Source organism: Cupressus sempervirens, chromosome 5 (genome assembly GCF_028749045.1).
Source record: "Cupressus sempervirens isolate cs-2001-9-10 chromosome 5, ASM2874904v1, whole genome shotgun sequence".
Lineage (NCBI taxonomy): Eukaryota > Viridiplantae > Streptophyta > Pinopsida > Cupressales > Cupressaceae > Cupressus > Cupressus sempervirens.
In genome coordinates this window covers 759407156-759551334 of record NC_143122.1, presented here as the reverse complement: position 1 = coordinate 759551334, position 144179 = coordinate 759407156, and positions in this window count along the sequence as shown.

The window sequence follows — 144179 nt, the reverse complement described above, 5'->3', positions numbered from 1 at the left end:
CTAGTTTGGAGGCTTCTTCAGTCCTTCACTAGTTATTTTTAGCATTTTTTCCATCTCTTTATGGAGTAGGGTTTTCTCCATGCAGTTTTCTCTATTTCTCCTCTTTTCAAAGATGTGGTTGTGCTTTGGTACCTCATTAGGCCTTGTTTGCTGGGACCCATTTCTACTTTCTGTAGTAGTTCCTAGGGTTTTAGCTACTCCCTAAGTTTATCTTAAGGGAGGGTTTTAAAGTAATTGGATATTTCCTAATTAACTCTAGTTCACTTAAGCTAAACTTTAGGCATATAATAATTTATTTATTTTTTATTTTTTATTATGCAACCTAGGTTAGACCTTTTTAGGGTTTTGATCTCCTTTATAAGGGCAATCTCTCATTGTAAACATTAATTGAGAATTGAGATTGATTTTATTATTGATTATAGCAATTTATCTTTTTGCTTATCAAGAATGTCTCATCTATGGATCTGGCAATTCCAGCCTTCATAGTTTTTTGCTTCTCTTTCTATGACAGGTGTTTGCATGCAAGTGATTCTTGGGAGTTGTGGGCTGATCTTTCATCAACTTCAACAATAAGTATATTTAAAATATTAAATTAAACTCTATAAAACACACACACACATAGATATAGATATATATATATATATATATATATATATATATATATATATATATATATATATATATATATATATATATATATATATATATATATATATATATATATATATATATATATATATATATATATATATATATATATATAAAATATTTTTTCTACATTTTAAATTTTAACTTTTATATTAACAATTATAAATACCATTAAATTATAGCTATTAGATTTCCATGATCCATCAAAGATATTAGCTTGTTTTCTCAGTTTAATTATGTAATGGATCACATAGTGCGATCTAAAATGTTGATGATGAAAATGCTTAGACAATAGAAATTAGAAAACAAGCTAACATTAAATTATGACAAATAAAAACAAAATACAATATTTTTGAAAATAAGGAAGCAATAGGGGTTTATATTTAAATATATGATTTAAAAGTTTTAATTTGTATATTTGCTAATTGTTCTTTTTTTATGGTACTTACAACTTTCAATTATTAATATAAAAATTTGTTATACAATTAAACTAATTAATAAATTGATATCTAACAAGATGAACATAAGCATTTTAAACATGACAATGAACTAATACTAGATACTTATAATTGAAACAATTGATCTTATTTTTTATTGCATTTTTTCAATTACAAAACAAAAAAAATCACACAAACAAAATAAAAAACCATGAAATTATACTAAAATAATACAAACATTATACCAAGATAGTGTCTACCATTTTTGTCTAGCACTGTTTGATTTTCCTCAAAATTGAGATAGTTTCAAGTATAGCAAAAAAAAACATAAAAAATTCACCAACCTCCATATCAAAAACTTAAATTATTAGCTTTTAAACATAAAAGTACTAATTTTATGAACTTATAGATAGAGACAAGTTGTGTCAAACTAACGCTAAACCTAGTATAAGTCTGCCATTAAAATTAAAAAGAATAAAGACCTAAATTTTCCGTAGCTTAGAACTTGAGGCATGTAAAATTAACTTAATTTTTCCATTCTAACAACCAACAATAAATATTTCCTCTACATTACAAATTTGTGAGACGATGATATTGTTGGCTTAGAAAGGTTGGGTACAATGATAGCGATATTGCCATTATCCTAAGCATGCTTTGAACATGCATCTAATTAGTAGAGTTGGAGGGGTTTCCTACCAAACAAAATATATTGAAACCACAATAGGAAACCAAGTTATTAATGTATATGTTCTTAAGAAGATTCAATGTGGTTGCAGCCGCATGTGTCACTTTAACTGTGAACTCGGTTAGTAGATGCATTCTCTCCTCCAGCACATGGATTCTCTCCCACACCTCATTTCCAGCATTTTGCATCTCACTCACGTAGCCATCAGTTCTAGTTTTTGAAGCTTCCTACACAACTAGGGGGTTAGTAGCATCTTTATAAAAAGACTTAATAGGGGAGGAGATTTTTATGGGGGAGGGCACCTTATCCATCGTATCGAGGAACTAAACCCTCGTTAGGTCCACTCACCCCAGGTCAACTATTGCCAAAACATGTAACATGTCCTTAGTCTCCTTTTTCCCTTCTCCCAAAACCTAGAAGAGTTTGAAATCTCCTCTTCCTCCTCCTCCATTCCTCCCTCCCCAAAACTTACCACCTTTTCTTTCATCCTCTGTTTGGGGCAACCCAAATCCTTCGAATCTTTCTCCTCCTCCTACAATGCCCCCACTTTCAATTTCCTTTTGGCATTAGATTTGTCTAACCTTCATACTATAGAATCTAGTAAGAAACATGAGTGAAGTGTGTTAGGTAAGGAATTAGGAAAGAAAATTTTCATAAGGGATTCACAAGTAGAACAAAAATGGACTCGTGTATCTTGACCCAAAAAGAGCATGGAAGGACTAAAAAGCCAAGTATATCACACATTAGGCACAACAATGCACACAGAATTTTTAGTAGGCAAACCATCTAGTCCATCATACATTAGGCCTCACAATGTTGAAAGAGAATTTGGAATACAAAAAACACCTAGTCCATTATTCATTAGCCTTGCAAATGAAAATTGAAGTCACATGGTTTACACTTGATATATATAAAACAAAGAAACAAATAATAAAAGTAAACTAGGCATGTCACTGTGATTTAATTATGATGAATTTGACTTGTCAAGATATATATAGAATGTATATATCTCACTAACCACATAGATAAAAAAAATTCATCCGAAAAAAGTTTGGAGAGCCATAAAAATGGTGTTTTTGTTAATAGATGTGCAATCGTATCCAATTTAGATCTAATAATGTGTCTGTTCTATCAAATATTTTCATATCCATAGTATTTTATTGTGGACTATGTTTCATGTGCAATATCTAAAATAATTGTACTAGTTTTAGTGGTGCAAACTCATATTTTGAGGATACCAGGCAAGATTACTTTTGAAGCTTTGAGATATGTAACTAAGTTGATACCCTTTATCATGGAGCATATCATTAGGAATGTCATAGATCTTTTATTTATGATTTTTGGATGTATGTAGGTGATTCAATGTGGTTTCAAAGACTTGTTGGGCTTCTCGATATACATGATTGATGACCTAAACAATCTATCTTGGCATCTTTAAATTTATGACTTCAATAAATTGGTTAGGCAAGAAATTAAGAAGAAAACAAACCAAGATCATTTATAGACGACAGAGAGAACACTTTTAAGTTGTTAAGAATTTATATTATATGTATGGTGTCGCTCTAGCATTTATTTATGTCAAACTTAATCTAAGTCACTACTTAAAAAATTTAAATTGGCTAAATTTCCACAAGGTTGGAGTAATTATTGTTTTTGGATCTCACTCCTTTGCCTAAATATAGTATCCATATTAGGGCCAACAAAATGACATTATTGGAATTCATGAATTTCTCCTCCATTTAGTAATAGCTAGCCTAAATCATCTATAAGGATCAATGACCAAAATATTGCTCAATTATCTTATTTCTTCTATAATCAAATTAGGTGAGATCCCAATATGCTTTATAAACAGTTTCTTTACAATTTTAAGTGTACAAAAATATTCATCTAAAAATTCAAAAGATAAAGAACTACTATAAATATTTAACTAAGAGAGCTCTTTCAAGTTTTGGGACAGTCACTATTTCTAGAGTATGCTGGAGAAACCCTATAGTTTTTCTTATGTAAAGAGAGGAAAAAATTTCTGATACAACATGAAAAAATACATGCCTATTTGGGTAGTTGCCATCATTTTGCAATGAATTCACCATTGTGACTATAACTGTGGAATATATGTCCCAAGTTGGGAGGATAAATGGTTGAAATAAATATTTTCCTCGTAAAATCATTGTTCTAGTGACATTCTTCTTGTGCACTGCATGTGCTAGATGGTTAAGAGCAAAATATTTTGGGTCAAATCACCTCAATCTGCATAGGAAATCAGAAAAAAAAAAATTACTTACTACCAGTTCTAGAAAGTATAGGTTAAAACTTATGAATGCTTTTTCCGAGAATCAATTAATTATGAAAAATTCTAGTGAAAATATTAGACCTTCCTAAGGACTCTGGTTGAAAAGGTGGATAGCGTTGGCAATGGTGAGGTCATCATCCAGCTGCTTGAAGATAAAGATAGATAAAAATAGTCTAAATGATTCCATGTCTGGTCGTTACAAGAGAACTTGGGTGAATACTCAAGAAAGATCGGACAACTAACAAAGATATTGCAGACATGAAGAAGGTTGTTGATAACATGAAACAAATTGAGCTCAAAGTGTTGAGTTGCTTAAACTTTTATACTAGTTTCTTTTTTGGGCCTGTGTTCGTTTTCTTATTACTTTTCTATTCTTGCACATTGCTAGTTTTTTAATTCGAGTATATATAATAGCAAACTTTTCTCTGTCTTACTGCAAGCCTTTTTTGTCTTGTTATGTAATCCGTATTGGATTTTAATGATATGTGTATTATAATTCTGCTGCGAAGAGTTTAAGAACTCCTTCAAAACTTACTTTTTTAATAAAAATTATTAGTCCTGCCTAAAGATAAACAAAGATGGTATAGTTTGTATATCAAATTTCGGTTTCAAAGAAATCTTAGGTTAACTACAAACAAACCAAAATATATGTTTGCCCAAATGCAATCGTTCTTCTCAATGCTTAAAATGTTAATTTGTTCCGATTCTCTAAATGGTTCTCCATAGCACGACACTAAATGTCATACAAACTGGAAGCACCGTTGCTTTGTATGTGTAGAAATAGTTGTACCAAAGGAGATTGACAAATATTTGTGTATAGTGGTATCTAAGTCAGCAATGACGATTAAACAAGGAGTCCCTTTCACCATTAACGTCTCGAATACTTTAATAATCTAACTCCTCCGCGTAGCTAATTATTTTGTTGCCGCGTCCATCTTTTTAACTGTTCGAATTCGGTGGGTCATCTTCACTTCGATTCTAAGAAATTCGCTCACAAGAGGCTTCCACTCTCTCTTGTTATACAAGTGATCAAATCCATAGTTTCCTTTAATATCAGTAAAACTTATCCAGAACAAGGGACGGATATTTCTATTCCCTGTTACCCTCCCACCCCAAATGTCAATGACAAATTTATTGGGTTTCAATGGCTTCATCATTCCTATTCCCTGTTACCCTCCCACCACCGATATCCGTATCAGTCACACCCCAAATGTCAACGACAAATTTATTGGGTTTCCATGGCTTCATCATTCCTCTGTCTGACAATGTGGAGCCCTCTCACGTTCACTATCCTCAAAGAGGAGAACTCAGGAGGTCCCTTCGTCGATGCATTCCAAGAATATTACACCCATTTGGATCGGGATGAATGGAACAATGCACTTCATCAAATCTCTTCTCTTTCGCATTGAATAATAGCAAAAGATTTCGGGTAAGTAAAGTGCATTCTCGCTTTCAATTGCCCTGTGGGAAAATGAACGTTCTCTTGTTCAACATTTACCTCTTTTCTATCATAATTATGGGATACTCCTTGGATTCTATTGCCTGCTTTGTGCTATTTATTGACTTCTTCGATCTAGAATAAGTAAATAAATAATGTTTGTAGTTTCCTTCAATGTAATTTATTAAGATTTAGAATCATTACTTTAATGTCATTCCTTAATCCATCCGAGTCGTGTGAATATTTATAAAAAACCACACTAAAAGAAGAAGATACTTTATTATGAGCGTTGATGAATACGGGCTCAGGATTCTATTCATAATAAAAACTAAATTAGGCTGTGTGTCAAATATAGGATGCCTTAAGGAGAGATTTATTGCTCAGAACAGTGTCTGCAGCTATTTAAAAGATTGCATTGGATGGCTAAAACGTTATGTAGACTGAATTTTTTTTAATGCTCACCTATATATTAATTATACTAATCATTTAAAAATATCTTTACATAATTTAGAAAAGATAGGTCTGGACCTCAAGTCTTGTTAGATATCTATTTACAATCTTTTATTCACTTACAACCAATATATAGTTACATGACTTCTCGTAAGCTGAAAAGTTTTTTGAGAAATACGAACTTTGTCTCACATAATGCCTTTGTAAAGATATCAGCTAGTTGATCTTCTATCTTGGAATATTGAAGATGAATAACCTATTGCTTGATAAGATGTCTAATATAGTAATGATAGACGTCAATGTGTTCTCTTCAAGTGTGAAACATTGGATTCTTGGACAACATCGTGGAAAATTAACTATCACAATGAAATAAAGGTCATGCTTCATGTTTCTTTACGACTGATATAATAACCCATACCCAAGTTATTTCCTTAGCCACTTCACTTGCAGTGGTATACTCAACCTCTGAAGTAAACAAAGAAAAAATAAATTGCTTCATACTACACCATGAAATTGGATGAAAACTGAGACTAAGAAGATAACCTTTAGCTAATTTTCGATCATCTGCACAACTTGCCTAATTTGAATATGAATGCCCAACTAGTTGAAGATCTCCACTATAAGAGTAACTAACACAAGACTGGGAGGCCAAAATAAGACTCCCAAGCTACGCTTGCTAGAGTTCCTCATGGAAGCCAACACAATATTAAAGAAACCACAAGAAATTATATTGATTCCAATGCAAATATGATGAGACAATCTTCTTACAACATACCACACATAAGACCTATCTGGTTGCATCCATAAACATTCAAATTACATTTAGTGACCTTAGAATCTTAGAGTTACAAAACCAAAATCTTAATATTTTCCCTCTATATAACATCATTGTACCTATTATAATCCTATATCTCGAATATATAACTAGCAAGACCACAAGTTAGTCTATCAAACAATTTATTACAAAATATAGGTTTTACCCTAAAGGAGAAATCATCGACCTTACAATTAGGCAAAAAAAAAATTGCGAGGACAATGATAGGTCCATACGTGATCCAAGAAAAATACTCCAAGGCCATGAAAAATCTTGATATCATATGAAACCTCACAAAAGCCAAAATCAAACATTTAAGTTTGAGCTACAAGGAAAGAAGACACTCTAAGAAAAGAGAAAGGATAACTCCTACATATGATAAAATTAAATTTTGTGAGCATTGGATAAAGATGCATGATAGGTTTATATTACAAAGCCAATTGTATGGAAAGGAAGAACATGAATAGAAAAGGTCATTCCATAAACAACACACATGAGCATTGATTCATGTAATGACCACAATTGCATATGTATATCCCTATCAATATCTATGACTATGCAGGATCATCAAAATTGAGCCTGTTTGATGCAGTTTGTATCTCATCGATGGGTGGGACTCCTAACAAAATGATGAGGTAAAGTGACAATGGGAGACACAACTATTGATGATCAATGCTCATGGGAGGCACAACCACCGATGAATCAATGTTGGTATGAGGCACAACCTACATGGTAAGCCATAAAATGTTATAATTATAGAGTGGCATTAAGGATTCCAAATAGAGTAAAAAAATAAAAAATGTACTACAGCCTCAGCTAGATCTCTCATGCTAGTAGGAGGTACAACCACTAATGAATTAGTGCTAGTATAAGGCCCAACCTATATGGTAAGAAATAAAATGTTAGAATTATAGAGTGGAATTAGGGATTCTAGATAGAGTAAAAAAAAATTTTAAATGTACTGCAGCCTGAGCTAGATATCCCATGCTAGTAGGAGGTACAATCACTAATGAATCAGTGCTAGTATGAGGCACAACCTATATGGTAAGTGATAAAATGTTAGCATTATAGAGTGGAATTAGAGATTCCAAATAGAGTAAAAAAAACAAAAATATACTACATCCTGAGCTGGATCTCGTGTGCTAAAAAGAGGCACAACCACTGATGAATTAGTGCTAGTATGAGGCATAGCCTATATGTAAGCGATAAAATGTTAGAATTTTTGAGTAGGCATTAGCGATTTCTATCACACACACAAGAAATCCAAATTGAGATCACAAGAGGGCTTCAACTAAGAATTTGCATACATAACTCTGACCTTTGTTGTGTTTGACCCCATCTCTAACACTTAGGATTTCTAATAAAATGAAATGGGAAAGGATTTGCACAATGTCACAAAGAGTGTTGTCATAGGTAAGAGATAAATAACACATGTTCATAAGCCAAATTGTTGATAATTACTATAAAACTCAAAGAAAAAACATGTACTCATTTGTAAATGAAATTTTTTAATATGTATATAGAAAAAATCCATATTATAACCTAAACTTTATGAGAAGAAAAATATGAAATTTTACCTCTTACATTGCCTCAACATCGACAATCTAGGGTGCATTCATCAACTCTACAAAACTCAATTGTTTCTACATATATTCAACAAAGTCAGCACATATTCATCAATATTGAGTAAATGTATATACATTCATTCATAATAAATTTCAAAATATAAACTTCACTTGTATTTAATAAATTTTTTTTTGGGTGTTCTTGTTGATTTCCTTCCCTTTCCTTGAGACCTTGAGCTATGTGGAGACCCTAAATAAGAAATAAATATAACATAAGATGAATCAATAAGACACATCATGATTTTAACTCAAGTTGTAAACTCGATAGGTGTGCAAGCTATGATACTGCATAGATATCAAGGCCAAAGTTAATGGAAGAAAGCGTGGCATCATCAACTTGAGAAATTTCAGCCCCCAACAAGCCCTATAAAATACTAAAGAGTTTTGTTATAAATATGAGATAATGGTGTAAATGAAAATAACGCACAATAAAAACAAGAAGATCATAGGAAGGCAAGAAGACACAAGAAGGACTTGAAGGATGAGATTGGAAGGATAGTTGAAAGATAGGAAAATTTCTAGCTCAAAAAGGCTACAAGGCCTAAATTGAAAGAAAAAGAGAGATGTGAATCAACTTTTGGCACCTTGTCAAGAAATACAAGTGTAGATTCATGATATCCACACTCCTACAAGATACCCTATGTGATATGGAGGTTCTTCCATGTGGATGGGTATATGGAGGATGAATTCATGAGGTTCATTATATAGATTTTGGGTATGCTAGGAGAAAGAGATGTGAATGGAAATTGGATGGATTTGATGAATTTGGGAGGTTTTCAATGATGGTAGGACATGGAAGAGGATTTATAAGAGGGGTTTAAATCAGGGTAGGAAATGGAGGAGGATCTATAAGTGGGTTGGATGAAAGAGGGATGATAGTTATGGGACATGGAAGAGGAATGATGAGTGTGGGAGATAGAAAGGTTTCAGCATGCTAGGAAATTCACATGATGTAATTAGATGAGATGTCATTGTCAACTTAACTTGGGCATGGATATTCTATTGGCTTTCTTGTAAGACTTCTCAAAGACTAGGTGTTTGTTGTAAAAAAATTAAGACACAACATTTAAGGAACTTTGTGTTGTTAGTGTCATACCAATTAAGAAAGAATATTTCAAAGCCAATGTATTATTATAATTTTAAGAATATTTTAAAAACTTTACCTTGGGTGTTCTTGCTTCTAGCCTCGCACCTCTAGAAGAATGAGTACTATGTGGTGTTCTCCTACCGCTTGATGCACCCTGCATTGCATATTGTTCACATGTGCTCTATAATATAATAAAATATTTACTTTTATGATATTTAGGTGATTAAAAAATATCATGTCAAAACTCATGAGTTTCATTAGATGGGGCTTGGGTAATGTTAGGAGAAGGAGATGTGCATGGGAATTGGATGGATTTGATGAATGGGAGGCTTTCAATGATGGTGGGAGATGGAATAGGATTTATAAGAGGGGTTTAAATAATGGTAGGAAATGGAGGAGGATCTATAAGTGGGTTGGATGAAAGAGAGATGATAGTTATGGGACATGGAAGAGGAATGATGAGTGCAAGAGATGGAAAGGTTTCAGCATGCAAGCAATTTCACATGATGTAATTAGATGAGATGACCTCATCAAATTAACTTGGGCATGGATATACTATTGGCGTCCTTGTAAGATTTCCAAGAGACTGGGTGTTCATTGTAAAACCATTAAGAAACAACATTTAGGGAACTTTGCATTGTTAGTGTCATACCAATTAAGAAACAATATTTCAAAGTCAATGTATTATTTTACTTTTAAGAATATTTTAAAAACTTTACCTTAGGTGTTCTTTCTCCTAGCCTCACATCTCTAGCAAAACAAGTACTCTATGGTATTCTCCTACCACTTGTTGCACCCTGCATTACATATTGTTCACATATCAATCTAGAGTTCTCTATAAAAAAAAAATTTAATTTACCTTTACAATATTTAGGTGATCAAAATAATATTGTGTCAAAAATCAAACAAAAAAACCTATGTCTCCTATCCACCAAAGACCATCATCATCAAATCATTTATGAGTGTGAAATCCTCATACTTGTATGAATAACAAGTATGCCCACAATGTACACATGGATGAGATAACACTCCATTCTATGATGCCTCAATATCCATCCCATCACACATGCACTGAAAACTATAAAAAAAATTATTGGGCACCAAAGACTATACTGATGCACATGATGGTGATGCACGTGGTATAAGCAAGGATGACACTAGTGGTGCAGGTGACACAAGCGGGGATGACACTAGTGGTGCAGGTGATGATGATGGAGTTGGTGTAGGTTGTGATGACCCTAAAGGTGCATCTAATGGTGGTCGAGGTACCATAGGTGATGATGATGGATTTTTCATAGGTTATGATGACCCTAAAGGTGCATATGATGATGATCAAGGTGCCATAGATGAAGAAAAAGCACCTAATTGTGAGCCATGCTCAATGAGAACATCTATCAATGTTGCAGTTGTATGAAGAGTTTGTAAATCAATAGAATCCTTTACAATTTATGGGAGCACAACATGAGGCATGGTTTTTTGTGTTTTATGTCTCCTCTCAAGTTGTGGTACAACCTTATGAGCCCCAGGTCTATCCTGCGCAGAGCCTCTCCCTCTAGCCTGGAATTCATGAATGTTAAAGTAATTTGGCTTCTCCCAAGGATGAACTCACAATATAGTTTTGTCAAAAAATATAGAGGAACCTCATAATTATTACATGGTGGTAGGTCAAATACTATATACCACATATCCCAAAAACATGATCTCATCCTAGTATGACTGTACCAATGAATAGGAAAAATTTTGGTTGTGTGTAATAAGGAGTTGCCAGATATAGGATCAATGAAAAGAGAACATGTAGTACCTTTCTTTATGTCCTTACCTTTCACTTGCTGATATGATAACCCATCGACATAAAATTCATGACACCTATCCCTCCATGAACCCCATTTTGTTAACCTCTCTAGACACCTCATTCGCATTTTGGGTCATTTGTTCAAGTGTATTCACTAGGGTTGAGTGGTGAGAAAGTGTAGATGACCACAACCTATTGACCATTTGGGTAATGTACGAACTATTTTTTGTAAGCTGGTTTATGAGGTCCTCTTGTGTAGTATTTAAATGATGTAATGGTACGTGTGGAGGGTTTATAGGCTACAGTGGTTGTTGAATGAGAACATTGAGTGGGGGATTTTGTGGTTATGTCACTACGGGTGGAGGGTTTTGTGTTTGTGTCACAATGGTGGAGTGTTTTATGGTTGTGTCACTATGGGTGGAGGGTTTGATTGTGCAGGAGGTGGTCTTTTGCCACTCCCTAGTTTTGTTGGATTCATTGAGGCATCTGATATTTAAAAATTTAAATAACAAATACAAATTATGAAAAAATTTACAAATCTTACAAATTACAAACCACATTAAAAACTATGATGGAAAAATACATAAACAATTAGTAGAATGAAGGTATGCCTCATTTGCAAGGTGCCATGCATGAAAATCCAAAAGAAATCCTCTTTTCCTTACAAATCCAATCAGTTTTCTTCGTCTTCCCCTCCAATTCGTGTTGTTGTCTTTTGAAGGTATAAAAATACCCTCAAACATGAGCAACATAAATAATTTATGTTTCTTAAAACCCGATCAGGTTTTATAAATTATAATGGCTACGCTTGGATACCAAGCCTAGCCTGCATTTGACTTTTAAATAAGTCAATTGAGTTATTGAAAACCTAATTAAGTTATTGAGAATTTATTTTTTTGTTAGGTATCCACTTTTTTGTACACCAACTTGGTACACTCACCCTATTATTTAATTGTTGTTATTATTAAAGATATGAAGCTTATAAATCAAAAGATTAAGAGTCCATATAGATCAGCCTCGCAAAGGTGCTTCCAAAGGGAAAATGAATCAATTGCATTTATAATTGAGATGGACAACTCACTCATAGAAATATAGATTTCTATCTAAGATAATAAAAGCATCATACAAAATTTAGTGAGAGTAATATATCTAAAAGAGAAACATTACTTGAAGTTACAATCATTTGAGAATTGATTTGATATAGAAGTATATCATATATAGTGATAGATATATAGTTTTTTTTAATAATTAAAATTCATCTTTCATATATAGAAAGCATTTTTGAGAGAAAAATAAAATAATTTATATTATATCTCTCATGTCAAACATATTACTTAATGCATATTTATTGAGGTTATCATTGAACATGAGTTTATATAAATCATCAAACATGGCAAAAAAATACTAACAAAACAAATTTGCATGTTGGAAGTCAGAGACAATTAAGTAGATATTTGAAACTATTAAGTAGACATAATTTAGACATTATTAAGTAGACATTTTGAACTACTCCTCTTTAATAAACATTATTTAGCAATTTTTAGATGAATAAATAAGAGGAAATAGTTGAGAGTTTAGACTGACACAATTTTTAGATGATCGTATGAAATGAAATGGGTCTGTGAGTAGAAAGAAACTAGAAAGACATTACGTATAGATGAATGTATGAAGTGGATGATTTTGGAGTACTTGGTATAGACACTCAGCATTCAATATGCACATATCATCATTTCAAATTAAATGGGCATGTGGAATTATACATAGAGTGTACAATAAAGGAGGGAATTGAACGTGGTAGGGAGGTTCCAGTACCCATACTTATTGAGGTCTACTTCTACAATGGCCCAGCTTGTCAAACTATTGTATAAAACCTTTCTCATGAGTTAATTTTTTATGAGCTCTTTATCAGTGGGATAGAACTTGAATCTAGGAGGTATTTGTGCATCACCCTTATCATGATTGTTGTGTTGAGTTCTTACATGAGTGTTAGGAGAGATAGGGAAATCTAAGACGAGATGAGATGTGTGGAGAAGCACAGATCAAAGATGAATATAGATGAATCTTGTTATTAATCTAAAATGAATTCACTTAGCCTAGTGTGTACATGTGTAAGAAAAGCATCACCATAGATAAGATTTCTCAGTGTTAGAAGAGTATGTGGGTAAAAGTACAAAGTTGTGTCACCTTTCAGGCTAACATATCAAAATGACTGAATTTGAGTATTTTTATCTAAAAATCAATTTTGTTCAACCACGTGATCTTGATAAATTTATTTTAGCTAAGCTATATATGGTATCACACATTTTCAATTGGAAATGTCTATTAAATGCATGTTTTATACTAGTTAGTATCCAATTACTAAAGAAATAAAATTATTTTAGAAAACTAAAATTTCAATAAATCATACTATTTTTTATTATATTTTTTTAATAATATATAAACACCATTTTATAGAGCTCAAAGTCATGAATTTTCTCATATAGAGTTCATAGTGTTTTAATTAGATATAGTATATTGTAATTAAAATATTCTAGAAGTACATATTTTAACACTCGAGAAGTTGTCAATTTTGAGAAAGAAAAAAATATTAAATCATATTAAAAAAAATTAAAAATTATATGATAGTCTAGATGAGATAGTCATCTTCCAGGATCTATAATTTTCATTTTGGTTGGAATATATTTATTTTGAAAAATGTGGTGGGAGATGAAAACTATCGATTTGAATCGTTATAAAAGAGAAAATATAGATCTAGAGCCAACTTTTATTTTTTATTGTTCTAGCTACATATGTTATCTATAACATAATCTGAGATTAAAGAAAAATAAGTTTATTTCCATGCCATTTTGTGGTGGGAACTAAACCCCTAATTTCTAGCATTTTTCAACAAGTAAAAATTTATCTTTAAAAATAGGAAAATATATAATATATTGTTCCAAATAATTATTAAAAATTATAATCCTAAACTTCATCCATTTCTACACATTTCATTAGTTTACTTCATTTTCGAATTCTAAATAATAATACCAGTTTTATGTCATTGAAGGTGAACAGTTATACTTTTGTTAGCCTTTTCCTTTGTAAAAGGGTGACAGAGGTTTATGCTTTTACCCATGTGTGTATATATTATTGTCATTAAAGGATGGGGATCATGAGGTGCTAATAGATAAAGTAATGTATACTACATCAAACAAGAGTTGAAGTATATTGTATACACACAATACATATGATAATATGAAATGAAATGTTGATCTCAGATTGGTTTTGACTAGTGAGTATCAATACACTTAATATATTTACTTAGTTCATGTCGAGCTAGTAATGCATGTCGAGTACAACATGTAAATATTAGACCATGCTGAGTCACAGTGAGTGTCGAGCCACTCATGTGTCGAGTCACTCAAGTGCCAAGTAGATAGGCCATGTCGAGTGAGTCAGAAGCTGAGTAAATAGTGGATGTCAAGCAATACAGGTGTCGAGTCACAATAGAAAGATTAGTGTATCCTGAGCATTAGAACTTCAAATGTTAAGTGACATAGTTTTGACATATTTATTTGTAATGGTACAAACAACTATGTAAATAATTTTTGAGCCAACTTAAAGGTAAAGTATGATATTTTGGATATAAGGACAAATCTCTAGTTAGATTCCCTATGCAATTACATGCAACTAATCAAAAAATGGGAAGGATTAAGTGGTAAAATGGATGAATCTTAGTTGTAGATTCATATCTAACCCTAAGCCACCAAAGTCTTCTTAAGGAGGACGAAACTCAAAACTCTTCATAGTGAGTGTGTAAGGTATTGAAAGAGTGAAGAGGATAGTTTGCATGTGCAAACAAAGAATTCATGGTGACTTAGTAGATATGAAGTGAAACCACATTATAGAATCAATTAGGGCACAACAAAGGATACAAAAAAGAGACATCTGATCAAGAAGGATCAAGAAGACATTGTTTAAAGGCGATCTATTATCAAGCAAGCAAGTGCCAACCATAGGATCTATGCTGAGACATTTCAAATAGGTGATTTTAGTCAAATCTCTTAACAAATTAGTCCTAACAGGCTGTATGAAATCCTTTAACAGGGTGCTAACTTAGTTGCAAGTTGAAGTCTTGTAACAAGGCACACGTCTAATAGGGTGTTGAAGTCCTCTAACAAGGTGAGACCTAATAGTCTTTGTAAGCCTTTAAAAAGGTAGACCTTTCATAGGGTCTAGATCATGTTTCATAATCAAAACATTGTAACCTTAATTGGATACACTTTATTGCTACAATAGTGAAGATTTGTGGGTATCATCCCCACCCTAGTTTTACCTTCTCACTTGGAGGGTTTCTGGGTAATCATATATGGTGTTATGTGTGTGAAAGCTTACGTTTTTACATGATTTAGATGTATATGCTTTACATATTATTTTAGTTTACTCATTGAATACATGAGATGGATGTGTGGTGAAATTTTTATGGGTCCAAGTTTAAACTACTGACTCCCCCCCCCCCTCCCTCCTTAGAAGTTTATCTTTCCTACTATATTTCCAACAATTGGTATCAGAGCCTTGTTCTTTGAAAGAGAAACTTTGTAGCTTTGAGGAAAGATCTTAAAATGGAAGTTTACATGTTGGGAAAGACCATTGAGAACAAGGAGATTGAGATAGATCTCATTCTACATCAATTGAATCAAGCAAGATAATACCTAAAGAATTCCTTGAAGAGAAGGATAAAAATTGCTATTGCAAAGAATGACACATAATACAAAAGATAGACACTACTAAGCTATTTCCATATGGAGACTCAAATGAATTTGATGTAGTAGTTGCAAATCTAATGGAAAAGAATAGAGCCCAAGATGAGGAAGTCAAAAATCTCAAGTTAGAGCAAGAACCACAAGCCATACTACTATGTGAGGTAACAGAAAAAATGAAGAAAGCTATGGAAGACAAAGCCATGATTGAAGAAGACAAAAGAATTATGGCCAACAAACTGGAAGAGAAGTAAAAAAAAACTAACCAAGATTTCCAACGTACAACTGGACACTATAAGTCAAATGATGAATGTCAACTATGAGTTAAATGTCAAGGACATTGAGATAACTACATTGAAGTTGCAGAATGAAAAATTGTAGAATGGCCTAAAGAGGGAAAAGGAATTTTTTGAAAATTTCAACAAACCAAATGAAGCCATCAAATACTTTGAGAAATTATTGAGATCCCCTGGATCCAATAATGATACATCCAGACTAGAATATACAAGTACTGAAGAAGGAGAGTCATCCAGAAGTGTAGAAGAAAGGAACAAAAAAGTTAAGAACTCCAAACCTACTTGTCATAATTGTGGTAAAAAAAGACATGCTACTAATGTGTGTAGGAGAAAGACTATAAATCAGAATGTCAAGCCCAAGAACATGGTTCACTTCCATAAGTGCAACAAGAAAGGTGATTAGGCACATGAATGCAAAACCAAGACCATGCATACACAAAGATTTGAAGGATATTGTTACGACTATCATAAGTATGGACATAGAGCTTTTGAATGTAGATATAGGTAAGGAATAATGGCAACTCCTATAACTAGGATTATTTAATACAACATATAGCTATCATTATTGTCAAGAATATGGACATGTTCCTGAGAGTTGTATTAGGAAACACTTCAATGATAATTACCAAAGCTGGTTAAGTCAAGCCACATGTTTCAACTGTTTGAAGATTGGTCACATCAATAGGTATTGTCCAACTAGGTCAAAAGCACAAAGTTATGAATTTGACAAAGGAAAAGTGCAAGTCAAGTCATAGTGGCAGAATAGGGCAAGCCTGAAGAGAGTGATCTGACACCTAGGGTGAAGGAACAAGTTGCCATTCAAGCTCTGGTAGCTTTACCAGCATCTGGCACTCCTTCCACACAAACTCTTCAAAAGCTAAGCACAAAAGTTATTCCATTGCAAATCTCAGTGCCAAACCCAAGTTCATCAAAGGTTGAAAAGGTAATTCACTATGGAGATATAAGCCTTGATGAATAATTTTTTATACCCAAATATGATTATGATACTATGACATTAGAACAAATAGGCATATTACAGTAGGCCCTAGAAAGGAAAAAGCATCAAGAAATGGTTAGGAGAGAACATAGGTAGAAGCAAGCACTACAAGACATTAAGGACATCTTTCTAGATGAATTTATTCTACCAACCCTTGAAGAGACCAAGCCACTAATGGAACAACTGACAAATATAGTGGAAAAGGTTAGTAATGAAGACCTTGATACAAATGCCAAATTATTAGAATGGTCAAAAAGGAAGTTCCAAAACAAAGCGAATAAGAAAATATTTGGTGACATGGCACTCATACAAGTTGCATTGGCAACTAATGTTGAGGATGTGAAGAAGGTACTTGAAAATATATTCTCATTGTACAGTAAATTGTGCAACCCATCACTCTTCACCCAAGAGACTAGAAGTCACATTCTGAGTCTAGAGAACCAAATTTTTGCATCAAGTGCAAGACTACCAATGAATCCATCTCAGAGTGAGAAGTATATTAGGACATTGCTTCAAACAAAGAGTTAATTAGTTGTATTGATAGCAAATGAGGCTAGCATAAGAGCTAAACTGACTAGCATACAAGCAACCCTCACCCCCCATATCAAAATTTTGCACAAGGAGATAGCCTATGTTCAAAATCTACTAAAGAAAGACTCCAATCTTTCTACCTTAGATGGTCTAGTCCACCTTGTTGTTGAGCTTGCCATCCAAATCAAGTCATTGGATGTTGCATGTGATAACTGGGATGCAGCCCTCAAGATAATACTGGATGTCAATAAATCCTTTTTGGATAAATACACAATAAGTGTATAGCCCATTAACATAAGTGTTAAAAGGGGGGAGAATAAAATGGGGAGAGAAAAATATAAAGGGTGAGATACATTTTTGGAGGAGAAATTGAGAACAAGAAAAATTAGATGAAAGAGTATCATCAAAATAGAGCATGAAGTCAAAGTGTATTAGTAGAGACACATACTCAACATGAGTACAGAACTTTGGTTACAGAATAGACATATCAACTCAAGGAGAGTTACCAAATTTTGAGGTATCTAAGTTATTGCAAAAAAAAAAATTGAAATTTTGAAGTTTTACATATAAGTCAGGTCATGGATATGTTATACTTGAGAGATCAAGGATATTAATGTATATTCAAGTGTTTTTGACACTCATGTCAAAGGTGGAGATTGTTGATCTTAGATTGGTTTTGATTAGTGAGTGTCAACACACTTAAGATATTTACTTAGTTCATGTTGAGCTAGTAATGCATACCAAGAACAACATGTAAATATTATACCATGTCAAGTCAGAGTGAGTGCCGAGCCACTCATGTGCTGAGTCACTCAAGTGCTAAGTCACTCAAGTGCCGAGTAGATTGACCATGACAAGTGATTCAGAAGCTAAGTAAACAGTGGATATTCAGCAATACAGGTGTCGAGTCATAGTAGAAAGATTGGTGCATGTTGAGCTTCAGAGACTTCAGATGCCAAGTGACATACTTTTGACATATTTCTTTGTAATGGAACAAACAACTATGTAAACCATTTTTTAGCCGACTTAAAAGGTAAATTATGATATTTTGGAGATAAGGACGAATCTCTAGTTGGATTCCCTATGCAATTACATGCAACCAATCAAAAAATAGGAAGGATTAAGTGGTGAAATCGATGAATCTTAGCTATAGATTCATACCTAACCCTAAGCCACCAAAGTCTTCTTAAGGAGGAAAAAACCCAAAACTCTTCATAGTGAGTGTGTAAGGTATTGAAGGAGCAAACAAGATAGTTTGCATGTGCAAATAGAGCATGGTCATTGGTGATTTAGTAGATATAAATTGAAACCACATTGCATAATTAGTTAGAGCATAACAAAGGATAGAGAAAAGGTTACATCAAAGAGACATTTGCTCAAGAAGGATCAAGAAGACATTTTCTAGAGGTGACCTGCTATCAAATAAGCAAGTGCCAACCACAGGATCTATGCTTAGACATTCTAATAGGTGATTTCAGTCAAATCTCTTAATAGAGTAGTCCTAATAGGCTATGCAAAATCCTTTAATAGGGTGCTTAATTAGTTGTAAGTTGAAGTCCTCTAACAAGGCACGCTTCTAACAAGGTGTTGAAACCCTCTAACAAGGTGAGACCAAACAATCTTTGTAAGCCTTTAACAGGGTAGACCTTTTACAAGATAGATCATGTTTCATGATCAAAAAATTGTAACCTTCATTAGATACACTTCATTGCTACAGTAGTAAAGATTTTTGGGTGTCATCCTCACCGTAGTTTTACCTTCTCACTTGGAGGGTTTCTGGGTAATCATATTTGGTGTTATGTGTGTGAATGCCGATATGTTTACATGATTTAGATGTATATGCTTTGACTGTTATTTTAGTTTACTCATTGAATGCATGAGATGGATGTGTGGTGAAATTTTTATGGGTCCAAATTTAAACTAGTGATTCAGACCCCCCCCTCCCACCCCCTCCCCCCTGAAGTTTACCTTTCCTATTGTATTTCCAACATGAAATGGGTGGGTTAAGATTATTCATACAATTTGTGTGTGAAACTAGGGTTATACTATATAGTATATATAACACAAGTATATACAAAATATATATATATATATATATATATATATATATATATATATATATATATATATATATATATATATATATATATATATATATATATATATATATATATATATATATATATATATATATATATATATATATATATATATATATATATATATATATATATATATATATATATATATATATATATATATATATATATATATATATATATATATATGATAATATGAGGGGGGAAATGTGTGTGATATTATGTAGGAATAATTTGTGCATCCAAAAAGGTTTATAGTATATACATGCAATATAGATGATGATATGATAAGAAATGGATGTACAAGATTACATTGACATAATTTTTGTATCAAGAAAGGGTAGGATGTAGTGTATACACAAAATGTAAATGATGTCATTGTGTGAGATTATTCGAGAATAATTTAACCACAAGGATATGTGGGTGTGATCTTGGATAGACATAGTTTAGAGCTTAGATTGACACAATTTTTAGATGATCATAAGAAATGAAATGGGCATGTAAGTAGAAAGAAACTATGAAGGTGTGAAATAGAAGGGGCTTTAGTAATTATTTAAAATACTCGATATTAAACATATTGCATATATCATCATTGAGATCAAATGGGTGTGTGGCATTATATACATAGTGAAAAAAATGAGAGAATTGGACATACCAGGGAAGTTCCAAGGCTCACACTTCTTGCTCGGTCAAATTTAGAAATGACCCTTCCTATGAAACTTCCATCCAAAACCTTTCTCATGAGATAATGTGTAATGAGCTCTTCATGAGTAGGATAGGACCTGAATCTAGGAGTTAGTTGTGCATCACCCTTGTCATGATTGTATCAAAAGTTAAGACCCTCCATTGTTGAATTCTCTTTCCTGTCTTCTTATAAGAACACTAGAAACTAAATAAATGTTTCAACTATCATCCACTATATAGGCGAAGGCAACGCAACCCATTTCAATTTGTGAGATGCCCACTTAGCCTTGAAAAATATAATATGTGGGTTCTTGTGTTGAATTCTTATATGGGTGTGAAGGAGAGGTGGGAAAATGGGATGGGATGGGATGTATGGAGAGGGAGAGATCAAGGATGAATATGGATGAATCTCATTGCTAGTCTAAAATAGATTCACTTCGCCTAGTATGTAGATGTGTAAAGCATCACCATAGACAAGCTTTCTTGGTGTCAAAAGAGTTTTTATATATTCCTACTCATGTTGTTAAAATTGCAACTATTTATCATTAAATCCCACCGAGCTTTATAAATCAAAACCCCACAAAATGGAATTTTAAAAAAATCATAATTAAGGTCAGAAAATATGCTTAATGAATATATGAATGCCATGGGAATAGAAGTATTATATAATTGGGCTAGCACATTGTGTTTTTGTTGCAACTTAGTGCGGATAGCTAGGAAGTCATCCCAAAAAGATTGGTGCCACAAATTGTGTTGCTTAAATGCAACAAGGGTTTCTATGTTCTTACTACATAATGATCATTCTTTGCAAATACTTTTTGTGGTCTCAAGAAATTTACTTTCAAATAAAATCTAGTTTCAAGCTAGGAAATTTTATTTTCAAATGACATAAATCATGTTTCAAACAATTTCATTTTCATATCACATAAATTAGGTTTCAATCAATTTCATTTTCAAATCACATAAACTTGAATTAGTACACATCCTTAACAAGGTAGTGTTGATGATATGTGGGCTTGTAGTATTTGGTGACTCACACCTGAATTTGGTGGATAAACCTCATCATGTTGAAATCATACCTTTTGTGCACACATGGTCAACTATCAAAATGATTTGGTTGGCATTCTGATAGACTCAAAATAAGAAGTCAAAATTCTAACAATATTTGGGGCCAATTAAAAAAAAAACACTAATTTCACAAAATGTGCCCCCAACATCAAAAATTAACATAAAAAATTAGGACCAAATTAAATGTAGCAGTGCCCTAATTAGCCTGATTGGGTCTTTTTTACAAAGAAAGTACCTCTAAATAATAAATTTAATGAAGATAAGGTTTTCAATATTTATTCAACAACTCAAAAAAATTAGATCCACCCTTTCATGGAATCAATCCATTCATTTATGCCTTTTATACATATTTTTTCAATACTCCACATGTCGATCACACAGCGATGCATGGCTAAAGGTTGAAAGTTCTTGTAGTTGCACTCACTTTTATACATGAAATATTTTTCATTTATATTGTACACATCCTCTATTTTATTATCACCAATGACCATGAAAATTGAAATGGTGAGAATTCAGGATAGAGGCATTTTTATAACTAAACCCATGAATGGCAAGGGCTTCAGGCCTTCTCACACCAAAATAAAGATAACTTATTCCAAACTTAGCTAAATTTGTCCAAATCAGATTCATTTTAAATATATGTCAACTCCCTACACATCAATATATATGTTGTGTGTCTATGAAACTATACAACACAACACCAAATGAATGAACAATGGAATTCGTAAGATAATAATGATATTTTATTGAGTCAAACTTCATAAATTCAACATATGTTTTAGATTCAACCCAAAGGGCCTTATTTAGATAGAAAATAGCTCCACCATAAAAACTCAAACTTACATGATCATTGCGAGGAGTTTTTAGGCCTAATCTGAAAAGTTGCACAATTTGTCGAAAAGTTGTCAAGCAACATTGTGACAACATTAACAATTTTTCAACATCTTTTGCATTATCCACCCAAATTATCCAAAACCTTCTACAATTGATAACCTATGATAAATAGAAAACTGTAAGGACCTAAATTCACATTCCTTACTCTCCTATTTAAAATTTTACAAGATTTTACCATTTTAGTTTAAATACATACCTAACATGTCAATAGCCTTAAACTAATGGTTTTATTATATTACAATTTGGTCAGACCTTATGAAAATTATGACTCCTAATCACACCATTTAAACTCATGGCATAACATGAGGCTTCAATCATCCTCTATTATTTATTGGGGTGCTCCTACACTGGTTAGGAGCATAAATAGTGATTGGGTAGGAAATATCTAGATGATAGAAAGATCACAGCTAACTATGTGTTCCATTTGGCTTAAGGAGTTATGTTATGGGATTTCAAAAAATAACCCACCCTAATTACACCTAAGAAAAAGTATATATTTCAAAAAATACAATAACATATCAATTTATTTAGCTAAGGAGGATCTTAACAAACTTGAATGTGACAATGTATTATCAATAGCTTTGATCAAAAATCACATGTTTCATAGAAAAAGAAAACATAAATTAAAAACAACATTTAATAATATATTTTCTTAAAATTTGTGAAATTGTAATAAACTCTTGTATATATGAGTGGAAGCTAGTGAACATTTTTACCAAGGCATTGAAGAGAGTAAATTTTGAGCACCTAAAGAGAAATATCAGAATAATTGACATAAAACAAGAAAGAGTCTATATTGACTTGGGACAAATAGAGAATACTAGATTCTTATATCTTAAATATTTTCCGAGCCTCTTGCCATTGCCACATAATTCTCAAGAGGAACTAGTATTGAACATCCAAAATATTGCATTGGGATTTTATCCCCTGATTTTCTCGTAAAGTGCAAAAAAGAATTGACAGTAAATTAGTTGATGGTAGTGATTTTGAATTTGTGAGTGGAAATTTTCAATAGCGTTAAATAAGAATGTCTTTGGACATTTAGGATCCGTTTTGTTCGTGGAATTGTAGAAATCGAGATTTCTAAAAATCTTAATTTAGCCAAATCAAGGTTTTGCAAATCTTCATTCCTATTTTTTGGATTTTACTTGAACAATTTATTTTAGTCAAAAGATGAGTAGAGAGATACATTTTTATGCATAATCCTGGAGTTGAAGGTAGACTCCAAAAAATAGCCTAATCTAATTTTTTTTACACTCCTCAAAAAGCATAACCAGGTTTTGATTTTCAATTCCTAGTTGCTAGTGGGACGTAAATTAGAAGTATGGTATTCTAAATCTATTTTTTCAAATTGAAACAAACACAAAAAAAAATTAAATCAGGATTATTAAAAAGCCAATTCTCGTCATCTTCCATGAACCAAATGAACCTTTTGAACTAGAAGCAGAGAAAGAATATTGTAGTAGTAGTTCATTATGTTGTAGATAATTTCAAAATCTAATTTATAACTCTAAGTGAGCAGCATGAGTTAGATAAGAAGTTGTAGATTTTGTTGGATGCAACTCCAAATTGCTGCAAATTTTTTTATAATCAATGGCTTATTTCTTAGTTTGTAATCAAAAGATTTTGCAAAATTTTATTTCTAGTTTCACATAGAAAAGAATTTGGCATTTCTCCAATTTGATGTTTGTGTATTGTTAATGTGTTCTTGTTGTGGTATTAGAACTTTATTGTGAAGAGTTTTGCATTTATAACTTGATATATTTTTAGGGCTGCAAACCTTTAAGGTGGCATCTTCCTTGATGTTTAGAAAGAAGTCAACATATGATAGAATACAATAAGAAAATAGTATGGATTTCTACTATTTAACAACTTACTATTAATTTTTTTCAAATATCTCCAATTTGAATATGTTGTATAATGATGAATTTGTTTTTCCCTTTATTACAAGTGTTTTTGTATTTTTGTTTGAATAATAATTTTAGTTTTTGACTAACAAACAATAAATCATAAATTTTTCAAACATGACTTCAAAGATTAATCATTATCTATGTTCCTAGGAGATTATTAACACATTAATATTTTCTATTAATAAAAATTATATGTATAATGGGCAAAATAGATTAATGTAAATTTCATTAAAATAAAATAAAAATTTAATAAAAACCTAGATTGCTTAAAATGTTGAAATGACATGCAGCTTTTGAAACTCAAGACTAAAATAACATAAATGATGCATTACTGATTTGGATATTATGGATGTCATTTAACCATATACATGTAAACAAGGACATAGATCAAAAGACAATATAAATCTTTAGGCTCAGCATCTTGTAAAATTCTGAAAAGGGAGTGTCATTTATATTGAGATGATGTAACTTCAGTTAGTTTTCGATCCAAAAATTGTTTGCATAACAGTCATACCGAAAACAAGTATCGCCACCAGAAGAGAGACAATGTACCATGGCCTTGAGCAATACTCTTCTTTGAACTGTCTGATCCATAAATTCAACACACTGAGATAATGATCTGTTATTTGTTTCACAACCACCTGAAATTGTACAATTGGTTGTATAGAAACTTCCCTGTCTAGATCATGGAACATGACACCTATTTCATTATCTGTCCCCATAAGACACATGATGATTTCTTGATTCCTAAGCAAAGCAACATCTTTCTCAGATTCAATTAAGTCATCTACAAGCCCTATATACTGTGAAATTATTGTAGCTTCTGAAGAGGATCGGCATCTTTGGCACTCATCAAAAGCAATCAAATTCCGCAGGATAGTATCTGTGTCATCCGCCACTATGATTCTAGGGAGGAAAAATAACTGCTACCAAATTTTCTGCTTCCAAATACCAGTTTCCCATCAACACTTGGCTTGAATGAGATACCAACATTTCTTAAGAGTTCTGCTGAAAGTCTAGATAGCTTATCATTATCATGCCGGTTCTTAGAGATGGACAATGCAAAAGAAGGAGATTTGGGAATTGAATGTGTTAAGAAATCTGAAATTAACATTCAACACAAATCCAATAGATGGCATGCACCTTTTCTTATGTGTTCTTCAATGTTCAATGGAATTTGATGTTCCCAAACTTCCAAACTGAAGGGAAACCCTTTGAATTCTTGGAAGTGACTTAGTATTTTTGCTAATTTGGAGACTGCTTTTTCATGGGTTTTTAGCTCTAACTGGAGCAAATGTATGGCAACAAATAGTGGAATTTGGTTTTCCAACTTTATTATGTCTCTCTTTATTGCCCATGATATAGCATTTCCATCCCCACGTTGGAAAAGAAGACTGGAGGATTGTTCTCCATTAGACATGTCCTTGCTGACAGCCCTAAAGAACTCTAGAATGAAGCATTCATCCATTATCAGCATCCAGGCCACTGTTTCTCTATCGTATTCAACTGCTGAATCTTGGTAGCACTCCCTGATTCTTTGCTCTAATTTTTCAATTTCTGCTGTCAACATATATATATCCATATTATTGAGCCTTTTCAATGTTCTCTATACTGCTTCTAGCTTGTGGTCGTCCATTACAGATAGTTGTTCCCCTTTCTTGTGATGATAAAATCCAAAGGACACTACCAGAGGAACATAAGCTTGTCGTTTTGAAGTCATCATGGATTCAGACAGCTTATAAATGGACAAATTCAAAGATGGTTGTAACAATTTTATATTGATGGGATTCAAATCTCTTTTGCACCTGACTAAGCCATGATTCAGCTCCATCTTTGCCTCCTCCTTGGAGTTCTGCAAATCCTTTAGCACTCTGACTATTGAGGGATGTCTGGTTCATTCATCTTTTTTTTCTATCTGTTATCTGCACACATGAGAAATTACAAAATTACAAAGTTTTCCATAGCTTCATGATATTCTGTACTGTATCTTATATAAGGGTTAGCAAAGACTCGATGTAGATTGTTGGCACACCCATGAAGATAAGTATGCATTAGTCAATGTTCTCATCTCAACATGAAGAAACCTAAGAGTATCAACTCAAACTAAGAATGTTTTAGACTACAAGGACGGTTACTGACTAGAGTGAAGCCATGGTCTTTATCAGCTGAACCAAGGACTGGTGCAATAAGATCTCTAGGATAATATAGTAAGTCGAAAGAAATGACCCAAATAGTAAATAGTAATTATAGATGATGACCAATCAAAGAGAGAAGCACTCCCCATAATATGTATAGAAAAATTATTAAATATATCATTTAAAATTGTTACTATACATAAATATGTAAAATTGAGCTATCTTTACATTTTTAAATGATCATAATTTGGCATTTCTCTTGATTACATATATAAAATGTATCTTAGTTTTTTATCGTAGATTTTAATTTTCTATATTTTGAATATATTCTATAATACATTTTGTGCGACATTTTATTATTATCATAATATCATATTCTATTGTATGGTTGATAATCAAATCATCCAAGAGTTTTTGCATATCCTTTTCTAATATGTTTCACATAATATCTTATCTTTTTCTATTGTGTTTCACATAATATCTTATCAATATTGTTACATAAGGGAATATATATGACATGTATTTGAGTGATAGTTTAGCAATAAAAGTAATCAAGTGATGACTATTATTAGGTAACCTTGAAAACATTATGATTACGAAAAGTATTTCACTCCATCTATTGGAAATGTAAGAGTAATTGAGAGGAGGGGTGAATCAGTTACCAGAAAAACAAATCCCAGATCCCTTTAGATATTAATACAAAACAAAAACCAAACTCTAGTGAAACTGAAATACTCTTGTAACTCAGTTAGCACTAACACACTCAGTTAACACAATAACATGGTTTACACTAAGAATGAATGTCACTTAGTAAATACTCAGTTAATACTGAATATATAGATCTTATGATATTAAGTGTGATTAACCTTAATTAAATTAGTTGTAGAATCATAAAGAAAATAACATGAACACAAAAGACACCATATTTAATGTAAAAACCGAATTTGGAAAAAATCAACATTAGCAACTAGTTACTATTTTTCACTCTTTTGAAAAGAGCCTTGTTAGGAGCTAGCCTTGTTAAAGGTTACAAAACACATTGTTAGGTGTGACCCTATTAAAAGATTTAATTCACCCTATTAGGAGTGGCCTTGTTGGAAGTCTTTAGACACTCTAATCTAGAAATGCTACCTTGTTAGACGATTTGGCAAATAGTTTTTAAGCTAACTTTGTAAAGAGATTTGATTCATTACTACAATTATTAGATAGTAACAATGATATAACTATTGGAAATATAAGAGGAGTAATTGAGAGGGGAGGGGTGAATCAATTATCACAAAAATAAATCCCAAATCTCTTAGATGTCAATACAAAACATAAACTCCGATGAAATTGTTGTAACTCGATTAACACACAGGCACTCAATTAACAATAACAATATGTTGTAACTTGGTAACCATTGAAATAACAATTGTTACTTGGAAAGTATTGAACATGAAAAAATTAAGATATTATATGTGATTAACCTTAATCAAATTAGTTGCATACACATAAAAGAAATAGCATGAACACAAGTGACACTAAGATTTAACATGGAAACTCAATTTGGGAAAAACCACCAATTGCAACTTGTTACTGATTTTCACTCTTCTGAAGTGAGCCCTATTAAGAGCCAACCCTATTAAAGGTTAGAAAATACACTGTTAGGGGTGACCCTATTGGAGTATTTAATCACCCTATTAGGAGTGGCCCTGTCAAAGGTCTTTAGACACTTCAATCTAGAAATGCCACCTTGTTAGAGGATTTACAAATTGTTATTAAGTCAACTCTATTAAAATATTTTGTCCACTGCTACAATGGTTAGAGAGTAACAATGATAGGACCTAATTTTTGATGCAACTGCATTGCTGATTTCAGATCTCAAATCTAGCTTGAATACTTAATCCTTCCTAATTGAATGTATCTTTGCATCTCCTCAAGGATATTCTATTTATCCTTCTAATTTCCTCTAAGCATCTCTTATTCTTCCATCCACTAACACACATTCAATCCTCAACTTGACCTTATACCATACACAATGTCAAGTTGGCTTGAATACATCTTAGAATAATTAATATTCTTCTCCTTAGTTGGCTAGAACAAACAAACAAATCCATTAAACTCAGTATGTCAAAACAAGAAAATCCTTCATTAACCAACCCTGCTCAGTAGACACTAACTCAAAAATGATTTTCTTATGTTAAAAAATGTGAACTCGGTTGACAATGCATCTTCGCAAACTTCTTTTGGTAATTGAGTGAGCTCGGTTACCACTGGTTCCTTCCAACTTTCCTTCATTAATTGAGTGAGCTTGGTTAACACTCAACTTCTGCTAACTTCTCTTCAACGCTTGAGTGAACTTGGTAGACACTGTCTTCTGACTTTTACAAATACTGGAATGCTTGGTAGACATAGAAAACTATCTTCATCACTTGAATGAGCTTGGCATATACTGATTGATAAAGATATGACATTTTGTGTAACATCAAGGATAATATACAATTGATTAATTATTTTCAACAATCTCCCTCTTTGGCTTTGATGGCAACACAACATGTCATAATACAATGAAATTTTCTAGAGGAAAATAATAGTAAGGATAATATCCTTAGTTTCATCATGATTCTCATCTATGAGAACTCCCTCTATTAGTGTAAACTCCCTCTGACTTCAATTTCTTCCTCTATCAGCAAACTGTGTCTTCAACATCTTCTTCTTGACATCTTCAAACAAAATTTCTCTGATGTATGAAAATGACAATAAACTCTTTCACTTTAGAACATTTATGTGATATATGATTGAAATCTCCCTCTTTGACATCTTATGCCAAAGATAATATTTAGTGAATTCCAGTGTACCTCATGTACAGATTCATATGCAATCTGCCCTTTCAATACTGCATCAACTTGATTAATCTTCAACATGCTCTAGTTGATACATCACTAAACTTCATTTAGTGGCCTTCAAATAGGGAAATGACCCCTAACTTACCTCTTAGAATGCATTACTAGGCAATTGCCTAATGAATATATCTGCAACTTGTTCTTTAGTATTTACATATTCCAGTCTCACCTCTTTGTCTTGTACCAATTCTCTCAGAAAATGATATTTTATTACAATGTGCTTGGTATTAGTATGCATCACATAATTCTTTGATATATTAATTGCACTAGTGTTATCACAAAAGATAACTATTAGATCCTTGATCTCTACCTTCATACCTACCAACAATTGTTTGAACCAAACAACATTGGAACAATTAACTACTATTGCAACATACTATACCTCTAATGTAGATTGAGAAATTTAGTTTTTCTTCTTACTTGTCCAAGACACTAGTCTCTTACCAAGAAAGAATGCTCCACCACTAGTGCTCTCTTTGTCATCAACACTTACTACCTAATTAGCATCAGTGAAGGCTTTCAAATCTAAATTGCCTCCTTTCTTGTACCATAATCCATAGTCTTCACTGTCCTTCAAATATCTCATAATTTTCTTGATTTTCATCATATGATTTTCTTTAGAATTAGCTGAAAATCTCTCCACCATACAAATTGCTAATACAATATCAGGCCTTGTATTCTCTAAATATTGCAATTTTTCAATCATTGATGTAGATGTGGTTGAATCTACCTCCTTGGAATCATCATTTTTAGAAAGCCTATGTCTAGTAGACATAGGTGTTCTAACTGGTCTTGAATCCTCCATTCTAAACTTCTTTAGTATCTCCTTGATATACTTAGATTGAGTAATGTAGATACTATCTTTCTTCTATTGAATATATAATCCAACAAAGAATTTTATCTCTCCAAACATGGACATCTCAAATTTCTTGCTCATTTCGTCTAAAAAAATTTTGCACAAGTCATCATTTCTATTAAACAATGTATCATCCACAAAGATCTCTACCAACACAATCTTCCTGTCTAGTCCTTCTTTGATGTATAGGCTTCTATTATCATTTGTCCTTTGAAAACCAATCTTAATCACATAGTTATGAAGACTTCCGTACCAAGCTCTGGTTGCTTTCTTGAGACCATACAATGCTTTGTGTAGCTTGCAAACCATATCCTTTTGCTAGGATCTACAAAACCTTCAGGTTGCTCTATGTAGACTTCCTCTTTAAGAATTTCATTCAAGAATGTAGATTTCTCATCCATTTGATAAACTTTAAATCCTTTATGTGCAACATAAGTAAGTAAGGTCCTAACACCTTCTAATCTTGCAACAGGAGAAAAAGTTTCACCATAATCAATACCTTATTCTTAAGAATAACCTTTGCATACTAACATTGCTTTGTTTCTTGAAACTTCTCCATCTACATTTAGGTTATTTTTGAACACCCACTTTGTGCCAATTACATTTTTATTCTTGGGTCTAGGGACAAGAATCCAGGTCTTATTCCTTTCTATCTATTCTATCTCTTCATTCATTTATTTAATCCATCTAGGTTCAAATTCAGTAAGCAAACATGTACCTTTCAATTTGTTTCTTTTCATTATACCATTTGACTTGTCTCCAATGATCTAATCATTTGCATGGTACCTTCTGACATATCTTACTAACACAAGTACTTTGGATTTATAACTTGTTCCACTTGTCTCACCATGATCTTCTACATCATGCTCTAGTCCTTCAGATTCAGACTCAGACTACACTGATTACAACTTGGTAGCCTTTGATTGTGACTCGGGTCCTTCAGACTATGACTTAGGTTGCACTGGATGCAACTCAAGTACTTATGAAGATTTTGGGGACTCGGGAGGTGAATTCTGTTGACTTCCAAGGATTAGGCAATGTATCAAGTTCAAAGTAAATAAACTTTTTGTAATCTTTAGGTTCTTTGTTGCTCTCTTCTTCATTGTTTTTTGCAAACTCATCAATTCTTATATGTGCACTTTCTATGATCTTATGAGCTAACAAATTCAAATATTTATAAGATTTACTTCTGTTGGAGTATCCTGGGAATATGCCTTCATCACCTTTGACATCAAATTTACCTTTCCTAGTCTCTTTCAAAATATAACATTTGCTATCAAATACTTTCAAGTAATTTACATTAGGTTTGTAGCCATACCATAGTTCATAAGGATTTTTATTTAAATCTTTCTTCAGCTATACTCTATTCAAGGTATGTGTGTTGTTTTATTGATTGATTCCTTCTAGTATTTGATTGCAACATTATTTTCTATCATCAAGGTTCTTGCACAATCCATGATTGATATGTTCCTTATTTCTACTATACAATTCTGTTGTGGTGTACCAAGGGCCGATACTTGTCTTTTGATTCTTCTTTTAATGTAGAATTTATTGAACTAATTAGAAATAAATTCACCCCCTCTATATGATCTCAAACACTTCAGCTTCTTTCTAGTTTCCTTCTCTACTCTTGTCAAATTCCACTTAAACATTTGAAAGGCTTCATACTTATCTTTTAGATACATTACAGTCGTCATTCTAGAATAATCATCAACAAAAAGAATAAAATAGTTATCTCCACTATAGATCTCAATTTTAATAGATTCACAAAGGTCTATATGAACCAACTCCAAGACTTCTTTAGAATGATAGTTCTTGCTTGTGAAACTTGTCTTGTCCATCTTACCAACTTGACAATTTTTACATAAGCCCATATAAGGTTTCCTCAAACTAGGAATACCTCTCACTCTTTTATTTTTTCTTATCTTGATTAGGTTATCAAAGTTCACATGACACAACCTCTTATGCCATAATCAGATTTCTTCTACTTGAGCAATGAAACATGAACTTTCACTAAGATCTAGGTAGAATAAGTTACCTTTTGTTTGGTTACCAGACCCAACTAGATTTTCTTTTCCATCTAGCAGCTTGGCCTTCCCATTCATGAATTCTACCTTTAATCTAATGTTATTCAATTGTGCCACACTTAGCAGATTATGCTTCAGTCATTCAACCCAATAAGCATTGTCACATCTAAGTTCATTGGTTAGAGAAATACAACCTTTTCCCTTTATGCAACATGGTTTATTATTTCCAAATCTTAGACTTCCACCGTCATAGTGTCCCATGTGTTCATACTCTTTTTTTTCACCATTCATATGATGTGAACAACCACCATCAATAATCCATGTATCATTTTTTCAAAAATGAGAAATAAGTGTCATTTTATCTTCATCATCAGATTCATCTTTTACAACAATATAGACCATTTGATCAGCATCACTACTATCTAAATCTTTAGCCACAAAATAAGACTTCTTACATTTATCCTTGTAATCCTTGTAGCTTTTGAAATCTTTCTTTCCTTTGTACTTGTTTTTCTTCTTTTCATCTTTGTCTTCTCTATTTGGACACCTTGTAGCAATGTGACCAACTTCTTTACAAGAAAAGCAAATTAAAGGAATTTTACCTTTATACTTTCCTTTGCCTTTGGGATACCTTCTTGCAAGTAATGCTTCAATGGCTTCAAGATCACTATCAGAGTTGTCTTCCTCGTCACTTTTAGATTATTTTCCTTTAGACCTTTCAGCTTTCTTCTTGAGTGACAACTTGGCTTCAAATGCAAACCCAAGATTGCTAGAACTAGGAACATAATTATCATAGTTATCTAGCTCAAATGTTGTCAATCTTCCAACTACTGCATCTAGTGTTATATCATTCTTTGGATTGCATCCCATCTCTTGAATTTCTAAAACTCTAATTGCATATATAGGAAGAAGTTTTTTGAGAATTTTACAACTATTTCATCTTCAATCTTTCCTCATGAGGTATTGATTGCACAAACACTAGCTTTGATCCTATCACTGTACTTTTCAATGTTCTCATCTTCTCTCATCTTTATTTGATCAATTTTTTCTCTGAGGCTTTAAGCTTTGGCTCTTCTTATATTATCATCTCCTCCATAGATGGCTTTCAACTTGATCCACATCTCATAAGTAGTACTACAATCTTTGACTTCATCGCATTCGGCATAGTTGAGAGTTGAAGCAATATCAATCATCATAATGTTATGATTCTTTTTCTCTACAATTTCTTCAAAAATCATAGTTCTAGTAGGTGCCACATACTTGGTGTTAAGATATTTTAGACTTGAATCACTGATGGTTTCCATATGTAACTTCATAAGTTCCTATCATGCATTGAAGTTATCTCTGTTCAACTTGGGGCTCTCCTTCTGTAAGACATCCTGATCTTTAGCTTCGGTCCTTGAAACATTCTTTGCAAGCACCAAAAGCTCTAAAACCAATTGTTGGAAATATAAGAGGAGTAACTGAGAGGGGAGGGGTGAATTAGTTATCACAAAAATAAATTCCAGATTCCTTAGATGTCAATACAAAACATAAACTCTGATAAAATTGTTGTAACTCAGTTAACACATAGGAACTCAATTAAACACGAACAATATGTTGTAACTCGATAATCACTGAAATAACAATTATTTTTTGACAAATACTAAACATGCATAACTTAATATAATATCTTTGATTAGCCTTAATTAACTTAGTTGCGTAGAAATAAAAGAAATAGCATGAACACAAGTGACACCAAGATTTAAGGTGGAAACCCAATTGGGAAAAACCACCAATTGCAACAAGTTACTCATTTTCACTCTTTTGAAGTGAGCTATGTTAGGAGCCAACCCTATTAAGGTTACAAAATACATAGTTAGGTGTGACCCTATTAGAGGATTTAATCACCATGTTAGAAGTGTCCTTGTTAGAGGTCTTTAGACACTTCAATCTAGAAATGACACTTTGTTAGAGGATTTACAAATAGTTGTTAAGCCAACTCTATTAAAAGATTTAGTTCACTACTACAATGGTTAGAGAGTAAAAATGATATGATCTTATTTTTTATGCAACTATATTGCTAATTTCATATCTTGATTCTGGCTCAAATACTTGATCTTTCCTAATCGAATGTATCTTTGTAGCTCTCCTCAAGGATATTCTACTTATCCTTATAATTTGCTTCCTCTAAGCATCCCTTATTCTTCCATCCACTTACACACATTCAATCCTCAACTTGAACTTATACTTATATCACACACAATGTCAAGTCAACTTGAATACATCTTAGAATAATTAATATTCATCTCCTTAGTCAGCTAGAACCAAAAAACAAATCTATTAAACCCAATATGCCAAAATAAGAAAACCCTTTGTTAGTCAACCCTACTCGGTAGACACTAACTTAGAAATGATTTTCCTATGTTAACCAAGTGGATTTGATTAACATTGCATTTTCACAAACTTCCTTTGGTAACCAAGTGAGCTCAATTAGCATTGGTTGCATCCAAATTTCCTTCACTAATTGAGTGAGCTCAATTAACACTCAACTTTTACTAACTTCTCTTCGATGCCCGAATGAACTTGGTAGACAATGTCTTCTAAATTTAGAAAACACTAGAATGCTCGGCAGACAATGGAAATTGTCTTCATCACCTGAGTGAGCTCGGCATACACTGATTAGTAAAGATATGACATTTTGTGTAATATCAAAGACAATATATAATTAATTAATTATTTTCAATAATAACCTGATTGTTGATGCAAACTATATTTGCTGATTTTAGATCTTTATTCTAGCTTAAATACTTGATCCTTCTTTATCATAATATTATTTGTAGCTTGGTCCACTCCTAATTCACTTCCTTGATTTATCTTTTCAATCACATACTTCTTCTTATTAGGTTACTATTCAATCCTCAACTTGACCTTATATGTTTTACCTTGTCAATTCAACTTGAATACAATTTCAAATAAATGAAATTCATCCCATGAGTCGGTTAGAACTAACCAACAAAGACTAATATAGGAAAATCCTTTGTTAGCTGACCCAACTTGGTCAACACTAACTCAGAGACTATTTTTTTTCAAACTTACTTTGGTAACTGAGTGAGCTTTGTGAACACTCATTCTATGTCAACTTTTCTTTGGTAACCAAGTGAGCTTGGTAGACACTATCTTCGTACAAACTCCATTTTGTAGCTGAGTGAGCTCAATTAAAACTTGCTCTGAACTTGGTTGACACTAAGATGCTCGTCATAAACTAAAACTTCTTTTGACTCCCAAGTGAGCTCAACATACACTAATTTCTCATTATATGCTTTACATTTGTGTAATATCAAAGACAACATACAATTAAATGATTGTATCCAACAATCTCCATCTTTAGCATTGATGGCAATACAACATGTCATGATACATAGAAATTTCAAAGAAAAATAGAAGTAAGGATAATATCCTTAGTTTCATTCTAATTCTCATCCATTTGAACTCCCTCTATTAGTGTGAATTACCTCTGTCATTAATCTCTAATTGCTATGACGGTAATATCAAACTCTCCCTCTTTGATATCAACCAAATTCATTCTCCCTCTTTGACATCTCTGATACTCACAAAAATTTCTCTGATATATGATAGAAAACTCTCCCTCTTTGGCATCTTATGCCAAAGACAATAAACAATGTAGTTTCCATGTACCTTTATGTACAGATTCGCATGTAACTGTGTTGACTTGTTTGATCTTCAACATGCTTGGTTGATGCATCACTAAAATCTAATTAGTGAGCTTTAGACAAGGGAATTACCCCTAGCTTACCTCTTAGATACAAAAAATGCATCCTTATGCAATGGCTTGGTGAATATATCTGCAATTTGTTCTTTTGTATTCATATATTCCAATCTCACTTCCTTGCCTTGCACCAATTCTCTCAACAAAATGATATGTTATTGTAATATATTTGGTCTTGGTACACATCACTAGATTCTTGGATATGTTGATTACATTGGTGTTATCATAGAAGATAACAGCTAGGTCCTTGATCTCCTCCTTCATACCTGACAAATATTTCTTACCCATACAATGTTGGAACAATTGACTGTTGTAGCAACATATTATGCTTTTGTTGTAGACTAAGAGAAATAGTTCTACTTCTTGCTTGTCCAAGATACTAGCCTCTTTCCAAGAAAAAGTGCTCCACCACTAGTTCTCTTCCTATCATCAACACTTCCTACCCAATCTACATCAGTGAATGCCTTTAATTCAAATTTTTCTCCTTTCTTATACCATAAACCATAATCTACGATACTTTTTAGATACCTCATGATTCTTTTGATTTCCATCATATGATTTTCTTTAGGATTAGCAAAGAATCTAGCCACCATACCAACTAGTAATGCTATACCAGGTCTTGTGTGTACTATATATTAAATTTTTATGATCATTGATCTTTATGTAGTCTGATCTACCTCCTTGGAATCATCATTTTTGGAAAGCTTATGTCAAGTAGACATAGGTGTTCCAACTGATCTAGAATCCTCCATTCCAAATTTCTTTAGTATCTCCTTGATGTATTTTGATTGAGTAATATAGATACCATCCTTCATTTGTTGAATTTGTAAGTCAACAAAGAATTTGATCTCTCCAAACATTGATATTTCAAATTCCTTACTCATTTCCATGGAATTTTTTGTACAAATCATCATTTCTAGTAAATAATGTATCATCCACAAAGATTTTTTCTAACACAATCTTTTTATCTAGTCCTTCTTTGATGTATCATTAGTTCTTTGAGAGCCAATCTTTATGAGACAATTATCCAACCTTTCATACCATTCTCTAGGGGCTTGTTTGAGACCATACAATGCTTTGTGTAGTCTGCAAACCATGTCCCTTTTGCTAGGATCAATAAAGCCTTTTGGTTGCTCAATGTACACTTCCTCTTCTAAGATTCCATTCAAGAATGTTCATTTCACATCCATCTAATATACTTTGAATCCTTTATCTAATGCATATGCAAGGAGTGTTCTAACACCTTCTAGTCTAGCAATGGGAGAAAAAGTTTCTCCATAGTCAATACCTTCCTCTTAAGCATAACCCTTGCAAACTAATCTTGCCTTATTTCTTGAAACTTCTACATTCTTATTTAGCTTATTTTTGAATACCCATTTTGTGTCAATTACATTCTTGTCATTGGGTCTAGGAACAAGAGTCCAAGTTTTATTCCTCTCTATTTGATCAATTTCTTCATTCATTGCCTCTACCCATCTTTCATTTTCTAATGCATCTTTGACAGTTCTAGGTTCAAATTTAGTAATAAAACATGTACCTTTTAATTTGTTCCTTATCATTGTACCATCTAACTAATCTCCAATGATTTTCTCAGGTGTATGATGCCTTTTGAGATATCTTGCAAGTTTGGGTTCCTTCTTTATGAATTCACTAGGTTCAACATGATCTTCTGAATCATTCTTAGGACCCACTATTTGTGACTTAGGTCCATCAGATGACTCTGTTTGCACTTGCTAAAACTTAGGTCCTTTTGACTGCGACTCAGGTCCTTTTGACTATCACTCAGGTTGCACTAGTTGCAACTCAGTTTGAACTGTGGATTTTAGGAACTCGAGTGGTGAAGTCTACTAACTCCCATTTGCTTGAACTTCAAGTATATTATCAGGCTCAAAGTAAAAAGAAAAAATTGTAGTCTGCGGGTTCTTTCCTTCATTTTTCTTCAAACTCTTCTGCAAACTCATCAATCTTCACATGTGCACTTTCTATAACTTTGCAAGTAGATAGATTTAAACATTTGTATGCTTTACTCTTATTGGAGTATCCCAAGAATATGCCTTAATCACTTTTCACATCAAATTTTCCTTTTCCTAACTCCTTTAGAATATACATTTCCTTCCAAATACTTTGAAATAACACACATTAGGTTTATAGCCATACCATAATTCAAAAGGTGTTTTCTTTAAATCCTTCTTCAACTGAATTCAATTCAAGGTATGAACTACAATGTTGATTTCTTCCTTCCAGTATCTGATAATGCAATGTTCTTCTTTATCATCAGTGTCCTTTCACAATCCATTATTGATCTATTCCTTCTCTCAGCAATGTCATTATGTTGAGGTGTACTAAGTACAGACACCTATCTTTTAATTCCTCTTTCATTGCAAAATTCATTAGATATGAATTCACCTCCTTTATCTAATCTTAAATATTTCAATTTTTTTCCTATTTCTTTCTCAACTCTAGCCAAATACCATTTGAACTTTTAAAATGCTTCTAATTTCTCTTTTAAATATATAATTGTCATCATCCTATAATAATCATCAACAACCAAAATAAAGTACTTATCTCTAGTGTAGGTTTGTATGCCAATATGTTCACAAAGATCTATATGAACCAACTTTGAGGATTCTTTAGAATGATAGTTTTTTCTTTTAAAACTTGTCTTTTCCATCTTTCCAATTTGACAATTCTTACACATTCCCATATCAGGTTTCTTCAAGCTTGGAATGCCTCTAACCCTTTTTTTCTTGCTTATGTTGACCAAGTTATAAAAATTCACATAACACAACCTTTTATGCCATAACCAGCTTTCTTCTACTTGAGCTATGAAATGTGAATTTACAATTAGTCAATCTAGGTAGAATAGATTACCTCTTGTTTGATTACCAGTCCTTACTAGATTTCCATCTCTATCCAGCAGCTTGGCTTTCCTATTCATGAATTCTACCTAGAATCCAATGTTATTCAATTGTGCTACACTAAGTAGATTATGCTTCAGTCCTTGAACCCAATAAGCATTATCACATCTGAGATCCTTGGTTTGTGTAATACAACCTTTTCCCTTCACATAACATGGCTCATCATTTCCAAACATGGCACTCACACCATCAAAGTGTTCCAAGTGCTCAAATTTAGATTTATCACTAGTCATGTGGTGAGAATAGCCACTATCAATAATCCATGTATCATTCTTATTGACATGTAAGATAAGGGTCATCTTATCATTTGATTCATTTGATTCATCATTAACAACAATGTAAAGCATTTCATCTTCTTCACTACTATCAAAATCTTTTGCCATGTAATAAGATTTCTTACCTTTTTCCTTGTAGCTTTTGAAATCCTTCTTGCCTTTGTACTTGGCATGCTTCTTTTCTTCTTTCCCTTCTCTATTTGGACACCTTGCAGCAATGTGACCAACTTCTTCACAAGAAAAGAAAATCAAAGGAATTTTGCATTTGTACTTTCATTTGCCTTTGGGAAATCTTCTTGCGAGCAATGCTTCAATGACTTCAACATCATCATTCAAAATTTCTTCATCTTCACCATCAATCTATTGTGTTTAGACTTTGCAGCTTTCTTCTTGAGTGATAGCTTGGCTTGGAATGTAAACTCAAAGTTACTAGAGTTAGGAACATAATTATCAATATCACCTAACTCAAATGTTGTCAACCTTCCCACTAGTGCATCCAAAGTTATATCATTCTTAGGATCACATCTCATTTCTTGAATAGCTAACACTCTGATTGCATAAATTGGAAGAATGGTTCTAAGTACCTTTCTTACCACTGTTACATCATCAATTTTCTCACCTAAGGCTCTAATTGCACACATTGGCTTTGATTATTTCATTGTGTTGTGCAATGATCTCATCTTCTCTAATCTTCATTCGATCAAATTGACCTCTGAGACTTTTTTCCGTAGCTCTCATTACATTGCAATCACCTCCATAGATAGCTTTTGGCTTGATCCACATCTCATAAGTAGTAGCACAATATTTTACCTCATCAAATTTAGCATAGTTGAGAGTGGAAGCAATGTCAATCATCATTATGTTATGATTTTTCTTTTCTGTAATTTCTTCCATAGTCACAGTTCCATTAGGTGCCACATACTTGGTGTCCAGATACTTTAGGCTTGAGTCTCCAATTGTTTTCAAATGCAATTTCATGAGTTCTTGCCATAGTTGGAAGTTATCTTTGTTTAGCTTATGGATCTCCCTTCTATAAAACATCTTGATCTTTATCTTAGGTCCTTGAAACCTTCTCTACAAGCACCAAAAGATCTGATACCAATTGTTGGAAATGTAAGAGAAGTAACTAAGAGGGGAGGGCTGAATCATTTACCACAAAAACAAATCCTAGATCCCTTTAGATGTCAATAAAAAACAAAAACAAAACTCTGTTGAAACTAAAATACTGTTGTAACTCAGTTAGCACTAAAACACTCAATTAACATAGTAACTCAGTTTACACTAAGAATGACTATCACTTGGTAAACACTCAATTAATACTGAATATATGCATTGTTACTTTGTTAACACAAAATATGTAGATCTTATGATATTAAGTGTGATTAACCTTAATTAACTTAGCTATAGAATATTTAAAAAAATATATGAACACAAGAGACACTAGATTTAACATGGAAACCCAATTTGGGAAAAACCATCAATTGCAACTAGTCATTATTTTTCACTCTTCTAAAGTGAGCCTTATTAGGAGCCAACCCTATTCAAGGTTACAAAACACACTATTAGGTTTGACCTTGTTCAAGGATTTAGTTCACCCTATTAGGAGTGGCCTTGTTAGAGGTTTTTAGACACTTCAATCTAGAAATGTGACCTTCTTAGAGGATTTGGAAAATAGTTGTTAAGTTAACTCTGTTAAGAGATCTGATTCACTACTATGCAATTATTAGAGAGTAACAATGATGTGACCTAATTGTTGATGTAAACTGTATGTGATGATTTTAGATCTCTATTTTGACTTGAATACTTGATCCTTCTTGATCAGAATGTAAACTCATCAGCTCGGTCAACTACTATTTTGCTTCTTTGATTGATCTTTTCAATCCCATGCTTCTTCTTCTCATTCTTACTATTCAATCCTCAACTTGACCTTATACTTATATGTTTTACCTTGTCAAGTCAGCTTGTTCATACAATTTCAAATAAATGAAATTAATCCCATGAGTTGGCTAGAACTAACCAACAAAGATTGATACAGGAAAATCCTTCATTAGCCAACCCAACTCAGTCAACACTAACTCATAAATGATTTTCCTTCAAATTTCATTTGCTAACTGAGTGAGCTTGGTTAACACTTGTTCCATCTTAACTTATCTTTGGTAACAGAGTGAGCTTGGTAGACACTATTTTCTGAAAAACTTCATTTGGTAACCGAGTGAGCTTGGTTAGCACTCGCTCTGAACTTGGTTAATATTGAGACGCTCGTCATACACTGCAACTTCCTTTCACTCCAAAGTCAGCTCTGCATATACTAATCACTCAATATATACTTGACATTTGTGTAACACCAAAGCCAACATACAATTAAATGATAGTATCCAACACCATCAAAAGGGGTTTTATTAAGAATATGAAAAATAAAATGCAACTATAATATTTGAATAATACTAATGGTCATTTGAGAAAATGTTTTATAAAGTGTTGTACTTTCTTATAACCTTCCAAAGTTCTTCAAAAGAAACTAAAAATTTCAATAGCTAACAAGAAGTGATTATCACTAAACCAGTAAGGTCGATCTAATACAAAAGTAAATCGTAGTGTCTAGTATACACTCTTAAGTTTTGTAGTGACAAATAAAATAGAAACTAATATATATTCACAAATCATAATTACATACAAGTTGTATAACCTTCTCATTCAAAATTAGAAATCTATTAAGCTACCTTGTAAGCCTCACAAAATATGTATCTTCCAAAAGTTAAATTTTATATTTCCTATATTCTACCATTTCTAAACCTTAAACTATAGATTTCCCAAAATTATTCAAAATCATCAATATTAAGTTGTAGTTTCATTGAGTTATCTAGTGGCCTCCATATGGGTATATAACTCTCAAGATCTATAGACAAAATTATTTGGACAATAATCCATGCTCATTTTTAACAATAATGAATTCTTTTTTATATTGAAAATAGGTTTTGTATAATATAAGGTTCTCATCACAAGCAACATTTAAAGAAAGGATTATATCTAAACAAAATTTGATAACTCTCATACAAAGCACCACATCAAAATGAGAAGATAGATCGAGATGATAAAATTCCTCCAAACTCTAATTTTTTTTAAGCTCTAGCAGAGGTCAAGGCCAAAGTGGGGCATTGGTCTTAGACTTTGGTGGACTCTCAATTTTGGGAAGCCACTGATGAACTTTCAATGAAGCTAGACAATTGGAATGTCGTTGTGAATCAAGTTCATCAATTGAAAGGTTTGATTCCCTTTGAGGAGGAGAAACATAAAATTTTGTTGGATTTAGCACAAGTTAAATCAAATCATGTTCAAGTGAAAAAAAAAACTTGAAGAAATTATTAATGTTAGAAAGGACATGGTGAAAAAGGATGTAAGATTGCTTCATACCACTCAAGAGAAGATGGAGTATAGGAAAGGTAAAAGAAGGAAAGAGAAGTCAAGATGGCCCTTCTACTTCAGTTTTGACTCAACATTCTCATACAAAGGTGCCTTTCTTGGAAAATCTAAAGGATTTGAATGAGGAAAGGAAGGAGGTAAAGACCCCATCCATTTATGTATCTATTTTAGTTGTAGATTTATATTTTATCTTTTGTTCCAGTTCTTTTTTTAGTTTTATTTCTAATTGTTTTATTGGTTTAATTCACTTCTTGTAGATTAATTTTTTTACCTATGTGCAAGTGAAGTTTTGGGGTCATTTTCTTCACTGATTGACTTAATTATAACATAACCATCTAGAAAATCCTCAATAAAAGGCTATTTAACATTATTTGATTTTATTTGGTCTTGAGAACACATTTTTATTTTTCTCTTGAGAACACCATTTTGTTGACTTGTAGTTTCAATTCATATAACATCTTTTCTTTCATTAAATTTATTCAATTCTCAATTTTTTTCTTTTTATAGTATATTATTTCTCCATGTTTATAACATGTTTTCATTTTGATAATCACACCATTTATCTTCTGTAATTATTCTCTTCTCTTTAACTAAGAGAGCTAAAATTATATATTTTAGGATTTAGAAATGTTTTTGACTAAGAATAAATGTGGCATTGACATATTTTAAAAGAATTATATTAAATTACATGGATTAATCATTTTCATCATTATGATACCCGTGACCTTTTCTATATAATTAATGAGAGGCCTCAAATTTATTATGTAGCTAGAGATACTAATCTTGATATCTATCTTGAAAGTTTCTAGATATAAATTGTATAACTCAAAATTAGATAGAGAAAAATCAATAATAGATGAAGGTCTATTATTTGTTCAATCTAGTAAGTTGTTTATGTTTGTAGCTATATTTGTGTTCTCATTACTATTCCATACAAGTTTGTATTCATTACATGCATATTGCTTTTTACTTGCGTGAAATTTGAGATCTAAATATTTATCTAACAGAATCTCTATTCCTAGAAAAATGCCAAAAAAAATGCAAAATATAACAAAAACCCTAATTTAAGAAAATTCAAACCTAGTATCTTAAAAAAAAAAATCTTTCTAGATTTCTCAAAACTATTATTAGTAAAAAACTAGAGTACTCTCTCACTATCTCAATATTTTACTCAAAAAATAATGAATAGCTAAAAAATATTAAAGCATGGTCTATAAATTTACAAAATATAATGTTTCACTTGTGAAAAGCTCTTTTTGTAGCTTGTGTGTGTGTGTGTGTGTGTGTGTGTGTGTGTGTGTGTGTGTGTGTGTGTGTGTGTGTGTGTGTAATAACTGCCCCTGCAAAACAAATGCCACATCAGCAATCTTCGTAATATGCAAAAAAATCAACGAGAGTCAAAGTCTTTTGAATATTGACTAGTCAACATTAGTCGATTAACTATCATTAACTTTACATATATGCTCAAATTTAAAAGAAACTATAAATTCGTTACTAGATTACTAATACCAAATACCAGATACCAGGTGGTATAACCATGACGACCAAGTTGAAAAGAGCTCCAGAACCTGTCTAAGAATACAAGGGAAAGAATATTGTAGGAGTGCTTTACCACCCTACCATGAAGCTGTTAAACTTCCTCGGAATCTTTCCTGAAATGAAAGATACCCAAATCGGCATCGAGATAGTCTAAACAAGTAAAACTTAAAAGAGTAATGGAATCGTGCAACACATAGTCGACAATTTAACCAGACAAGTAACTCATCTTCACAAGTCAAGTAACATAAATCTTTGTAGCCAAAAGTAAAATGATATATTTCAATCAATTATATAGGAAAACTTATAAAGCTCAATAGTTGTCTTCTCATATATCCATCAGGAAGGCATATCACACCTTAAGGAAAACTCTTTCCAAAAATAAAGGACTTCACCTCATAATAGAACAATAGATCTAAATATTTCCATATCAATACTTAGCTATCGCTATGTGCAACATTTCCAGATATCTAATCCAATGTAGGCAATGCTCTTAATCCAATTATTTATTTTCACATGAAACAAGTCAACTACCTAACATAATTATGCATCTATAATGCTCACGGTGCACTCAATAATAATATTTGACCTGCATATTTTCTTCTAATTTAAAGGTCTACTCATTAGCCAAAATCATGTTATAAGGAAAGGAATTATAGAACTTTCTATCTAGGTTGACTTTTACCATGCATGAAGAATAGATATGCAACAACAACTTAGCTCAAAGCAGCTCAAAGACCGTATTACTAGCAGGTAGTGAAATACATCTACCAACCTATTATTTCATCCCAACTTCTCCTAAAATGATTTCATAGTTACTCACACATCATCTAGGATAACTATTGCAAGATAATATAAATTTCCACATATTACATTATCATCAAACAAAGTTATATCTAAAATATTGCAATTTCTCAATACTGACAGCCATATTTCATTATCGGTCACCACTCCATATTTCATTTGTAACAACTCTGTTTAATTCTATGTTTCATTGTCATCTTATATAGTCATTTCAAAGAATTAAAACTATACTTAAATCATGTCAATTATATTTTGAGTAGACATATATTGCCAAGTAGTGGTAGCATTTAGACAGATAATTCTACATTTGCATCAAACCTCATTATTATTTTGGCCATGACGAGGGTTTATAAGCATTATAAAAGAAAAACCATGCAAACCTCACAATTTCACACCAACAATAATAGTTATATCTTGAAAAAGAAAATCTTCATGGAAGCATTCAACACAACTTATTTGCTATGGTTATGTTATTGATTTTGTTTATAATGTCTCCCAACTGCTACGCCATCTCATGGTTAATCTTTACTGCTCTCTTCTTTATTGCCCATTTGTTATCTTCTCACGACAAATTATATTAAACTTGATTCTTTTGATAGAAATTATCTTGTTTGGTTTATGTGGGTGTAGGGGGATTGCAGTACTGCATGCAAATCCGATCACTGCTCATGCGAGATAGCTCATTTATATTCTTTTAACAGTTTGTTGTAATTTTCTATAGTTTGTTTTTCTTACGAGGTATCATAACTGTATTGACATGCTCTGGTTTGAGTTCGGATACCAAACAAGACCATGAGGGATAGATGTGGGAATTCATGACCATTCACAAGTAGTTTTCCAACAGAAAAATTAGAAGGGAGATTATATGTCCACAATCTCTAGCATCGAGGTGCGGTGGTTATCTTATAAAGCTTTTATTGGAACGTTTACATGTCTCTCAATAGGTTGTTTTGTGTGTGTGTGTGTGTGTATATATATATATATATAGAAAAGTTTAAATCTCGGATCTAAAAGGTAACTGAAATTAACAAATGATAGCCATGATGTCACCCCACTATCCAGCTCAAAGAATAAAGAAGAGATGATAGCTATGTGTACAAATTACAGCCTGTCAGAATCATTCATAATGAAACTGTAGTCACATTGCATCAAATCATTTTAAGAGAGTTCCTAATTTAGCAGTACGCTTCACAGGTCGGCTTCAAATAAAATAAAATAAATTAAAAGTAAGCTCGACAGAAATTTTGATTTTAGATAATGATTTGAATTAACTACAGTTATGTATTCGTTTTGGCTTTCTTATTTTCTAACAAGCATTATAATTTCACTCACCCACTGGCCTAGGCATAGACTGGAGATTCACGCAGTAATAGGAGGACAGGAGAAAAGTGAAACAAATATTTGAAAAACTAAATCAATTTATATGGTGGAATACTCCATATTTCGTGCCAAGAGTATTAAAAACAAATGGACTTTAATCTCAACTATTTAAGCACACATTTCAAAGAATCATTCATTTTCTACAAATTTGAAGTAAAATGTGGAACAAAGAGGAACCTGTAGCTCTACAAATTGTTAATGCTTGTCAAACCAAGATTCTTCTCTTTTTGTTTAACACCTTCCATCCTAAGCCTACTTTTAATTTATTGACTAGCTTCTTTTCAATCTATAGGTTATTTCCCATGGCTTCTAACTGAAGAGGAGCAATCCTGACAACAAACAATCCACAAGTGTGTGTGCCACACCGCCCCCCCCCCCCCCCCCCCCGCCACCAAGTGGAAAAGACTTCTCTTCTTCTTGAAAAGGAAAAAAAAATACGGTTAATTGTGAATACATGCAAATCATAATGGTTTTTTTTTTTTGAAATTTATTTCCTTAAAACAAACTTTTTAACCAAAATTAGTCATTGTTTGATTCTAATTAAAGCAATTAATTTAATTGCTTTTGTCCAGGTGGCAGTCCATACTGATTTATTTGGTATGTGAATGAGTGGGTTGTGACATCCTTCCCCCCTTAGAAAATGCATCGTCCCGATGCAAATTTGAAACATATAATCATATCCATATAATTTTCAAAGTATCCATTTTGCAATAATCAATAATGTAATTCTAGCAACAATATTGACTTTCATCTACTCAAGTAAGGTCAAAATTTTATTTCCTTAAATGAAAGCTATGTTTCATTAACATATTAACACATTAACTCTCATGGATCTATCTTTTGAAAGACATATTATCACCCAATTGAAGTAACAATTGTAGAGAAGAGAACACAAATTTTATGTCAGTACATGCATAAGTAATCATTTCAAGAATATTTTATGTGTGAGTGTGTGAATTCCATTACCATTCTATAGTTTTACAAGGTTAGACTACCTCTCTCCGACAATATTCCCCTTTTCTAATGATGTGTCGTTCCCTCTGTTTCATTACAGGAACAACACCAAATGTCAGTCTATCATATATTATAAATCAAATTGACTTTCCAATGAAATATAAAATCATATTCTTCCTTATCTCAGGAAGTCTCAAAATGTGTAACATTTTGACTTAAAATCACATGATATCACACACATACCTGTACACTTACCATACCCTAGCATCACTTGTGGATTTTTCCTTGCTAGTAGATACTTCTTATCCACATCCTGCCATACTAATTAGTACCTCAAAGAGATCAACTTAAATATTAGTAGTCAAAAATTTTGTTTAACTTTATGATTTCTTAACTCATCTTTTAATCACATTTTGATCATGAGTAAGATGTGTACCATATGTACTATACATACCATCTAACATGTGCTCACTAAGTGAGTAATTGTCCATATCAATAGACCAATGTCCATGAAACATAATCAAGTAATGCAATCTCATTGTATCTAAGTCATCCTCATTAGATCATCATGAAACATAATGACATCCACATATAACATCATTAATCTAATCATCAACATTTAATCATCATTATGCATCTAAATGCATGCATAGTTGACATCCATATGTATTTACATCTTAATGCGTCATAAAGCTCCAATTAACAACATACATTTAACCAATAGTTCAACACAATTAAATGTGTCAACATTAACCCAAGTTTTATACCAATAGATAAATTAATCAAATCCCAAACACAAAGTCAACCAAAGGGTCTAAGTCTATGTTGAACACCATATTGACTAGGAGTCAAACAGATAACTCAAGTTGACTACATTGTTGATCATTATTCATTGACCAAATTGACTAAATAAAAGGTGTTAACAACTTTCTATAAAGTAAAAGTCACATGCATGGTGGTTCATCACATATACGTAAAACCAATGCAAAAATATTTATTAAATGGATAAAAGAGGAATCTATACATACCCTTCTGCATCCTCATGGGAAGACCATAATTTCATACACTTGCCTCATAGGCCAAAAAGTCAGATTAGGTTAGTCAAAAGTCATCTAAAATTAGTTGAGTCAACAAGTAGATACAATGTCTTCCAATTAAGTTTGCAACTTCATTCTATTTTCCAACATACATGTCGAAATGATAGGTGCAAATAAAGTTACATTTCATAATCGACCAAACCAAATTGTTGAATCATCACATGACTATGCCATAAATGAAAATATCAGAAGAAGTTGACCTACATATCCACTTTATTCTGTCATATGTAAAACCATGTCCTATTAAGTATTTGCCACATTATTATTTGCAAGAATCACATAAATAAGAAAACTATAGCTTGATGAGTTAACACTTGTTTCACTACCATAATCAAGGATTAACAATAATTATCCATTTACAAATGTAACACATGACATTATCCAAGGAATCCATCCATCAAAAGCATGATTTACTAAATATACGAAGTATAATGTAAAGCATCATACCTCAATGGGCATCATAGAAAATGTCGGCCTACACGTCGAACTTGGAACAATAAGCACATCATGAAGGTGCAATGTCATCTATCATATGTTCAGCACCATTAATTATATCATCTAGGTATACTCGCCAATCACCTACAAGGATTAGTAATTCAATTTTTATCAAGTGAGTGACCTTAGACCCTCATGCCCATTTTGTCACCATAGTGTGCTTAACCAACATATAAGCACATGTTGTGATGTATGACCTTTACGCCATTAAATCATCACATAATGATGTAATTAAGTACATCTCAAATGATGAGCAAGACAATCAAACTGAGATAACATTTCCATTGTGGTCTTTAGTCTCCAAAGCTATAGGACGTCTCCCACTTGCTTCCTGAGACGAAAGTATGGCCTAGGCGCTTTAACCTTGCCAACCACAAAGTGAATACTTTCCCTGAAATTCTTCCTAACTCGAAGAATTCCCTGACCCTGACACGAGAAGCCTATCTTCCCCAAACAAGATGGATCGGATGGATCTAGTGCGACCGTGTAACATTTCTACATTGCAACCATGTGCCTAGTAGTCTAAACACGGAATGTAGCGGGAAATAAATAACTACATATCTACACATATGCAGTAAAAGAAAAGAATTCCAAATAGGTATAACCATGTGTCACATATACAGTATTTGGAAAAATTAAAATGGCTTGGCCAAGCACTTTCAAAATCCAAAATTACCTGTAGAAGAAACAAGAACAGACATGTATCCATTCTACAGAACTGGCAGATAGGAAAACTAAACATGAAGATACCACCTATCTGTCCCATAATTGCTACATTACACCCTCCATGAAGGAAAATACACAACATCTAACCTTCCCTATTTTTCCACATTCGGTAAACACACTGGAAGGTAAGCTTTCCAAAATAATAAAAATAGCATAAGATAAATTCAGAAAGGAAGAATGGCATGTTCTTCACAATCTACTCCCTTATACATCCTATCAATGCTCCACAATGAACAACATAGATGAAATCACTTCCAAATCACAGGACTAGCAACATCAAAAGACGCACACACACCCTAGCCACCTTAAGATCAAAGAAATGTTAAAAACAAGATTCATAATTCTTACGTAAAAGTCCAAAAGGAGATACAAACCAGAATAAAAGTGAACAGGAGTCAAATAAATAGCTCACATAAGAAATTGGTGGCTTGGTGGTCACAAGGAACATAAAATATCAAGCTAGTCCTTCATTACATCCAAGTTCATGAAACCGAACATAATAAAATGAAACCCAATTCACTTAAAGCACAATGACTCACTAGTCACCAAGAGGAAGTAGATGTTTAATGACACCTTGCATCCAAGGATCACCAAGAACATAACCAAACTTCTCATGCATCACATAAAATTTATCTTGTTAGTCACATATTTCTAAATGCATAATGGAACATGCAATAGTTTGCAAATAAAATCCATGTTCTTCCTTCTTAGCATTTTAGGTGACTCAATCAACCTCATGAATCTGGCATAAAAGAGAAAAATAAATTCTTGCACCACATTTGCATCCCATATCATTTACATAAATAAAAGACATTTTTCATTGCTATCAGAAGTCAAATCTTCATTTGGTAGGCTGTCATAACCTAGTGCAAACAAAGAAACCATCCTTGAAAACCTCAATAGTTAAATTTTAATACGCAATGCACATATTATACCATCACATGGTTTAAATTAAATATAATCATGAGCTATGCAATTTACCAGTCATTCCATATAACTTTCCTTAACAATCATAACGGAGAGAGGCAACATGCAACCCATCTCATCTACTCATATAACATAGAGTAAACAAGTTTGACTTACAATTCTATGTCTAGCATAGTGAACTCAAGGCCCAAGTGTGGAACCAAGAGCTCTGATACCAAATGTAATAACTGCCCTTGCAAAACAAATGCCACATCAACAATCTCCGTAATATGCAGAAAAATCAACGAGAGTCAAAGTCTTTTGAATATTGACTAGTCAACATTAGTCGATTAACTATCATTAACTTTACATATATGCCCAAATTTAAAAGAAACTATAAATTCGTTACCAGATTACTAATACCAGATACCAGGTGGTATAACCATGATGACCAAGTTGAAAAGAGCTCCAGAACCTATCTAAGGATACAAGGGCAAGAATATTGTAGGAGTGCTTTACCAGCCTACCATGAAGCTGTTAAACTTCCTCGAAATCTTTCCTGAAATGAAAGATACCCAGCCCAGCATCGAGATAGTCTAAACAAGTAAAACTTAAAAGAGTAATGGAATCGTGCAACACATAGTCTACAATTTAACTAGACAAGTAACTCATCTTCACAAGTCAAGTAACATAAATCTTTATAGCCAAAAGTAAAATGATATATTTCAATCAATTATATAGGAAAACTTATAAAGCTCAATAGTTGTCTTCTCATATATCCATCAGGAAGGCATATCACACCTTAAGGAAAACTCTTTCCAAAAATAAAGGACTTCACCTCATAATAGAACAATAGATCTAAATATTTCCATATCAATACTTAGCTATCTCTATGTGCAACATTTCTAGATATCTAATCCAATGTAGGCAATGCTCTTAATCCAATTATTTATTTTCACGTGAAACAAGTCAACTACCTAACATAATTATGCATCTATAATGCTCACGGTGCACTCAATAATAATATTTGACCTGCATATCTTTTTCTAATTTAAAGGTCTACTCATTAGCCAAATTCATGTTATAAGGAAAGGAATTATAGAACTTTCTATCTAGGTGGACTTTTACCATGTGTGAAGAATAGATATGCAACAACAACTTAGCTCAAAGCAACTCAAAGACCGTATTACTAGCAGGTAGTGAAATACATCTACCAACCTATTATTTCATCCCAACTTCTCCTAAAGTAATTTCATAGTTACTCACACATCATCTAGGATAACTATTGCAAGATAATATAAATTTCCACATATTACATTATCATCAGACAAAGTTATATCTAAAATATTGCAATTTCTCAATACGACAGCCATATTTCATTATCGGTCACCACTCCATATTTCATTTGTAACAACTCTGTTTAATTCTATGTTTCATTGTCATCTTATATAGTCATTTCAAAGAATTAAAACTATACTTAAATCATGTCAATTATATTTTGAGTAGACATATATTGCCAAGTAGTGGTAGCATTTATACAGATAATTCTACATTTGCATCAAGCCTCATTATTATTTTGGCCATGACGAGGGTTTATAAGCATTATAAAAGAAAAACCATGCAGACCTCACAATTTCACACCAACAATAACAGTTATATCTTGAAAAAGAAAATCTTCATGGAAGCATTCAGCGCAACTTCTTTGCTATGGTTATGTTATTGATTTTGTTTATAATGTCTCCCAACTGCTACGCCATCTCATGGTTAATCTTTACTGCTCTCTTCTTTATTGCCCATTTGTTATCTTCTCATGACAAATTATATTAAACTTGATTGTTTTGATACAAATTGTCTTGTTTGGTTTATGTGGGTGTAGGGGGATTGCAATACTGCATGCAAATCCGAGCACTGCTCATGCGAGATAGCTCATTTATATTCTTTTAACAGTTTTTTATAATTTTCTATAGTTTGTTTTTCTTACAAGGTATCATAACTGTATTGACATGCTCTAGTTTGAGTTTGGATACCAAACAAGACCATGAGGAATAGAGGTGGGCATTCACGACCATTCACAAGCAGTTTTCCAACAGAAAAATTACAAGGGAGATTATATGTCCACAATCTCCAGCATCGAGGTGCGGTGGTTATTTTATAAAGCTTTTATTGGAACATTTAGATGTCTCTCAATAGGTTGTTTTGTGTGTGTGTGTGTGTGTGTGTATATATATATATATATATATATATATATATATATATATATATATAGAAAAGTTTAAATCTCGAATCTAAAAGGTAACTGAAATTAACAAATGATAGCCATGATGTCACCCCACTGTCCAGCTCAAAGAATAAAGAAGAGATGATAGCTATGTGTACAAATTACAGCCTGTCAGAATCATTCATAATGAAACTGTAGTCACATTGCATCAAATCATTTTAAGAGAGTTCCTAATTTAGCAGTACGCTTCACAGGTTGGCTTCAAATAAAATAAAATAAATTAAAAGTAAGCTCGACAGAAATTTTGATTTTAGATAATGATTTGAATTAACCACAGTTATGTATTCGTTTTGGCTTTCTTATTTTCTAACAAGCATTATAATTTCACTCGCCCACTAGCCTAGGCATAGACTGGAGATTCACGCAGTAACAGGAGGATAGGAGAAAAGTGAAACAAATATTTGAAAAACTAAATCATTTGATCTAGTGGAATACTCCATATTTCGTGCCAAGAGTATTAAAAAAAAATGGACTTTAATCTCAACTATTTAAGCGCACATTTCAAAGAATCATTCATTTTCTACAAATTTGAAGTAAAATGTGGAACAGAGAGGAACCTGTAGCTCTGCAAATCGTTAATGCTTGCCAAACCAAGATTCTTCTCTTTTTCTTTAACACCTTCCATCCTAAGCCTACTTTTAATTTATTGACTGGCTTCTTTTCAATCTGTAGGTTATTTCCCATGGCTTCTAACTGAAGAGGAGCAATCCTAACAACAAACAATCCACAGGTGCATGTGCCACACCCCCCCCCCCAACAAGTGGAAAAGACTTCTCTTCTTCTTGAAAAGGAAAAAAAAATACGGTTACTTGTGAATACATGCAAATCATAACGATTTTTTTTTTTTGAAAGTTATTTCCTTAAAACAAACTTTTTAACCAAAATTAGTCATTGTTTGATTCTAATTAAAGCAATTAATTTAATTTCTTTTGTCCAGGTGGCAGTCCATACCGATTTATTCGGTATATGAACAAGTGGGTTGTGACTGTGTGTGTGTGTGTGTGTGTGTGTGTGTGTGTGTGTGTGTGTGTGTGTATACATACATATATGTTTGTATGTATATAGATGTATATACATATACATTTATGTATATAGATGTATATACATATACATTTATGTATATGTATGTGTATGTGTATATGTATCTACTTATATATAAATATAGGTGTGTGTGTGTGTCTATATATATATATATGTGTGTGTGTGTGTGTGTGTGTGTGTGTGTGTGTGTGTGTGTGTCCACACACACGCACGCACACACACACATATATATAATGTGTGTGTGTGTGTGACGTTATACAAATTGTCACATTTTTTTATAGAGAAACTTGATTAATTATTAATGATCTATTATTATTTCATGAGATTAATTATTAATGATTTATTATTGTTTTAAAAGACTTCTCTTGATTGTATTGTAAGCTCTTGTTTTATATATTAAAATTGATTATAATAAAAATAACTATTATAATTTTTCAACATTGTAATAAAGAAAAAAAAAAGATAAATTATTTTCTTAATTATATTGTTTTTCTTCAAAAACATAGGCATATTTAAATAATCTAATAAATATTTAAAATATACTATAAAATTTAATACAAATAATTATAAAATATTTTTTATAAACTTCTAAACTTTCCAAAAAAAACTTAAACTCTTAGTAACTAAGTAAAAAATCAATATCATTAAATGGATAAAATGATTTTATTAAAAAGGAAAAATAATTTCTTTATAAACTTTATAAAGCTTATTTAATTGTGATTAGTACCATATTTATAAGGGACAGGCTAATAAACAAAATGTTCTAAAGACAAAAATAAAGTCAAATTTTATTTTTATTCATGATTTGATCAACTGTACAATTTGTAGGGAGGATAACCTCGTCCTATTTATAAAGCGTGGCATAAATAGAACAGACCCACTGATTCTTAGATTCAAAATAGTCAAAATAGATTAGCATTTTCTAACCATAGTTTCTTCTTGTATTGTTTTTAAAAAGCTTATATATCTATTATAGTATTAATCATAGCTAATTGCATAGAACTATCTTATGCTTTGTCCAAAAATGGAAATGGTAATGTATACTTATGTTTTGACAAAAAATGGAAATGGTAATGTAAATAGAGGAAGAGCTAGTTATAAAAAAAGAGTGGGGGATTGGTTAACACTATTTTACGATTAACTGGAGTTTTTTATTTCTCTTACAATAAAAATATTTTTATTTTCTCTTCCTCCACCAATGACAAAATAGTGAGAAGTTCTGACAAAATAGTGAGAAGTTCCAACATTCAATGCAGTTTTGTGAAGTTCAAAATGATTGTGAAATCAGAAATGGTTGTAAATGGAGCGGGGAAAATAAGAAAGAGAAATATCTATCTATAAATTCGACTGTATTATTACACATCTGTCAAGTGCAAAATCATTATTATGTTTTTGACATTAGCACGCAAGCAATAATTCCTTTGGAATAGATTTGACTAAAATGGCATTTTAGAATTAAAGTTTTCCACTTTCGCCCACCGCTCATTGGTCATTTATTTGGAGTCAAAGGAGATTTGGGGAGATAAGGTTTGTTTGGTTTTTATTGCATGCTGAATTTCACATTTAACCATTTGGCCAGGTCAGATGTATTTTATGTTCCTTTATAATTAAAGAGTTGGAGTCCAGGCACGAAACTATTGCCAAGAGCTCAAACATAATCAGTGATTAATCTTATTTTCCATGACCAATCAGATTGCTTCATCATCCTTCTCTAATATCTATTTTCATTTTTTTTTTTTTGTCTTTTTAAATAAACGAAGATGGGTGGATTGTTCCAAAATATACAGTGGCTCCATATGCTTAGCACGTTACACAACTTTGCCAAAATAATTGCCATGGAATGATAAAGAAAGTCTTTAGAGATATACTTCTACAAGTAATGGTATGTGCCTTATTGTATTTTTATTTTGGTGTTCATTACAAACTGTATGCTACTTGAAAAAAAGATCGGCAAAGGAAGTGCGCAATGAGCTCTGCTAGGGTTTGTATGGTCTGCGTCTGAGCCCTTTCTGCATTACTATCTATCATTCTGCATTTAGTGTGGGAATTTATTTTAGCTTATAATGTCCTTGGCCCTCTCTAGCCCAGCAATTACTGCTACTGTTGGAGTTGCTGCTGCATGCGATAATGGCCCCGTTGAGCAAACGCCTGCGCAAATTTGTGCCCAAGGTATTTCACGAGTTAATTCCTCTCCTGACTTGGTTCTGAATATTTATGCTTTTGAATCTTCTTGCTAATGGCTAGAAACCATAACCCTTATTAGGTATTTTGTGGGTCACACTCCATCTGAAAACATGCTGCATGAATGGGTATCCAAAGCCTAGTCCCCCTAGGGAATTCGCCTTGAAGGGATTCAAAACCTCACCAAGGGTTTTTTTTTTTTTTTTTTTTTTTTTTTTTTTCATTTTGGTAACCCCTCCCAGGCTAAGAGTATTTTCAACCATGGGTCGTGGATAGTTCGCTCATCTCTTCTCATTTTCTAGAGATGGTCTTGAGACTTTTGCATCTTGGATGACCGCAAACTTAGGGTTCTAGTTTGGGTAGAGTTCCCTAGGTTGCCCATCTCTTGCTGGTCTTTTCTCACTCAAATTGCCCAAACTATGGGCAAAGTCATTTGCGTGGAACAGGACAAATTTTTTAATGCCGGTCCTCAACGAAGGGTCCAAGGGAAATCTGTTAAAAAATATGAGTGGACAGTGGTTGTCAAGAAAGGCAAGGGCGCTACTAAGCCAAACCCTATTTCTCAAAAACCTTGTCGTCCTAGTTCTAGTGCGGCTCCTCTTGTGCCCTCGGTACTAGAGGCTCCTCTGGTTGTGATGTCGCAACCCATTTCAAACCCTACATCACAGGGGACAACTAAGTCGAAGGTTCAAGCTACCTGGGTTCGGGCACCTCAAGCAGCTTCTATGATTTCTTCTTTGTCTCCTTGTCGCTCTCGTAGCCCTGAAGGCAATAAGCGAAGAGCTATCGCTTTGGGTGACTCTTCGTTTGAACACTCTACTTTCTTGCATAATAGTTTTTCTTTTCTTGAGGATGAGGAGAATATGCAAGCTGGTTTATGATGAATTTTCTCTCATGGAATGTGTGGGGGCTAACAGACCTCCCTAGAAAGTATTATGTTGGTGATACCAAGCATAGGCTTGGCAATATTGATGTTCTGTTTTTGCAAGAAGTTAAAGTCTTCGGGTTCCTTCTCAACTCAGCTTGCCGTGTGATATGGTCGGATGGTGTTAGTTTTGCTTCTCAGCACGAAGCTAGTCGAGGTGGTGTAGTAACCCTCCTCTCCCCTCGGCTTTCTCCTTTTGTTATTTCCCATGGTTCTAACCCCATGCAGAGAGTAGTTTCGATTTTGTTATCTTTTCAGAATCATTCTTTTGGCATTGTCAACATCTATGCCCCTAATGATGTGATTGAGCACTCACACTTGTGGAGGTGGCTAGTTGATTCTTTGCCACCTGCCACCTGGTTATTCTACGGGGATTTTAATATGGTTGAGCTGGTTGTTGATAAAGTGGGCCTTCTACATTTTCGATGGTCATCTAGTGAGCGAGAAGCCCGGTTCTACATGCGGAACAACCTAGGTCTTTTTGATCCCAATGTTCATCATCGCCGAACTAATGGCATCTTGTACACATGGTCCAACTTTCGAGAGGGAGCTGATAGGGTCCTTAAAAGGTTGGACCATGCTATGATTTCTACTCAATCCATTTTTTCCTTTTCTCAAAGAGTCTACTACCTATCACTCTACTCCCTGACATGATTCTTTCGGACCATTTTCCCATCCACTTCTCCATTACCTGGCATTCTGCCTCTCCTCATAATTGTAAAACTCAATTTTCCCTTAATACTTTCATGTTGTCCCATCTGCCCACCGCTGCCCATATTTTACAAACTTGGATCCTTGAACCTAGGCCCCACTCATCCTCTGGGTGGATCTAGTGGTGGAATGATGCCATCACCCATACTATGAAGTTTCTTTGCATTTATGGGAGGCAATTGCCCATGTACCGTAATATATCCTATGAGGCCACTATCAAAGATCTCTATATGGCCACTAAAGCTCTTGCCATGAATCTGTTTGATATGGATCTCTAGGTTTGGCTTGCCAACCTTTGCCATTAGAAACAATTTGCAGACAATTATGCTGCCCGAGGAGCTCAACTCAAAGCCCACCTTCAATGGCTGGAGGTTGGTGATCAAGCTTCCAAGGAATTTTTTAATGCATTGAGGGCATGCCACTCTGTGGTGGGGATCAAGTGCATTCAAGAGGGTCAGCATACCCTCTATGAGCTTCCTGATATTCTTCAAACCTTTGTTTGCCACTATGAAAAAAATTTCATAGCTCAAGGTCCCTCAGTGGCCAGGGACCAAGCCTTGCAAGCTTGTTTGGTTGTCATGCCTAAAAAACTCACTCCAAAACAACATGCATTCTATGAGCAGAAGCTCACTCTAGAGGACCTCAAGGAAGCTGTCTTTTCCATGGTGGATGATAAGGCCCCTAGTTGTGACGGCTTCCCTTGTGAATTTTACAAAGCATTTTGGGATGAGATTGGCCCAGACCTACATAAGGTTTATATTGAGGAATACAATTCCCATTCTCCAGGTAATCTTATTAACAAAGGGAATATTAAGTTCATATCTAAGGTGGGAAACCCTAAAGATATCTGCATTTCAAGGCCTATCACGTTGTTGAATGTTTCCTATAAGATCATTGCCAATGCTCTCTCGCTCAAAATCTATCATCTTCTTCCTCAGATGATTTGCCCTGAGCAAACGGGTTTTATCAAGTCCTATTATATCTTAGACAATATAATTTATGTGTGGGAAGGGATGGAATGGGCTCATCATTCCAAGCAATAGGCCATCTTTCTCAAAATTGATTTTGCCAAGGCTTATGATAGGATTGAGTGGCCTTTCATTCTGGCCATGCTTCAGGCTCTTGGGTTTGGCCCTACTTTTTTGTAGTCAATCCAAATGCTCTTTGTAGATGCCTCTTCTTGCATCTCCATTAATGGCCATTAGTCTCAAGCTTTTGGGCTTTATCATTCAATTCGCTAAGGCTACATGTTGGCGACCTCATTATATGTTTTGGTAGCAAAAGGTTTTGGGTATTTGCTCGCAAATGCCATCTCCCAAAGAAGGGTTTGAGGTATTTCTCTTTCGGATTCCCCTAATTAGCTTTTGAATGGTCATTTTGCAAATGACTCTTTCCTCACTCTCATTGAGGATGAAGAGAATATTGCCTCCACTTTGCAATGTCTTGACACATTCTATCTTGCTTCAAGGTCTTCCATTCAGTGGCACAAAATCTTTTGTTATAGATAGTCTTACCTTCCTCATCCTACTTGGCTTGAGAAATACCAGTGGAAATGGGTTCAACATGGGGAAATTTTTCATTTTCTGGGTATCCCCTTCACCTTCCAAGCCTCAGCTGTTGAGCTCTAGAATGCGGTTCTTGCCAGAATAGAGAAGAAGTTGGAGTATTGGATCACCAAACCTCTTTCACTAGTAGGAAAATTCTAGATTTGTTCCAAAGTGTTGGCCACCACCCATGTTTATTATTCTTCCTGTTGGGCTCTGCCAAAGACCTCGTACCTCAAACTTGAACACCTTTTATGTGACTTCCTTTGGGCATCAGACACTTCTCACCAGGGCTTTCATAGAACTTCTTGGGATTTTTTTTGTCTTCCCAAAGAGTCTGGTGGCCCTGGCTTGTTGTCCACCTAGAAGCAAGGTACTACTTTATGTGCCAAATGGGTGATTTGAGCTCTTTCTGGCAATGAAGCCTAGAAGATTCTATTAAGGCATTGCATTTCTTCAGGCTTTCTGGTTCACAAGCTAGCCTAGAAGGGGATTGGATTTCAAACCCTTCTAATTACCCAAGAACCTATTCAAATTCAGAGTACTTTTGTTGCCAAGAGTATTTGGAAAGCCTGGGAAGCAATTGAGCCCTAGCTTCGCTGGGTTGGCAATGGTTTCAAAGATGGGTTTTCCTTGAACTAGCATAATCTCTAGTTGTCACCTTTATTCGCTATTCAAGGTGTTCCCCTGGCTAAGGAGCACAAGGCTAGTGCTCTGCATTTTTTTTTAATGTTGCATAAGGACCCCTAAAGATCTTTTCTCCAGAGCTACTATGAGCTTGCAGTCGTGTGAAGACATGAGAGTGTAATTCCGGCTCACTCGTCCAAATCGACAAACTTTTGATCTTCTAGTTTCTATGGTGCCTTCACATTTGTTACACAAAGTGGGCATTTAGTCTTCTTTCCCTTGGTAGAAAGACTAGAAGTAGTATCCAGACACTCCAGTTACCAACTATAAACCTAGGCTGGGTTACTGATGGCCAGTTGCTCACCTGCCCATGGTTGATGTACTCAACCAATGTTGGCATTTTCAATCCTTGCATCGCACTTGGAGTCATAGTTTCTCCACTATGTGGCATGCCATTACTGAACCCAAAATTGCACATTTTTCCTGGTGTATTCTTTTCCAGTGCTTGCCTTTGGGCTCCTGACTGTTCCATTTAGGAGTTCTTGGCCCTCGTTGCCCTTTTTGTGGTCAACCAGAGTCCTTTTTGCACATTTTTTGATTTTGTAAACAGGCTCGGTGTTACTGGCGATGGATCCATGATCTCTTTTGCCCCTTCCGCCCAGAACCATTTTCTTGGCATATGGTTCTTATGGGTGATAATACCTTGATTCCTTTCAAATATGGCATGCTTTCAGATTGGAGATCTTATTTACCATTTGGAAAGATTGCAATGTAGTCATTTATGCTATGTACTCTAAAGCATGTATTTATAATAATGTCATGTTGTAGATTCAAGTACAGACAGATAAAGTGGCTTTGGAGGTGGCACACTTATAGGAGCTTTTGGCTCATTAGGGAAATGCCCCCTGTACAATTGCTCATATTCTACCAAATTTGGCCTCCAGTGACCATACCCCTCCTTGTGATCGTCGTCAAGGACATAGTAGTTTCGCTCGCCACTTGCACATGCCTCGCCCTCAATAGCACCACTCTCCCAGTGGTGGTGCTTCTAGTCAACACAATGCTTTTGGAGGTTCTATTGGTCAACACCACTCAGCCTCACCTCCCTAGAGGTCTAGTTCAGGGTGGTCCCCAATGGCTCCTCCTGTCACTCCTACTACTGGTTGGCCCTCTGCTCACTCGGACCCCAAGTGGGTGTTTCCCTGGCTGGACTTAGCCATTTCTCCTCCCAGGCCTAAGGGAGAGAATGATGAAGATAATGTTGTTGTTGCTAATGATGGTTGGGCTCCCCCTAAGCCATCTACTCACCCCACTTTTGGGTGGGGCTCTGATGATAAGGATCCTCCTTCCTAGGCTGGCAGCTTGAGGATTTCTTTATTTTCTATTGTTTTCTATAAAAAATTTGATGAATAACTAATTTCTGGCTAGTGGCCGTTTGAGTTCGCAGGGTGGTCCTATATCCCCCAGCCCCTTTTTTTGTGAATATGTAACTTTATTGTATTCTTTATTTTTTAATATAAGGAAGGGACTATTCATCAAAAAAATTGTATGCTACTTTCTTCACTGAAAACTAGTAAAGAGATTCGAGTACATTAACCATGCCTCAAACTAACTAGGAAACATTCTTGAGAGATGATCATTTATGATTGTGTTATATATAAAACCATTCTATCATATATAAACTAGAATAGATTGCATGTAAGCCAACTTAATATAATCTAGAGAAAAATGAAATTAAGATCATTTTGGCAAAAATTATTGTCACATTAAACAATACTAATGCTAGAAAGCCACTACATTTGCTTATGCAGGTATAAGAGTAGATTTTGAACCTAAAATGCCTAGTTCAAACATTACAGCAATGACTTTTCTAGGTACCAATGGAATTTAAAGCTATCATATGTTCTTATGTTAATGAAATGATTGGATATGAAGGAATGTCATTGAACCCAACATAGGTGCCAATGAGAGGACTTTAATGTATGTTATTATCATTATTAGTTGTTGCGAATAGAAAATAGCAATGTCAACATTCTAATTTCAATGAAATGCCAATAGTAGATGAACTATGATAATTCTTTACTCCATGTTCTTTTTCCTTAGCGATTACTACTAATCTCAAACAAGAGAAAAGTTACAGCTACCTAACATGGTTGGAATGAATAATGTCCTAGGAGAAATGATTTACTCCTCAATTTGATGTAGGTTAATCTTCAGTGATGGATGATATGCTTCTTGGAGAACTTCAAGCTAAGGTTTGATTCCTCCACTCCACTATTCATTTGTGATCTTTAAATCATAAACAACATTGACACAAACATGTTATCTAAAGCTTGCTAGAATTTAGTGTTGAGTTACCTAGTGGAGTTTGCTAGTTCTTAATGCATGTAATTTGTAGTGGAGTTTGCTTATTCGTAATGGATTTAGTTTCTAAAATGACTTACTGTAGGACTTAGTTTGAGTCATCAGGACTTAATTTGATTCAACTATATAAAATAGATTTTGTTCATTTGTGTACTTTTACTCTCACCCAATAACTATTTTTTAGAAACATTTTCTATATTATTTACTTGTGAATCTTTATTTTTTGGAATCTTGGAATATTATTTTTTGTAAACTCAAAATTGTTAGAATTTCTTCAGAATAACTCGGGGGGGATTGAATCAGTTATTCAAGGTCCAGATGTCCTATTCTAACTTTTCACTAAGTATAGTGAACTCATTCATTCAACCAAGCTTTAACTTATCTAATCAACAAGTTACTATAAATCAACATGCAAGCATAACACATAAGAAATCAACACATGACATAGTGATTAATGTGCAAATCAAATTTGGAAAAAACCACTAGGAACATGCTACTCAATTCTCACTCTTCTGAAGTGATGCCCTCTGAAAGGCCTACCCTGTTAAAGGCTTACAACACAATGTTAAATGTAACGTTGTTAGAAGATTTAACCACCCTATTAGAAGTGGGTCTAGTTAGAGGACTTCAAAACATTCACTTGGAATGGCACCCTATTAAAGGATTTACAAATGGTTATTAGGGCAACATAAGTCCATAGGATTTTTAGATCTAATACAATTGCTAGAGAGTATTAGAAAATCTTGACCTGACTACAACATACAACTTATCTTGTAGATCTAAGATCACTTCTCAGCTCATACCCTTGCCTGGCCTTCAATCTCTACAACTCTTGATAGCTTTTCCTTCTTTCAAGATTTGTCTCCTTGAGTCTCCACACTCAATGTACCAGTGCAATCATCTCTTCATGACCACTCATAGAAGCAGAGCCTCTATGCTCTTCCTTCTCCTAGATGTCTCCTCCTTGACACCCTTCTAACCACTTTGTAGATTTGGCTCTTCAGCAACAACAATATCAACAACTCTTTGCTTCTTGGTCTATGACTTCTTAAATATAAGTCTTGGAGTACCTTTTCCCACTCGATTCTTTCATTTTCAATTTCAATTCACATGGATTAGGTAGGATTCATTCCATCTAACCCATATTTTGTTTACTCTAGAAACTTCTTGAATAATCCTTTAGAATTCACCCAAAAATGACTTACATAGGATTTGGTGCTACCAACTCATCATCCTTATCTTCCAACTTGTTCACAAAATTCAATGTAACCACTATCTCAGCTTAGATTTGGTGAATCTTCATCTTTTGAAATAATGCAGCAGCTCGACACTATTGAAATACTGGTGCTTGGCACATACTATGTACTCGACATCAATTGTGTTTTTCTTGATGCTTGGCACCTGAAGATCACTCAGCACATGAAGATCACTTGGCACACACTAAAAATTTATGTTACTCGACTTCTACTGAGAATTTTCTCGGCTTCAACTAACTTGCTCAGCACCCACTAATGATCTAGTTCAAGCTTTGAAGTCAACCTTGTTACAACTTCTTCCTCCAATGTTTCTAAGTGTGACCACCCTTTGTATCTTTGAGTATGTCATCAATACATTACTTAACCATTGTCTTAACTAATCTTTGCACTTCATTACAACATAATAACTCAACCTTTCATTTAGGTGCTCTTGTTACATCTTGTTGATCAAATCCTCTTCAACAATCAACTAAGTGATAGTACTTGGATCTTATAAGAAAATATCATCCCTACAAATAGCAAGTTTGACATCAATGACAAAACAATGATTGAAAACATTCTTTTACAACAATCTCTCTCTTTGATCTTCAACAACAATGAGCTTTTTCAATCAGATCTCCAACAATCTTCCTCTTTGGCATTGATGGAAAACCAAACTGATCAAGAATAGTAAGTCAAATGCCAAAAAGGATATTGTAACATCACATCTCCTTCTACTATTATGATTGCTTCATTTCAGCTTCTCCCTCTTTGTTGTTGTATCCTTGTTCTTTGTCTTTCTCCCTCAGTATTGCTTATCTTCTACTGTTGTGATCAACCTCTAATTATTCTTGTCAACTTCTCCCTCTATATTCTTTGATCAATTTTAAACATCTTCAACAGTTGTTTTTGATCAGTTGTCTACTTCTCCCTCTTTGACAACAATGCCAAAGACATATTAGCATCTTTAATATGCAAGTGCAGCTTTTATAGGTTTATTCAATGTCTCCCTCTGTCACCTTGCTTGTGACTAATTTGAAATTTCAGCACTTCTACTACTTTAGGCATGGATCCCAAAGTAAACATCCTCTACATCAATGTATAAAATCTTCAACATTCAGCTTATTTGATGCAGGGCATACTTCCCTTTTGTTTCAAGTTTCCTTAGCTAGGGGTATCACCCCTAACTTGCCTCTTAAGATACTCAAAAGAATCTTTCGGTATTGCTTTTGTGAAGATATCAGCAATCTGTTCCTTTGAGCTAACATATTCCATCTTCACTTGTTTGTCTTCCACCAACTCTCTTACATAGTGATACTTGATTGCAATATGCTTAGTTTTAGCATGCATTACTGGATTCTTTGATATATTGATAGCACTTGTATTATCACAATAAAGTATCACAGGCTCAATTACCTCTTCCTTCATACCTTGCAGCAAATGTTTGATCCATACAATATTGGTACAGTTTATAGTAACTGCCACATATTCAGCTTCAGCAGTGGACTGTGAGGTGTAGCTTTGCTTTTTGCTAGTCCATGTAATCAACCTCATTCTTAAGAAAAGTGCTCCTCCACTGGTGCTTTTTCTATCATCAATGTTACCTCCCCAATCTGCATCAGTGTAAGCTTTCAGTTCAAATTTTTCACTCCTCTTGTAGTATAAACCAAAGTCATCAGTTCCTTTCAGGTATCTCAATATTCTCTTCATTGCCATTAAGTGATTTTCTCTTAGATTTGCAAAAAATTGGGCCAGTATTCCAATAGCTAATGCAATGTCTGGTCTACTGTGTACAACATATTGCAGCTTTCCAATCATAGACCTATATAATGTCTAATTTACTTCAGCAAACTCATCATTCTTGGATAGTTGATGGCCTACTGCCATTGGTGTGCAGACTGGTTTTGAGTCTTCTAACCCAAATATTTTGAGTACTTACTTGATGTATTTGGATTGGGTTACAAATATGCCACGCTTTAACTGATGTACTTGTAATCCAACAAAGAATTTGATTTCTCCAAACATTGACATTTCAAAATTCATGCTTCATTTTATCAACAAAATCTTTGCATAAAACATCTTTTCCTCCAAATATTATATCATCAACAAAGATTTATGATATCAAAATGTCTTTACCTTCTTCAACTTTGATGTAAAATTTGTTGTTGTCATCTATTCTTTCAAATCCTATCTTCACAAAATATTTGTGCAACCTCTCGTACCATGCTCTAGGTGCTTGCTTCAATCCATAAAGTGATTTGTGTAGCTTGTAGACCATGTCCTTGTTCTTCTCATCAAAAAAATCCCTCTAGTTGTTCTATGTAAACTTCCTCTTTCAGTATACCATTCAAAAAAGCAGACTTCACATCCATCTAGTACACTTTGAAACCTTTGTATGTAGCATATGCAAGTAATGTTCTCACTCCTTCCATTCTTGCAACAGGAGAAAATGTCTCTCCGTAATCTAGTCCTTCTTCTTGTGCATAGCCTTTGCAAACTAATCTGGCTTTGTTTCTTGTTATCTCACCATTCTCATCAAGTTTGTTTCTAAACACCCATTTTGTACCAATCACATTCTTATCAGTTGGTCTAGGAACTAGAGACCATGTTTCATTTTTCTCAATATGATCTATCTCTTCTTCCATGGCTTTATACCAGTCATCATCTTGTAGTGCATCTTTCACTATTTTGGGTTCAACCTTGCTTAGTAGACATGCTTCATTCCTGAGCCTATTCCTTGTCGTTGGTCTGGCATTCTTGTCACCAATGATTTGATATATAGGGTGATTTTTTCTCACATACTTGGCTAATCTGGGTTCAATCCTTCTTTCCATGTTTGATCCTTCAACTTCAAAGTCATTTTGTTCTTCTTCATCTAGCATTTCATCATCCCTTTCTTGCATACTATTTTCAGAATTAGAATGTGCATTTTCTACATTCTGTAGCTTGGCTTCTAAATGTAACTCGGCATTCATAGGCTGAGACTCAGTAGATACTAAAGTTTGTTGTTGATTTCCAACTTGATTTGCAACATTGTCTTCAACTGTTATTCCTTCATAGAAGTATACAAAGGATCTATAATCCTTTTTTTGCTTTGACTTATCAACCTAAACTTCTACATGCTCATCAAAATTTACATTTGCACTCTCCACAACTTTGTTAGTGTTAACATTCAAACACTTATATGCCTTACTTCTAGTGGAGTATACAAGAAATATGCCTTCATCACTTTTTGCATCAAACTTTCCATTTCTAGTATCTTTTAGAATATAGCATTTACAACCAAATACTTTGAAATGTTTAACATTAGGTGAATGACCATACTATTATTCAAAAGGTGTTGCATTTGTACCTTTCTTATCTTGAACTCTATTTATTGTGAGACTACAGTACTTTCAGCTTCTCTCCAACACTTTAGTGCAACATTTTTCTCCATCATCACGGTTCTTAGCATAGTCAATCACTAACCTATTCCTCCTTTCAGCAATACCATTCTATGGTGGAGTTCTTGGTGATGATGTTTGCCTTTTGATACCTTTGTCATTGCAGAATGTTTCAAACTCTCTTGATGTGAACTCACCTCCTCTATCTGACCTTAAGCATTTCAGGTTCTTTCCTATTTCCTTCTCAACTCTAGTCAAATATCACTTAAACATTTGGAATGCATCAAATTATGTATTTGTCTCCTAGGTAGCTTTGCACTTCTATTGGGCCACATAATTCTATATGGACTAACTCTACTACTTCATTGGAAGTGTATGTTTTACTTTTGAAACTAGACTTAGTCATCTTCCCTAGTTGACATTGTTTGCACATTGTGTTTTCAGGTTTCTTCGACTTGGGCAATCCTCTGACTTTCTTTTTCTTGCTGATGCTAATCAAATTATCAAAGTTAACATGACACGGCCTTTTATGCCATAACCACACATCATCAAGTCTAACAACAAGACATGTTGCATCTTCCATATCTAGGTAAAATAGATTATTCCTAGTTTGTTCACCTTTTCCTATCAACTTTCCATTAGTGTCATAGATCTTAGCAGTTTTGTTTCCAAATTCAACTTTGCAACTTAAATTGCCTAAATGTGATACACTCAACAAGTTGTAGTTCAATCCTTCAACATAGTATGCATTATCACATGAAATTTTCTTTGTAAGTTTCATAGAGCCTTTTCCTTTGATTTGACATGGGGCATCATTACCAAGTCTAACACTATTTCCATCATATTGAGTAAAGGTAATGAACTTACTCTTGTCTCCTATCATGTGACATGAGCATCCATTGTCTATGATTCACTTGTCATTCTTGTTCACACAAGTAACCAATGTTGTTGCTTTATCTTCATCTTTTTTTGATGCATCCTTCATGGCTACATAGACTACTTCATCATCATTCTCATCAAAGTCTTCTTCAACAATGTAGCATCTCTTACCTTTCTCCTTGTAATCTTTGTTGTCATCTTCTCTTTTGTTCTCGTACTTATTTGTTTCCTTATAGTTCTTCTTTTGTGGACATCTTGCATCCATATGACCTAATTCATCACAATTGAAACATATGATAGGGAGCTTGCCTTTGAATTTGTCTTTACCTCTATGGAATCTCCTAGCCAGTAGTGCTTCTAACTATTCCACATCTTCCTCATATGTGCTACTATCACTGGATGCATGGTTTCCTTTTCTTCTTTGCTTTCTTGATGTGTCCTCCTCAATATCTTTTAATGTCATCTTGACCTTGAAAGCATATTCAAGGTTCTTAGGTCTGTAGTTGTCAAAATTGGATAGCTCAAATGCAATAGGTCTTCCCACTATTCCTTCAAAGGTTAGTGTGTTCCCTTGTACACACCTCAGCTCTTGGATGGCTGAAACTCTAATAGAATAGATAGGAAGTAGAGTTCTTAAGTATTTGCTGATAGTTGTTTCTTCTTCCAATTGTCCACCTAAACTTTCCTCTTAAGCTTTCTCTCTTTGGTCTCTGAACATTTTGATATCCTCCATAGATTTCTGATAAGGTTTTCCACATTTTGAATGTAGTGTCATAGTCTTTGATGTCATCATATTCTGCATAGCTGAGTGCAAAGGCAATCTCCAACATTTCTTGGTTATGCTCCTTCTTTTTATTCAAATCACTTGTAGTAAGAGGTCCTGCAAGAGTTACATTTTTTGTTCTAGTTGAGGTTTGTGAATAGTCACCTATTGATCCAAGGTGCAATTTCATCAGACTCTGCCATGCAGCAAAGTTATCTTTGTTGAGCTTGGGAACTTCTCTCTTGGACATCTTGATCTTTCTATTTCTAGTACCTTGAAACTAAATCAGTAGATCACTCTGATACCAATTGTTAGAATTGCTTTAGAATAACTGAGAGGGGTGGGGGGGAGGGGTGAACTAGTTATTCAAGGTCTAGATGTCCTATCCAAACTTAGTGAAGTATAGTGAACTCATTCAACCAAGCTTTAACTTATCTAATCAGCAAGTTACTATAAATCATAGATTTTGGCTTCACACCATACCATTTCTTTTTGTTCAAGAAATACTTTTTGAAGTGTTTTCGCAAGCCAATTTTGTGTGCCAACTTCTCACCATTACATTTCTTCCTTGGATTGTCATTTGAAACTTTACATGCTCATCATCCTTTTGCACTGATGTTTTAGCAAATATTTAAGTCACTAATTTTTTGCATGTCTTAAAATCATCACATGCCATAAAATGGCATCTCATCGAAGCATTCAACCAAATAATTCACTAAATATTTCATCACTCTTCATATCACTTCATATTCCACAGATATACCTATGGTAATAAAAATTATAATATCCTTTTTGTTATGCACAAATTTAAGAATGATTTGGCCACGTGGTATTGTGATGCCTTGTTTTATGACAGCGAAGCTTTTATAATTTTCTTTATTTTCTATCACTCACACTTGTTCGATATGAATGGCTTAAACATCATACACTAGCACTTTATTTTTAGACTAAAATGTTAAAGAAGAGTAGGTTCAATATCTTCTAAATTCTTTTCAACTGATTCATTTTATATATTCTGCAATTTTCTTAAAGATATTCACTTAAATTGTACCTTGGTGTTTCTTCATCACAAAGAGTTTGGATCTTTCTTATGATCTTCTCCCATTCCTTCAAAGTTTCTACATCTAGAAGTCTAATTTTTGTGAGGTTTGTCTTTAAATTTTAGTGTCCATTACTCTGATTCAGATTCAATTTTCCTTAATTTTTTCCTTTAGCATTGTTATGCCAATTTTGTAATCAACCAATAGGTAGATGATAAGTTATAGCCTCTTTATGCAAATATCTAATTTATGTTGTAGTTTCTTGGGATAATTGATGCTATTATAATACTATATCTTATACCAAACCCACTAAATATGTCCAGCCTACAAACTCTTTGCCACTCTTTCCTTAAGTAAAGTGCCTTGCCCATACTTTGGTAGAAACTAAGTTGCCCTATAGCCCTTATTAAATTTTAAAAGGAGTTGTACAATTCTTATTTCTAGGAAAAATATAATTTAGAGTTTTTTTAAATTGTAAATGAGCTATTCATTTTTCTAAAATATGGTATCATATATAAATGTATGTTAACTATAATCATTTTCTTTTATATTTTGTGTGTTTTTTTTCAATTGTTACAAACTATATGTATTTGGTAAGCCTCAATTGTAGATATAAACTCTTGACTTTTAATACACCCTTTATGACTTCACAAATTTCTTTCTTTCTTAATAATTTTTTGAAAGAAAGAAAAATTATTATATAAATATTATTAATACTATTAACAAAATTTTACTTGATGAGTACCACTTACTCCACAAACAATTTTTGAATAAGTTCAGGTGTAGCTTCTAACCAAAATTAACTAAGAGGTTGAGAGCTACCCTAATTGCAAGTGTTATCATATTCTTTATCAAACTACCTCTAATTTTTACATTAAAAGAAGACAAAACTAAAAAGTTGACCCATGTATCTAGATAATTAATAGAATAATAACAACTATCAAGATATTAGCATTAAAAGGACAGCCACATATAACTTCCCTCTATCAAAAAAAAGAAATATAATAACCATCTTTAAACTTAAACCAACAAATCTATGAAAGTTTAGCAAGGTCTTACTAATAACCTTAATATGCCACACGAGGATATAAAGAGCAATGTCTGGAGTAAATTGACAAAAAATAAATATATAACTATAACAACTAAGGCTACAAGGACCACCTAAAAGACACCAACACCCAGATACTAAATCATTTTACATTTTACGAGGCTTGGACAACATCATCTTCGCTCAGTCCTTGGTGCGAAACTTGAAGAGGTCCTTGTAGTCATCATATTCATCCAACTTTTCTTTATGAGCCTACTTTTCTAGAAAATAGAGGGAAGGCATAGATCTATGCATGACTTTCAGAGTGAACTTGATGATCAAATTGTTAGATCAGTTTTTTCCATCGCCTTAGCATTGTTGATAATCTTCCACACTTTAGCATCCAGATTATCGACTTTTTTCTCAACATCAAAAAACTTACCATCTTCTTCCTCCTTGATGCTATTGGCTTCGACCACAACCACATTTTTATTAGTCCTTGGGATGGGGGGAAGTAGATCATCACAAGTGTTGGTTTCAAGGACGAGGTTGACAAAAGTGTTGGGGTTTTCAAAAAAAAGGGTAGAGCTACTAGTAGCAAGTGAATAGGATATGCCAATTGGTGAAAGGGAAATTTTCTCTGGGGAATCATGTTCTTCCCCAACACCCTCGGTATCATTAGGCTCCTAGTAGCAAGTGAATAGGATATTCCAATTGATGAAAGGGAAATTTTCTCTGGGGAATCATGTTCTTCCCCAACACCCTCGGTATCATTAGGCTCAACGAGATGAGAAGGATATTTAATGGATTTCTCATTTTGTGGAGGTTTGGTAGCTAGTCTCATAGAGTGACGAGTATTATTAGTCTTACCAATTATCTCTACATTAGAATCGATGTGTTCAATCTTAAACTTTGATTTTTTAGGCTCATTTGGTTTAGACTCCTCTAGGGACTAGCTTGTTTCTTTCCTATTTGCTTGTCATTATTTTCAAGTAGAGTGATGGCATTGGAGGGACTAAGCTCAATCTTGAGGGAAGGTTTTCTAATCTTTATTTTATTTGAAAGCCCAGTGTCTAAGACAACACTAACCATATGCAAGGATTAGCAACCATGCACATTTCAAACAAAGATTGTGCAGGAAGGATAGAGGGTCAAGTGGAATTTGTGCAAATAGTAAATAAGGCCTTGATATAGAATACTATATTTCTTACCCTAAATTTTTGCCTCTACAATATCTTTAGCATTGGCATTCATTGTATGTTACATAAAGAAAGGAATGGAACTAAAATTCCCATTTCTAAGATGATACTGGTGGTAAACCCCATACCAACCCTCAAGACTAAAATATTTCAAGATAATATAGAACACCTAGTCTCATGGCGACAAAATACCCTCATGGTTGAACCAGCCACATAACTTGATCAACTTCTCATTACTAGTAGTTTTGTTTACTTAATTCATTTTGTAGTAAAATTGGATGAGGATGTAATTATATTTCATTTTTTAGTAGAATTGCATGAGGATACAATTATAAGAATCTTTTCTTTGAAATACGTGTATAAGTGAAAAACTATTGATTTTGATACACAAATTATAATTATAAATTAGATATTTCTATGAAAAAAGAATTTGGATATATGTTGGTGTACACTTAAAATCTACTAATTAAACTTAATTTGAGTTTTCTTAGGATAATTCATTTGAATATTAATTATCATTGAGACACATAGGATATTTCACTTCCCACTTGTATTTAGTTTTCATCTCACACCTCTTTGTTTGTGAGGTGGACATCTTTGTGTTCTTATTACATTATCATTCTCTCATAGTTCCACATGACTTTTTATACAATTCATGATGATCCACCTTTTTTGGACATGAATTACATCTTCTCTAGTTGATAGGTTATCACTTGTACTACTCCTAGTTATCACGAATTTCATGTATATTCAAATATAAATGTAGGAGATGTTTGAAGAAGTTACAAAAGAAAAATCTTGGTGGGGGTATTATGTAATTTCACTACCAAATCATATTTCATCCCAAGATTTTGAGAAAGATGGGGTAGAGGAGGAAGAAAGGGTTGAAAAGGTGGAAGAGAGGTAGTAGGTTGAGAATTTTTCCTTGTACGATAGATGTGAAACAGTATATGAAAATACAAAGAATTGTTAGGTTCCCCCTTAAGAGTTATGGAAGGACAACCCTTAAGGGTGATGTGAGGTTTATTTTATGGAGGGTAACCTTTGAGAGTGAGAATAGGTTGAGAAAAATTAACTTTATTAAGATCTTTCTTCTCCATAGACTCATTACTGGAAGGGAGACGATTAAGGAGATTTCCATTTTTTGCTTGTCACGAGAAATCATTAGAATAGAGATTCTACATTTCCATTAATGATTCCTCACTATTAGGAGCATCAAATGAAGGTAAGGTAACATTGATAAAAGTATTTATAATGTCTTCTTGTTGCTCTAAATTATCCCCAAGAGGAGGATATGTATTAGGAGAAGAAGAAAAGGTATCAATCATCATGGTATCTTTTTTTGTGAGGAGGAGAATAGTCAATATCATTATCTAGAGGTTCATCCAAAATAGTGACATTATAAATGAAAGGAACAACTCTATCAATAAAGAACACCATAGAAGGGGAATGATCATGAGTTAAAGTGAGCTCCATAAAGGGTGAAGGATTAAAACAAGATATACAACCACCCTCAACTAATGCATCCCCATAGTCAAGGCCTATATTAGGATAAAGTCCAATATCAATCTTCCACTCATCTCCATAAAAGAGGAAGGTCATATAGTAAATCTAAGTGGATAAGAGAGTGATTCTTTATGCCAAAGATAAGGGAATTATATTTGGAGAATTCTTTAAATGACTTGTGCAACATGAAAAAAGACAAGTGCATATGTAGTAGATCCAACCAATAATATTTTTATTTAAGTGTATGCAAAATCCAAAAAACATTTGAAAAAAAAAATGAAAAGTACATCCTTGATGTTGTAAAATCCATGAAAGAGAGATATCTTAATAAAGAAAACAAGTCTAGACTAGATGCACAAATATGAAATCTAACTCCAAAATCAAATAATGGAGGGAAAGTGTTGGGTTCACCAAAAGAAGGTCACGACCCAATGCAAAGAAATGATCTCACTCCAAAAAAAAGGGGCACAATTTGGATTCACCAAAATATTTTGGTGAAAAATGAAAGAGGTTTCAATAGGATAAAGACCTCCATTTTTTACAGTAAAATAGCGAAATGTATGTGGGGAGAAGGATAATTTATAAGCACAATTCCTTTTGAATTTGAATTAGATTAGCAAGACCCAAGTAGAGGAAGGAATGTCAATATTGAATTTAAATTGTGAAATGGAATGCAATGCAATAAAATGATCTTTTTCCAATGTGTGATATGTGAATGTGATTTTCCAATTGAACTAACTAATTAAGTATGAAATAGAATGTGAATTTAAATGCTAAATATATGCAATCAACCCAATTAAGATATACAATTATTTTTAAAATGAAAAATAAAATGAATGATAGATTAATCACCTTAAAATGTATAGAGGAATGTGTATTTTTCTCCAAAAGGTTTTGATCTAGGCCCAATTTTGAAATTCTACTCATGAATTCTCGGATAAAAATAAAAACTTAGAAACACCCAGAAATGGTTTTTCTCGTCAAAACTCTGGGAACAAATCAACCTAGAAGAAAAGTGTCCAAACACCATTACACAAAGTCACCTTTCTCCCAAGACCCTCTAACTAGGTTGACCTAACTTTTTCCAAAATTTCTTGGGGAGTTATTTCTAGATTTGAAAGAACATTTTTGCTAACTTGCTCCTTCACACAGTAAATTTAATTTATTTTTTTGGGTGGATTAGGGATTTCCTTGGTCATAAACCTTGAAATTTAAATGTAAATTTATTTAAAGGAAATAAGATAAATGTAAATATTCACCTATCTTGTAGAAACCCTTGTCAATAAGGATTTGCATTGCTTGTGTGTTCTAGATGTTAGGTTTGTTATGTAGGATATCTCTACAATTGCAATGGATCTACCAAGATCACATCATGCAGCCATGGATGAAAATGTGCATCAATGAAGAAGATGGTTAATTCCTCAATCTATATATCCTTCCTTGATGGCCAATAAAATTCTAGATCTTGAAGAGGAAATGCTCACAAAGGATCCTTGAAACTTTGAATGCCTTGAATGCTTGAATAGAATCTTGATTGCTTGACTACCTTGAGTGCACATTGATTTCTTATGGATTAGAAAAAATGATGAATGAATGTATTGTGTTTATGTGGATGCCTTTTGATTTATTATAGACATAAAAATGAAGATCCCAAGCCTCCTTTTATACTAGTTTTTGGGTAGGAAAACAAAGTAGGCTGATTTGAGATCAAAAATTAATAATTGGAAACCCTAAGGCGTCTTAGGTCTTGAGGCCCCTTTCCCTTAGGGAATAAGTTGATCCGGTCAACCTCTTCTTGAGAATAAGTTGACCTGGGTCAACCTATTCCTCGGGAAGGCCTTAGAAAAATAACACAGAGGCCTCACAAATAATGCAAATAGAATCCAAAGAAAATGGAATAAAATAGGAGAAAGAGCACATTGAGCATTGGTCCATCCATGGTCCATGAAGTCGGTATGGTATATGTGCTAAAGGGTCTTAAATGATGGGTGCTTCCATTTTAAGATGGTACAATTATGGGAGATAGAAAGAGATCAATTCATACCTTGTAGAGGAGTGATTGAAAAGGTAATTTTAATACATTTTAAAAGTATTATATGAGGATAAAGAACTACTTTCAAATAATCAAGATATTGTGTCCATCTATCAACATAAGTTGAATAATATTTTTATAAAAATAGAATTTGTGAAAAAAATATATAACTAGAATGTAATGAAATAGTTAGATTAATCAACAAGAAATAAAATTGATAGAATGACAATCTGAGGCCAATTTCTAATGTAAATGTTCAGAGGAATAATAGCACCAATATTTTCCAATACATGAAATACATAAAAGATAGCCTTTTTATATAGGCAAGAGTTATAATGAGGCTTGGACAAGATTGAAACAAGTCTCTCAACTTGGAGGAAGTAGAGTCCTCATGCAATCAACCACCTACCATCTGGAAGGGTGGTGTCCAAATCAAACTAAACCATATCTTAGCATTGTCTATTAGTCATATGAATATAATGCCTCATATGAGTCAACTATGTGATACTACCAACGAATTGATGATAAAAGGTGGCATCAACCAAGGGTGAAGAAAAATAAGCCTAGATTTTGACCCCTGACATATCTCCCCCATTATCTATCATTTAACAAGAAGTCAAGTATATTCAATCTCTCATTTGACATCTTATCTATTGCATTTGGGATTTCTAATCTAATTTGAAGATTTATCTTGTATCCTCATTATGCCTTAAGAATATCATTATCTTCTTGATTATATTTATATCTTTAAATCTGCATATCCCCTATCTATCAGTGTTTTATCATGTCTATTTGGTCACCCATAGAGGTGGAGACACTAATGAGTAGTTGACTTTGGAAAACCTCTCAAAAGAACACAACAATTTCTTATATTTTCATGTGTACAAGTTTTGTTGACTTAGGACTCTATTGGAATACATTATCAACTATTGAGTCCAGGTTTATCATTCCCTTTCCATATTATTTCATAAAGTTAACATATCTTATATCTTATACTTTAGAGGAGTTGTGGAAGGACTGTTGCCCAGAATGAAAATTCTTCAGAGGAGACATAGAGCTCCTACCTTCTATTGGATACACAAGATAGTGTTGGTTTGCACTTGAAAAATGAAGAGGAGGTGGGTAAAATCATGAAGGATATGGGTAGGAAGAAGAAAAAGAAGCCAAGGAAAGGAATGAAGATAAGGATAAAGAAGGAGGAAAACCTGGAGGAGGATTATAATGATGAGGAAGAGGGGATGGACATGGATAAGGAAGGCAATGTGAGAGAGGAGGGCACTAGTAAGGCATAGGTAAGTAGGAAGGTGGACAGCATGGCCAAAAGGAAAGGAGGAGGGGAGAAGAAAGTTGAGAAGGCTCGCGGTAGGGGTAAGGAGAGCACTACTAAAGCTCTGGAAGAGAGAAAAGAAGAAGAGGGCTTGGCTAATACTACTGTTACTCTGGATGCAAAGAGAGGGAAAACTACATAGAGGAATATTTATGCTAGAGCTGCAAAAATGGGTCTAGTTAGAGAACATATCAACCTAGAGGTTCTGAAGGGAAGGGATGGCAAAATTCAATTGAAAGAGCTCATTGACCTGTCTTTGGTGATTCTTAGCAACAATGCTCGGGAAATGGGGATAAACCTCCTAAAAAAGCCTATAATAGTTTGTTGGATAATTCTCGATCCATTAAATGGATCTTCCATGAAATTGAAGAGATTAAGTTCAAGATGTAGGGGCAGGAAAGGCCAGAAGGGGGAGGGGACGGGAATGTCAGAATTAGCAAGTTGGATGCAAGTGTTTCTGATATTGAAAAAAGAGTAGAAAGAATCTTGAGCTCTCTCATGCTAACTAGAGCCTTAACATAATTAAAGGTCTTAGTGATAACATCATTCAGCTACATGCAATGATGGAGGAAGGTAAAAAGGGGAAGGAGGAAAAGGAAAAAGAGGAAACCAAGGAAACTAGTGAGGATGCTTCTTTGCAGGGTGAGAGCCTAAATAAAAGGAGAGTGGAAAAGAGGAAGAGGTAAAAGGAGGTATCCTAGGACAATAGCCAATTGAAGACTAACAAGGCTAAGTCCATGGAAGAGCTAGAGCTCAAGAAAGTGGAGCTAGCTAAAGAATTAGAGCCCTGATCATTTCTCTTGGTTTATGTTTGTTCCCTAGCTTTTAGCCTTTTGTTTTTTGTTTTCGTCTGTTGGTCGAGTTAGACCTTTATTTTTTGTTTCTTGATTGCTAGACCTAAACTTTTAGTAGCTTTTATGTTGTTAACTGGTGGGTTTTAGGAACCCCTATTAAAAAACTTGTTTTACTTAATCAAAACCATATCTTATACTTTAGAATAAAATATGTTTACTTATTGCATTTCCTTTATTCTAACATTTATAATAGTTTCTTTTTTTACTAGATGGTGTTCTTGTTGTCAATTCTTTTTAACTATTTTTTAATCCTAGGAGGTCTCTTGGCTAATTACTATTTGAATATGTGATTCTATTACTCTATTTGTACAAAATGCTATCACACTACACTACCATTCCTTAGATGTGGTGTATCTCTCTAGACCCATGTGTCTATAAGAGACAGTGAGCAATTCAGCCTCAAGATTTCTCCCCTTTGACTTATTCTGTTGGCCTCTACTATTAGAATACATGTATCTATCTAGTAGTGTCCCAAATCCACATCGATGCACCTACAATATGGGAGAACTCCACTCATACTTATTTATAAGTATGAATTTTTAACAACCTTCATATACTTGGCATAAATCAAATCACTTAATTACATCACGATTTGATTAACATTATGCACACATGCTTATTTTATCACTTGAAACCCTTGACCAAATTTCCAATTGAAGAAGCTATTTATACTTATTGTTTGATATTTTAAGCACTCCTAGCTAACTAAGTGAGGTGGTTTGAAGGGAATTGTATATCCCTTGAAACTTTAAGTTATCTCTAGATTGGTATGTTATTTCCTCCCCATTTTTTGTTGAATTTGACATGAACCTACCTTTGTTAAAATCTTCATATGATGAAGCTCTATGCAATTTACAACTCAAACTTTCATAGGATTGGTTGTGTGAAGGTCTATACAAAAAATAATTCCTATTGATTTGTATAGTCCCATAATGGTAGGATTAATTCTTTCCATAAACATGGAAGTAAATGATCCCCTCAGATCACATGTTCTTTTAGGAACCCACTTAGTGACCAATTGTTCCCAAGGGTCATAATCTCAACATACTACACCATACAGTTCTCCATTAGATTATTCAATAGCAGTGGACCACGAATCAATACTCATGGTTGAATTTGAAAAGGTCTAATCTTTGGAGGAGAAATTAGAAAATTTTGAGACATTCCTGAAGACAAATTGTACTTTCTATGAGGTGAAAGAGGTCATCTATAACTTTTGGGAGTATTTGTTATTACATAAGGAAGGTCTTCAAATGCTCTTGAGTATGGGAGAAATAGTAGTGAAAAATATACCTCTCCCTACTCCTAATATATAGAAGACCCATTTAGGCCTAATTAGAGAGAAAATGGGCCTTACCATGCCTAAATCTTTGATGCATATAGTGGTACCTCTTGCTATTACCATTCCTAGAGGAGGTATGGGTAAGTGCACCAAGATGATGTATAAAAAGGGAGATATAAATGGACATCTTTTCTCTAAAATTAGGTAAACCTGAACTTGGATGAGACATTTGAGGGTTGTTCACTCAAAATGACAAAATTTGTAAAACATATAAATTGTAGTACTCTAAATATACTTTCTAAACTACTAGAGTTTTATAAAAATGAATAAGATTAGGTGGGTCAAGCCCTCCGCACGCAAACAATAGTTCCTAATATAGAAAATCTCTTTGGTAAAATGATAGTTAAGAGTGATATCTAGAAGTTGTGTATTTTTTTATAAAAAATTTATGAGTATTTTGTTTTTTATGAATTATTGAACTAACTACATCCTAGAATGTTGGTACCAGTTCATGTGCTAAGCATAACTTGCATCAAAATGATAAAAAATGGAAACTATTTTTTTTAAGCGTGTAGAATCAAGTGTAGAACAATAAAATGTAATTTATTTTTAATTCGGTTAACTATATCAAAAGTTATTAAAAAAAGGTAGAAATATTTTTTGGAGGACTCTCAAGACATTGGTAAAAGTAATTAAAGTTTACAGTGTTAATGTTGTCCAAAAATAGAAAAATTCATATCGTTAGAAAGCTAAGAAGACGTGTAAGACTATGGTGATGATTTTAGAGACCCATTTCATCATTAGAAAACTTGATGAAGTCAAAGATGAAAATTCCTGTCTAAAGATGAAAAAATGTCTAAAGGCAAAAAAATTGATGAAAAATAGTCTCCCAAGTCTTTGGTTTGTTTCCCTAGGTTGTTACCAAGCCATAACCAGATTGAGGTTCTAGGATTCAAATAACCTAACCGAGTTTCGAAACTGAAAAAGTGCATTCAAAACCTGATTTAGTTTTGAAGAAGTAAAAATTTACTTGTTCAAAACCTAATCAAGTTTTGATGAACTAAAAGTGGGCTTTACTCTAGAGACCATAACTTTCACATACAAAGTCTGATTGATTCTACTCAAAATATATTAGAAAGGTATTGTAGATCTTTAAAATATATATAGATAAACCAATCCTATGACATAAAAATTTTATTTTCCATCAATTTAAATTAATCATGGTCTTAAACAGGTAGTCATTATTTCCCAAATATGCAACCAATAGGTAAACATGAAAGATAACAAATTTTTAATTTGACTCTCTCTCTTTCTCTATCTTTCAAACACACACACACACTCAATAACTCACTAGCTCCTAAGATATCTCTCTTACTATCTCCTAACCTTTCACATTCTCTCACTAACTCCTAACCTCTCTCTCTCTAACTTATTACCCTTAAGCTAGGTCTCTCTCTAAGTAACCCCTAACCACCCCCCCCCCTCTCTCTCTCTCTCTCTCTCTCTCTCTCACTCACTCACTCACTCACTCACTCACACACACACACACACACACACACACACACACACACACACACACACACACACACACACAAATATCTAATATCTCATATTCTCTCATTAACTAATAACCTCTCTCTCTTAGTCAAAGATGTGGGTAGGGTTAGTTAGAAAGGATTGTGAGTTGTATATAGAGAGAGGTTAAGAGTTAGTGAGATAATGAGAGAGTTTAGGAGTTATTAAGAGAGAGATTACTAGTTAGTAAAGAGAGATTTTAGGAGATCATGTGCATGTGTGGATGTGTGTGTGAGAGAGAGACTAAGAGAGAGAGAGAGAGAGAGAGGGAGAGAGAGAGAGGTTTAAGGATTATAAGTTAGATAGAGGTTAGGAGTTACTACAAGAATCAAAGAGGCTAGGATTTGGAGAGAAAGAGAGAGAGAAGGAGAGATTAGGAGTTATTGAGTGAATAAGTGACTGAGTGAGTGTGTGTGTGTGTGTGTGTGTGTGTGTGTGTGTGCGCACGCGCACGCGCGCATGCATTTATCTGTGTGTCTATGTCTGTGTTTCTATGTGTTTGTGTGTGTCCATGTGTCTCTATGTGTCTCTATATCTGTGTATGTGTGTGTGAGAGAGAGAGGGGGGGTTAAGGATTATGATTTAGATAGAGAGAGTTTAGGAGTTAGCATAAGAATGAGAGAGGTTAAGAGTTAGTAAGAGAGAGAAAAGGAGTTAGTTAGTGTGTGAGTTTGTGCATGTGTGTGTGTGTGTGTGGGAGAGAGAGAGAGAGAGAGAGAGAGAGAGAGAGAGAGAGAGAGAGAGAGAGAGAGGTGGGAGAAAGAGAAAAACTATGATAACAGTCTTATCTACCTATTCACTCCATGTTTGGAAAATAATGACTACCTATATAGACCATGATTGATGCCAATGAATGTTAAATAAAATCTTGATTTCCTAGTATTATTTGAGTATCTCTTCAATAGATTTCCAACCCATTTTGAATAGAGTCAATCAGACTTTGGATGTGAAATTTATGGCTTATGGAGTAGAGCCTATTTTTATTTCTTCAAAAGCCAATTGGGTTTTGAATAACCAGATTGGGTTTTGAAGTAATTTTTCATCCTTGAAACCCAATCAAGTTTTATTTTTAATCTATTTTAGCTAGGCTTGGTAACCAAGTCTGGCCATTTTTTGAAATTTCTAATAACCCAATCAAGTTATTGATGTCTTTGGTGTTTTTTTGAGATGTCCACTAAATTATACACCATCTTGGTGCACATAGTCATACAAAAATATTTTAAGAGGATGCTTAGGCCCCTCCATTAGAGAGAATAGGATTTACTTTTTATTCACTACAAAGAACATTGGAATTAATATCGAAGGTAGATATGGTGAAAATACTAATAGTGGCTCATCCTTCCCTCCTCCTTTGCAAGGTAATCAGGCACTAAATACCATACTACAAAATATGGGTCATTTGTGGAAATAATTTATCAACTTGTTGACCACAACTAATTAGAGCTCCTTGGTTCTGTTCTAGCATCACATTCCATTAATAAATAGGTGTTGAGAACTTTGCTTCCCCTAGGGGTTGATTCCCTAAAGTTTTAAAAGTATACTAGAGAAGGGTGTCTTAAGATTGATGTGGACTCATTTTTGGCTTAGATTAGTGACTATTGTATAGTGGACTATGAATTATCTCTCAATCCTTGAAAGGAACCTCAATAGACTAGTGGTATAGATCCTTCTAAACTATTCTATTTGAACATCCAATCATCTAGTGGTCACTTTCTCACATTCTTCTAAGCCAACATTGATAGAAATGTCGCTATACCTAACCTAGTTCATTACAAGTAGAAGCCAAATGAGAATGTGATGGATTTTATCTTGAGATATTAGTCTATCTCCACAAGAGTGCCTTATGGCATGCCAAACATCAACCTCTAAAGGATGTCCATATGCAAGTTACAACCAACGCTAAGGGAGAAGTTGTAGTTGTATCTGAATGGGTACCATAACTTTACATATCTTCACAATGCTTTGACTAACTATCAAGATACCATATCTCAATTTGGGGATGCCTCCTCAAAGGCTTAAATGGTATAACTTTGACAACTAGAGGATCTCGCAAGGATAAGGTTTTGGATGGTCTAATGGGAATTCCTCAAGCATATAATGAGAGAAACTATTCAAAAGTTAAAAAAAAAAGGAAAACAACATTCACTAGAATTTTTGAATTCTATAGTTGAATAAGATACTAAAGAAAAACTAGGTAACACTTCCAAAGATAGATAACCTCTTTCTCATAATCATCATTATCCTTGATATTATAATGGTTCTAATTATTACCACTACCATAAATTGAATGGTCATGGCATTGAAATTTATGTCATCCAATAACACCTAGTGCAAGACCACACTAATAGGGGTATAATTAGAGTCATTGAGAGGAAGTCTATGCTAACAAATTAGTGGATAGGGAAAACAGTGAACTACAAATTTATATTGATTATTTTCCATTACATTCATGTAACTTCATCTTGGCTTCCTCCTCATCTCCACCATCTGTGGATGATGGTCCATATGTAAACTTTGAGAGACTATACCTTGGTCATCCAAGCTACAGTGCATTTTTATTTTTATTTTGACTAGAATCTCTTGAATTTTTTATTGGTATAGCTAGATTCTAGTTTTGTTTGACATACTTTGTATAAGTTTCATATTTTGATTACTACACTTGTCGACTCCTAATTTGTATGACTCTAGAGGCTTTGTTTGGGCTCATATGGAGAAATTTTAAGGTGTATTTTTTTTAAAGTGTTTAATTTTTTGCCTACTTTCTAGATCTGGTATCACTTTGGAGAAATCATGAGTGGGCATAGTAATTTTAACATTTGGTCTAGTTTTGCCTATTTTACCACTTATAATTGATGAGATACTTGATTGATTTTGTGTCATATATTGTTGAGTCTATTATAGCTTCATATTTTATATTGTAATCTTCAAAATCAAAAGTCCACTTTAGTCCATTTTGGTAAGTGGAAATTTTATACACATTAAATATAAAGTGCCAAAAGAATCTATTTTAGGGGTCTTTTTGTTGAGTGAATTTGGCAAGGTGTCCTAAGAAATTGTTCTTGTATTCTCTTGCATTCTTTCATTTTGCGTCACAGATTCTCCTAAATTTTCACTTTTAAATCCACTTAATTATGCTACATAGAAAATTTATTCATGGACTAAGCTAATGAAAAAGGATATATGATTATATTGATGGAACTATGGATGCACATCTCATCCTCATTATCTCAAAGTATGGAAAAGTGAAATAAAAATACAATTAGAATTTTGAGGCAACATGTCACAAAGAAACTCATATTTCATATTGATGGTTGTTAAATGATAAAAGATGCTTGGGAAAAGCTTTGCAATTTGTAGGAGAAAGTTGAAAATCCTAGGGGTATTGAACTTGATGGAAAACTCACCCACTTAGATTGCAAAGACTTTGATATAGTCGAAGACTATGTATCCAAAGCCATAAAACTTAAAACAAAACTTAAGGATTGTTACATGGATAAATCAAATGGTAACTTGATTAAAATTTTGTTGAATCTTCTTTAATATGAGTATTTAAAATTTTCTTGTAGATTTAATACTCACAAGTTAACTTGAGGTCTTTCATACACCATGCCTTCATTAGATGCCTTCACATAGATGTTGTTGGTAGAACAAACAAAATTAATGAATAGGAGGATTCTCAAGTCTTCAAATCCTAAAGCATTGGTGGAAAATAAAGGGAATCAAGAAAAAGTGTCTAAAAAGAAGAGAAACCATGGAAACAAAAGACATAATAATAGAAAAACACTCAACCTCTGTGTTGCAAGAAAACTTTAAGAATATAGGAAAAATATAATGCCCACCTGTAATTTTCTTTTATGTTATGATTGCCAAACCCTTTTAGGCTTATTCTCATGCATGTGTTAGTTTTAGGGATCTTTGGTAGGATATTATTTCATGACTTGGATAGTATATTAGTGTTGATTACATGGATGATTATATTTCATGAGTTATATTTGATGATTATGATTACTTGTATATTAATGATGATGTAATTATTCTTAGTTAGTAAACGTCATTGCTCTCATAATGATGTCATGTGACAAGTCTCTAAATGATGATTATTTTATATTCATGATAATGAGCTTTTATGTTTGAATAGGTGATAATTTATACTTGAGATTTATTATGGTACTTACCACATACTTGCATGTGTGTTTTACTTTTCTATATGATGCATTTGATGTGGTTAAGCGATGGAGTTGTAGTCACCTATTAACTAGGATCTACATTATGTACCACTCACTACCATTATCTATTTAGTTTAGTTATATATATATATATATATATATATATATATATAGATATATATATATATATATATATATATATATATATATATATATATATATATAATTCCTTGGTAATGGCTAATATTATTTTATTTTAAATATTTATTTTATATTGATTAAATCTGGGTTGCATTGAAATAATGCACTTTAGTTATCATTATTGATTAAAATAATAAATAATTACTTTAGCATGCTTGTATTAAACAATAAAGTGAGTAAATAAAATAAAAGAATATTTTAATTAAAAGTGAGTTAAATATGCATGAATGAATTTATTAAATAAAACAATTATATTTTAGGACATTTAGATACAAAACCCTTAAAGAAAGATAGTACTATATATTAGATGATTTCGGTTCATTATTGCACACACGGGTTTTGGGGAGCAAATTTACGATATTTTGGGCAAAAGAAATTCTAGAAGCTTTGAAGGGTTTTGGTTTAACAAGGTTTTCACCAAGTTGCCAGATTGTTAGCATCAATGTAAGGTAGGGTTTGAAAATTGTACTAGTATATTTCATTTGAAGATCTGTATTCTTCGTGCCTTCTAGGTGCTTGAAATGTGATAGTCATTATATTCTATTAGCTTGGATGAGTGCAAACTAAATACAATCTTCATAATTCAATTAAAAGAATTAGAAAACTTGTTCAATATCGAACCCTTATTTGATTTTTCTATAGTAGAAAATTTAAACAAAATGAATTAGATGGGTTAGGGTTGATGGAAAATTGCATAGATTAACTCTATAATTTATGTATATTCTCCTCATTTTATTATTATTATTATATATATAGCTTGCTGGCAAAATTCATCCTCCAGGCCTATACCTACAATCACATAAAAATATATATAGTTTTTAAAAATAATAAAATAAAATTATTTTTTAAAAAATAAATTTAATTTTTTAAAAATAAATTTTAAAAATTATATTAGGGGGAAAAGTTTTACCCCGTGCACATTTGTCCAGAGGACAGCATGCAACACACCGCTACCTTTGGCAATGTGCCAATCAAACACGAGTCTTGCATGGGGTTAAGGTACATTTTTAAAAAATTATTTTTTAATTTCTATAGAAAATTTTAAAATTTATTAATTTTTAACTTATTAAATATGATTTAAATTTTTTATATGTTATTTTGTAATTATATTTAGTTAAAGTATATTTAAATTTTTTTTAACATTAAAAATTAGTTTATGCTAAAATTAATCATGGTTTAAATTGTAAAATATTTTATATCAAACTATCAAATTTAAAAATCATGAAAATTTAATTGAAACTTGGATATTTAAGTATATTGAGCGAAATATTATGATATTTTTGATTTATAGCTTTTAATTTTGTTTAGGAATAGGATTTTGGTATAGATTTAAATATTTAAATGGGGAGACACTATGTGATTTCAAAAGCATATGTACAAAATGATGTTTTAAATATGTTCATATAGTCAAACTAGAATTTTGAGAACAATGAATTCAATTATATGCTTGAGAACCTATGCATTTCTTTGTGGTTTTGTATGAAGTCTTATGTTCTTTTTGTGGTGATTTTTCATTTGGATTATTTCTCTAGCCAAGTATGATGTACATCAGAGGCTTTTGTGTTTTCTTTTATTGTATTTATCTCATTGGATGTTAGGATGTGCTTTGTGATTCAAATTAAAAATAATATTTATGAGGTTTACTTTGTGGAGCAATTTTGTTTACTTGGGGTTTATGAACCAACTTATTTTTGGGTTTCTCATTGAGGGACTAAGTTTGATCATTATGGGTGTTGTGGTATGGGACACAACTGTGGTTTATGTGTGCAGGGGGGGTTGTCTAGCTACATGTGTTTGGGAGTCACTTGCAATAGGGGTTCAGGACCCAAAGTGGTAAATATTAGGGTAACCTATTGTAAGTTGTGTAATAAGTGATAACATAATTATTAAAATATTTTTCCTATCCCTTTCCTCGAGATAAACTAAAAAGATAATTTAGAGATATTTCCTTGAGTGCTTGTATTAAGGATGGGATTTGGGTGATACCTAGTGAGAGGTGTGACTAGTTTTCCTCATCCTAGTGAGAGGGTATTTTGGTTCTATATGTGTCACATTGAGGGTCCAGGGTGCAGAGTGACCAATCTAGGGTAACTCAATGCTTGAGGGTTTGGGGTCTAATGAGAGACCACTCCAGGATAACTCGAATAGTTTAATCACATGATGATACTCTCTAGTATATAGCCTAAGTCTCCTCCATGGATTTTGTGTTTGCCTCTAGTGGTGTATTTAAAGATGGGATTTGGGTAATATCTAGTGAGAGGTGTGACTAGTTTTCCTCATCCTGGTGAGAGGGTATTTTGGTTCTATATGTGTCACATTGAGGGTCCAAGGTGTAGAGTGACCAGTCTAGGGTAACTTAATGCTTGAGGGTATGGGTTCTAATGAGAGACCACTCTAGGATAGCTCAAGTAGTTTAACCATGTGATGATACTCCCTAGTATATAGCCTAAGTCTCCTTCATGGATTTTGTGTTTGCCTCTAGTGGTGTATTTATTGTTGGATGTACTTATTGTTGGTGATTTATTTTCATTGATGACAGTTGGTGTATCGAAGGTTGTTGTACTTTTGACATGTTGCATTTCACTTGTAGTGGATTTATTGACTTTATCTCTTGATTTTTATATCAGATTTAAACATGGTATTGGTATGTTGACTTTGGTATGTGGTGTTGGTACTGGAATGAGTGTGTTTTTTATTTTTATTATCTTTCCTTATGAGTAGTTTGTGTACCCTTGAGGTAATATTTATCCATTTAAATTCCTTGCCTAGGATTATTTTATGGTTTGATTACTTATATGTGGATTGTTCATTATCTTTCCTTCACAGTAGGAGTGGGAGCTTGACTAGGTGACCACCTAGCTAGGAGGTAGTGAATTTTTACCATATGGATCCCCCTTAGATTGACAAATGTTGAATTCTAGTTAATGTACTTGTACCATTTTCATCCTTATTCATATATTGAAGGCTTCTATTCAATTAATGTATAAATCTTGTCATGTATCTTGTATTTTGGTGCACTTGTATCTATTTTTATATACCCTACCACATGTGTAGTGGATGTTATTCATTAGATGTATTTCATTGTATCAGTTGTATTTATGCATTTTCTTATGTGATAATATATCTATTATTTATTAATGATCATGAACATTATACTTAAGATTTAAAGTAGTTAATAAAACTCCTTAAATGTGACTCAACATGAAGGAACCCTTGAGGAATGAAATCTGCATTGTATTTTCATATGTGTAATTGATATGTATTTGTATGTTACTTCTGCATTTTTTAATTTGATATTATTTAAACTTTAAAAAAATAGTTCAGTAAACATTGTGACATGTTAGGTTTATTTATCTTGGGTTCATGAGCGAGGAATTACATAAAATATCAAAGATGAAGATTCTTACTCATGGATATTGCATGAACTAGAATAGAAATGAAGAAAGTCATTGTTACAAGAAGGATGTTGATGAACTCAAGAATGTTCTTAGGAAGAATCAAATAAGTCTACCTTCAAGAATGAATAATCCACTCTCATCTTTACATTAAGATTTTAATAAAGGAAAGTGTCACAAAGAGTTTGAGGAGAAAATATTTAGCTTTAATTTCTAGCTCAAGTCAAGATTTAAGGATATAGCTTCTTCATCTAGGGGATTCTCATCATATGGAATCTTTATATTTATGATTTTATCATTTGATCCTTGTCATTTACTTCTTATTTTTATTGGAAATCATACTTAAATAAATTTAGTTGGGAAAGGAGTGATTGATAAGGAGAAGTGAACCATCAAAAATGTGTTGTGTATACCTTACCTAAGTCATAATTGTCTTTCAATCTATCCACTCACCAATAGCACAACAAGGAGGACTATGGAATTCACTTCTAAATTATTTTTTATCAAAGATATTGAGAGTAGAGAGGTCATTTCTATAGGAATAGTTGATTATTCATCTCATTTATATTGTTTTTCATAATTTTATTATGATGATGACATTGATTCTTTAGAAGATTTTGATTGCATTTTAAGTGATGATTCATTTTTTTTAAGGAATTTGGATACATAAATTTGGATATTCTTATATATGATCAAGTTCTTGAGACATAACTTTCTTCTCCTCTAATTGATATTTTATCTAATATTGTTCCTCATGATGCCAACATTCATACATTCCTGAGTTCAAGTGATTCAATGCAATAGGATATTCCTTATCTTCCAGACTTGGTATCATATGATAACTACTTGAAAAGCATTCTAGGTTGACTTTTGGAATCCTACATTTTAGATTTTGGAGACACTATTGATTACATAATCCTGCCTTTTTTTATCATTCTCCATTTTTTGTGAGGGAAGATACCAATCCTCATTTTCATTCTCTACTTGATCACTCTTTCAAGGTTGACATGATGGTAGATAGTTCGATACAAAAGTTGGAAAAGGTACTTGAGTAGGTTGTAGATATTCTATTAATTTTGAGGTTTCTTCATATAGAGTAGGGAGGCTTCATTTTTGCTCCTTTTATATTGTTTCTTGCTAAGGGGAGGAGTGTTTTTCAACACGTAATAGGTAGTTTTTACATTAATCCTAGAGAATCACAACAAGTGTGCAATCTACATTAAAGTGGAGCTACTTGGTCTATCTTCCACATCTTCTCTCCTATACAGGGATGCTTTATTGTATAAGGATGATGTATATTATAATCAAGGGATCTTGATTCATCCATCCATACATGCATCTTGTTTTTTATTTTCATCTCTCTTTTTGGGGGAGGGGTTTTCCCCTGAGTATTTCCCTCATTTCCACAAATTTGATGTGGTGTTCTTACCAAAAGATTCTTTCTCTCTCTCCTATATAAGTCTTATGAATGGAATCATGTCTTTATGATTAGAATTGTTACCCTAAGCCAAAACCCACACAAATGATGCATGTTCTCAAAGAAACAAAATCAACACCCCCTACCTCTTTTTATCAAAATTTAACATTTTTTTACGATCAATATTTTCAAATGTCTCCTATAATTGAAAGGGGTTATTTTAACCTTGTAGAGATTTATCATTTACATGTTCAAAGTAGTGATGATCATATCTCACAATCAGATGATTTATTGTCTTGTATAGGTGTGCTTCCTATTGAGAAGGAACTTGGTGATGATAGGTTAAATAAAATCCTATCAATGGTCATCCCTTTTCCAAAATTTGAGGCCTTTTATTTTGACGTTTCTAATGGCATTCCATCCATTGATACGAATAAGGAAATTTTGGTGGATCAGCATGAACAAGAAGGGGTTATTGGTGAATAAATAGGAAACATACTTTACCTTGATGAGTAGATAGAATACGAGGCATTTTCATTTGGTCACACATCTCACCGAGAAGAATGGTTTTAGCCTAAAGAATTGGTGGTGCATAAAGACATTCAAAAGAAAGGTGAGTAAAATGTATTCATCCCTATTCCATCACATACATAGGCTGAGCTAGAGGTATTCCCAATTTTTTATAAAGATGAATTGGTTGATAGTTCCCCTATGGTGAAGGAATTTCATTTCAAAGATAAAGTTGGTGATACATCTACAAAAGAAAAACTCTAAGAAAGCCTAAATTCATATTTTGACAAGAAACATCTTGTAGGGAAGCCCCCAATGCTTCTCCTATTAAAGGCATGGCCTATTTTTTCCAAGATGAAAGATATGGGTGTTTGTAATCTAAATCAACTCATCCAAGATTATATTAGTGTTGGTCCTAACAGGTACTGAGAGGGGGATGAATTACTAATGTCTACAAAACCAATTATCCTTGTACCCTTTTCAACTAACCTTAATACAACCCACTTTGTAGCTAGTATCAAGATAAATACAATAAGATAAAAAAATTTAAAAAAATCTCACACACAAACGCATTCATCAAGATGACACAGATATTTTATACGAAGAAACCCTTGACGCAATGAAGATGAGAAACATGGTGGGGATAATACACTCACTATCCCTTATAATGCATGTAAAGGGGTGCCCTTTTATGAGCTACAAGTACTTATTCTACAAGTGAGTCATGTTAGGAATGCCTAAGACCTATTAGAGTTTTAAAAAAACCTATGAAAGCTATATGGTTAGAGGATTTACAAGTCTCCTTTAGAGAGACACCTTGTTAAAGGATTTTTAAAATAAGATTATTAATGAATCTCACCTTATTAGAAGCTTGAAAATAGATGCAATGGTAAGAAAGCATAGTAAATGTTTGACCTTGAATATAGCACTAGTTTTTTGTGTAGCTCTTTGCTCTGTCTCCTTGAAGATGCATTGGTCTTCCTACTTTCTTGGTGAGTGATTTGTTATCACCTCTCCCTTGATTGTCTAAAAAATAATGTTACTTTTCTCTTCTCACTATACTTCTCTTGCTTCTTCTATATTCCTCCTTCTCAACCTTTTGCTCTTTGTTATCTTCTTTTTCTATAATTGTGACTCTCTCTACTCGTAACTCTACTTATTCAATATGATTTTAGTTGCATTTATCCTTCTATAAATGTTAGGGAATAATTACCTATGACCAAATTATCCCACTCATTCTTAAAATTCAAATTTTGACTTTCATGTTTGCTTCATTCACAGAGGACTCGTGAACCCTATGCGTAGGGTCTAGACTAGTAGCCTTTCTAGTCCTTTCATGAACCAATGGCGGCCTATCATGCTTTCCATCTTGCATAATTTTTCTCTTACCTTTTTTCATATCATTGGTAACTCATTGTGTTGATGACTTGCATCATTTTTTAATCCATATATGACTTTTTGTGCCAACATGAGTGTGGTAGAGCGTATGTTGGTGTGTATCATGAACGATAAATAAAGACTTCCTTCTCCTTGTTCATCCTCTAATTCAATCAAATAATTTTGGCCATCAATGATAACACTCCATACTTCTTGCTGGTACTCCTATTCTATTTGTCTATTTTTGTTACTAGATGGTAATGTGCTGGTTACCAGCCTTTTGACTGTTAAGGGTCGACCCCCTTGTTTTTGGTCTCTTTTAATTTCAAAAACACTCCATACTTCTTCCATTCTTCTTGCTAAAGATAATTTTAGGGTCACCAATCTTTCCCTTTGGCATTGATGGAAAAACATTATTTACCAACATTCTGTCATGTCCCCTTTTCAAATAATTAAAAATTAGTAATCTTTGCTAAGGCAGGCAGGCCCAAGAAAGTGAAGTTTCGGAAAAAGGGGGTTAATCTTTGGAAACCGTTGGACTAATAAATGAAAATTATTATTAAAATATGTTTCATTAACCTCTCTTGGATGTGAGTTACAGTTATGCCCTCTTTTAAGGGGTTTGGAGGCACTTTGGGCTGATTTTCCAGAACTTGATTTTTGCTCATTCTTTGTTATTCTTCAGAGGCTGCCAAACCTGTGGAGAAGGAGACCCAAGAACGGGAGTTTGCAGGTTTCCAGGGAGACCCAAGAATGGGAGTTTGCAGGTTTCCAAGAAGGCTAAGGATGGGAGTTTGAAGCCATTCCATGTGCATGCTCATATAGAGTTTTCCTTTGTGCTGAACAGTGCAGATTTGTATGTTTTTGGGTGTGTTTTTTGTATGAGTTTGGTGTTTCTAGTTGAGTATTTCATATCAGTTTGGGTTGCTGTTGTATTTCAGGCTTTAAGGTGTTAAAATATAGCTGAATATATGTATTGGGATGTGATTAAACTTCTGAGATAGATTATTAGTGTTTTTGTGGTGTTTCCGAGCATTTTTGTGTTAATTTCGGGAGCCCGATGAGCATAGTTTTTGTCCTACATTTGAGAAATGTTGTGTAAAGGATATATGGATCTGGAAATGTAATTTTTTAGGCTGTTATGCTGCTGAAATTTTTGTAAAAATTTCCACTTTCAGATTTATTAATAATAGGTGAAGCTGTGAAACTTTTGGCACAATTTCTGGCATACCCGATTTGGGGTTTCTTGAGAAATTTGGTGGATCTTTGTGATATTAGTTTTTTGATCTTGAAAATCTGATTAGAGGTTGGAAATATCAAAAAGAATCAGAAAAGGGACATTTCACATTCTCCCTTTCTACTTTATGAAGTTCCTTTGGTGGAAAAATGTGTTATCGTACCTTTTCCTATACCAGTGGATATTTCTGAAAGATGGACTTGGTCAATTATTTGTTACAAACTCTACCTAAAAATGTGTGTGTCCATTCTTTTGTGTCATTTTTTTGTGTCTGGATTCACCTCTCTAATTGTTTTGTTCTTTCCTGTTAATCTTTGTGGATTCTCCCCCTTTTTGTATGATCTCCCATCATACTCCTCCTAGTATATGGTTCTCACTCTTGTGTATATATTTTATTTTGTATATATACTTTTTCTTTTGTCATCAATGAAAAAGGGTTATGTGGGGTGTCTGTAGGCCACTGAATATGTCCTAGTATTGACTCTGTATACTGGTATGATGGGTATCCCATGATACCTTCAAATTTGTGAGAGAAATAATCTCACTCTTTACTTCACCCAAGAGTGTTTCTAGTTCACTCATGATATTTCCCAATGTTAGGATTAACCTCAAACAAAAATAACAATTACATGCAAATATAAACAATATCAGAAAATAATAGATCACATAGAAGAGAACACAAGACACCAAGATTTAATGTGGTTCACCCAAACCTTAGGCTACATCCACCAAACAACAAGTCCAATATTATTATGATCCATTGATTACAACCTTATTATAATTTTTAATACTTATTACTCAATATTTCCACAAGAAGTAATTTTGCATCACACATTATAAGAGATACCTAACCCTAGGAACTTTTATACAAGTATTTTCACCACTTTAGGATTATAATTAATTATTACATGTCTGCCCAAAATCCTGATAAAATAGGGCCCAAATTTTTTTTAAGAATTATAAAGTATGTATAGTACTTCCCTGATTAGTCAACACAAAGTAACACCTAGATCTTTATTGATAAGTGCATCTACATTTCCAATATGTATTTGGATAATGCATGTCATTGGGGGTAGTTTGCATTGAACTTCTATCAATTTGATGGCTCTTTTTTCCTATACATCATTGATATAATGTATGAGATTTAGTGTGCCTTGATTTTTGAATAGATAGGTAGTTGTTGAGTTAGTGACTATGTTGAAATTACCCTTCAAATTCTACAAGTCTAGTTGGTCTTGTTGTAGTTTTTTATCTAGATAAGGTGAGAGTGTTTGTGGTTTTGAGGACTTCTTCACTACTTGTGTTAAAGCCTACAAAGTTTCTTTTAGTTTCTCCATGGCTTCTTGTAAATGGTCATGTTTTTTTCTACCATATTTTGCAAAGGATGCATCCTCTTGTCTTTAAGCTTCATCTCTACTGGAGCTTCTACACTTCCTTGATCATATTTCACCTTGTCAACTAATGTGGAGAGTTGGCAGCTGAGATCCATATTAAGATCATATTTGACATATGTGGCTAACACTAAAATGATCTCTTAGTGATTACAAGTGTCCTTTCCCATTTTTGCTTCTTAGTTTTTGCCCACTTCTTTAATTGATGGTATTTATTGATCTCTTCTAGATCTGTCTTTTATCATTTCTTTCTTTGCAACTATAAGTGCATCAAGTTCCCCCTTTCCTTTCAGTTCTCTAGCATCCTTCTCATAGGATTCTCCTTCATCTTCAAAGCTTGAAGATGATGATGATGATGATGATATCATCATGTACTTGATTAGCCTACTCCTCTTCCTTGAATACTCACCATCAATTGTTCTTGATGGACTTGGTACTCTCTTCTTGCTTTCTTATTCATGTGTCTTATTTTTAGACACCCTTGATCTTGAAGAAACAAGTCTAGTAGTAATGCCTTGTCTTTCTTTTCTTGGTTCTACTCCCACTTCACCTTTCTTTAATTTTGATTCCGCATCCTCCATTTTTAAGGACTTCTCCTCTAAAGGTTCATCATCAAGTATTTATATAAGTAGTAGAGGTGATTTACTTTTATTATTTTCATCCTTCTTTTGTAAGGAGTCAATGGATATGGTCATAGTCTTGATTGTCTCATTAATCTTCTATTGAGCCATGCCTTATGGTAACTTGAATCATTCCTTTATGGTTTCCTCATTTGCTTGTGTAACCGATGGAGCATCTACCAATTGTTTAACCTGATTTGCTTCAATTTCAAACCTTTCTATATTAGATCTCTCAGGCATAGTTGACTCCTCTTGAGTCACATTGATCATTTCTTATTCCTCTCCTAGTGGTACATATTCCTCTCTTTGAGGACTAGGATTTTCATGCCTCATTAATTCTCTTTTTACTCCTTTTCAACTCTTGTATTGAATTTTGCCTCTATTGTCTTGGGTTTGCCTATTTTCTTGTCCTTCAAATCAATTTATTTTGTTCTTCCTCCTCATAGTTAATTTCTTTTTAAATAAGAACCAATGCCTAGAGTGAACTCCTTTAGATGTTGACTTATGCTTACTCGAGTTTTGTTCATTTCACTAGTTATGAGGTCTATTTTATCTCTCATGTTGTTGTAGCTTCCTTTGTATACTTTTGTTAAAGATTTCATTTGAGATTCATTCATCTTTGTTCTCATCTTGATTATGAAGTCTTACACCATTTTCTCATAATCTTTTACTCCCGTACTCTTTTATCATTTAATATTTTTCTCAAATCTTTGGGTAATTGTAACCCAACATCATATGGCCTTCTTTCTATTATCCTTAAGCTAGTTAACACAACACGTATGACTTTTATCTTGTTTTCCTTTGAATTTTTTTTTAAATTTATTCTTGAGAATAGTATAATCATGGTTCTTTACAACTATATTTAAAATCTCACTAATGGGAATCAGTTTAGATGTCTTCTTACCTTTCTTAGGTGTCAGTGATGCTTCTACTCCCTCTTCCTTAATGGCTTATGTGATCATAGTTTCTTTGACTACATCATCTTTAGATTTAGTTTCCTCAACCTTTGGTTGATTTAGGGATGGTTCTTTTCTTTGTGGTTCTTGAGATGTGCGAGGGGAACTTGTTGCTAGTTCTTATTCCATCTACTTGGTGCTCATTACCTTGGATGGCATAGCTCTAAATGGTTTAGGTTCCTGAATACTTACTCTTTGTGGATTTGGCTTCTGTATTTCCTTATGTTCTATGAGAAGCCTATTTCTTATCTTTGCACAAGTGTCAAACCTTGGCAGGATGGAGATTTTATTTGAGGATGATAATTTTTCTATATGTAGGGCCTAGCCTCCTCATCTTTCACTTAATATCTAGAGGGTGTTATCCAAATGTCTCTTGGTTGAGCTAAGAACACAATACACTTGTCTATATGCTTTCTAGAAAGAAAACTTTATCTATTTAGTTTTCCACAAGACTTGTGGGTATCTATACACATTGATTCTTCTCCTTCTGGAATCCTTTGAAATATTCCCACAGAATGGTATTTCCTTTTCCTTCAAATCTCTTGTACAATTATCCTATTTGAGTCATGACCCGCCAGTCTTCCCTCAACTTTATATTTAGGGATTTAGGGAATTCTTCCCTTAGGTAGAAGAACATACATACAATTATGGATCAAAACTTGAGTCTAATTCAATTTATCATTCGTTATCTTCCCAATGCTTTCCATTATCTTCATGTGCCCTTGATTTTTTGTTGATAATATGAAATGCTCTATAAGAAATGTTGCATAGAATATAGTTCTCTCTACTATTGTAGCACATCTTGTAACCCAAAACCATGGCCACAAACCTAAATTTAGAGTTTGGGATATCATTTATAATGCAGCCTATTCCATCCTGTATTATCTTCCCTCTAGTCAAAGGAGTTGCTTTCCTCATTGAGACAATGTTCATTGATAGATTAATGCCAAATGCATTGAACCCAGTTACCCTTTAAATTATTACCTTTATAATCTTGTTTAGTTTTTCCAACTATACAGATTGCTCATTATTCTACAAATAAAAAACCTTATCCATTCCTTGTGGAAGAAATTGTGTATTTCCACCATTCTGCTTAGTGTGGAATTGACAAGATTTTTGTGTTCTTATTTTAGGGCTAATTTTAAGTAGAATGTCTCATATAGATCTCTTATCTCCTTATTATTGATATCTTGTATGTTGACTTCCAAGTATGTTTTCACATCTTCTGTGAGCAGGACACCATCATGAAAAGATGATAGTGCAGTTTTATCTTCAACATCCTTTCCTTTTGCTATTATTTCTTGATACTCAAGATTACTTCTTTGTCTATTATCAATTAGATTCACCTTGTTGATTTTCTCTGCCATTATTTTACTTGATTCAAGATTCATTTCTAATCAAAATTGTGAGGGATTCTTTTTGCAAATGATATTCTTGCAACTTCACTTATAAGCTCTTAAAGTTTTGCAGTACGAAAGAACCAGTGATTTCACAATCCAAAATATCAAATGAATCTTGATCCTTGTATTTATGTCACAAGATTGTAACATTAGGGTTGCAATGGTCAAAAAATAGTTTTACCTACTAGAGTACATATGTCATTAATGCTTTGAATCATTCTGCAATGGTTACTTTCATCGCCTTGATCTTCCATCAATAGGGCACACTTTGTTTCAGCATTGGCACTGCTTCTCTTCATGTGCATGACTACTAATTTTAAATTAAGGGACCGGTTTCCTATTATTTATTCATCTTATAGCCCCTCTAAGCTTTGTGAGCTTAGTTAGTTTATCAGGTCTCACCATTGACCAGTGATTTTTTTCAATATCATCTGGCTTTATTTCAACGGCTTCATTCTTCTTTGTCCACTTGGTGGCAAAGAATGTTTCTAGCTATTCTAGTCATGATCTTCTCCGTTCTGACTGAGGACTTATTACCTTCTCTTCTACTACATCTAAAATCCATTGCAAGATGACCTATCTTATGGTAGATATAATAGGTCATTCAAGTACCTTTCCATGGTCTAGTACTATTCCTTAGGTTCATCCTCATCTTGCATTGATTTGTAGGATGACCTTTATTTCCACAAGTCATATAGACCAATGTGGGAAACCTATCTGTTCTAACAGAACTCATTTCCTTTAGAGACCTTTTGATTGTCTTGAGCTCTTGTTTTGTAGCATTCTACTATATGCCCATAGTTTTTGCAATAGTAGGAATTTACATCTATTCTTTTCTCATTGAAATGAGAAATACATTATTGTGTTTTAAGGTCATAGAGAGGGCAATTATTGTAGTACCCTTCATAGGTACTTATTTGAACAAGAATAATATGCTTAACGAAACACACACCATATGTGTGTCCATTTTTACCATAAAAACCATAGGTTGGTTTAGCAGTATCCTTATCTTTTGGAGATGCACTTCTCGATCTACTGTTATTCAAGTTCTTCACTCCAAAAGTCTCTCCTTCTTTAGTCTTTCTCTCACCTTGGTAACCAAGACTGGGCATTCTTTTATTTCTTCTCAATTTAATTTTAGTTGCATATATACTTTTTTCAATGTTAGGGTATATTTACTCGTGACCAAATTATCCCACTCATTCTTGAATTCAAAATTCAAATTCGATGCTTACTTCCTTCACAGAAGACCTATGAACCCTATGCCTAGGGTCTAGACTGGTATCCTTGCTAGTCCTTTCATAAACCCATGGAGGCTTATCACCCTTGCCTTATTGTACTATTTTTCTATTACCTTCTATCATATTGTTGGTGACTCATCATGTTGATAACTTGGATCAACTAGTATCCATCTCTAACTTCCTGTGCCAACATGGGTGTGCCAGAGTGTATATCATTTTTTCTCATGATTAGTAACTATAGACTTCCATCTCCTCCTTCTTGCTCTAACCAGGTGTCTCACATTTTTCCGATCAAAAACTTTTTTCCATCAATGACAACACTTCATAGTTCTTCCATTTTTCTTGCAAACCATACTTGTAGAGTCAATAGTTAGAATATTGTAGTTAAAAGTTTAAAATGCAAAGTGGCTCTTTAGATTTAACATGTTACTGAATATGTCTTGGCATTGACTCTGTATACCAGTGAGATGGGTGTCCCATGATACCTTTAGAAGTTTGAGAGAAATGATCTCACTCTTTACTTCACCCAAGATTGTATCTAGTTCACTCATGGTATTGCCCAAAGCTTTATTGATAAGTACATCTGCATTTCCAATATGTGTTTGGATAATACATGTAATTGGGGATAGTTTGCATTGAACTTACATCAATCTAATGGCTCTCTTTTCCTATTTATCCTTGATTTGATTTATCAGATTTAGCATTCCTTGAGTTTTGGATAGATAGTCAAATGCAAAGTTAGTGACTATGTTGAAATTACCCTTCATATTCTGCAAGTCCAGTTGATATTGCTATAGTTTTTGGTCTAGATAAGATGAGAGCACTTGTGGATATGTAGAATTCTTCAATACTTGTGTTGAAGCCTGCAAATTTTCCTTTAGTTTCTCATTGGTTTATTATAGGGTGGTCCTATTATGTTCTACCAGATCTTGCAAAGTATGCATTCTCTTGGCTTTAAGCTTCTTCTCTACTAGAGCTTCTACACTTCCTTGAATGTCTTTCACCTTGTCAACCAGTGTAGAGAGTTGGTTGATGAGATCCATATTAGGATCATATTTGAAACCTTTGGCTAGCTCTACAATAATGTCTTGGTGATTACAAGTGTCATTTCCCATTGTTGCTTCATAAGTTCTGCTTGCTTCTTTAAGTGATGCTTGTATTCATTGATCTCTTCTAGATCCATGTGTTTTATCATTTATTTCTTTGCATCTAAAAGTGCATAAACTTCCTCCTTTCCTTTCACTACTCCAAGATCCTTCTGATAGAATTCTCCTTTATCTTCTAATCTTGAAGATTATGTCGATGTCATCATGTGCCTAACTAGCCTACTCTTCTTCCTCAAATACATACCACTAATTGTTCTTGATGTACTTGGTGCTCTCTTCCTACTTTCCTATTCATGTGTCTTATTTTTAGACACCCTTGATCTAGAATATGTAGGTCTAGTAGTAATGCCTTGTCCTTCTTTCTGTGGTTCTTCTTCCTCTTCACCTTTGTTTGATGGTGATTCCACATCCTCCTCCATTTTTAGGTACTTATCCTCTAAATTTTCATCATCTAGTATTTGTATAAGTATTGGAGATTCACTTTTATCATCATCATCCTTCTCTACTGATGAGTCAACATATATGGTCATGGTCTTTATTATCTCATTGATCTTCTATTGAGTCATGTACCTTGTGGTGACTTGACTTTCTCCTTTATGGTTTTCTCATCAGCTTGTGTAACTAGTAGGGCATCTACCAGTTGTTCATTCTTCTTTTCTTCAATTGAAAAGACGCAGTTGACTCCTCTTGAGTCACATTAATCATTTCTTATTCCTTTCCTTATGGTACATCTTCCTCTCTTTGAGGACTAGGAGTTTCCTATCTCCTTTCTTCTTATTTTCCCTCTATTTCAACTCTTTTGTTAGTTTCTACCTCTACTAGCTTGGGCTTGTCTATTACCTTTAGGCTGGTTGATTTTGTTCTACCTCCTAGTAGTTGATTTCTCTTTAAATAACCATCAATATCTTGAGTGAACTCCTTTAGATGTTGAATTGTGCTTACTCTAGTTTTGTTCATTTGACTTGTTATGAGGTCTATTATATCTCTCATGTTGTTGTACCTTCCTTTGTATACTTCTATTAAAGACTTCTTTTGAGACTAAATCATCTTTGGGCTCATCTTGATTATGAAGTCTTCCACCACTTGTTCATAATATTTTGCTCTTGTACTCCATTTAACATTTAATATTTTTCTCAAATATGTGGGTAATTGTAACCCAACATCATATAACTTCTTTCTATTATACTTAAGCTAGTTAACATGGCACTTATAGCATTTCACTTGTTTTCCTTTGAAACTTTTGTAAATATATTCTTGAGAATATTATAATGATGGTTCTTTACAATTGTATTTACAATCTCACTAATGAGAATTAGTTTAGACTTCTTCTTACCTTTTTTAGGTGTTGGTGATGTTTTTCTCCCTCTTCCTAAGTGGCTTCTATGATCATAGTTGCTATGGTTGCATTATCTTCAGATTTTGTTTGCTCAACCTCAGGTTGATTTAGGAATGGTTCTCTTCTCTCTAGCTCTTGAGATGTGCAAGGGGAACTTGTTGCTAATTCTACTTCCATCTCCTTGGTTCTCATTACCTTAGATGGCATAGCTCTGAATGGTTTAGGTGTCTGATTCCTTTTTACTCTTTGTGGAGTTGGCTTCTATATTGCCTTATATTCTAGGAGAAGTGTGTTTTTAATCTTTACACAAGTGCCAAACTTTAGTAGGATGGAGATTCCATCTAAGGCTAATAATTTTTATTTGTAGGGCCTAGCCTCCTTATATTTCACTTCATATCCAAAGGGTGTTAACCAAAAGGCTCTTGGCTGAGATGAAAACATAATACACTTATATGTGCTCACCAAAATGCAAACTTTGTATTTTTAGCTTCCCACCAAACTTTTGGGTATCCATTCTCTTTGATTTATCTCCTTTTGGAATCCTTTGAAATATTCCCATGGCATGGTATTTCTTTTTCCTTTAAATCTCCTATACATTTATCCTATTTGAGTCATGACCAGTTGGTCTTCACTCCACTTGATGTTTAGGGATCCAAGGAATTGTCCCCTTAGGTAGAAGAAGATACATACAAGTATAGATCCAAACCTTAGAGTCTAATTCTGATTATCATTCATTATCTTCCCAATGCTTTCCATTATCTTCCTATGTAAATATATGCATAGATCAACCCTTGATTTTTTTGTGGATGGTTTGAATTACTGTATAACCAATATTACCTAGAACATAGTTTTATCTACTAGTTTAGCATAGCTTATAATCCAACACCATGGCCACAAATGCCAATTTAGGGTATGGAACATCATTTATAGTATAACCCATTGTGGATGATGGCATCTTCCCTCTTGTTAAAGAACATGGTTATCTCACTAAGACAATGTTCATTGACAGATCAACACTAGATGCATTGAGCCTAGTTATCCTCTCAATTAGGGCCTTTGTGATCTTGTATGATTTATGAATTCTATTCATGAATTTTATAAACAAACCTTACCCATTCCTTGTGGAATAAATTGGGTATTTCCACCATTCTACTTAGTGTGGAATCCACTAGATCTTTGTGTTCTTTTAGGGCTCCTTATAAGAATAATGTATCATACAAATCTCTCATCTCCTTGTTGCCAATATATTGTGTCTTTACTTCTAGGTATGTTCTCACATCTTCTGTGAGCAAGACATCATCATGCAGAGATGATAGTGCAACTTCATCTTCAATGTCCTTCCCTTTTACTATGATTCCTTGATACTTAGGGTTACTATTTTTCATGTTGTCAATTAGATTCACCTTATTTATTTCCTCTTTCCTTTTTTTCTTGATTCAAGATTCTTTATTGATCAAAATTTTGAGGGATTATTTTCACAAATGACCACTAGTACATTTGGGACTAATTTTTTATGTTAATTTTTAATGGTGGGCCAATTTGGCTTGTCAAATTCATTTTTTTTAAATTTGATCCCAATAATGTCAAATTTTGACAACAAATAAGTTTGGCATCAAACTTTCAATGTTGTTAGGGATATAAACAAAAAAAGAAAGTGAAACTTCATTTCACATCATGTAGCAAAGTGCAGGTGGGAAGCTTCAAGCGTGACCAATTAAGAGATTTTCGGCACCATCAAGGTAAGGTTGATGGATTCATTTTAATTATCCACACAGTCTTCTATTTGGAACTTTCTTGAAAGGTAAGGTATGTTCCTCCTTTGTTTGCTTGCTTAATTTCAATGTAAGGGTTGAAGGTATTTTTCATTTTTCATTTTATGGGTTCAAGGTAAAAAAAAATTGTATAAGTTCAAGGTAAGGATTCAAGGTAATTTTTTCTTTAGCCATCCATTATGATGATTCAAACATTGTTCATATTGCCCAATTTCTCAATCGGATTCTATAGAGAGCTAGCCATCTAAGATTTACTAAACCAAAAAAGTGCCCTTGAATGTGATAATAAAATGGGTTTCATTTGTGACTTTCTTTTGCATCTTCATTATATCTGAAAGTTTTAATTGATTAAACCTATTAGACTGCAGAGATTGGTTCTAATCTAGATGCTTCCTTAGATATACATTAAACCATAAGAGTATCCTCATCCTCTTTATCCTTTGCATAGCTATCATTTCTTTGTTTCCAACATTGGCTTGGTCTGTCTCCATTCTTCTCTCTATTTCAATTTGGTTATTCTGTTTTTGTCTTCCATTAATGAGCCCTTTTCGTGATAAATATTTGTATTGGGAATCATAGAGATGGATATATCTTTTTGGATAATGATTTATTTTAGAATCTTCAAGGATATTTTCTATTTAGGAATTTGTAAGGGATGTATTTGAAGTTCTCTTGCTCACTTAAATAAATTAAGGAAGAAAATTGTGTTGTTATGGGTTTTGATGTTGATGTGACCATTATTTGAAACAACTTTTATCCCTAAAACTCATTTATTTCATTTATTTCTTCCATAAGATGCATATTTGATCATTTGCTTGAATCAAGTTTGAAATTCCTCTTGGCATTCTACTATAGCATCTTTAGATTTATAGTTTTTTATTAAGTAAAATAGATTTTTATACGGGGTTTCCTGAAACCCACCAATTAATGATAAAATACTACTAAAAGTTTAGCTCTAGCAACCAAGCAATAGAAAAAACAACACACCATACCCGATAATTAGACGTAAACAAAAAACATATGGTCAAAAGCCACGGTATAGACAAAAAACTAGGAGTAACGATCAAGGCACCAATTCTTTAGCCAGCTCCACTTTCTTAAGCTCCAACTCTCCCATGGCCTCAGCCTAATTGGTCTTCAATTGGCTATCGTTTGAAGAGACCTCCTCTTCCCTCTTCCCCTACAAAATTTCCACGTGGATATGTTCTCTATCCAGATCCATTTCCACAATGCTGGCATGAAAGTTCCTCCATGCAGTTTTCCTTCCCTTTGCATCAAGAGTAATAATGATATTAGCCAAGCCCTCTTCCTCTTTTCTCTCTTCCATAGCTTCGATAGTTCTCTCCTTACCCTTACCAAGTGCCTTCTCAGCATCCTTCTCACCACCCCCTTTCCATTTGACTGAACTATCATCCTTCCTACTTACCTAAGCCTTAATGGTGCCCTCCTCTCTCACATTTCGCTCCTTATCTATGTCCATCCCCTCTTCCTTATCATTATAATCCTCCTCCAATTTTTCCTCTTTCTTTATCCTTCTGTATGTTCCTTTCCCTGGCTTCTTTTTTGTCTTCCTACCCATATATTTTATGATTTTAGCCACCTCCTCTTTGTCATCCAAGTACAAACTAGCACTATCCTCCATATCCGAAAGGAGGTAGGAGCTATTTGTCTCCTTAGAAGAAACTACCTTCTAGATAGTAGCCCTTCTGTGGGTTTGAGCTTTAAAATGCTCATATATGAGTAATAAAAAACCCTCATGGAAGGCTAGATTAATGTATGCTCTCTTCTTATAATCCATAATATTCTTATTTGTAGAGAAAAATAGGTAGAAGGGAATGGAAATTTTTTTTCCATACCTAAAATGGTTTAGGATAATGAAATGGTGGGTTTGAATCCTATCAAACCTTGTGTTGAGCATAATGTAGGATATAATCTCCCTTAGGACAAACCTCCATAGTTTCTTAATAGATGCAAGCTCATAGTAGGCACGGTCTTCACTAAATCCTTAATCTCATCTGTGTCCTTTGCAAAGTCTTTCATGACATTTAGGGATATTTTCTTATCCCTATAGAATTTTATGCCCTAATTTGGGGAGTTAATGACCTTGGCGATGACCCCTCCATTGACTTGGAAGTCAATTCCATCAATCTTCACCTTCCCATCTCTCTATGACTTAACCATAAGGTTAGTTATCTTTAGATCCTATCCATGAATTTTTTGAAGGATGAGATGTCACTTTCCCTCAACTTCTCCCACACCTTCGATCACCTCTTCCACTTCTCTACTTCTCCCTCCAACTCTCAACGATGCCTCTACCCAACCATTATGTTGCATAAAGAAAAACAAAAACTCTATGTTCTCCAAGCAGCATGAGCTGAACACTAATTTTTCTCACAAAACTTGTACTTGCCTCCAACCTTGGTAAAGCAATAGTAATAGATTTCCCATTAAATGTGCCATAAAGTCCCCCAATTATGATGTCTTTGAATCAGCCCCTGCCAAGCTTTCATCACTTTACAAGTTTGATTAACGATATTAACTACCATAATTACACTTTAGATTTACAGTTATGAGGTATAACCGCTAGGAGAAATCTAATCTTAATTTCTACCAATTATAACAACAAATTTTTTAGTTTTGAATTAGAATAATTGCATGCTATTTCATATATCATTCTGGTATATGCCCCAATCCATCCACCTTGTGACTTGAGATTTGGTGTATTTTCAATAGAAGCAAAAACATGATCATTCAATGTTATAACTTTTCTTTATACTATTTTCAATCATTTCAAAATCTCTACAGAATTTAGTTCCAACAATAAGTGCATCCATATCTACTAAGACAAAATTTCAATTTATAAGTAGTTCAAGAACAACTCCTTGTGTAATACATTAAGCAAGTCCTTCAGCAATTGAAATTTTTTCAACATTGGGCTCACCAGTAATAATGAATTTATTTATGTTCTTTTTGAAAGAATCTTTCCTAAGCTTCATATTTTTTCTCAAGATTTTGGACAGTATTTCTTTATGAGATCAAGTGACATCAATGATTACCCATTTTCAACTTTCCAACATTATAAATGGAGGACCTAACTTTTGAAAAAAAAAAACTAGGGCTCCATCTTGCCTCAAATTATGCCATTGAATCATACGCAAACTGGTGAATGTATCTTCCCACTCATTATGGAAGATGAATAGTCTCTTCCCATGTTTCTTATATCACTTCCCTCCATCATTGCTCTGACTCAGAAGATTCCTTATTGTACATTCATAACATCTAGACTAAAATTACAATCATGTTTGTTGTTCAGATAAAAGGTAATCATGTATCTCCTTCGATAACAAAAAATCAAAAGTAAGAGTAGGTCATATATAATTTCTCAAACCATGAATGATAGTGTGAAGGTAATTGCTACTTTCCATCATAAACATAGAAATTACAAAGCAAGAACCATCAAATTCCATATATGTTAACAATGCTTGGTGCTTCCTATTATTAACGTCTATGCCTTCCAACATTTATTCGCTTACTGTTTGACTTTCCTCCATGATTCCTTTGTATGATTCCAATATTTTAGTTCCTAAATTTTCATTTGAAAGTAAAGTTAGTTAAATGAGGTGATAAAATTGCATATGCAGATGTGTGTGTGTGTGTGTGTGTGTGTGTGTGTGTGTGTGTGTGTGTGTGTGTGTGTGTGTGTGTGTGTGTGTGTGTGTGTGTGTGTGTGTGTGTGTGTGTATACATGTATGTATGTATATGTGTATGTATTTATATATTATGGTGGGATGAAAATTGAATCAGCAAGAGTAAGGATTTTCCCACCAAAAAGATTGTTATTTCATTCCAAATCCGTACAATACTATTCCAACCCCAGACTAGGTTGAAGATAATAAATTTATAGGTCACAACTCTTGACCTTACAACTTCATCCTTCCATGTTCAATATAAATAATGATCTAATAGTTACACTTCAAGATTGCAAGAAAAGTTGCATGACACTTTTTATTGCATTTTTTGCAATTTTTACAACTTTTACACAAAATTCAAATAAAAGACTCCACATGCATTCAAAACTACACCACAATATGAAAAAAGATTATAAAACATAAAAATGGAGATTTTTGGGTAACTCACAATGTTTGACCAATCATTGACCAACCTTTGACTTGCCTATAACCTTATTACTACATGTAAACAACTTTCCTAAATGGATGTTTGAGATTGTTTAAACTATCTTGTGGCAACATGGACACTTATTGATCACCTTCTATACTATATCATATGTGGTGTTTGACCACCTTATTTAGGACCTAGGGCCCCTACACCAAGATCTAGGATTTTGTTGTCATGCTCTTTTGATCGATGTGTATGTATGTATGTATGTATATACATATATATACATATGTATATGTGTATATGTGTATATGTATGTATTAATGTACGTATGTATGTATATAAATAATAGAACTCATTCAACTAGTAACATGGCCACAAAGTTTTAAACATAACTATATAAGGAATGAGTTAGGACGTATACAAGTCAATTGGTCTAGGTGTTGATTAGCTGAGTTGATTACAAGTTCCTATAGAACTGTAATTAGATTAGATACAATAAAATGAACAATTAGTTGTATCAAACTAGCATTAACTTGATTGGTCTATTTAGACCCATTTATTATTGTCACAAGCTTTAAAACATAACTATATAAGGAGTGATTTAGGATGTATATAGGTTAACCTTACATTAACTGTAAACTACAACACAAAGGTTGCACTAGGGTATTACAAGATTGTAATTATAGAAAATAGCCTGATTCGCCCTAGTGGGTGTATGAAGGTGAAGAGTTGTATTAGTTGATTAAAGCTCGCCAGTGGTTATAGGAATACAGCTACATCAAAATAATTAGAAACTAGAACTGCATATTCGTTAGAGTGAGTATTTCAAGGGTCTTGATCCCATGTATATGGGTATGTAGGTAGCTTAGTAGGTAGAGTATGCCTCCAGTGTGTACACACCTTGGACATAGTTAGGTAGCCTTGGACATAGTTAGGTAGCATAAATCATCACAATGCAGTATGCACTTTCTCTAGCCTTACCTCATGGATGTAATATTTCAAAAGCTTTCTACCAAGTTGAATGAAGTCTAGAATCAATGCCAATGCTATATTGTTCAAAGTCAATGCCAAAATTTATACTATATAATTCATTTGATTTGTTTAGATGCCATCTATACTAAAGAGATATTAATATTTAATAATTTTATTATTATTGATTATATACAACATACTACTAATGCTTGTATGTTTATATTTGTTATAATTTTATACCCCAAAGATTTTCTTCTGAAGAAAATCCACGCCTAACAATATGGACCCAGAACAAAATAAGATGGAAATTTTTAGATTGTAATCTCAGTTCAAAAGAAATGATGATGGAAAATATTAGTGTCCTTACAAAAAATTCAAGGGCTTAAAGAATCAAAGAATTCTAATCATAATAGCTTAGAGACATTGTAGGCAACATGATCACATTGAAGGGGGAAAGGATTTTTGTCCTTTGGTGAATGTGAATTTTGAGCTGGTGGAACATGGAGGTGTGAATATTAAAGTAGAAGGTAATGCTCCCAAGGAAGAAGATGATCGTGAGTTAGAGAACACAATTAAAGATGTTGGTATTGGTGTAATTGATAATTTGCCAGAGACTAGGATTGAAGAAGATGTTACTGACACAACTGATGAAGATGATAATAGTCATGCATTTAATGATGATGATGAAGAGAACCGTGATATACCTATAATTAAAAAGGCATGTGAGCCCTTGTACCAAGTCTCCCAAACAACACTTCTCTTCGAGGTATTGTTGCTGGTAAACTTCAACGTTATGAATGGTATATCCAATGTAGCAATCTCACATATGTTAAGGTATAATGTCATTTTGTCATCTTCTATGTTAGTGTACCATTAATGTTCTTTATATTAATATAAATGTTTTTCCATAGGTTGATAGATGAGTGTCTGTTACCACCATCAAACATTCTACCTCGCTCTTACTGAGAATTATTGACCATTATGAAAGATATTGGAATAGAGTATCAAATAATGCATGCATGTCCCATTGATCATACTATATATATAATAAAAACATATGAATTTGTAATAGAATTCCCTAATTTTCACATTAGTAGATATCAATCAGATCAAATAATGAATAAGGTGCCTCACAAGGTTCTTTGATACAATCCCTTTTTTCCACACTTGCAATGATTATTCTGGTGTACTAGCTTGGCACAATTTATGGATTACCATGCATGCAATAGAAGTCAAGATGACATTATGTGAATTCCTATGGATGGTTCTACATTTAAGGACATAGAAGATAGGTGGTCATTATTTAAATAAGAAACTCATAATTTGAAGCTTTCATTAGTAGTAAACATTTTCGATCCATTTGGAGAGATGAGTTATGTTTACTTGGTCCAGCCTAGTTTTGTTATTAACAATAACATTCCTCTTGGATGTCCTTAAAGAGGGAGCACATAATGTTGGCAATGATTGTACTAGGTATTCTTCCATTTAATAGTCAACTAAATTAATTTATAAACACAATATCAAAATGGCCATAATAATTATGTTTTGTTTATGTTCATTCAACTAGGTAAGTACCAAGTGAAAGATATGAATGTATATATTGAGCCTTTGAATGATGAGTTGTTAGAGTTATGGAATGGGGTCACTATGTATGACATCTCTAGACTAATTTGTGGAAGGAAATTTCAATTCCGTGCAATGCTTTTATGGACTATACATGATGCCCCTAGACTAACACATTTTTGTGGTATGTAAAATTGTTAACGCATATTTTTCATTGTATGTTTAAGTTGTGTTTGATAATTGTAAATATGAATCTTATAGTACACATGCCATCCAATTATACACAATCTTGTAGGTCTTCAAAAAAGGGAAAATTTGCATCTCCAATTTGTGGTCCAAAGATGAAATCTTTTCATTCAAAAAGTTTAGGAAAGCATGTGTTCGATGAGCATAGACACTTTCTCCACAAAAATCATAAATATCAAATTGTCAAAAAACATATTTTCAATAGGAAAGAAGAGACAACATCAAAGCCACGAAGAATGACACCTCACATGTGGAAGTTGGAATACAATAGAATGAATGGTCAAGGTAATGTCATTCCATCTAATGTAGGTTTTCATATGAAATTTAAATTTGGATGTTGTCTTTTGTTTACTAATGACATAATTGATATTCTTGAAGGTCGTCAAGGCATTGATGAGAAACTTCCAAAAGGACTTAAAAGCTACCCTAGACAATATAGTAGGTTGTTGTACTACAAGCACCTCCCAATCATGCATTTGTTTGATGCTATGCAAATTGGAAAGAATGTAACAGAGACACTATGGAAAATATTGGATGGAAGGCATGCGAAAGAAAAATTGGTCAAAATTTTCAATGGCATTGATGAATTCAATCATGCATTGAAGTTTTTTGTTGAATCAAATAGAGATGGAAACCAGATTAATGTGAGCATCATTCCTTGGTTATTAACGCAGCAACAAGTTGATGTCATATATGAAGCCATAAAAAAACTAAATTTCCCATAGGATTTGCTGCAAACATAAGCAATTTCATATCAAAGAAAGGTTATTTTGGGTTAGGGTTGAAATCACATGATTGGCATACCTTCGTCAAGGTAAGTCATGTTCTTCTCTATTTACAATAAATTTATAAAACATTGTGTACTTTTAATTGTTTTATTTTATAATATAATGAAATATCATTTTATTATTACTTCATTTGGTTCTACCTCTATCTCTCCCACATAACTGAGTGTCAAATATGTTATATATGATCTTGGGAAATCCATGAGGTTAGAAGTGTTATTTGTTAGATTTGTTGTATAAGAGTGTTATTAGTCTCATTAATATATTTTTGTGTGATTAATATCTTCTAGGTGGTTGTCATCTAAAGAAATTGATAAAAAAGACATAAAGCAATGGAAAAGAAAAATTTCTCAGCTTTTGTGTAAGATGTAAAAGTGTCTACCTTCAACTTTTTTCAATGCAAAAGAACACTAACTCATATATCTAGTTGAGGAGATCTAATTGTGTGGACTTATACCAAGTAGGTCAATGTGGATGGTTGCCAACGCAATTAAATTTTTGAAGGGCTTGGTTTGATAGAGAGCACATCTTGAGGGTTCTATGGTCGAGTGATATATGGTCTACCATACCATGGTTTACATTAATGAATATCTTCCCAAGTTTGCATCAAAGATCCATGTAGATGGCATTTGGAGTCCCAACTCCATTAACAGATTTGAAGGGGAGTACTTGATGGAGAAAGGTAGATTGAGCAAACTGAGGTAATTATAAGATGTTATTGTAGTTAATTAATTCTTATCCATCATCAATATAAATTATTTCTAACTGGTCTATTTATTTTATACAGTTGCTCCTGAGTGGGATGCACTTCATTTGTATATTGCAAACAATCTTGATTGGATGATGTTATGGATTGAATGATCTCAAAAAAATGGTCACTCATTAAGATGAGAAGGTATTACTTCATTGGCCAAATGATCTCATCGTAATGGAGATCCCAATGTTACACCAATGGTAATTGATCTAGCAAATAGTTTAAAAGGTGGAAAGGTATGTTAGGACTAACCTCAAGTAGAAATAAAAATTGTACATGCAAATATAAACAATATCAGAAAATAATAGATCACATAGAAGAGAACACAAGATACTAATATTTAATGTGGTTCACCCAACCCTAGGCTACGTCCACCAAATATCAAGTCCAATATTATTATGATCCATTAATTACAATCTGATTACAATCTATAATCCCTTACAGCTTGATACCATCGTAAGAAGAAATTTTGCATCACACATAATAAAAGATACCTAACCCTAAGCACTTTTATACAATTCATTTTACCACTTTAGGGCTACAACATGTCGATCATATGTTGGCCAACCCAAACATGTTGGTCGCACTAATAAAATAAATTTTAGGGTAATGCATCAAACCCCAAATAATTATGAAGTATGTATAGTACTTCCCTAATTAGTCACCATAAACTAGTAATCTCCCACTTGGGGACTGATTAGGCTCCACACTAAACAACAATCTCCCACTTGGAGACTGATCTTGTAGCTATCTCACTACTCCATGAAGCTCCCATTGTATCAAACCACCCTGGACTCTATTGTTCTTTTATTATGTTCAATATAGAAGAGCAACCGAAGCTAAAGATGAATCCAACTTCTCCCTTGTCACTACCTTTGTAAACATATCTGTTGGATTGTCATCTGTATGTATCTTGTCTAGCTATAACCGTCTGTCATCTAGAACTGATCGAATGAAATCGTACCGCAACTGTATGTGTTTTGTTTTTTAATGCAAAGTAGAATTCTTCACAAGATGAATGGAACTCTGACTATCTACAAACAAATAATTATCCCTCTAAGGGTGTCCTAATTCCTCCAAGAAGAATTGAAGCCATATCATCCCCTTGGTTGTCTCTGTAGCAGCAACATACTATGCCTCTATAGTGGATAAAGCATTAACCTTTTGCAACTAAGAAACCTAGCTCATTGTTGCCCCACTAACAGTAAATACATAACTTGTAGTACTATGCCTAGTATCAATATCCCCTACCAAATCTGATTCAACATATCCCTATAAATTATTACTAGAGCCCCCAAATTGTAAACACTTACTGGATGTACCTCTCAAATATCTAAGAATCCATTTTACTACATTCCAATGCTCAATTCATGGATGACTCATATACCTGCTAATGACTCCCATTGCATGTGCAATATTTGGCCTCATACATACTGTAGCATACATCAAGCTTCCTAAAATTGCAGCATAAAGTTTGGACACATCTCCTTAGTCAACTTCCAATGACCAGGTAAAGGTGCTCTTACAGTTTTAGCATTCTCCATAGAGAAGTGTTACAACACCTTCGTAATATAATCAGCGTGAGATAATGGAAATTTCATGTTCTTCATATATCTACAAATCTACATACCAAGGATTTGTTTTTTTGCCCCCAAATCCTTCATAGAAAATGCATGTGCTAACTGGTGTTTTAGCCCCTTAATGTGATCCATGTTAGACCCAACTACAAGCACATCATCAACATATAAACATAAAATAATGTAGTTGTCATCATCCAACCTCTTAAAATAAACACAATGATCTGAATGACACCTACTATACCCATGCTCATGCATAAAACTATCAAATTTAAAATACCATTGCCGAGGTGTTTGCTTCAAGCCATATCAACTTTTCTTCAATCTGCACACTAAGTTATCCTTACCTTTGACCTAAAATCCTTGTGTTTGTGTCATATATATATCATCATCCAAATCACCATGAAGGAAGGTTATTTTAACATTAAGCTACTCCAAATTCAAATCTTCAATAGCCACAATACTTAAAACAGTACAAATAGAAGTCATTTTTACAACAGGAGAGAATATCTCACCAAAATCAATGCCTTTTTTCTATGCAAATCCTTTTACAACTAACTTGGCTTTGAAAGTGTGTGTGGTATTTGTTGTTGTAGTTGTTGTAGATAATGAGAAATTTTTGGAACATCATCTTGTGGAGTATCATCTAGCATTATATAATCATCTTCTTTCTTCTCAAGTTGCTACAATAGATCTTTGCACAACACTTTCTCATTGAATATGACATCCCCGCTTCTTACAATTTTATGATTTTCAAAATCCCAAAGCCTATAGCCAAATTCGTCAATGTCATATCAAAAAAATACACATTTCTTTGACTTAGCTTCCATCTTGGTTCTATTTTCAAAGTCTATATGAGAAAATGCTTCACAACAAAAGGTTTTGAAAAAAGAATAACTCACCTTCTTACCAATCCATACTTCCTCTAGAATAACATAGCCCAAAGGAGTAGAGGGACTTCAATTAATCAAATATACAATAGTATTGATAGCCTCCACCCACATATTTAAGGGAAACCAAGTATATAACTTCATGCTCCTTGCCAACTCCATTATAGTCATGTTCATGTGTTAAACCACTACATTTTACTATGGAGTCCTTGAAATAGTTTTCTATCTATAAATACCATTAGTGGAGTAATAATCTTCAAATTCATGATTGTAATACTCACCAACATTATCAGATCTGAGACATTTTAATTTCTTACCAATCTCATTTTCAACCAAGCATATCCATTTCTTAAAAGTTTGAAATACATTAGTTTTTGTCTAAGGAAATAAATCCATACTTTTCTAATTGCATTATCGATAAATGTAAAGTAATAATAAGAGCCACCAAGAGAAGATACCTGAGATGGTCCCCATACATCTTTATGCACAAGCTCTAATCTCTCACTTTTCTTTTCCTTTCCACTCTTAACAAAACTCACTCTCTTTTATTTTTCATACACACAACTTTCACACAAATCCATATTAACATATTTTAGACCTGTAAAACTTTCTTTGAATGAAGTACTTTCATACCTTTCTCACTCATGTGCCCAAGTCTATTGTGCCATAGTGTTGTATCTGAATCTGCAACAACTGTAAGTTGTCCCTGCTTAACTACAGCAATTATTCCTAAATATTCATTTTTCTTTGAAACAATCAAAGTAGAAGGACCATTATGACCTATACAAAGATATAAGGTGCCTACTTTCACACCTTTTGCTACTACAAGGGAACCTTTTGAAACCTTCCAATTTTTATTTAATATTAACTACACAACTCTCATCATCGAGTTTTCCTACTGAAATTAAATTCCTACTCAGCCTTGAAACATGTCTAACCTCGTGTAGTACCCAATGATTCTCATTCTGCAACTTAATCTTAATTTTTTCTTTTCCAACAATCGATTAGGGTTCATTTTCCTCCAAATAAACAAGCCCAAAATCCCCTTGGACATAATTAATAAAGTAACCTCTATGAGGTGTAGCATGAGATGAAGCACCAAAATCTAAAACCCATAAATCATCAACAATTTCTAAGGTAGAAGCAAAGCGTCCTCTTTCGATTTTTTACTTACCATATTTGCCTCCTTGTTCCATTCTGGTTTGTCTCCTTCATTTTTCCTTTGAGTCCAACAATATTTCTTCTTATTCCTTGGTTTCCCACAATACTAGTAGTCATTTGGTCCTCTCGATTGAGACCTCTTTCCCTTTGACTTTCCTCTTGATTTCTCACAATTTCTAGAATTGTTTCCTCTCTCAATCGTTCTACCTCTGCTTTGTGCATTCAAAGCACTTCCTAATGTCAATCTACCTAAGGTTTTCCTATGATTTTCCTCACTCAAAATAACACCAATCACATCATCAAATTTTAGGGTATTAGATCTAGAAATAGAATTACTCACAGCCATTACCAAGCCATTCCATCTTTTAAGCAAAGAACACAAAATCAAGAGAGCCCTAATTTCTTCATCAAAGTTAATACCCACAGAAGATTACTAACTAGTAACAGTATTAAACTCATTTAAATGATCTGCAATAGATCCACCTTCTACCATCTTCATATTAAATAAATGCTTCATGAGAAATATCTTATTTAAAGCGATTGGCTTTTCATACAATTTTGCGAGGGTTTCCATCAATTCTTCTATCATCTTCACTTTTGTAATGTTAAATGTCACTGATGGTGCCAAGCATAGTCAAATTCTTCCAAGTGCCTTCCTATTTAAAACCTCCCAATCATCATTTGTCATAGTTCCTTATTTCTTGAATTTTCCTTCCAACGGCTTCCATAAGTCCTTCTAATAAAGATAGTCCTCCATTTGCATTTTTCATAATTGAAAGTTTTGTCCATTAAACTTATCCACCTTTAGCTTACCCTCATCTATCATCACTCCCACTCAACCATGGGACTTTCTTGCAGAGGATATCTAGAAAAAAAAAAAAAGAAAAAAAAAAAAACCTTGCTTTAATACCACTTGTTAGGATTAACCTCAAACAAAAATAGCAATTACATGCAAATATAAACAATATCATAAAATAATAGATCACATAAACGAGAACACAAGACACCAAGATTTAACATGGTTCACTCAAACCCTGGGCTATGTCCACCATATAGAAAATCCAATATTATTACGATCCAATGATTACAATCTATAATCCCTTATAGCTCAATATTGCCACAAGAAGCAATTTTGTATCACACATAATAAAAGATACCTAACCCTAAGCACTTTTATAGAAGTAGTTTTGCCACTTTAGGGCTACAACATGTTGGCCATATGTCGACCAGCCCAAACATGTCGATCGTGTTAAGAAAAAAAATTTATGGAGTATGTAAAATACTTCCCTGATCAATCACCACAAACTAACAAGGTTCATATGAGTTAATCTATCATGACCCATTTGATTAATATCAACTCAAGGATGGATACATAATTTTGACATGTTTGAAAAATAACAGGTCAAGCTCCACAGAGCTATGTACTACAATGGCCCTAAATTTCACATAAAAATGGTGGGCGAGACTAAGAGAATTTATGATTCTGTGATAACTACAATGTTTGAGGTCACCAATATTTCATCTAGAAATGACATGAATATGAAACAATTTGAAAATAAATACTATGGCATTTTGGATAATATAATTGAGTACAACTTTAATTCCTTAAAATAATTTCTATTTGGTGTCAAATGGTACAAGCTACGACTAAATGAAAAAGATCCTGATAGAACTTTTATTGAACATGATAATGGATTTACAATGATTAATACAAGGTCATTTGAGCTAGTTGGAAATGAGCCCTATGTTCTTCCAAGCCAATGTATACTTTGGTGTTTGACATAAATCGGGTTGGTCATTTATCATTAGACACGATCGAAGAGGAAGACCAATAAAGTATAATGTGATTGAAGAAGAAGATGAAGGAGGATATGATGATGATGATGATGATGGGGAAGATATTAATAATGATGCTGATGGCATTGATTATGGTGGTGGTGGTGGTGGTGGTGGTAGTGGTGATGAAGATGATGCTAATGTTGATGTTGATGCTGATGCTGATGATGATGGCGATGATAAGGATGGTCATAGTGATGATCATGATGTTGAAGATGGTTATTCTGACAATTTGGATGATGATGGAGATAATGATGATGAGATGGATGAAGAAGATGATCAATGGCATGGTCAATGGAAATGTATTACATGTTGATTACTTATATTATGTTTTTTGTAGAGGTAACCAATTGAAAAATATACAATGTTATGTTTTTTATGATGTACACATATTGTTCATGTTATATTCTATGCATATTTTGTAGCATAAGTATCATGTAATTTGGAACTAACTTAAGACAAATGATTTACATATGCAAGAGACTATACCTCTTTAATGAGGATCATACAAAGTGACATGGATCAGGAAGTATAAGTTTATTACATGCTTGCTTTCTCTTTACCTTTGGCATTAACTTTAGGAAAACTTTATCAATATTAGCCTCATTTTATATCCTGATATTTTGTTCCTTCAACTATTTCTCTCATTTGATGGGCTCCAAGTACCACCAAATAGGTATCTATCAAATTTGTCTTCCTAAAGTGAGGGAAATGCAAGAATAGAAGAGGATGGTGAGACATGTAGTAGGTCTACAAAAGAGAGACAAACTAGAGGGCAAAAGATTAGAAGAAAATTCAATAAATGCATGCAATTTTTCCTTGCTCAAGTGGGGCCATGTTCTTATGATGATGAGACAGAGGGTGACATCAAGGTTCCCTTGAGGTAAAAAAGTCTTGAGAAAGAATGGATACCCAAGGAATTACCTCCAATTAACATGGATTTTTTTGTTAATGAGAGGATATATCAAATAGCTCCATCATCATTACATGGTTTGGGCCTATATTCCATGGATGGCACAAAAGTCAGTTATAAAAAAGTCATTGAATTGATGGAGCATGTAGGACCTTGTTACAATTACAAAAATTGGATGTGGATAGTACAATATAAAAAAGTATGTGTAGGTATGCACTGTCAGCAAATTATCTACAATGGAAAGAAAATGATCAAAGTAAAAGATTTGTTGTGTACATTGATGGAAGGCCAAAAGCAATAGGGAAAATTGTAGGTTTTATAAATAGTACACATCCTGGGTCAACTAATAAGTGACACAATTGCATTTTTGAGGCGCATGAGGGAAATTATGTTTTTGTATGTGCAATAAAATCAATAAGTTTAGGGGAAGAGTTGCTAATAGATTACAATTTGAATTGCATAAATACAAAGAAAGTTATTATCATGGGACTTGTAAGTACTATATATGTAAATGTAAACTAATTACTTCCCATTAGAACTCTAATATACAATATATCATTTTAATAATAAGTTTTTTTGCTAAGTGGACTATTCCTTTGATTATGTTGATGTTTTTATATATATTCTTTGTCACATGGCGACATGGCTAAGCCATTAGATGATAGAAGTAGGGATGTTTCTCACACCCCTTCTCCAACGCAAGTAAACCTTCTGTATAAAACTTAATGCAATTTTAATTTTACAAAATGTCAGATTATTATGTTACTTTCGTGAAGGTTTTGGACTTGTTTTGATTGTTTTACTGATTTTTTTGTCACAATTTGATTAATAGGGAAAGGGAAAGGGAAAGGAAAAAATTGCACAACAACAATTACTTCCTAATATGGTAGCCACTGTATTATGTAATGATGACATCACATATAGTAGTGACCCTGGTGGCCTATGTAAAAAGACCCTAAAGAATGTCAATCTACAAATTCTTGGGCTTGCGATGGATCCACATCCAACAAAAGAAAAAGAGGCCACAAGAAATTAATTGTGTCATAAAGCACATTGTCTAGAAGTAAGCAACAATAATTCTTTTGCTAGGACAATAGTTCAATAAAGCTTTATGGTTTATACTAATTTATGGATCATGAACCACAATATGCATGCTTTGTTACAAGATTTTTTGAGACCACAACGAGTTCTTCCACCTAACAAGGGTACCAGTGTATATCCTACAGGTATGTGATTTCAATTCTCAATCATTAGAATGGACATTATTTTCTTCATGATTATTATTGACAATTTTATATTACTATTTTCATGTTTACTCTTTTCCTTTACTTAACTACTTGTATTCATTCTTCAATACTTAAGATAATTGTTATATGTGGAAAACTCGTATATCTTTTCTAATTATAATTGTTGAACCTTTATGATGATATAGTCTTAAATGTATATCCTCTTGACTAGTTCCATGTCCATGAGCTTGTGATGATATGATTCTAATATTTGTGTTGTACATAACAATCAGTCTAAAACTTTCTAATATGATTTCGTTGTCATTGTCATAAAATGTGCCTCTAAAACTTTCTATATATGTCTTTGATATATGTGTTACGCCCTTGATGTAATGTCTCCTTTTATTAAAATGTGGGAAATAGGTACAAATAACTTACAAAACTCAATTGCAAGAGACTTCTTTCCTTAAAGTCTAAAATAACACTTAAAACTAATAATGATTAATGTAAGAAAAATAGTCTACGATACTATTTTTAAATGATTCTTCTTATCTTATACAATTGATATGATATATGAGAACAATGGCACATCTATCTCTGATACAACAATTAGGTATATGTAAGATGATTTTGGTCTACATATCTGCACTTAGTCCAATGCAACAATGTTAAGATTATCTTTGTTGTTTCTAATATGATTGATAACAATTATGCAAGGATGATCTTTAATTTTAATCATGTAACTAATGAGATTGGTAGCTGTCTCTAATATGATAGTGTAAGTAAGCTACAATCTATTCCTACTCTCACTATAATTACTATCACTCATAGTGATGCATTTTTTATTCTTCATCTTTTTAGGAAAACTTAAATATGTTCTCAATGATGATATTGTTGTGTCTAATTTTGATCCTTAACCATATGCAATTATCTTTCAAATATTTCTTATTGTGATATGATGATCTGCTGCTCCTGATATATTGCTATAGGAATAGTTCCACTTATAGTGGTATAATGCTTACCATTAGCTTGATAATATTTATTTGGAATGACTCATGGGTGGACAGTTTCTCCCGATAGCGATGTCATTGTTATTTATTATTTACTATTAAATTCTATTAGAGGAAAATAGGGGACATGAAAAATACATTGTGTGTGTGTGTGTGTGTGTGTGTGTGTGTGTGTGTGTGTGTGTGTGTGTGTGTGTGTGTGTATATATATGATTTTTTTTAGGTGTTGATGATTTTCATACACCTACTTTCATGAGGTCGATCGGCACTCTAAGATTGCCAACTACAAGATCGGCAATAAGGAGCATGCAAACATCCACACCTGTTGCAACTAGAGATGGTAAATCCTTGTTTTGCTATATTTTGTTATGTGTTAAATATGATAAATTTTGTATTTTCTTGTTCATTTGAGTATATTATGACATTGATTAACTTGTTTATGTGGCAGGTACACCTTGTCATGCTAATGACAGAACTGATACCAGTACTATTGATAATTTACTAGCCTTTCCTAGAGTAGCCTGTGTTACTTGTACTAGATCATTGGAAGCATCATTGTTGATGGCCAAGAAAGATATGATTCCCTTAAAATTCTCTAAGCTTCCAGGTAATTTAAAATTGTAATTATTTAGAGTGTAATTTTAGTTTACTTATTCATAACTCATTTTCAACTAATGATGTGGTGATGATTTTGTAGGAAATGATCTTTTTTATGAAACTTTTTATGATTTAACATTGAAGATATTTGGGTCCACATTACGTAAAAGGTTTATAGATTGATATAATTAGTTGCTACATTTTTCCATTCATCCTTGAACTAATTTTTTTATCTAACAATTTTATTTTTTGTTAAAAGTTGGACTGACCAAGCCCCTAAATTATAAGATCATCTCATAAAAACTATGAAGGAGTTCTTTGGTCAAAATATTTTGAATAGAGCCAACCTTTTAAAAATAGGTTACAAACATCTAAAGACTATGAAAGACTAGTACAAAAGGCCTCTAAAGTTCAACCTAAAGTATGAGCATCCTCTTATGGTGCCAGAGCTAGAGTGGAATGAAATCATTGAAGATGCAAAAGAGAAGAGACTAAGGGATAAAGGAATTAACCCACCACCTGACAAAAATAGGTACATGTCTCATAAACTTTACTCACATTTTTTTCAAGAATGTTGATTGATTGTATTCTTCATACAATGAGAATCATGCAATTGCACAATATTTATTGTTTAAAAGTGAGCAGTGAGGCTTTTTTTCCATTACTTGTTATTTATAAGAAGGTTAGTGCATTTTCCTAAAAGAAGTGCCATGATGTGCATGTGCAAATAAAATGGGAGGAGGTTGGAGAAAACTTCAATGTGACACATTTTCTACCACAACTACAAATCATTTTGAAGGAATTGCATTCTCATGTTTTGTCTTTGTCTTTTCAAAATACTATCAACTCATCCCAATGTCATGAAAACATTAGATTATTTGTCATGAAATGACCCTACGAAGTAACTTTCCACCATCATTTTTTAAAAGTTCTCTCATATTCAAAGCCCTCCTTGATATGCTTTGACATAAATGGACTTATATTGTCATAGTTCTCTAATTCAATCTTGTAATTTATTGCCATCATGTGCATTATTCACATATATTGATGATTGACATGCTACATTGAAAATGGGTTCAAAACACACCACTATTGGATGTATAAGAAATTCTAAGTAATGAATGATTCTTTGGAATGATTATCATTCTCCTTTAATAGTTCAAGATGGAGTCTAATTTTGGGTTGCAAATCATGCTTAATAAATGATGTCTCATATGTCATATTCAGTGGCAATTATTTGAATACTAATTATTTTATAGAATTATGCTTGTTCCTACATTTTTTTTTAACTTTGACTACCATCGCTATTTCAACGTTTACTATCATTGACGGTATAAGTAACCCATCGAAACATCTCTACAAGTTATCTCTATTTCGATGCATCCTACCAGCGAGAGTATGAAAAACCCATCAAAACATATCTCTAGGTCGTCAATAGTTTGGTGCATCTTGTTTTCAGTGGTGTGGACTACTTGTCGAACCACCTTTCATTATCGTTGATAGTTTGACATCTCGAACTAGTTATCTGACTCCAATTTAGGGATGGTATTTTTTGACGTTTTTGAGTCACAATTTTGATGGAAAGGTGTTGAAAAATAGGTCCAAATTTACTAGTGGATATTCTTGCAACTTCACTTATAAGCTATTATGTTTTTTCAATATGAAAGCACAAGTGATTTCATAATGTAAAATATCAAATGACTCTCGATCCTTATATTTATGTCACAAGATTATTGTTAAGATTTAACCACAGACAGAAATAATAATTACATGCAAATATAAACAATATCAAAAAATAATAGATCACACAAGAAAGAAAACAAGGCACCAAGATTTAATGTGGTTCAACCAATCCTTGGGCTACATCCACCAAATAGAAAGTCCAATATTATTACGATCCAATGATTACAACCTGATTACAATCCATAATCTCTTACAGCTCAATACCACCACAAGAACCAATTTTTGCATCACACCTTATGAAAAATGCCTAACCCTAAGCCATTTTATACAAGATATTTTATGTTGCTTTAGGGTTACAATAGGTCGTCCACTTGGGGACTGATTAGACTCTACACTAGACAAAAATCTCCCACTTGGAGACTGATCCTGTAGCAATACCACTACCACATGGGGCTCCCACTAGATCAAACCACCCTGAACTATGTTGTTCTTTTATTCATGTTCAATCTAGAAGACAAACCAAAGCTTAAGAGGAATTTAGCTTCTCCCTTCTCACTACCTTTGTAAGCATATCCGTTGGATTGTCATATGTATGTATCTTATCTAGCTTTATTTGTCCATCATCCAAAAATGACCGAATGAAATGGTATCGCAATTGAATGTGTTTTGTCTTTGAATGCAAAGCTGAATTCTTTGCAAGATGAATGGCACTCTAGCTATCTATAAAAAAAAATTATCCCTCTGAGGGTGTCCCAATTCTTCCAAGAAAAACTAAAGCCATATCATCTCCTTGGTTGCCTCTATAGTAGCAACATACTCTACCTCTGTAGTGGATAAAGCATTAACCTTCTGTAACCTAGAAACCTAGTTCACAAATACCCCACCAACAGTAAATACATAACCTGTAGTACTCTGCCTAGTATCAATATCTCCTACCAAATCTGAGTCAACATAGCCTTGTAAGTTAGTATTAGATCCCCCAAAGTGTAAACACCCACTAGATGTTCCTCTCAAATATCTGAGAATCCATTTGATTGCATTCCAATGCTCAATTCTTGGATGACTCATATAATTGCTAACAACTCCCACTACATGTGCAATATTTGGCCTCGTACATGTAGAACAAGAATTAGTATGCAAAGAACATTTACAAATAAAGTAAACATTCACAAACCAAAAACTAAATTCACATATATGCTTAGACAAAGAAAGCAAACAAGAAGTGCAAACCTCACAAGAGAAAACACTCCATGCTTTCTTGATTCTGTAGATGTGTCCTTTTGCTGTGGATGTATGCTCAAGATGCTCAAAAGCTGCTTCAATGGAGATGGGTAATGGCAAATTGGTAGCTTTGTGAGCTCTCAATTTGGCATTATAAGGGTATGGGTATGTCTTTTGGCTCTCAAAAGGGCATGGTAACTTTAGCTCAAAGATTGTTGATGAAATGGCTTGGGATGGGATTCAATTTATAGGCTAAGGGGTAGAGGGATGGAGGGCTTAGATGCAAGGATGGATGAAGGCTTAAGGAGGGCTAGGATGCACTCAAAGGAAAGCACATGGATTGTGCTTGTTTAGCACCAATGGGAAGGTGACACTTGTCACAAGGAGGATGAGTGTGAGAGGGTAGGGTAAAGGGTTGGTTAAAGGCATGATGAGTAGGGTTGAGTATGTAAGAGGGATGTAAGAGGAATGAGTGTGGAAGAGGGAAGAGTGTGGAAGATGGGTGTAAGAGTCATGAGTGGGCTTGTAAGAGTCTTTTATGTTTTGTAAGAGCACTCATGACTTAGTGGTTGGGTTTTTTGAGGGGAGACTTTGGGTTGGATTAGGAAAGTCTTAAACTTGTTTAAGGAATGTGATAACATTAGGGGGTGGATTAGGCTTGGGTTTAGGATTAGATTAGGGATGTTAGAGATGTGCAAGTGGATGGCATTAATGAGGGTGGGTGAGTTAGTGGCTAAGCTTGGTTAGTATGGGTGGATGGGGTGGATTAGGCTAAATGGAGGATTAGAGATAGGTTAGGGGTTTTTGAATTTGAGGATTTCATTTATCAAATAGATTTATTTAATAAATGGGGATTTTTGGAATTAGATAGAAGAATAGGATTTAATTGATAAATAATAGATTATTTGATTTATCAATTAGGACTATAGATGATTAATTAAATTAATCAACTAGGGGATGACAAAGGATTAATTAAATAGAAATTTAATTAATAATGCCTTTTTAGATAACTAAATAGGATTACTAAAATAGTGTAATCAAATTTAGGTGTCTACATTTTGCCCCTCTTTGACATAGTGTTGAGACAACACTATTTCAAAGAAGTTTGAATGAAGACGACACAAAGAAGAAGTTTTAGCAACAAGGTTGCCCCAGTCTCGGATAAGAAGAGGAGAGACTAGACTTAGATGATGCCCCCTCAAGAAGGCGGCGGGGAGAGAAATGAGGCTCGACGACTTCTTGAAAAGTACAAGAAATTGAGACAAGCTGAGACGCAGGTTGGCGAAGAGAAGGGGCTAAATTAGCTCAAACTCTCACTACGGGAGAATGATAAAGGGAAATCAGAGGCACAATAGTAAAGCAAGCTTAAGACTTTCCAAGATTGGGGGGGGGGGGAGATGGAGGAGCGGAGTGCTATAAAAGGAATCCATGGTAGGGAGATGGATGATAGAATGATAAAGCTGATGCAACAGGATTTCAAAGAGTCAGACTGGCGGAAGATGGGTTTCGAAGATCCCTAGGACTAGGATGGTGGATACCTAAAGCTAAGCGTGAGGAGTGATTCAAAGAGATACTGATGCATAAGCTGGGGTAGGAGCGACAGATGTAGGATATGGATGGGGGATAATGGAGATGAAGGGAATCCATTGAAGCTTTTTGAGCGGGGGGATACTTCAAAGAGAAGTACCACCATGTAGTTGAGCACTAGATTTGTTATAGGACTGTTGGTTAATTGCAAAGGTTACCAAGAACATCAAGGCCTTTTCACCAACCGTCCAGAGGACTGACGAACTGACTCAAAAAGAACACGCAAGGATTGCCCCAGTATCACACATGAATCCCAGAGGAAGCAGCGTGGAAACGACACTAGGTAACCCACAAGCAGAAAAGAAAACAAGCAAAAGACTTGATCAAGACCTTATGCTCTAATTGCCCCATTCGCAGCATACCATGATATGGAAGATCGTGGCAACCTTGAGGAGGGAACAAGGAGATTGCTTGGAAAAGATATTTCAAGACCCAAAAGGGAAGATCCCAAATCAAAAGAAAGCGAAAATCCAAAAGAGAATTGTTTGCCAACAAGATGGATAGGATGAGGTACTAACGGACCAAGATCAGACATGAGGAAAGCTATATCCTGCAAGGATCTATCAGAGAGCACCTAAGCTGATGGATCTGGATGAGTGATGCGTCTGGCAAGCTGAACTAAGAAGGATAACACTTTGGTGATAGGAGATCTAGCTAAAGGATGCATTGGAATATCTAACCAAGGTGTGCGATGTGTGCAAGATTTTGACCAAGGATGAACTAACACGAAAGTCGGATAGATACAATGATACTAAGCTAAAGAGGATGTACAAGCTGATAGACCAAGATATGTTACAAATGTACAAGTTTGTTCATGTTTTGGTTTTTTGTGAGATGGAAATGTTTGTGAAGGATGGGATGTCTATAATAGTTGATAGGTGGATAGGTAGATGGTTTGTGAAAAGCTTAAGGAAAATGGGATTCTGTGTGTGCATGTGATAGGATACAGGCTAGGATACAAGATTATTTACAAGCTGGAATATCATACAAGCTTTGGACAAGATTCAGATATATACAAGGTATGGTACAAGATTTACAAGGTATAATACAAGCTTTGGTACAAGATTTACAAGCTGTACAGGAGGTATTGACAAGCTCCATCAGATTTTGGATATTTGATTGGAACACCAAGGGAACAAGCAGGTTTTTTATGGGATGGTGGGTGGATGGACGAGGGATAGGATAGTGATAGATAATGGATTAGTCTTTAGCACACAAGGCGCCTGAATTACCAGGTTTTCACCAAGGTACCTGTCCAAGGCACTTGAATTGCCAAGTTTTCACCATTGGACGCTTATTTGTCTTTACTATTTTTTTGTATTTTTCAAAAGCTGGGTATACCAAAGATCTTCAAGCATAGAACTTCTTGAGATGAATGATGTTAGTGGGATCATTCAAGAGTTCTCCTTCTAGTGTAGATAATTGATAGGCTCCAGAGCCAAAGGAGGCAGTAACCACATAGGGACCAAGCCATGTAGGTTCAAACTTGCCTTTCTTTTCTCGATCTGCTTGGACTTTCATATTTTCTTTGAGGACCATATCACCTGGCTGAAAGTGTCGTGGGAGCACCTTCTTGTTGAAATTCCTTTTGAGACGAGTTTGGTAGACTATGAGATGGTCATAGGCTTGTTGTCTCTTCTCGTCTAAGAGATCTAGCTAGGTGAGTCGAGCTAATCGGTATTCTTCATCTGAGATTTTCCCTCGCAAAGATATACGTAGTGAGGGAAGTTCAACTTCTATAGGTAATACCGCTTCGGCACCATAGACTAGGGAGTATGGAGTTGTGCCTGTGGATGTATGAAAGGAAGTTCGATAGGCCCATAGAGCAAGATTTATTTGAAGGTGCCAATCATGGCCGAAATCATTGACAACTTTCTTTAGGATTTTGAAGAGGGTTTTATTAGTTGCCTCTGCCTGGCCGTTACCTTGTGGGAAATATGGGCTAGAAAAGCGGTGATGGATGCGGAGGGAAGTGCATAATTCTTCCATGTTGAGATTTTCAAAGTTACCTCCGTGGTCAGTGAAGATGGTGGATGGGATGCCGAAGCAGCAAACAATGTGGTACAAGATGAACTTGGAGACTTGAACTCCTGTAGCTGAAACTAGGGGGACTACTTCCACCCACTTAGTGAAATAGTTTGTAGCTGTTATTATCCATTTATGTCCATCAGATGAGAGAGGGGTGATAGTTCCAACTAGATCAAGGCCCCAACAAGCGAAAGGCCAAGGTGGTGCAATAGGCTATAGATCCTGTGCTGGAGCGTGCACAAGATTTGCATGTTGCTCACATGGGAGACACTTTCTGACAAAGTCACAAGAGCCTTCTTCAATGGTAGGCCAATAGTAGCCTACTCTAAGGATTTGTTGTGCTAGGACAATACCACTCGTGTGGGCACTGCAAAGTCCAGAATGTACTTCTTTTAATGCCATCGCGGCCTCATTCTCATCTAAACATCGAGAGAGAGTATCGTGATAACCCCGACGATATAGGGTATTGGCTATGATAACATAGCGGGATGATTTTCGAATGAGGTTCTGGTGTTGGGTACGTGTGAGGTGAGGGGATATGATACCATCATTAAGGTAAGCGTGAATTTCATGGTACCAAGGGGATTGGGGACCAACCAAGATACAAACACGGTTTGAATCCTCATTCGCATAGGCAGGTGTGAGGAGTTGCTCAACTAAAAACTCATACTGTGTAGCTTCTTGGGGAATTTCCAAGAGCGAGCCGATAGTGGCCATGGTATCTGCTGCCTTGTTCTGCATTCGAGGCACTTGTGTAAACTGAAGCTTTGTAAAATGCTGGGTCAGCTGATCAACTAGCTCTTTGTAGGGTAATAGCTTTTCATCTTTGGTTTGATATTCATTTAAGACTTGTTTGATGATGAGCTGGGAATCACCAAAGACTTGTAACTCAGTGATATTCCATTTTGTAGCTATCTTTAATCCTGCTACAAGAGCTTCATATTCTGCTATATTGTTGGTGCTAGGGAATTGTAGCTTGAAGGCTTTTGGAATGTAATCTCCTTGAGGTGTAACTAATAATATTCCTACCCCTGATCCATGAGAGGTGTATGAGCCATCAAAATAAAGCTTCCATGGGGGTTGTTCTTTAATTAGGCAGATATGCTCGTCTGGGAATTCTGTGAGCAAAGGATATGCATCTACTAGAGGTGCATCAGCTAGGTGATCTGTTATAGCTTGCCCTTTGATTGCCTTTCTATCCACATACTGGATGTCAAACTCACTTAGTAGCATAACCCATTTTGCTAGCCGACCTATGAGTGTTGTTCTAGAGAACATATACTTGAGAGGATCAATCTTAGAGACTAGTTGGATGGTATGACTTAGCATCTAGTGGTGAAGCTTTTGAGTTGAGAAAACAACTGCCAAACAAGCTTTTTCCATAGAAGTGTAATTGAGTTCATAACCAACTAGGGTTCTACTGATATAGTAAATGGCTCTCTCTCTACTATAATCATCATGTTGTGCTAGAAGTGCCCCTAGAGCAGTAGGTGTTGCTGATATATACAAGATCAAGGGACGACCAGGAACTGGTGGAACCAAGATAGGGGGATTGGTGAGATACTGCTTGAGCTGATCGAAGCTGCGCTGACATAAAAGATCCCACTTGAAGTTCTCATTCTTCTTTAGCAAGTGTGAAAATGGTGTACACTTATCTGCAAGTTCGAAGATGAAGCGCCGGATAGATTGAAGTTTTCCCTGAAGAGAGCGAAGTTGTCGCAGTGTCTGGGGAGGAGGCATGTCTAAGATAGCCTTGACCTTTTTGGGGTCAATCTCTATACCTCGTTTAGAAACTATGAAGCCTAGAAGCTTGCCAGATGTGACCCCAAAGACACACTTCTTAGGATTTAGCATGAGATGATATTGGGCCAACCTATCAAAGACTTTTTCTAGGTTAGCAAGATGATCCATGAAGGTGTGAGATTTGACTAGGATATCGTCCACATAATCTTCCAAAATGCTATGGATAAGATCATGGAAAATGGCTGTCATAGCTCTTTGATAGGTAGCCCCAGCATTCTTTAGGCCAAAAGGCATCATGGTGTAGCAAAAGGTTCCCCAAGGGGTAGTGAATGTCGTCTTATGCTGGTCCTCTTCTGCAATCTTGATCTGATTATACCCAGAAAATCCATCCATAAGGGACAGAATTTCATGTCTAGCTGTAAGATCTACAATCATATCTATGTTAGGCAAGGGAAAATCATCCTTTGGACAAGCTTTGTTAAGATCTCTAAAATCAGTGCAGATTCTGATGTCACCGGAAGGCTTAGTGACAGGGACCATGTTGGAGATCCATTCTGAGTAGTCGATAGGTCGGATAACCTTAGCAGCTAACATTCTTTCTAGTTCAGCTTTGACTAGTAATGCCACCTTGGGGTGCATTTTTCTAAGCTTTTGTCTGACAGGCTTGATCTTTGGATCGACTGCAAGATGATGAACTACAAGCTTTGGATCAAGTCCTGGCATGTCCTGATATGACCATGCAAATCGGCCAATGTTCTCTTGTAAAACCTCAAAGAGGAGGTCAGCTTGGTCTTGTGATAGGGATGCAGCAATGTGAACAATTCTAGGGATCTTTGAAGAACCAATGTTGACTTCTCTAGTATCCTCTATTAGAATAGAAGACACCTCTGGTCGATTATCTTGAGGAGGCAATACTAAATCCTCATGTTCTGCTTGTGGCTCTGGATTTTCTTGCTGAGGGGTTCTCTTCACTGCCTTAGCTAGTCCAGAATTTACCTTAGTTCCAGTTTTGGGTGTATTGAAACTAGGTTGGGGATTTTCTCCAAAATACCCCTTGGGATCTAGCTTGTAGATGTAGGCAGAATCTGGCTTTGTCTTCTTATGAGGAGTTTCAGCTCCTATGAATCTTAGAAGCGCTTCCTCTGATGTGAACTCATCAATATGTATGACACTTGGTTGGTCCCAATCTATGAGTTGTGGATGAGCAAGTGGTAGGTCAATGAGATGGATGGATAGTTCTCGGAGAACAGAGTCTCCTAGGAAGATTTGGTCTAGGATATCGTCGTAGGCTCTCTTTTCAACTTCCTCAGGAATGTCTTCAATTTCGACAAGGTCGCAATGGATGTTCGAAAAAGCGTGACCATTCTCGTTGGTGCCCCCAGTTATGGGTATGCCAAAGCCAAGACCTGACTTTATTTCCCAATTATGTGCTTCGATGGGACATTGCATGCCCCTTTCTTCTGGTCCTAGTCCACCTCCTTGATAGTTCCATTTTTCAGTGATGAGCTTATGTTGTTGGGGATACTTCTGGCTAAAGTGATCAAGGCGTGCTTGATTTCTTGGAGGTGCATCCTTATGTAGCCAATTGTTGATATCTAGAGTGAGCTCCTCATGAAGAGGGGTTTTTGAGGACACAAAGGTGGTTGGGCCAAACTGTTTGTATCGAGGAGGTGGAATCTCCTTAGCTTTGTGATATGTTGGCCATCCATGGGTATGTGGATCAAGTGGGATTGCTCCGACAGCAAATGCATCTGATAGACTATATTCTCCACAACCTTTGTTGTTGATCTTTACAGTAGATAGGGTGGAGGAAAGGATGGTTTCTGCGTCATTACAAGTGTGGGATGAGCTGGCGATGGCTGTGCCGATGTCTATTCCAGGGTAATGGTTTGTATATGAAGCTTCAACCGCATTGCAGTAAGCAAAGGGTTCTGGATTGGCATGGATGGTTACCTCAGTGCCCTGATGCAGAAATTTGATGCACTGATGGTAGGTGGATGGAATGGCCTTCATAGCATGAATCCATGGGCGACTGAGGAGGATGTTAAATGGTAGGTTTAGATCAAAAACATGGCAAACTGTCTCTTGAATGACTGGCCCAACCTTGATTGGTAGAAAAATAGTCCCTTCTGTAGTCCTTTCCAAGTTGTCATAAGCTTTGATGGTGATAACCTCACTGATCATATCTGCCTCAGTATACCCAGCTTGTTTTATGAATTTTAGGGTGCAAATGTTCAAGGCTGATCCATTATCTATCATTACTCTTTTCACGGCAAAATTAGATACCATGATGGCTATGCGAAGCGGAAGGGTGTGATCTGGCTCAACCGCGGGTATGTCGATGGGTTTGAAAGATAGGGCACATGAGGATGAAAGGTGTCCAACAAGATTACGAAAATCAGTAGCATTGATATTAGAAGGGACACGGGATTCTATGAGAGCACTGTCAAGGATGTCTTTGTACACAGGACTAGTGCGGAGAAGGTCTAAAATGGATATTTGGGCTGGCATGTTCCCAAGGTGTTCCAAGATATTGTACCGGCTTTTTGATGGAGCTGATGGTGTTGATGAAACTGGTGGGCCTGCGATGTTAAATCGCGCTCTTCGAGTGGTGACCGCACACTCATTGTCTGGTCCTCAGATATTGATAACATTGACAGAAGGCTCTTTCTCATATATACAACCTATAAGGCTACCATAGTCTATATAGGATGAAGTGTGGTCATTGTTCTTCCCATGCTGTTGGTTTGGCTGGCGGTTGTTGGTGTTGTTTTGGATAGGTGCTTTTCCAGGATTTTGGTTGTTGTGTGGAGGAAAAGCATTTTGATAAATCTGTAAGCCTGCATTGGGAGAGGTTTGGGCACCAACAGTGATTTCCTTCCGATCAATGAGGTCTTGCACATAGTCTTTCAGTTTCATGCATCTGAGGGTGGTGTGACCGTTTACCCTATGGAACTTGCAATACTCATTGTCCTTGTACCATGCAGCTTTGGATTGGCTTGGATCAATTTGCTGGGTAGGAGGAAATTTGATGAGGTTTTCCTTAGCCAATTTCTCAAAAATAACATCCAATGGCTCACCAAGGGGTGTATAGTTTCTAGGTGCAGGTTGGAATCTGGGCTTTTGCCCTGTAGCTACATTGATGGCATTAGCTTGATTGTTAGACCCTTGAAAGTTAGGTCTTGTATTGTGGTTTTGATAGCTTTGGTTACTTCGTTGTTGGTAATTGATAGCTTGTTGGTTGTTTGTTTGATATGGTGGGTTAGACTGGTTTTGAGAAGGACCAACGATATTCACATGTCTGGTGTCAGTAACCCCATCTGTTGCAACATGCTTGTTTTTGTTCCAATACCTAGACTTGTCATTGGAATGTGATTGATTTTGGTTGGCCTCTTTGTAAATCTTTACCACACCATCTTTGATGAGTCCTTGCTCAAGGATCATTCCTTTCTCTTTGATATCCTTATAGGTCTGCAAACAGTTCATGGTCATGTGGTGGGCCAAGCTAGGATGTGCATTATCAATAAACATTTTCACCACATGGCATTCTGGCAAGGTGCAGGATATGCGGGTGGTAAGGGTTTGCCATCTTTGCAAGTATTCAGCAAGGCTTTCTCCACCTTTTTGCTTGGTGTGGACAAGATCAACTATTGATAGCTCTGTTTCAACAAGATGGGCATATTGGGCTACAAATGCCTCAGATAATTCAACAAAGTTTTTAATTGTGCCATAGGGGATTCTATAAAACCATTCAAGAGCTGGTCCAGCCAAGCTTTTGGGAAAAAGGCGCAAGAGGAAGATATCATTGTATGCCACGTCCTGGCAATGCATGTAAAATTCTTTGATATGTGTGACAGGGTCTCCTTTTCCTCTAAATTTGTCAAATTTAGGTACCTCAAAGTGTTTGGGAAATGGTGTCATGGTAATGGCTCTGTCAAATGGGTAAGGACACACATTCTCAAACTTGAATGTCTTTGGATCATTCCCTTCTTGGATGGTTTTCAGAGCTGTCTTCATTTGCTCCCACTCTGAATTGATAGGTGATGATTGGGGTGCCCCCAATGTAGGAGTGCCTTGAGGTAGGTATGTGCTGGATGGGGCCACTAAATATGGATGGCTGTGAGAGATTTGCTGATAGGGATTGTACATTGTTTGGGCAGCTGCATGATGGATGACGGGTTGTTAAGGGGGAGGTGGCACATATTGCTGCATGTGTTGTGAGGCTTGCTGTTGATATGGGATTAGAGGTTGGGATTGAGGAACATAAGCTGGCTATGGGATAAATGGATTTCTTTGTGGAGGTAAGGTATAAGATGGTTGTGAGGCTTGGGGAAAGGATCAGAGGGCTTGTGGGGTTTGACCACTATATGTGGGTTGTGCCCCCATTTGGGATGGTATCTGCAAATAATTGGTGGTTGGCTGGGGTGGTGGATTACCTCCTAGAAGTGGCATTGAAAAGTAGTTGGTAATTGGAGGTAATGGATTAGTTGGTGGTGGAGGTGGTGGGAATTGAAAGCTTGGGAATGGAACTGATGGGGTTTGATAGCTTTTTGGCTAGATTTGGAAGCTTGGTAGAGTGGTGGTGGGAGTTGGGGTCACTTGGGAGCTTGGTAGAAGATTGGCAGTAGCTTGTGGGTTTTGATAGCTTTGTGGAGTGAAGGTAGTAGCTTGTGGATTTGTGACTGGTGGTATTGAGCTCCCAAGACTTAATGGAAATGATGGGATTGTACTTTGGGTTGTGGTGAACAAGCTGGGGGCGATGAAAGGTTGATTACTTGGCCCCATGGGTGGCATCCCTGTTGTATATTGCTGAGGTTGGCCAAAGATGCTAGCACTGATTTGGGAGATGGGTGGATTTGGAAGGCTAGGTGTGGGAGCAGCAGCAATAGTGAAGGGGGTGAACGGTGAGGTGTTTTGAGTAAAGGGGGTTTGGAGCGGAGAGGTATGAACCAAGGATGGAGTGGTGGTGGCTGGGTTGGCTTGTGGTATGGAGATTTCAACTTGGGTGGATGATGGTATGTTTGGGTCTGTTGGGTCATATGGATTGGCTGGAGGCTCTTCTTTTGGAATATATTGAGGATAATTTGGATCATAAGAGCCTATGGGTGGTGGCAGCTGCCCAAACAATGGGTGAGATGGATCTGATAATGGAGGGGGTCTTCCAAAGTCAAATGTTCCTACATTGTCCCTTCGAAAATTAGCCATGATTGTCTCTTTGTTTTTGTCTATAATGGCATTTACCAATACTGCATTTCCTGGTTGGTTCATGAAAGCTTCAATGTCAGTAGGTGATGGAATAGCTTGCTCTGGGCTGAAGGATGGCTGAGTGCTCAAGGGGGGTGAGGCTGTTCGATCCAAATGATAGGGCTCCATTGTTTCTTTCTTCTTGGCTAAGCGAGTGACGGGTGGCATGAAAAATGCTCCTAGGGATGAGATGCAATAATGCTGATGGATGCAAAAGGGGGAAGGCTTTTCTATGCAAATGATTTCCTAGGTTGAGGCAAAGCTATATGACAAAACCTAAGTAGGATTGGGTTGGGGATTCTAACTTCAAAGATATGTTGTCAAAGCACAAAAGGTCTGCTTTCCTATGTGCAAGCTTGGTGGTGATTGTGTCAACTTAAGGATAGACTGATGATCCTTTAGGAAGAACACGGGATTGACCACTTGTGGATCCCAACCTTTAGCTCAAGGTGATGAGGGATAACAAGTGACAAAGCTAGATTACCCTAGACAAAAGCTCTGTCAAAGGGATAACCTTGGTGAGATTGGTGGATTTGGAAGATTTTAGGAATGGCAAACTTTTAGCAAGGTGACAACAATTTTGAAAGCTTAGATGTGCAAATTTTTTATTATTGGCTAGATGGTATGATCCTAAATGAGATGGATGAGCTAATAATGCTTAAGGGGCTAACCTAAGATGGCTGGCTTTTCTACAAAGATGACTCTAAAGTGAAGCTTATCTAAGAAGATGTGGAGAAACAAGGGTGTCTAATCATAGAAATCATGCCTAGTTGGTAAGGCATAAGCAAGATTAACTCCTAGATGTTGGCTAAATTTGATGGTGCGCTCTAACCAGGCCTCTTGAAGTGCTTCGTCGGTAGCTTTGTCCTCTGCTTTGTGGAGTTTGGCAATTCGTGGGCTTGGTGTTATTTCTTTTCTCTTGGCTGAAAGTTCTTGGTATGCTAGAGATGGCTTGAGTTTGACCTTGTGAAACTTCTGTTTGGGTTTGGGTTGTTCCGACATAAATTCCTGAATTTTCTTGGCTTTGGGAAAAATCTCAGTTGTTTTGCTTCAACTTGTTCAAATTCCAAAATAGGCAGTGACTACGCTAAGTGTGCCCTAAGCTAGGATTGACCAAGTTTGGCAAACATTCATTCAACAAGTAAAATAAAAACAAGCAATAGATAGGAACACCCAGATAGAAGTTTGTGGTTCTCAGAATGTGATACTTGCGCCAAGGAGTGTGTATGTTCTACAAATGTTTTGATCAGTCACTCCAAACACATTAACATCCTAGATGGTTTTCTGCAAGGCAGACAATTGGTTTAGCTAGGGAGTCCTCGATATACACAAGGTACGTGAGGCCCAAATCCGTAGATGAGACCAAAAGGATGTCACACAGCCAAGAGGAGCGGTAACCCACTTCTCCTCTTTCACTTCTCAAGGGTATAAAGTTCTTTAAGGCTTAGCCCGAATGACAAAATCTTGATCCCAAGAGAGGTGTCTTTCGATTCACCTCCCGATTCTTATACTCCGCCGGAACGCTGGAGTTGAGGTCGTCCAAGGGGTGATGAAATCCCCAAGCAGGCCTCCTAAAAAGAAACAAGGTTTTGGATCCTAATCTTATGCACCCAAGATGGCCTCGAAAGACGACAAGGGGAGAGAAGACTTGGATGACCTTGGGCTAAAAAACATGCTTGTTCTTTTACCAACTGACTCTTATGTGTGCTAATCTAGACTTTGCAAGCACTCATGTTTAAGAGACAATGTTCAATTCCAATTTGAAGCGCCAACAAAAGTAAATCGATTGAAGAATGCAAACAATAAGAAGAGTTAGGGTCAACAAAAGCAAACTCGCATGCCCGGAGGCCCTCCACGTCAAGTATCGATTAATTTTCTTTAAGGCATTCAAGATTGATTGTGAGTTTGTTTTAAGCCCAAAACAAAAGTGTGTGAGATTCGATTTCAAGCGCGCGCCCAGAGGCTCTCCACGTCAATTGTTGTTCAATTTTAGTGCCCAAACTTGAAGTGTGATCAATTTAATCTAGAGTTTTGGCCATTTAAGAATTTTGATAAAGTTAAAGCAAACGTTCAAAGACCAAGTGAGTGAGTTAGATTGTGGAACATTTGACACCTTTTTCAAGTAGACCCATCCCCATAAATGGCACTGAGATTACAACCAATGGTTAATATTTGATGGGTGATTAGAAAAGAGGTGAGTCCAAGGAACTACTCAAATTGATTTTTGTAAATTTGTATTTTAACTTAACAAAGTTTCTTAAATGTCCAAAAATCAAACTTTACCTAGATTGCATGTGGAAAAGAGATTTGTTTTGTTCAATTTTAGAAGCTCCAAATGAAATGTTTGATATTGCAATGGTTAATTGATCCTTGGCATTCGAGATTGGATTTGTTGTTTTAAGCATGCATTCCAAGGAAAGTTGATTTTAATCCATGGCATTCAAGAGTGTGTTTTGAGCAACATTCATTCAATGGAAAATGTGTTTAACCATTCAAGTTCATTTTTTTAGCAACATGCATTCAAAGAAAAATGGTTAAACATTCAAGTTCATTTTTTAGCAACATGAAAACCTGCAAGAAACATGGTTAGTGGTTCCATATGTGCTCCAACCTGCAATGAGACAAAAAAAAGCAATTTAGTTAGTTAGCCAAAATCTTCAAAAATGAGAGCTTAACTATGGAAAAAAAAAAATTTAACTTTTTTTGCTATTTTTTCTACGCGTAAAAATGCTTAAAATGGTCTAAATCCTACGGAACCATTAAAAGTCAAATTTTGATTTATACTCTTTTTTTTTTTTTTTAAATTTTTTTTTAGCTACAAAGTGCAGAAATAATAAAGCAGAAATGCAACATAAGCAAGCAGAGAAGACAGTCTGTCAAAATACGAAGACACTGAAATACAGAGACGCTAGTATTCAAAGTGGACAAAACAGATTTGCAGCACAGAACACAAGTGACAAGTAGAGACGTCGATTTGCGCAGATGCGGATTTTTGCAGACGACGATTTTCGTAGACGCGGATTTTTGCAGATGTCAATTTTCGCAGATGCGGATTTTCGCAGACGTCGATTTTCGCAGACACGGATTTTCGCAGATGTCGATTTGCGCAGACACGAATTTTTGCAGACGTCGATTTTCGCAGACAGAACAGGTTGCAGACGCCAAAACTGCGCCAAAAAAGCTGAAAAACGCGATTTTTTTTTTTTTTTTTTAGATGGTATTTCTTCTTCCTAAGTGCGTTCTTTAACCTGCAAAAATAAGCAAAACACCCTCACAACACACTCAAACAACAACAAACATTAGATAGTTAGAAAAATGACATATAGATGAAAATAGATGATTAAATGACCCATAGTGGGGTCCCACCGGGCGTGCCAAAATGTAGAACAAGAATTAGTATGCAAAGAACATTTACAAATAAAGTAAACATTCACAAACCAAAAACTAAATTCACATATATGCTTAGACAAAGAAAGCAAACAAGAAGTGCAAACCTCACAAGAGAAAACACTCCATGCTTTCTTGATTCTGTAGATGTGTCCTTTTGCTGTGGATGTATGCTCAAGATGCTCAAAAGTTGCTTCAATGGAGATGGGTAATGGCAAATTGGTAGCTTTGTGAGCTCTCAATTTGGCATTATAAGGGTATGGGTATGTCTTTTGGCTCTCAAAAGGGCATGGTAACTTTAGCTCAAAGATTGTTGATGAAATGGCTTGGGATGGGATTCAATTTATAGGCTAAGGGGTAGAGGGATGGAGGGCTTAGATGCAAGGATGGATGAAGGCTTAAGGAGGGCTAGGATGCACTCAAAGGAAAGCACATGGATTGTGCTTGTTTAGCACCAATGGGAAGGTGACACTTGTCACAAGGAGGATGAGTGTGAGAGGGTAGGGTAAAGGGTTGGTTAAAGGCATGATGAGTGGGGTTGAGTATGTAAGAGGGATGTAAGAGGAATGAGTGTGGAAGAGGGAAGAGTGTGGAAGATGGGTGTAAGAGTCATGAGTGGGCTTGTAAGAGTCTTTTATGTTTTGTAAGAGCACTCATGACTTAGTGGTTGGATTTTTTGAGGGGAGACTTTGGTTTGGATTAGGAAAGTCTTAAACTTGTTTAAGGAATGTGACAACATTAGGGGGTGGATTAGGCTTGGGTTTAGGATTAGATTAGGGATGTTAGAGATGTGCAAGTGGATGGCATTAATGAGGGTGGGTGAGTTAGTGGCTAAGCTTGGTTAGTATGGGTGGATGGGGTGGATTAGGATAAATGGAGGATTAGAGATAGGTTAGGGGTTTTTGAATTTGAGGATTTCATTTATCAAATAGATTTATTTAATAAATGGGGATTTTTGGAATTAGATAGAAGAATAGGATTTAATTGATAAATAATAGATTATTTGATTTATCAATTAGGACTATAGATGATTAATTAAATTAATCAACTAGGGGATGACAAAGGATTAATTAAATAGAAATTTAATTAATAATGCTTTTTTAGATAACTAAATAGGATTACTAAAATAGTGTAATCAAATTTAGGTGTCTACATTTTGCCCCTCTTTGACATAGTGTTGAGACAACACTATTTCAAAGAAGTTTGAATGAAGACGACACAAAGAAGAAGTTTTAGCAACAAGGTTGCCCCAGTCTCGGATAAGAAGAGGAGAGACTAGACTTAGATGATGCCCCCTCAAGAAGGCGGCGGGGAGAGAAATGAGGCTCGATGACTTCTTGAAAAGTACAAGAAATTGAGACAAGCTGAGACGCAGGTTGGCGAAGAGAAGGGGCTAAATTAGCTCAAACTCTCACTACGGGAGAATGATAAAGGGAAATCAGAGGCACAATAGTAAAGCAAGCTTAAGACTTTTTAGGATTGGGGGGGGGGAGATGGAGGAGCAGAGTGCTATAAAAGGAATCCATGGTAGAGAGATGGATGATAGAATGATAAAGCTGATGCAACAGGATTTCAAAGAGTCAGACTGGCGGAAGATGGGTTTCGGAGATCCCTAGGACTAGGATGGTGGATACCTAAAGCTAAGCGTGAGGAGTGATTCAAAGAGATACTGATGCATAAGTTGGGGTAGGAGCGACAGATGTAGGATATGGATGGTGGATAATGGAGATGAAGGGAATCCATTGAAGCTTTTTGAGCGGGGGGATACTTCAAAGAGAAGTACCACCATGTAGTTGAGCACTAGATTTGTTATAGGACTGTTGGTCAATGGTTCCATGGTCATGATTTTCTTCTTTCCAATTGTTCCATGGTCATGATTTTCTTCTTTCCAACCAAGGACTTACTACCTTGTCTTCTACTGCATTTGCATTCTCTTGTAAGATGACCTATCATGTGGTAGATATAACAAGTTATTCCAATACCTTTCAATGGTCCATTACTATTCCTTGGGTTCATCCTTAGCTTGCATTCAATTGCAAGATGACCTTTATTTCACAAGTTTTATAGACCAATGTGGAAAACTTGTCCCTTTGAACTAGACTCATTGGCTTTGGAGACCTTTGATTATCTTGTGCTCTTGTTATGCAGTCTTCTACTCTATCCCCATACTTGTTGCAATAGTAGCAATGTTTATCTATTCTTTTCTCATTGAAATGAGAAATAAATTTTTCTGTTGTTAGTTGTAGAGATGGTAGCTATTACAACACCCTTCCTATGTACTTTGTTGAACAAGTGTAATTCTCTTAAAGCAATACACACCATATGTGTATCCTTTCTTACTCTAAAAATTACAAGTTGGTTTTGTAGTACCCTTACCTTTTGGAGTTGCACTTTTTGATCTACCTTTGTTTAGGTTCTTTACTCTAGAAGTCTCTCCTTCTTCAATCTTTTTGTCACCTTGGTAACCAATATCGAGTATGCTTTTGTTTCTTCTTTGAGCCTTTAATTGTTCATCAATCTTCTCAGAGCTCTCATTAGATCTTCTTAACTTTGCATTTCATTCATTTGGGCTTCTCACCTCTTCAATGGGCTTGAGCACTTACTCTGTCGATTCCATGAACTGTTCCATATTGGGGTGGTTGCTCTCCTCAGTCTTCATCTCACTCACTCTCCTTAATGCTCCTATGGCTTCATCTCTTGTTAGGATGGAAACATCTTGTTCAGCCTGCTTTGGAAACTTCTATAGTTAGTTCACATCTCTCCTTACTTAGTTGGGCAATGGTTTCCTTCAATTGTTCTATCTTAGTCATTAAGTTAGAAATAGATTCCTCTAGCTCGTTGAATTAACTATATTTATGTTCAATAACTTCTTGACTTTCACTAAGCTTCTGCATTAGCTTATTTCTCTTAGCTAAGGACTTTTTCAACCTATATTTCAAGTCTTCAATAGTGTCCATGGCATCTTCCAACTATCTTCTTAGTGACATCATTATATCTTCCCTCAAGTTGTTAGGCTTGTTGTAATAAGGGTTTGGTCTATGATACCAATTATTGGTCCCAATAGATACTAAGAGGGGTGGTGAGTTAGTATCATCCAAAAAACCAGTTATCCTTCTAACCATTTCAACTAACCATAATGCAACCCACTTTATAGCTAGTATCAAGATAAATGAAGTAAGATTAAAAAAAAAATTAAGCTCACATTCAAAATAATTCATCAAGATGATAGATATTTTATACGTGTGAACCCTTGATGTGAGGATGAAAACTGTAGTGAGGATAGTATATCCACTAGCCCTTAGAATGCATGTAAAGGGGTGTCCTTTTAGCAGCTACAAGTGCTTCTTTTTGAAGTGCACCCTATTTGGAATGCCTGCAACTTCTTAGAGTTACAAAAGCCTATATAAGGTACCTAGTTAGAGGATATATAAGTCTCCTTTAGAGAAACACCTTGTTAAAGGATTTTTACAATAACCTTACTAATGAAACTCTCCCTATTAGGATCTTACGAATAGATGCAATGGTAAGAAAGCATACTAAATGTTTGACTTTGAATGTACAACTAGTTTCCTGTGTAGATCTCTGCTCTATCTCATTGAAGATGCAATGATCTTCCTACTTATTTGATGAGTGTTATGTTCTCACCTCTCCCTTGGTTGTTTGAAACAGCCTATCATTGTTATCTTCTCACTATACTACTCTTTCTTATGCTATATTCCTCCTCATTTTTCTGTGCTATGTTCTCTTCTTCTTCTGCAGTAGTGACTCTCTTGACAACTCTCTCTACTTGTAACTCTACTTCTTCAATTTGATTTTAGTTGCATATATCCTTTTATAAATGTTAGGGTACAATTTCTCATGACCAAATTATCCAACTTATTCTTGAATTCAAAATTCAAATTCCATGCTTGCTTCATTCATAGAAGACCTATGAACCTTATGACTAGGGTCTAGACTAGCAGCCTTTCCAATCATTTCGTGAACCAATAGTGGGCTATCATCCTTTTGTGCTTGTACCATTTTTCTTTTACCTTATATTATGTCATTGGTGACTCATCATGCTGATGACTTGGATCAATTTTCATCCATGTCTAACTTCTTATGCCAACATAGGTGTGTCAAAGTGTATCTCAGTGTGTCTCATGACTGATAATTCTAGGCTTCCTTCTCCATCTTCTTCCTCTGACTAGTTGTCACACATTTTTCCAATCAAATACTTTTGTCCATCAATGAAAATACTTCATACTTCTTTCATTCTTCTTTACAAAGATACTTGTAGAGCCAATAGTTAGAATATTGTAGTTAAAATTTTATAATGGAAAGTGGCTCTTTGTATCTAACATGTTATTCTGGAGGTTTTTGCAACACATTGTTGTGGAATCTCTTCTTGCAAGTGTCACAGGGTTTTTTCTTGAAATGGTGTGTCTTACATGTCAACCACTTTTGTCTAGCAACATGTACTTCTCACAACTTGTTGATGGCTCCCCATCATGTCATTCTGGAGGTTTTTGCAACACATTGTTGTGGAATCTCTTCTTACAAGTGTCACAGGGTTTTTTCTTGGAATGGTGTGTCTTACATGTCAAGCACTTTTCTGTAGCAACATGTACTTCTCACAACTTGTTAATGGCTCCCCATGCACACCTTGGTGCATTATTCAAGGTATGGGTTGTATTGGCTCCTAATTTAACAATTTTAAAATTAACCAAGAATCCAAACCAATACATCTAAGGCTAGAAAATTCCTATGATGGATGCACTTGACTACTAATCTTGGGCCAACTATAAGGCATAACTCCTCCTTCACTTCAAGCTTTGCAAAACCTAGGTGGGTTAACCTTGAGGTTCTAATATATGGTACTAATGCAAAAACATATAACCTGAACTACTAACAACAAATGAAACCCTTTTATCTTCTAATACTTATGCAACAACATAGGAATGAAATAGCTACAAATCATAACCTATGAATCAATAAGCTAAGTGAGGGTTAATTCCTTCAGCCCACTACAAAACATGAACAACTGGACTGATTTTGAGTAAAACGATTTCTGCAAATGACCTTCATATCAACTTGCATTAGATTTAGTGACTAGTGCCTTATCCATTTTAACATAGAGTTACTACCAGAAGGATGACCTAACTTAATTGCCTTACAATTAAGTTTATCAACTGAAATCCCCAAACTCCATTCTTACTAGCATTCCCTCCATACACCTAGAAACTCTATCAAATCATTCAAGCATTTACTTAACTCCTTGAATAAAAATCAATGACAAGTCCAATACACAACTCATCCAAGCTACCTTAAATTAAATGAACCTTATTCATTCAATCTCAAAGTTAACAACATATGAAGAATTAGGAGATAGAATAAGAGAACACAGATAATTCATTGTAAATTCCCCTTTGCATTTATCCTTGGAAACGCCAAATACATTAGACTAGTAATACTAAATGAAACTTAAGATATTTCACATGATCTATCATCAATTTCCATTTATCTCAGAGAAACAAGATGTAAAATGAAATGAAATCTACACAAGAGCGGATGTGTGGCCTTCAAAGCTAGATCTCTACTCAATTAGATAGGAAGTAAAACCAACAACAACCTTGGTAACATAGCAGTGAGAAACTTCTCCAAAACTAGAACCCCTACAATGAATGAGAGAAATAAAGATATAGAAGAGGATGAATTTTTGGATTTGTTATGTGTCTGACATGTGTCCACTTGGAAAACCTCCATCTATAGATGCAAAACATCTTTTTACTCTTTCTTTGTAACTACACATCAAGTCCTTAATCATTTTTCCTTCCAAAGCATAAAATATCTCAAATATTTGATGGAAAAACATAAATGATTTTGATGCTAGATCTGAGATTAAGGCAAAGGAAAAAAATCAATTAAATGGCCTCTAGAGGCAAGTAAACTTTTTTAGAATCATTTAGGCTTCAACAAGCTTCAATATCTTCCCTCCAATCAATCTTGATGCTCCATGATGAATTCTGCCTGTTCTAGTAAGAATGCCATAGAAATTACAAATCTGCTTATAGACTGAACTATTGAACATCTGTGTAAATTCTAACCCCATATTCAAAAAATTCATCTCCTCCCAATTCTAACAATATATTGGAGTCCATATTTTGGGCAAAAAATTTTCCTCTGTCAGCCATTTGAAGTTTCAAGCCCCAATAGGCTCCAACTCCAGTGTTTCACATTAAAATGCAAGACAATTGAATTTTTTTTTTTTTAACTCTATAGTATAAACTATAGATTTTATGCTTATAACTTTGAAATTCTTTTATGAATGACCATTTCATTTTTTTGATTTTTTGAACGAGATATTAAAATTTAATATTTTGTTGAGCTCTTGTCCACATGAGCACCAGACATGTGCCACGTGCAATGCTTTAATTGGCCTAAACATGACACCTCATCACCACATCATCATCCAGGCAAGCCCCACAACATCTTGCTAGATTTCTACTTTTCTAGGAGGTCACCATGTCACTTCTGGTGGGATCCTGTTTTCCAGTGGTGACATGGCGACCACCAAAATTTGGCCATTTTCTGACAAGTTTCCACATCATTTCCTCTATTAGGATATTTGTTCAAAATTTATTCTACTTACCTCCAGCTTTGGCCGACCACGAACCCCACGCATGAAAACTTTGGCTTAAGAACCTTTGTGTCTTTAAGACACTTAGTTATAGTGTGCAGGTGTACTTAAACAAATAAAAAAATTCCCTAAGCAAGTGATATGGGATTAAATGACTGAGGTCAAAATTTGAAACTTGCTTTTTTCTTCCATTATTTACTACATTTGTATCCTGCTCACCCCTTGGATTTTTCTTTCAACTCTTCTCTGCATGAGTGTCCTTTTGGTATTTCTTTTGGTGTGAATCTCATCGAAGGTAGAGGAGATCATGTGCTTTGTCCAATCTTATGTTTGACCTAGCACATCTGATTCCCTCATATACTTTCTAAGCTCTTCTCCTAGAATCTCTAGTGAAAGCAGCATTTTCACCATATTGTGGTTTCCTCTAGCAACAGCCATGTGCAGAGGGGTTTTTTG